Source organism: Nuphar pumila, chromosome 12 (genome assembly GCF_984573655.1).
Source record: "Nuphar pumila chromosome 12, dmNupPumi1.hap1.1, whole genome shotgun sequence".
In the NCBI taxonomy this organism is placed as follows: domain Eukaryota; kingdom Viridiplantae; phylum Streptophyta; class Magnoliopsida; order Nymphaeales; family Nymphaeaceae; genus Nuphar; species Nuphar pumila.
Genome location: NC_143260.1, coordinates 15,361,408 through 15,505,586, shown reverse-complemented (window position 1 = coordinate 15,505,586; position 144,179 = coordinate 15,361,408). Strand labels below are relative to the sequence as shown.

At 37.0% G+C, this 144,179-nt stretch overlaps 5 protein-coding genes across 9 annotated transcripts; 1 reads left to right on the top strand and 4 right to left on the bottom strand.

Annotated features, from left to right (window-relative positions):
* Nucleotides 1–540: 540 nt before the first annotated feature.
* Nucleotides 541–1,176, bottom strand: LOC149820105 (protein DMP4-like). The gene has a single exon (XM_089981742.1). It carries the CDS (start codon nucleotides 1,174–1,176, stop codon nucleotides 541–543), a length of 636 nt encoding a protein of 211 aa, XP_089837868.1.
* A 17,947-nt stretch (nucleotides 1,177–19,123) lies between these two features.
* Nucleotides 19,124–20,464, bottom strand: LOC149820104 (uncharacterized). The gene has a single exon (XM_089981741.1). The coding sequence runs from the start codon at nucleotides 20,462–20,464 to the stop codon at nucleotides 19,124–19,126; it is 1,341 nt and encodes a 446-aa protein (XP_089837867.1).
* Nucleotides 20,465–27,212: 6,748 nt separating this feature from the next.
* Nucleotides 27,213–51,136, top strand: COQ3 (coenzyme Q 3). Of its 2 annotated transcripts, XM_089982679.1 has the most exons (9): nucleotides 27,234–27,630; nucleotides 27,737–27,826; nucleotides 29,874–29,952; nucleotides 37,716–37,793; nucleotides 40,681–40,729; nucleotides 41,823–41,872; nucleotides 45,037–45,186; nucleotides 50,356–50,436; nucleotides 50,777–51,136. In XM_089982679.1, exons 1-9 carry the CDS (start codon nucleotides 27,398–27,400, stop codon nucleotides 50,900–50,902), a joined length of 936 nt encoding a protein of 311 aa, XP_089838805.1. In that variant the 5' UTR covers nucleotides 27,234–27,397; the 3' UTR covers nucleotides 50,903–51,136. The 2 variants fall into 2 exon arrangements, with proteins under 2 accessions (XP_089838806.1, XP_089838805.1); XM_089982680.1 differs by lacking the exon at nucleotides 50,356–50,436 and having other exon boundaries at nucleotides 27,213–27,630.
* Nucleotides 51,137–65,205: 14,069 nt separating this feature from the next.
* LOC149820102 (MACPF domain-containing protein CAD1-like) lies at nucleotides 65,206–84,348 on the bottom strand. 2 transcript variants are annotated; one of them, XM_089982751.1, is made up of 7 exons: nucleotides 83,816–84,348; nucleotides 80,124–80,362; nucleotides 79,845–80,049; nucleotides 77,007–77,084; nucleotides 76,619–76,802; nucleotides 67,814–67,977; nucleotides 65,206–66,083 (listed from the first exon to the last, which is right to left on the bottom strand). In XM_089982751.1, exons 1-7 carry the CDS (start codon nucleotides 84,071–84,073, stop codon nucleotides 65,427–65,429), a joined length of 1,785 nt encoding a protein of 594 aa, XP_089838877.1. In that variant the 5' UTR covers nucleotides 84,074–84,348; the 3' UTR covers nucleotides 65,206–65,426. The 2 variants fall into 2 exon arrangements, with proteins under 2 accessions (XP_089838877.1, XP_089838878.1); XM_089982752.1 differs by having other exon boundaries at nucleotides 79,854–80,049; nucleotides 83,816–84,340.
* Nucleotides 84,349–116,375: 32,027 nt separating this feature from the next.
* Nucleotides 116,376–143,900, bottom strand: LOC149820101 (putative LRR receptor-like serine/threonine-protein kinase At1g07650). 3 transcript variants are annotated; one of them, XM_089982094.1, is made up of 24 exons: nucleotides 143,346–143,898; nucleotides 142,301–142,472; nucleotides 140,963–141,034; nucleotides 140,777–140,845; nucleotides 140,326–140,397; nucleotides 140,159–140,230; nucleotides 140,002–140,073; nucleotides 138,030–138,101; nucleotides 137,878–137,949; nucleotides 137,720–137,791; nucleotides 137,558–137,629; nucleotides 137,362–137,433; nucleotides 136,779–136,844; nucleotides 129,555–129,620; nucleotides 129,428–129,466; nucleotides 129,218–129,276; nucleotides 128,721–129,100; nucleotides 128,455–128,650; nucleotides 127,506–127,667; nucleotides 126,625–126,743; nucleotides 121,187–121,397; nucleotides 120,839–121,067; nucleotides 117,809–117,956; nucleotides 116,376–117,740 (listed from the first exon to the last, which is right to left on the bottom strand). In XM_089982094.1, the coding sequence occupies exons 1-24, from the start codon at nucleotides 143,497–143,499 to the stop codon at nucleotides 117,213–117,215; spliced, it is 3,246 nt and encodes a 1,081-aa protein (XP_089838220.1). In that variant the 5' UTR covers nucleotides 143,500–143,898; the 3' UTR covers nucleotides 116,376–117,212. The 3 variants fall into 3 exon arrangements, with proteins under 3 accessions (XP_089838220.1, XP_089838218.1, XP_089838219.1); XM_089982092.1 differs by lacking the exons at nucleotides 116,376–117,740; nucleotides 117,809–117,956; nucleotides 120,839–121,067; nucleotides 121,187–121,397 and adding an exon at nucleotides 121,648–121,852 and having other exon boundaries at nucleotides 143,346–143,899; XM_089982093.1 differs by lacking the exons at nucleotides 116,376–117,740; nucleotides 117,809–117,956; nucleotides 120,839–121,067; nucleotides 121,187–121,397; nucleotides 127,506–127,667 and adding an exon at nucleotides 121,648–121,852 and having other exon boundaries at nucleotides 143,346–143,900.
* Nucleotides 143,901–144,179: the final 279 nt, after the last annotated feature.

Here is a 144,179-nt window from a genome sequence, read left to right as displayed (position 1 = left end):
CGAGCGTTTGTTTGTTATATATAGCCTAGTCGAGTACAAACAAGGGGTGTTCGTCTGGGCTCGGCTTGTAAAGGCTCATTTAGGTAGCTTATATTGAATTATATATATAATATGTATTGAAAAAACATGTTAATTCAGCTGGGTGGTTGGGTATACTTGTGTTCAACAAGTCAGTGGTTACATTCTCACTATTATAAAAAATAGATTTTATTTAGGAGAGTGAGCTCGGGCTCAGCTTGTTTGGCTCAAGCTTATATGAGCTGAGCTCGGCTTGGCTCGCACAAGCCATACGAGCCGAGTCCGAATACTATATGGTTGTAAACCGAGCCTGAACAGCCTTTGTTTGGTTCGTTAGGCTCTTTTATCAGCTCTAATCACCGTTTACATTGGCCGGACAGCGACCATGAGTACGGCAGGCATAACCGGTGCAACTAGGTCTCTGATCCTGAGAGTGGTCTACCGGTTCTTCATCAAAAAGAAAAGAAAAGATTAAGACAAACACATCGAGAGCAAGAAGAAACCAACATGCTGCATGCACATTCAAGGGGTCACTGGAAACCCGATGCCATGGCGGGTGGTAGGGAACACAACGAACAACATGCTGCACAAAACGCCGATCCCCACTGGAAGAGAAGTGAGCACCTCCTGTGCCTCTACCGAAGGCATCGGGTAGAAGCAACCGACGACGTTCTGATCAAGAAGAACGATGGCACCGAAGACCAAAACGGAGGATAAGGCATGCAGGAAATCGATGGTTCTGATCCTGAACTGCTCGGCCTTCTCGGGATCGAGGGAGGTGGCGTCGCCGTCCAACACCCACAGCCCGCGCACCGTCGCTACGCCGTGGCACACTCTCCCATCCGCTGCCGTGAAGCTGTCAGTGAAGCACGAGACGAAGCAGGAAACGTTGCAGAGAGCGATGAGGCAGGCGGTCATGAAGCGGCTGGCGGCATCGCAGCTGCCTCCGTTGGTGAAGATGGGGGAGAGGAGCTGGAAGGCCAGCACCGTCCCCGTGGGCAGCAGGTTCGCCAGGTGGGCCGTGCTCTTGAACGTCTGGCTCATGGCCTTCTGTATCAAGTTGTCGCGCTGTTGGTCTTGCAGCTCTTCCTTGTCCAGCAACGGACGCGTCTGCTGCTGCGATTCTTCATCTTCCTTACCGTTGATCTCCCTCGCCATCGTCTTCCTAATCGATTCTTTCACTGCTCAATGCCTTTATTTGCCGTATATATAAAGTCTTGTTTATGGATATACGATTACGAGAGAGAAAGAGAGGGAGGGAGGATAATTAAACGAGAAAAGAGGAGCTATATAAGAGAGAGAGAGAGAGAGAGAGAGAGATTCACTTGCACGGAATAGATGTGTAAGATTATAGATTGTTGAGAAGTTTCGTAGGAGGCAAGGTCTGTAGGAAAGCCTTAACGCTATCAGAGAGAGAGAGAGAGAGAGCATTTGAAGCCACGCAACGTTCGTGTTGGCGTGGGGGCTAACACGAACACCGGGCTAATGCGTTTATTTAATGAGAGGAAGCGCACTCATTATTGGAGAATTTTCATTTAGAGTCCCACCTTTTCAATTGATATTAGGAACAGTCTCATGTTTTTTGAAAAACATTTCACACCCAGCTTTCATTGTAACTGTTAAATAGAGAGCTTGAATTATTTCAGATTAACAGTGAGTTGTGTAAGAATGTATGGATGTGAACAGTTTGAATTCAGGTCAGATATAACTAGGGCTGTCAATGGGTCCAGTTGTATCGAGTACCTGACCCAAACCCGAATTCTCATGTATGAGCATGAAAGTGCTGACCTGAACTTAACCCCCTAATATGTGGGCTGGGTTTGGGTTATGATTTTTATCAGGTACCTGACCCAAACCCGAATTCTACGGTATGAGCATGAAAAGTGCTGACCTGGACTTAACCCGGCAATATGTGGGCTGGGTTTGGGTTATGATTTTCACCAGGTAACTGATCTGACTCGTCCTTTTGCCAGTACCCAACCCAACCTAAGTATTTTATATATTAGCAAAAGTAAATTTCTGAAATTATGCGGGTCCGGCTATGGAAGTCCATTTTTATGAACCGACAAAACCTTAACCTGGCAATTTATTATTTGGGCGGATTTGGGTGTACAGCGATGGCTCGGGTACCCAACCCATTGACTCATATAACCAATACTGTACCTTACTAATAGGATGTTGGTTAATTGGATCCGGATCCGGATTTCGATTCAGATGAGGAAATGATTATATCATCTTCGATTTTTTTATATGTAATTGGATGTGGATATCCATCAGATTCAGTAGCAAAACTTAAATCGTATCCGAATTCAATTATAATTACATATTGGTTTAATGAATCCATCCATATGGAGTCGGGGTCGGGTGGAGATTTGATAAAATCTATTTTGCTGTGTGATATATTGTAATTAAGCCTGTTTCTGAATATTCAGTCAGTATAATTGATCCCGGACGAGAGAGTGGATCCGGTAAAATTAAGGGGACACAGCATAGTGTAGTAAAAACAAACAGAAGTAAAACCGAAAATCAGAAACACCTCTGAGGTGTAGGGAACAATGCGACCCAGTTTATGTTTCTTTTGGTCCAAATTTCTATACTTCTTGTATACTCATACCCGAGTCTGGATTAGTTCCGAAACATGTGGTTGGATATGTTGGATCCAGCTTTAAAAGCAGTCAACGGGTTGGGTATACCCGGACCAAACCCTATAGGGTCCAGGTATATATGGTGATAAATAAGAAGACCCGATTAAGAAACGGGTCCAGACCCAAATATCCGATTAATACATGGATCCGGGTATAGTTTGTGACATTTTATACCAGACCCAGGCTCGACCCGAGTTCCGATTAAGACCCGCAATTTTTCAATATAAAAATGATAAAAAATATTATTTTACCGGGTATGGTCCAGGTCTGGTTCATGTAGTTCTTATCGGGTAGGGGTGGCAATCGGGACGGGTTGGCGGGTCAGCATACCTCAACCCGAACCCAACCCGTTTATTAAACAGGTTGGCTGTGGCAAACACGAACCTGACCCGTTTATTGAACGGATAACCCGACACGACCCGCCAACCCGCTTAATAAACTGGTTGGGTCGGGTAAAAGGGTTGGCGGGTTAGGTCAGGTTGGCGTTTTGGTGGGTTGACCCGCCCGCCTAACCCGTTTATTAAACGGGTCAGCCGGGTTGGCATACCCCTAACATGAACCCAACCCATTTAATAAACGGGTTAGGCGGGTCGACCCGTTTATTAAACAGGTTCGTTTTTGCCCAACCAGAACCCACTTAAGAGTCGGGTTGGCGGGTCGGGACAGGTTTTGCCACCCCTAGGTCCGGGTATGGTTTCTCTTATAGTAAATTCGATTAGACTTGGATCCGGACCTGATCACCATACTCAAAAATTGGGTCCAAGCCTGGTTCCACCTGGGTTTGAACCAAACCCGATACGTTGACACTCCTACATTGGGGATGACTGGAACAGATTTGGAGGGCGTTGGCTGCCACCCAACCTTTTTAGCTGGTAACAGCAAAAATAGGAGTCTGACAAATAAACAATCCTAAGGAAGTAACCGTTGTTTAGGTAGGTGGATCGGGTCTAAATATGAGTTCGTGTTAGGTACAACCTGAACCGATAACCTAGGATTCAGAACACATTTGATAGGACATGCTTAGATCCAAATATGGACCCAAGTAACATTGTAACAATGGATCTGGATCAAATTTGAGTCTAACATTGAAAGCATATTCCTTGAACTTTAGGCCTTAAGTTGCAAATATCACCTTTTTAAATAAAAAAAAAATGCAAAACGGTTCAGGTTAAACACAATTTCCGATACAGCTGAATCGTTGGCCAAACTATTGGGGGCCCTACACCGATACTGACAACATTGCTTCATACCCCTCTTTGAGATTCAACTGATGCAAGGGGTTTTGATCAAATGGGACTCCATTGATGTGATCTACATCATACATTTAATAAAGATCAAATCTAACTTTGTGATTTACAAAATCATATTTTTTTGTCAAAAAAAAAAATACGATTCAAAGTCAAATCTTATTCAGTTGACCACGCTGAATCCATCTATCAGGTGAGATTTGATCAAAACAACTTGCATCAATAAGATTTATTATTCAAGAGGGGTATGAAGATGGCAAATGACATAGGAGATGAGTGGAACTCAAATGGACCTTCTTCCTTCACAAAGTGTGTTTTAGTCTCTTTTTATATTAATAGGTGTCTATGACTTGGAATTTCACTGAACCTATGTGGGTCCAGATTCAGATCCAACTTTGATCTGTTAGTAGGGGGTCTAGGTATCCAATCAGATCTACTAAATGAAAAACCATATCCAGACCCTATAAGGGTAATGTAAACCAGACTCATACCAGACCTGGAAAAAATTATTATTTTTTATATTGTATGTTAATTATTGCTGACCTTAGTTGGGACTTAGGTCGGACATTAATCTAATCTGAAATTTCATATACCATACTCAACTCCATGTGCTAATTGGACATCAGGGTCTGACCTAAACAATTAACCAGACCCTTGTTTATTAACAAACCTGGATTCACCAGATCTGGGTACGGGTTAGGTTCGGGTGATACCCGACCTATTGAGACACTACATCAAATCAAGCTGTGAATGATTGTTTCTGCAAAATGGTGGAATGTGAGCTCTTTTCATAAAGAAAGTTTCATATATATCTTTTCATAACCTACAAATTGTAGGCATTACTCTAAAAACTCCTCAAGTATATCTTAAAGTTGTAGAAACATGCTTTTGTGTTTTTTTTATTTACACAGTACCCCTTATCTTTGATTTTTGAAATCATAGAAAGGTGGTCCTAAGTTTTTGAAAACCACCTAATACTTATTTTTGTCAATAGTGCTTAAAATTTAGAATTTTTTTTGTGTTTCTTGCATATTTAAAGACCTTATTGCATGCTAAACTAGTTTAGAAGGATTAAAACTAGTTATATTTATAAATATTAATTCTAATATTTATTTATAATTAAGAAAATGATAAATCAAATTGTCATGACTGAGTTGTCCAAAATTAAAAAACTCAATTAAATGAATTTTGGAATGTGTAGAAGGAAGATGAAGTATTTATTATCACATGACAGGACTCTGCATGTATTGAATAATGTAAAATCTTTACTAACTGATAAATCTAGTGAAAAAGAGAAGAAATCTCATAATAAGTTTAGTGAGGATGATCAACTTGCTAGTGTAACTCTTCTAACATTCATGCAAGATGACCGCATCCAAGTATTTGAAGACTTTGACACCACAAAGAAAATGATAGAAGTAAAAAAAGAAGTATGATATGACTTCAGAAACTTATATTCAACTTCTTCTAGAATAATACAACTCATGCAGGATGAAAGAGTTATACAATGTAGTTGATCATCTGAATCGAATGCTGGTAATGGCTAAAGACTTAGCCATAGCTGAAAATGGCATTCTTGAGTGAATGCAAATCCCCACCATACTAAACAACCTTCCTCCAACTTGTAAGATGGTGTCAATTGTCATGAGATTAAACCAAAAAGGTCTTTATCTAACAGATCTCTTTTTTCAATTAGCCCTTGAGCAAGAGTACATGTCAAAAGATAGAAAGGGAGAAATCATGAATACTAAAGAATCCTTCTCAGTGACCTCTCATAAGTTCAAGCCTAAAGGCACATTCTTCAATAAATTTAAAAAGAATAAATTCAACAAGAAGCGTCCAGTACAAACCAAAAACTCCAAGTCTGCAACCATGAGAGCATATTTTTCTTGCAAAAAAGTTGAGCATTTCAAGAATAATTTCTCAAATAGAACCAAGAAAGGGAATCTAGAAAAATAAACAACTGAAGAATATGAAATAGTCTAAACTGTATCTAAATCATTGATCGCAGATGGTGAACTCTTAAGATGGTGAATTGATTTAGGGGTAACGCGACATGTATCTAAATCAAAGAAATAAATTATGAAGATGAAAGAGTTGAAGTCTGAAGATTACAAGGTATATATGAGAAATAACACCTAGAGTGATATGGTCGAAATAAAGACCTACAAGCTCCATATAGAGGAGACTAGTCTTCTACTGACCAATATACTTTATGTACCTTTCATAAGAAGGAATTTGTTAGCAGTAAGAAACTTTATTAAAAAGGCTTCGAAATTCATTTCCTGGGTAACAAGCTCACTATTTAAAAAATAAAAAAGTGAAGCTCATGGGTCGATATGATGTTGACCATAGTCTCTTTTGTATCAATGTAACTTCTTCTATAAATAATGTAATAAATGTTTCTAGTTATATTAATTGTGCATTTAATGGTGATGTATATTTATGTCATTTAAGGTTGGAACATATAAATATCAATAAAATAAAAAGATTAATTAGCATGAAAATATTATTTTCTCTTAAAAATATAGAACTTGAAAGATGTGAATCATGCATATTAGGTAAAATGGCTAAAAAACCTTTTACTGAGAGAAGTAGGTCATGTGACTTACTAGTTTTAATACACACAAATATATGTAGACCTTTAACAGTAGAAACACATGAAAATATATTTCATCATATTTATAAATGATTACTCAGGGTATGTATACATATACCTAATCTCTGAGAAATCTTAAGCTTTAGAAAAAATTAAGGCATATAAACATGAGGTTCAATATTTATTAGGAAGGAAAATCCAAATTATTAGATTTGATAGAGGAGATAAATATAACTCTGATGAGTTTAAGACCTTTTATAATGATAATAACATAACTCTTCATACAACTATGCCTTATACTCCTTAATAAATTAGTGTAGCAGAAAGAAAAAATAGAACACTAATAGACATGACAAGATCCATGTTGGCACATGCAAATCTTCTCACATTTTTTTAAGGAGAAGCAATATGCACTGCCATGTATATCTTAAATAAGATTCCTTCTAAGGCTATAGAGCATACACTTCATGAGTTATGGATTAGCAAAAAGTCAAATTTGAGTCATTTGAGAAAGTGGGGATCACCTATTCATGTATTGATTCTTAGTCAAATGAGAGACAAGTTAGATATCAAGACTATTAAATGCATCTTCATAGGATACCTAAAATAATTAAAGGAATATCGTCTATATAATCTTGAAAAAAGATTTATAGAAATTAAGGAAGTAGAATTCCTGAAAACCAAATAAAGCAATTTTGATCCTAAAGATGATGGTGTTCTTATGAATATCATAAATGATCCTAAGGTACCTACTCAAGAGTTAAAGCATAATGATTTAGTTATTACTAATGAGCAAACTTCATAACCAGTAATTGGACTATAAAGAACAAGAACTCCTCCATCTTATTTGAATGATTATTATACATTCTTGAGTGAGGAATTATATCATTCCATGAATTTTGATTAAACTCTTGACAATTTATATTTTGAAGATGCAGTTGCTTATAATGAGTCTGAACTATTGATGAAAGCAATGAAACATGAGTTGGACTTCATAGAAAAAAATAGAGTTTGGAAACTATTCACACTGCCTAATGAATATAGGGTAATTGGTAGTAAGTGGGTTCTCAAGAAAAAACTCAAGGCAAACAAATCTATTGATAAATTTAAGGCAAAACTAGTAGCAAAAGACTATTCTCAATGAGAATGAATTGATTATGAAGAAATTTATTCTCATTTAGTCAAACTGACATTTATTCATATTATATTGGTATTGATAGCTTATTTTGATCTTGACTTATATTAAATGGATGTGAAAACAACCTTCTTAAATGGTGAACTAAATGAAATTATTTTCATGTAGCAACCAGAAGGTTTTGAAATTAAAGGTCAAGAGGATAAAGTATACAAATTGAATGAATTCGTGTATGGACTTAAGCACCCACCAAGACAGTGGTATTTAACTTTTCATAATGATATAACCGAGTTGGGTTATGAGGCAAATAGTCTAGACCATTGTGTATATGCTAATAATAGTGGGAGTAAATTTAGTGTGTTATCCCTCTATGTTGACGATATATTAATTATAGAAAATGACATAAGCATGATAAATATGACTAAATCATTGTTAAGTTATTGATTTGAAATGAAGAATATAGGTGAAGCTTCATATATCTTTGGAATTAAAATACAAAGAAATAAAAAATCAAGATTGCTATGACTAAGTCAAGAAAAATATCTTGACCACATTCTAAAAATATTAAAATTGACAGTACCAGGGCAAGTCTAAAACTAAGTAAGAATGATTGTCTAAAAAATAGACAAAAAAAGTTGAATATTCCCTATGCTTAAGCAATTGGAAGCCTGATGTATGTAATATTTTTCACTATACCTGATTTAAGTTTTGATGTAAGTCTAGTGAGTAGATATCAAAGTAATCATGGGCTTTCTCATTGGGAAGCAATGAAAAAGTTTTTTCAATATCTAAAGGGAACTAAAGAACTCAAGCTATGTTATGTTAGAAGATGGGGCAATTGCAGGATCATGCAAAAAATAAGGGTGTGTGACACAACATACCCAGAAAGCTGAGTATATTTCCTGTAACATGACAGTCACTTTTAGTGTGTGGATAAATCACTTCCTAAATTATTTAAAATTAGATATTCAAAAGGATGTAGTTCAACTTTATTATGATAATAAAACTGCTATAAGGCTAATACAAACAGGAGTTGATAGGTCTAAAAGTAAGCATATTGAAGTTAAATATCAATATATTCATGATATGCTTATGAAAAATAAAATAGCAGTGAATTATATTCCCTCAAGTGACATATGGTAGCAGATCCACTAACCAAGGGAGTCATTGAGGATGTTTTCACTAGACATATGAGTTAGATAGAACTCAAATATGTCTAAATGATGAGTAAATATCACTCAGAAAGTGTGTATACATGGTTTTAATTGAGAACAAGCATAAAAATACAAGATATCCCTTATGGCCAAGTGAGAGATGTAAGGTCATGTAGTCCTAAGATGATTGTTGGGTGAAAGGTCATCCCAACAATCATTTTTTTTCAACAATTACAACCATTCATACATGTAACAGTTAAAGTATAAACATATTACATATAAAATAATTAGATAATAAATCATGCTTAAAATACAGTTAAAAGTATGAAACACCAAGAGTTGTGTCTCTTAAGGCTGAAGGGATTTCTTTCAGGTATGTGTCGTAAGCTTGAACCTCTTATTAGTGCAGTATATTTTTATGAAAGTATACATATGAATTGTGCAATTCTCCATAGAGAAAGAAAATCACTACAAGTAAAGAGTGTTGAATAGTGAGGACCTTTCTAGCGATTTTGAACTTAACAGTGCATGAGTCAGCCCATCAAATTTGTGCTTCTGCATCTAGTATTTCCTACAATAACTATGCACTAGACTTCTGTGAATCACACTCTCCAATAACGCCTTACTGCTTTCCTCATCCATAAGGCAAACGAGACAGGATTCAGGGAGCGCTTAAGTGCCCCGATGCACCCAATCACATGAAAGCATTCAATGTGAGGGTCTGCAATCTGTTGTTGTAGGCCGCATAAAATGTTGTCATGTGATTGGTTGTGTCACATAGTTTGGGCACTTTAAACTCTGCTTGGATACCCTAAGTGATGTTACATTTTGTTTTAAGACTTGCAATCAAAGCTGACCAGGTGAGGAAGCAGATCAGGTCAGGCTGAACATGAGCGTTTTTGCTCATACTGACATCGTGACCGTTTGTTTGCATTTTGGATGAATGCCACTTAGTTTTGTTGACTTTTGAGCTTTTTAAAATGCAAATCGGATGGCCACGATGTCAGCATGAGAAAAAACGCTTATGTTCAGCATGACCTAATCTGCTTCCACCAGGTGATGGTTGTGGCTCAATGATGATGAGAATGATGCAAGTGTAGCAACATGATAAAAGTGTGCAATTGCATTGCCCTTAATACTTCCTCTAGATTTTTGTTTTGTTTTTGTTTTTGTTTTTTGACAAAATGGAAGAAGGAATAAGGGCCCGACCACTTAAGCAACTTTTGTGAAAATGGGTTTGTGCAATTTTTTCAAAACCACTTTCGAGGTCTCATAACAGCGGTTTTTCTATGACAAGGAACCCTCGCTGAACCAAGAAAAACCCCGTGTGAGGCCCCATGACCACCCTGCCTTACGTGGCCTACCTCTAAAAGCTATGGACACACCCGTACGCCAGCAGGGTTTGATCTAGTGCCTTCATCTCAGCCCCCCCCCCCTTAACAGTGTTTTGAAATTGCTTTTTGGAAGAAAAAAAAATGTCAGCCAAACAAGCATAAAACTAAATTTTGAGAAAAAAGAGCTTCGGAAAACTTCATTTTAAGCATCAGCTTAACGTCGCTGAATCTTTTCTTCATCTTTAAGAGATCATCAAAAGCAAACCCTCACTGTGGCAGTGCGAAGAGGCGCTAAAGGAACTTAAAAAAGGTGTCCTTACTTTGCAAAGGACCCATGTGGACACTTTGAGCGAACTTTGAAGTGCGGATGGATGGATCATGGGTGGCAAGGGAGGGAAATGCATACGTCCTAATCGCCATACATGATCATTTTCTGTGTGCAATAACCGTATATCAGGATATCATGCATGACAATCGATAACATGTCGAAAAGATCAACATATTTGGTATCATGATTGGTGCACCATAACTACTATTTGTTTTGACATGACTAGAGATCATTCCATCTCTCCTTCTCCTTTGAGTTCTATGAGTCAATTTATTGATCACTCTATCTCCCCTAGTCAATTAATGCATTTACCATATCTTGGTATGACATGTCCGATCCAATTTGTCAAGATCGGAATCGGACCTGTATAGTTTGGCCAATCATTCAGGTGAATAGGCCGATACCCATTCTCAATGGTTCTGAATTAACCAAAAATAATTTTAAAATATTACTTGTCAATCAAAATGTGACACGTGTTAAAGCTATTAAAATATTATTAAAATTTTAATTTTAAGCTATTTTTTACATTTATTAAAAACAGCTGATTTAGGTCAGTATCGGATCGATTTTCTGGCGATATGATATGCATCAGCTGATTCAGGCCGATAAGCACCCATACTGACAACACTGGTCCGACCATGGGCCTAACTAAAGCAAGTCATAAAGTCCCAAGATATAGCAGGCCAACTAAGATTCGATTTCATTGAAAACCAAGTCAAGTTGGGGGAGCCTTGGGATGCTTTGTTGGTGAAAGAAAATTTGTAGTCATGTAGATTGAGGCAGGGAAGCCTGGTGACATTGAGTCCAAATGAAGAGCTCATTCAAACCCTAAGCTTGTTCGGATCTATTTCAAATGTCTTATATCTCATAATCTGTGTAAACTAAACAGTTAAAATGTGCAACTTGTAAGTGAGGTTTGGACTTCGACTCTTATTAGTTTTGATGGAGAAGTTCTCTGCCGAAGTCAGTAATCTCCGGGTGGGGTCACCAACACCCATGCTGGCCCTAAGGAGGTGTTTGCTTCGCAGCACCCCTTCCATGGATCCCTCTGCCGTGAAAATTGAATCAGACCCCCCCCCCCCCTCATGGAAACCATTTCCGCAGAAAAGGAGGGTCCATCGAGGCGTTTCCATGATGCCATGTTTGTTTTAGCATTGTGGGCTTTGCGGAAATGCACACCATCGATGTGTTTTCACGAAAAAACTAGATTTTCTGTGACACTCAAACGCCCCCTAAGAGTGGGCTTCAACTCTTATTGCTTCCAGCTTTAAAACAATGTACTTTCTCTGTAAACGTGACATCTCAACTTATCAATAGATCGAACTCAAAACTCAGATACTTTCAGCTTTAAAACAAAGCACTTTTCTTGTAAATGGGCTAATCTCAAACTCGGCTTGTTTAGGTTCGTTTGCCAATCGAGTCAATAGCTCGAGCGTGGGTCCTTAGATTTCATACTGGGCCCCACCAGTCAGCTCTCCTGTTTTCAATCTAGTGGGTGCAGCCTTTAATAAATGGCAGAGAAAAAAATAACGTTGTCTTTTACGCAATTCGAGGCCTGTGTTCCCACGTGGGACTTGTCCCTTGAACACTGAACGTTGCCATATTTGCCAGTCGGAGCTCTAGCAATTGGTGCAGCCCACGGGGATGGGTCAGTTCCCCCACTCTTTTTTCCTTTCTCAGTTTCGGGGCTTTAAATTCTAGATCTTGTCAAGTTAAAAAAAAAAGAAAGAAATTAAGAGTTCCAAAAAAAAAAAAATTAATGGATCAAGTTACTAAGGTTGATTTTCATTTTTTTTATAATAAAAGAAAAAGCCTACTAAGAACCGGGTTACATAATGGCCGCCTTCTTGTGAGGTAAAGCTCCAGGTTGAAGACATGACCACCTAGCTTTACTTGTCTCATTCGTGATAAAAACAACAGCAACCCCCATGCACCAGCAGGATTCGATCTTGAGCCTTCAACTTGATGCAGGACCCTGCAGACTACATGAGTAAGCACTACGGTGGTAATTTTGATCATTTCATTGAAGACATTAATTGAACTTTGATAGAGCAAAAAAAAGGAAAGCCTCTTTGTATCAGCTCCTTTTGGTGACATGAAAGTTAGAGATTTTCTTTTTCTTTTCTTTTAATTTTAACCGATACAAAACCATTCTATCACTGACAGCCTCTGCCGATACCTAGAAATATACACAGCTGCTGCAGTGTTTTCCACAATTTTCCAACTAGTAATATTTCTGTCATTTTGTTTTTACACCAGTATGGTGAAAGAACCACCATCAAAGAGATTGATGAGCGTGCACAAAAATGAATGCCCTTCCAATTCCATGTCTATTTCATCTGTAGAAGCAAATTTCTTTATGCATAAAATGTCACATTGACATCTCTATATATGTTGCTTGTCCTTTTGTTTTTTCTTGAATGGAGTTTTACTGCAAAGCTTCTGATAAGATTCCAATGGATACACTTTGCAAGTATTGGGAGGGGGGAGATACTGTAAAAGATAGACATTCAATGTAAACTTCGCACGAACTCACTTTCTTGTGAGTTGTGAGATGATTCAATAATTTTAACATTTAGTTACAGAATTCCGTCTTGATAGATGTTGATACAAGATAATTCATAGATTTCTATGCGGAGATCAGGCTCCTTTTCGTTTCCTGATTATGCGCTTGGTTAGTTGAAGTCCACGAGTGGAGACTTTCACTTTATCTCCATTTGCTTTATCGTGGGTACATGACCCGGTTTCCTTAACATGCCCTGTCAAACTCAGCATAGCATGGGGCCGCACATTGAACTTGTATGGAATGTCAGCAAACTGAGCCAGCGGAAGCTGTTTGGTTAAGTCATCTACTAGTTGATCTTTAAAAGAGATGAAGTGGATTTGAAGATGACCTTTACGAACATGATCATTAACGAAATGAAAATCAATTTTGACATATTTAGTCGAGGCATGAAAAACCAGATTAGCTGCGAGATAGAGAGCAACAATATTATCACACCAAAGAATGGGTGGTTTTTGAGACAAGAAGCTGAGTTTCCCGAGTAATTGCTTGAGTCATATGAGATCCAACGCAGCACCGAGCGATTGTTTTCTGCTTGCAGGAAGACCAAGAAATGACAATAGGGCCCTAAAACACCACGAATTCATCTATAGATTTACAATCATCTGGGCAACTGGAATAGAGGCAGACCTCTTAAGTAGAAGACCATGTTGTAATGTATCCTTAAGGTAACTGTTGACTAGTGAGCAACAGTGGTGGTAGACCTTGTTGATGGCAAATGCAACATGAGGATGAGTGAGTGAAATATTGTAAACCACCAACGATGTTGCTATAGAGTGTAGCATCAGGAAAGAGATAAGAGACATCTTTAGTAAGTTTGGAATTGAAACTCATTGGAGTGGTGACCAGCTTGGCGTTTGCCTTGAATGCTTTCTGAAGGAGGTTAAAAGAATGCACAACCATTGATAAAGATGAACCCCTACATTGGAGTAGATAACCTCGATGCCAAGAAAATAGTTGAGACGGCCAAGATCTTTGATAGAGAAGGTTGATCCAAGATGAGTGACGAGTTGTTTAATTGCCAATGCAATTCTGTGGTGATGATCAATATAAACCAATAAATAAATAATAAACCCACGACATTGAAAAATGAACAACAAAGCATCAGGTTGAGAGATGATGAAGCTGATAGAGACTAAATAGGTGCTCAAATACTTGTATCAAACACAAAGTGCCTGCTTGAGGCCATAAAGAGCTCGGTTGAGATTACACATATGATTAAAAAAGTTGACAGCCTCAAAAACTTGTGGTTGATATATATATATATATATATATATATATATATATATATATATATATATATATATATATATATATATATATATATATATATATATATATATATATATATATATATATATATATATATATATATATCCTCATCGAGAAACTCATTAAAAATGACATTGATAAAATCAAGTTGGTGAATAAGCCATTTAGAAGCAAGAGATATAACTACTTGAATAGATGTAGCTTTGATAATTGGGCTGAATGTCTCAAAAAAATCTATACCCTCCTTCTGGTGGAAGTCTCTGGTTATAAGCCGGGCTTTGTAGTGGGCAACGAAACCATCGGCTTAACGTTTGATTCAATAAACTCACTTGAATCCAACAACATTGAAATATGCTTGAGGTGTAACGAGGTGCCACATGTGATTCTAGAATGAGGCTTCCTTAACCGATACGATTGATCCGGTGTCAGTGCAGCTCACTTTGGCTTAGGTTTGTAGGATTTGGCTCATTAGAAACCGTGTCAAAGCACAATCCTGCATTCAATTAGATCACATGCTTCACCTTTCACACAAGCCATAGTCAATTCCGTTGAGTTTCATTTGATTGACACCTAAGTTATAGAGTTTGGTTCTACTCATCTCCTATGCCATCCTCCGTCTTTATGTCATAGAAGTTGTTTTGATCAAATCTGACCCTTTAGATGCATTCTATGTGGTCAATTTAATAAGAACAAAAATAATTTTAAATTCGCAAAATTTCATGTTTTGTCAACAGTTGATTTTTAGATTTTCAAAAAATCCTTCACCCAAATCAGATTATGGCCAATTAAATACCGATCTTTACTAAATGAATGATGTAGATCACATATGTGGCATCTGATTTGGTAAAAACAACTTGCATTTGACATAGGGGATGAGCAGCTCATTTACCTTAAACGAGTTGAGCTTGAACACTTTGCGTTTGGCTTGAGTCAGCATATATATATATATATATATGTTCGTATTTGGTACTATTGAAAGCATGGAATTATATAAAACTATTGAGCTGAAATCATATGTTTTAGTAAGGGATGAGTTAAGTACTTTGGCAATCCTGTCACCCCAAAAACGAATATCAGAAGTCCCTGGTCCAACTGATCCCTTCTCAAGGAAAGAGAAAAGGCGTGCAATCCTGAAGAGCAGCATCTCAAGTTAGGACTCGGGTTCTGAATCCATTTTTAAAAAACCTATATTTTTCGTAAAAAACTTATTATTTTTGTTTTTCCAAAAAAACGGATCCATAGGTAGATGCAGGAGTTGATCACAAATGCCCAAGGTGTTGTTTGTGTAAATGATGAGATGGGCAAATTTCTTTAAGGTCGGTAGGGGCCTGCGTCAAGGCTGCCCCCTTATCTCTACTTTTATTCAACGACTTCGTGAAGGGTTTTGCACCTTTATTTCACAGGGCCTTCAAATTGGGGTTCGTTCAAGCCATTTCATTTCATGGGACAAACACATCTATAATTCAATTTGTGGACGATCTCGTGAGGATCTGCCTCATCCTACGTGCTTTTGCCCTACCCTCAGGCCTGTCCGTGAATGACAGCAAGTGTCAGCTTGTGTGCTTCGATGCGGAATCGCAAATCAAACTAGCAGCTTCTTCAACATCTTTTAGATGTCGCATCACTAGTCTGCTGTTCACATGCCTGGAACTCCTTATTGGTGTCTCCAATATCCGAGCCACGTCCTGGGAACCAGTTATTGATAGAGTCGAGTCCAAGCTCCAAGCCTGGTGATGCCCCACCTTATCTTACACCAGGTGACTAATTTAGATTAGACATGTTCTGTCCAGCTTGCCATCTTACATGTCTGTCTATCGTATGCCTGTCAAAGTGGAGAAGGAATTGACATCCTTCTTTAAAAATTTCCTGTGGAGCAGTCACTCAGAGAAGAAGAAAACTCTTGTTACTTGGCAGTGTGTGTCTCTCTACCAGTTGATCCTGGTGGTTTGGGAATTAGTGACACTAGAGCTGCTAATACGGAGCTTTTAGTTAAATGGTAGGCCTCTCTCTGAGACGGCGATACTGAAATCTCTCTCCTCCTCATGGCCAAGTGTGACCTTGGTCCAACTCCTTGGAAATGGAAACCTAACCAATGACCACCTACTTTTACATCGTGGCTTGATTGGGTTCTCGTATGACCATTCTTCTCAAGTAATCTTTCTTTAAAGTTGGGTAATGGAGATGCATGCCACTTCATGTATTCTTCAATTGTTGAATCATTCATTATCATGTAATACCAAAGGTTATATGCAAACCAAAGACTAGACAGAGTTCTTGTATTGTGCAAATTCCTTGATGTTTTTTTGGAGTTTCAAGCAATGTCATAAATCTGGTATAGGAAAGGCTAGGGATGGGTATCATAAGATAACCCGGGAAAGAAGCACTTCAATTTTGCAAAAAATCAAAAAAAAAAAAAAAATTCTAAAACTTACCTAAAAAAAATCACAAAATACAAAAAAATAAATTTAAGCATATTGACAGGAATTAAAATGAAGTGATCAATGACAAAAAAACATGGTTTTTTATGTTTGAACTTTCGGTATATTGTAGTTCATTGATTTGTCTACCCTCATAAAATCTGATATATACATTAGAAAAACATGATCCAAATGTCAGTTTCTACCAAAAGATTATTTTTGGAGCATGCAAAAAAACTAAAAAAGAAATGAAAATATTACGTTTTTCACTAAGGCTTCCTTGCCTACGAGGGTAGCCCACATTACCCCTCTGATAATGGTTGAGAATGCAACACAAAGTGTCCATACAATGTCACAACAGAACACGTTATTTGGGGTCCCATCTATAGGGGAGAGGATACAAATTAACCTGAACAGGCTATGCAACAAGGTATGACACATGTCAAAACAGCTTTTGTAATTTGAATGTACTTCTAAATATTGTCATGTTTTGCTTTTAGAAATAATGTATCGTTGTCGTAAATGGTAAAGTGTGTATCCGTGTCCCTGTCCATATCCATGTGACATGGGACTCATCTGATGGAGAGGACACAAACATGACATATTTTGCCCCTAGATCATGGCAAGGCCATCTCTAGGGATGGCAGTGGATTGGGGGAAAAGGGGTCCCGCTCCGCCTCACCCTGTTTAGACCAGGGATGAAGGACATGAAACGGGGGTGGAGGCAGGGATAAAGGTTAAAATCAAAACTCGTGCAGCGATGAATTTACACTTTCCTCCACCCCACCCCCTCCTTGTCCCAGTCTTGCCCCATCCCCAATCCTTCTTTAAGGATGGCAATGGACCGAAGGGAAAAGAGCCCCGACTTGCCCCTATTTGGACGGGGATGAAGGACATGAAACAGGGATAGAGGCGAGGATGAAGGTTAAAATCAAAACTCGTGCGAGGATGAAGGCAGAGATTTTGAGATGGGGTGCGTCTCCTTCCCATTGTGTTGGGACCACAAATATCAACACGTGTCAATTGCATGCTCCATATCACCAATTTTCAGCGACATCTGAGTTGGCTTGAGTTTGTTGTCCGATCTCTTCTCTCCTCCATATGTGGTCTCTCCGTATAAATTAGGAAATTAGAAGGGTTGAATAAAAAAATAAAACAAAAAAGTTTGTACTTTACTTAAATGAATAGGACAATAATAAAGGATAAGAGTATGAGTATTGGTTTCTCTTACCCTCGATTTTTTATAAAATTTGATGCTTACAAAATCATAATTTTCATAAAAAAACACAATTCACCAGCCAATTTCTATAAAAAGAATCAAACTCAATACATCTGTGGTCTGCAAAACATAGCCTGAAATATTAAAAATCAGCACTGTCCACCCGGTATCAGTCAATCTAAATGGACAGTAAAGGGAGACTCAAGAGGTTTGGCGTAGTGGGATGGGCCTAGGCCGTTTGATGGGCAGTCTAGTTTCAAATCTTATGGGCATCACCCCTTGCATGAGCCAAGCTTGGCGATTTCATGGGGTCGACAGGTATGGCAGGCTGAGACAGCGCGGCTAAGTCTCTGCGCCTGGGCCGGTTTCTTAGAGTAAAAAAAATGGACAGTAAAGAGACACACTAGCTTGACCAGGTAGTCATCAGGCAGCTATTTGAGATTATTGACAATGTGGGCGGTTAGATGTAAAAAGTTGTAACTTGAAAGCTTAAATGTAAATTGCTCAAAAAAACTACTCCATAATGCACGAATATTCCATTTTTTTTTTTTACAGCAGTCAAGATGCTGGGGAAGATAAAATACTAGAGAAAAGGGGAAAAAAGTAATGCGCTGACGCTCTTTCTATGGTGTGCTTAGAATAGTACTTTCTGAAGATCAGCTGGAAAATCTGAAGACGGACGCTTTTCCCGTTGTTGGACCTCTCGCTACATGTATCGTCATCACACATTTGGCTGACAATCAGTACCACAAATCACCACCGGAAAAGGAAGATCTTTTTGGTCAAAGAGACGTGATTCTCTTTTTCAACAATGAACTAAAGAACGCAACTAAGCATACAGAAATACTGAGCTCCCCACTGTTCAAAATTGCAGAGAGTCTAATACTTTACTGCAGGAGGGGAACCCCCTTCCGCCAGAAACACAGAGAAAACAGCAAGCAGCAGAAGAAATTACACAATTTCTCTTGCACCATCAATTTCTTCCATGGCTGAAGCACTGCACTGACCTTCCATTCACGCATAAATGCATAACGAAGAGAGAGAGAGAGAGTGTGTGTGTGTGTGTGTAGTAATCAGAACTATGGTTTTTCTTGTCTTTTAGATTATAAAGACGATATGAAAGAATCACACAGTGAACATGGTACTGATGAAAAAGGGAGAAGACCAAGGATGCACGAGATACATGAGTAGTTTACAAATAGACCACCAACCAAAAGCTGAGCAGAAACATCAACCCGGATGCTCCACACGGAAAAGCTTCAGAGTTCTTCAATGGCAGAACAACAGACCCATTCTTGATCAAGAGGCTCCCATTCTTCCCACCATCACACACTCCCACCCCAACTGCAATCCCCTCAACACCTGCCGAACCGTCCAAGCACAACCCCGGGTTCCCACTCAAATCCAAATTCCTCCCTAATCTCTTCAAGAAGGCAGCATCAAAGGGCACCGCACCATCCAACGAGTTCTTGCTCAAGTCCATGTGGTAAATGCGTGAAAGCCCTGCTAAACCAAGAGGTATTCTGCCAGTCAACCTGTTGTTCTCCAAAGATAAACTGCTCAGATTCAAGAGGCGACAGAAGGACTCGGGTATGGCCCCAGAATAGCCTGAGTTTCCAAGCCTGAGCTCTTGGAGCCTCACCAACTCCCCAAACTCATCGGGCAAAGGTATGAACATGGGGTTGTTGTCCATAATGAAATACTCGAGGCTCTGCATGTTCTTCAGCCCTTTAGGGAAACCTCCTTTGAGTTGGTTGTTGCTCAATGCAATGAAAGCCAAGTTGGTGAGATTCCCCAACTCAGGAAGACTACCACTGAGGGCATTAGAGCTCAAATCCAGCTTCTGCAAGGAGACCATTTCTCCAAGTGCAGAGGGAATATCACCTGTTATTGAGTTATAGCTCATATCCAGGCCTACCAAAGTCTTGATATTTCCAACCTGACTTGGGATGGGGCCTGTAAGAGAATTATAGCTCAAGTCGAGGTGAATGAGTGAAGAGAGAGTGGAGATGTCTTCTGCTATGGGGCCAGAGAGACGGTTTTGAGAAAGTGTGAGGATTTGGAGGGACTCGAGTGAAGAGATTTGAGGTGGTATGGGACCAACCAAAGCCTGGTTCTTCCTAAGGCTGAGTTGCTGCAATGCTGAAGTTTTATTGAGGGTTGGTGGTATTGAGATGGTGGTTTTGGTGTGGGTGAAACAGTTGAAGAAGAACACTGATTGGAGGTAAGGAAGGAGGAAAATTTTGGAGGGGAAGATGGCGCTTCTCTTGCACAGAGGATTGGGTGCTGCTCCAAAATCTAATCTAGAGACATGGAGAAGGCTGTCCTCAGAAGGCTTGCACTCAATGCCTTGCCAGGAAGAACCTGGATCACATGGGCTAGGGTGGGAGACCCTCCATTGGCGATCTGAGGACATGGATTCCATGATTTGAAAGAGAGTTTCTAGCTCAAATGGGTCCATTTCTGTGAGGACTTCATCAACAGAAAGAGAAGGTGATGGAAGTGACAATACAAGCAAAATCATGACAAGCATTATTGGGTTTAGTTGAGGTTTTTGAAAGATGGGTATCATACTTTGGCAATTTTAGAGAAAGAAAAGGGGTGCTTCTGCTGCTGCTTCAATGGGAATGTCGTTCTGAAACAACAGATACTTAAAAAGCAATGTAGTTCTGAAACAAAACAAGAATAGATGCAAACAGTGAGGAGAGTGGGGAGGGGTGGGGAGGTGGGGAAGAGATTCTTGAAGTGATTGAAATGATAGGGAGGGGGCCCACTCCATTGAATGTCTCTTATTTTCAAAAGCCAAAGGATGAAACCATATGTACAGAAAGGATTTTCAAAATTTAGATAGGACCAAAATATATCTATTAACTACAGAATGTGAACAAAGGTTGGATATATGACAAGTTATCTTTGAACTGAACAATTTTTTTTTTTTTGATAATTCAAGGGAAAAGTCCAATAAACCCTAGAGGTCCCTCTGCCAACCAGAGAGTATATCAAACTTCAAGCTTGCACACCACCTGTGAGCTTCGAACCTGTGGCATCCCAACAATTTGGTGATATTCACAAGTCGCCCTACCAAATGACAGGAGTTGGGAAGCTTTTCTTAACAATTATGCATGCAATGTCAATGTCTTTTTACATGTGAGACTACTGAAGAAATAGAAAGAGGGGAAAGATTTGGTCCAAGAACCATGTAGCCACTGTACATAGAATGTCAGTTATAAGGGGATACTAGAGGTACTAGTGAAAAATCTACTATTGGTTAACAGGTGGAAATTACTCAAACAGGAGAAGATTGTAAGGATGAAATGGTAAACATGGATGGGTCAGAGATTCTCTGTATGAACTATAAAGTTCCGATCGGACATGATCAAATACCGAGAATCGAATCAAATCAGTTCTTCACCATCTATCTGAAAAAACTGTTTTTTCTTATTTTTTAAGTTTTTATAATAATTATAATATTTATTGGCTATTTGGTTGTTTAGTTAATGCATCTTTAAATTTTGATTGCACTTTGAACTTTTTAAAAACAAAAAAAAAATCAAAAGGCTGATTCAAAATAATTCGATTCAATTTTTAATCGGCCAATTCTCTGAATCATTTGGAACAATTTGGTTCAAAAACCGATTATGAGAACATTGCTTTCTCCTATCACAGTTCTAACAGGTTAATTGTAATGTTTTATGCTCGCCCAAATTGCCCTCTATCATCCTACCACTTTCTGCTAAAGGTCTTTTTACTTTAGCGGCCCTTTTGAAAAACAGGTAAAGGCTCCTTTAATGAGAACGCACATGAGCTCCTCCACTCACGTCTAGCTAGTTAGGTGGTAGGCAGCCACAACTCAATATATATATATATATATATATATATATATATATATATATATATATATATATATATATATATATAATGGGTAGGTGCGAAATTGATACATATTAAATGGTTTTTTCTGCTTTTTCAGTGTTTTTTTTTCAGTTCCAACCCCATAAATGTGTTGGGCATTACGAGGAATTGACACCTGAATCATGTGTTTTGGATGAAAAATGATATTTGAAGTCTTTAAATTTTACAAAGATTTTGGACCGTTGATTTTTTGAACCTTATAAAAACCAACCATGTGTCGAAATAGATCACTTCAAGACCTAATTCCTATAAGATCAAGTATTAGATCACATCTGTACGGTTAGAATTTAGAAATAAAACACACTGAAAAACTCATTTAGCACGTATCATTTTAGCAGGTACCATTTGGCCCCTACCCATTACTCAACCAAACATATTAGGCCTTCTTTTCTCGTTATGCCTTATAGTTTGAAGTGTTTTATGATAGATCTGAACCGTTAGATGTGTTTAGCATTTTAGATTTTGTAAGAATTGACTCTTGGATTATGTTTTTTGACAAAAAAATATATTTTTATGAGCCAAAAAAATTGATGTCTTCATAACCATTGATTTTGCATAATCAAAAAACCTAATTCTGGTGATCCAAAAGCTAGTTTCCACTCCACAAAACCTATAAATCATATTTATGGTGTTAAATATGAGAAAAAATGCCAAAAACCATGATTTTTGAAGGGGCCTAATGGGGCACAACGAGTCCATACATATAGGCCTTTATGCCTTTACCTGCAAGTGCCTCTATTTTTTTTAGTTGTTTTTCATGAAACCAACTTTACATATGTATTCTACATATTTCACATAGTGGGATTCGATACTTGAATCATCATATTATGACACGATAGGATTTTATAAAGCTTCATAAATTATTACAATGTGCAGTATTTTCTCGGGTCATAAAATTGTGTTTTTCATCCAAAAAACATGATCCGAAAGCCGGTTCCCACTATTTTGAAAATGTTGAATCCAACCATAAGGTCGTGTGTGTATGTGTATATATATACATGTAATGTCAAACGAGTTAATCGTCAAGCAAGGGTCGAATGCACCTTGCATGTCTGATATGCACATATAAACCCGTAATGTTGAACGAGTTACTCATCCAACAAGGGTCGGATTCGCCTTTCACGTCCAACTTGTGCAAATCTAGATCATCAGCGGCTGTTGCAACCACCGATAATGCTCTGGGAAAAAAATAGCACATTTAGTGGCGGTCACAACCACCACTAAATGGGCTATTTTAAAAAAAATGATGTGGATTTGCGTCTAGTAACAGTGGACGATCAGTTTTCCTATATATATATATGTGAAAAATATTTGGTACTAATCAAGGTAAAAAACTATTAAGTTAGAAATCATAGGTGAAGTTGTTTCAACTCAATCTAACCACATAATTTTGTTTTCTATGGATTAAGCAACGGAACATTATTTTCCAACATAAAAACACAATTTTTTGAGTTATAGAGTTTTGGCATATTGTGAGTTATTGATTTTTTTTTTAATTTGTTTACTTGTTATAATCACATGATTCAAAACCTGCTTCATATATCACATCTTTTTCATTTGATCTACAAGAAATTAATTTTTTTTAAATAAAAGAATGTTTTATACTCAACAATTCTGTTTCTTTATTAGTACACATACAGTGTAGACTGCTGATCTTTCATGTGTCTTTTGATGACGAGGAATTGAGAACCAGGTCACTTAATGGGCCCGCTTTCTTGTGAGTTAAATCGTGGGTTGGAGCCCACCAGTTAAAGCACTAATACACTCAGTAAGTGTCAAACCTGAGACGAAAGGGTCAGCACTTTCTCTCCGTGCCTACCGCCACTTGGGTGACCGAGGTGGGTTGCTGATTTTTTATGTTTCAAGTCATGTTTGGCAAATCTGACCCTAAGTGTGCTTTGCATGATCTATTTGTTAATAATCACCTGTTGGATCATGTTTTCTTAACAAAAAAATTTGAGACTTTAAGTTTATAAAAAAAATAATTCATTGATTTTTCAAACCTTATAAAAACTTTCTTAAATGTCATAATCGGATGATCCAAATGCCTATTCCTGCTAAACAGACCATATAAACCACACCCATAAACCCAGATTTCAAAAAGAGGTATCAATTTGAAAAATTAAGTCTGTCTACACCTCCTACCATTAGGAGGAATGAATTACTCTGTCGCTAAATGTGTTTATACAATGCAGTTGGACGATCTAAAACATCACAAACCATGTGGATAATACCTGTAGGGCATGACTCAGAAAATAATTAAGAAAAATGTAATAGAATGGGTTGCTCCTGTAAGTGGGTATTGTATAATCGAGGGTAGGCAATATATATATATATATATATATATATATATATATATATATATATATATATAGAGAGAGAGAGAGAGAGAGAGAGAGAGAGAGAGAGAGAGGTGTGAAATTAATGTGCTAAATGAGTTTTTCTGCCCTTTTGGTATTTTTTTTGCAGTTCTGACCCCATAAATGTGTTGGGCATGGTCGATTTACGAGGAATTAATACCTAAATCATGTGTTTTCGATGAAAAAAATGATATTTGGAGCTTAAAAATTTTACAAAGATTTTGGACCGTTGATTTTTTAACCTTATAAAAAACCACACATGTGCCAAAATCAATTTCGTGGATTACATCTGTATGTTCAGAATTTAAAAATAAAATAAAAAACCCTGAAAAACTGATTTAGCATGTATCATTTAACACCTATCATTTTGCACCTACCCATGCTAAATGTATTTTTTTATTTTTTGTTTATTTTGGTAATAAATATATGATCTATGTAATCATTCAATTCTGATACACGGGAAGATTTTTATAAGGTTAGAAAAATCAACTGCCCAAAACTTTTGTAAACTGTTTAGGCTCTAAATGTTTTTTTTTTTTTCCAAACTACACGATCCTAGTGTCAATTCTTAGTAAATCAACCTTGTCAAACACATCTATGGGATCAGAATTGTGAAAATAACACAGGAAGACCCGGAATACCTACCTATTTAGCATGTTTGATTTAGCATTTTTTTTCTCTCTATATATATATATATTTACTTATTTATTTGTGTGCATGTGTTTGTGGGATCTAAAACAAACATGATTGGCTTTATTCATATCCAAGTCAAAGCCATAAACATGGTCAAATCAGGTTCAAAATGCGTTTAAATCAACCCGTGTCTTTTCACTTGAAAATCAAGTGACTTTACTCTTTTTTCAGCCAATCCAGCACCACAACGATTAACATTTCAACTAGACCTGAACTTCATTGCAGGATCCGATGCGATCTGGAAGCTCATCTTTCAGAAAACAAATGCAATGTTTTTTTTTTTTTAAGGCAAGCTGGGGTTAGGCAGACCCCACCATTTATTATTCAAAGTACCACTGGGTTTTGAACCTGCTACACTGACAGCTCCTACCAACGTACCACTAGGTCAAGCATGACCTAGCCCATATTGACTCGTTTGCAACCTTATTTAACACCTGTCTTTTTATGTTTTTTTTTATTTATTATAGGCAAGCTGGTTATACAAGGTACCATTGAGTTTTGAACTTGCAACATCCCAAAGGTGGCGTACACTAACAGTGGATCGGGGAACGAGGGTCTCGCCCCGTTTGAACCGGGGATGGAGGACATGGAACCGGAATGAACCATGGATGAAGGTTAAACTCAAAACCGTGCAGGGATGAAGAGCAAAATTTTGAAACAGGTTGGAGTGGAGACCTTGCCCCGGCCCCACCCTGGTCCACTGCCATCCCTACTAACAGCCCTTACCAAACAAGCTGAACATCACTTTATAGTAGCAATAAGCTAAGGCACGTATATCAAAATGTTATGGTAAAAGGTTCCAACCATGCACCTACCCCTACAAAACAGCAAAGGTAATTGTATGGATTGGCAGGTAGGGATGCACAACCAGCCGAGCTAGCTCGGGCTTGGCTTGAGTTCGAACTCATTCAGGTGGATAAACGAGCTGAGCTTGAGCACAAAGCTCAAGCTTGGTACACATAAACGAGCTGAGCTCGATTGTTGATCAGGCAATCAAGCTCGGTTGAGCTCGATTAGCCTGATTAAGCTCAATTTGCGTAGTTATATAATGCACATAATATAGTACATGTACAATTTATGTTTTCAAATTTAACAAATCAAATGGCTTTTCTCAGTTCAAAACCCATTGTTTTCAATGGCGTTCAAATGTTTTTTTTCAAGTTCACATAAGTTTTGCATTCAAGCCCGAATCCGACTAAAAACTTGACCCGTTTAAGTGTAAATACGTGGTTTTAAGTTTGTCGGATCTGGGTTTGGTTTTAACTTTTTTTTATCTGACTCCGAATCTGATTAGGCCAAAGCGGATTAAGTCAGACTTGGTAATGCCTAGATCCGACCCGAACCATGTGGCACTTTACAAGAACATACATATTTCTTTAGAAAAATACGTGAATGCTTTTAGTTGTTGATGCTACGTCAGCAAAAGCTTCACCCCAGCTTTGCAGGAAATTCAAGTGTTGCAGACGGGCCGGGACCCGGGTGGGATTAGAGTTGACACTGGATTCAACTTTCAATGAGTGGGTCCAGTTATGAATTTGGATCGGACTGAAAATACATGGTAGAATTGCAGTTCCGGATCTGCCCCTTCTGACATTGTTCTGCAAAAAATGAGTCAAGTATGTTGTTTCTCCATGAAATTGATAAAAATGAGTTGGGTCGGATCTGATTCTAAGCCTATTTATTTATTCAGTTCTTTACTCGACCCTGCTAAATCCAACATTATCTGATCCAAATCTGACTTGTTCGTAAATCAGATATTATTTTTTGTGGACTCTATCTAGGGCTGCAAACAAATTGGATATAGTCTGGATCTTACATGATCTTCATGTGCATCTGACTTTTGTTTACTGAATCCAAATCCAAGTTCAAATACTTAAAAAAAAGCCTAATGGTTTAAGACTGCACAAAGATTCAAAATATTCGTGATAATGCTCGATCCACTAAAAGCATATCTTCTTACATGTAAAAAAACCAAGTGGATTTGATTTTGATCGAAATCCAAATTAAATTGAATATAAAATACTGATCCAACTAAGTGAACCCGAATCTGGTTCGAATGCACATTGCTGGGTATGCATCGGGTATCCGCTTGCAGCACACTTATGTCACAAATAGACGATGACACAAGGACGCCTGACGCTGATTCGACGCGCAAGCTCAATTTTTTTTGAAGAATATGACATGAGGACACATAATTCTTTTAATCAATAAAAAACTGTTTTTTTTTTATGTTTTAATATTAAAAGTAGATTCTTTATTGAAATAATTCATAAAATCATTTTTTTTAAATACAATTAAAACAGAATTAAAACATCAATCTTGGGTGTCGTTTCCGTGTCCTATCGTATCATGGTGACGTGCAGGCAGAATTACCTTCCGTCGGGTTGGAATCGGATAAAGATCTGACCCGCTTACACCCTACAGTGAGTGCTTCACGCCGGCACAGCGGAGTCAATTTCGCTTCCCTCTTCCCACGTCCCCGCTCTGCATCTCGATCGATCATGGCTTCCAGGGCATTGCTTCGACACCGCGAGATCGGACTCGCGTCGTTGTATTCAATCGCTAGTAGACTCACCTCCGGCACTCATTTCGCCAATCGGGATCGCCGGCGGCCTTTCTCACAGGAACCGTCCTCACCGGCTTCCGGCGGAGCACCCAAACCCACCGCAAAGCCCGTTGCATCGTCCTTGAAGGATTCCGAAGCCTCAAAATTCGCCGCCATCGCCGGAACCTGGTAACCCATGTCTCTTTCCTCTTCTTCTTGATTCCACCCTTTCATTTCATATGAAATATCAGTACAACGTGTTTTGATCTGTTGCCCTTTTGCATCCAATAACCAGGTGGGATCTTGAAGGGCCATTTAAGCCATTGCATGCAATGAATCCTACCAGGGTGTCTTTCATTCGTTCAGTGCTCTGTCGACATTTCAGGTTGTTAACTAAAGGTTTCTCTCCTAAATGTTTCAGTTTTCCTTGAATACTGTAGTTTTGTTTTGTTTTCGTCAATATACACATACAATATTACCTTCCTGTTTTAACAGATCGTTTCAGAATTCAGGAGTTGTTAGTTTGAGCCTTGCGAGCACCAGTTCTTTTATTCTCTTTGTTTGTCTCCTTTCCTATTTGAGTTAATTTAAGGTGATAGAGTTGCTTAAAGAATAGGGTGTATAGTACCTCTTACTTTATTAGGTATCTGACAACTTACAAATGCACAGACAAATATGTGCATATCCATGCACCTGTGCACACACAAATACATGCAAAAAGACATGGTAAATGATAGAGGCTGGGACAGAGAAGAGTCTCAGTTTATCACTGAAATCTAGAAGCTTTTGAAATGTTGTTTATCGGGGAAGTTCAGCGTGTCTGCCGACATTTCATGTAAATGCTTAGCAATAGCTACAATAACTTGCTTGTATTCATCGGCTATCCCAATTGCGTGAAGTTTACAACTGCTTCAACTGACAAGCCATGGTAGCTTAGTATTATTTTTTTCAGTGCAATAGCTTATTAGTTCTATATTTCAATCTTTTTGGACTCTGTTTTTTTCTTGATTAAAAAAGATTGAATGAGGTAATGGTACAACCCATGCTATTTGAGATAATTTATAGAAGCGGCATGACCAAAGATGTTGGTTGATTGCTTCTTCCTTCTTAGTATGTCTATGGGCAGGGGATACATCCCTTTGCATTTAAGTTCAAGTGAGTTAGAGGCCCTTCAATGAAGCCTAGCATCCAAACGCATTTACCTAAGCCTTAAATATATCACTGGCAAGAATATTTTTAATGTTGAAGTTAGTAGAGTGCCATATGATGACATCTATCCTTCGGCTTGGATACGCTCATGGATAACACAAACTGATCATATGGAATGTTGGATTATAATTTACTAATCAAATAAGTTCCAATAAATTGGCAATAAGTCATATTTATTATTTTATCAGTGAACCAGGCTGAATGCATTTGAAGGTTTTGATGTAGTATTTGCTAATTGGAACTACACAATGTAAGAAGTGTGTTATAATAAGATGTGCAGAGATAAATTTTCTCATAAATAACAAATTTCCCGGAGAAGTGCAGACACACGTATAAGGAACAAACTACAATCTGCTTCATATCAGAATACACCTCAGGAGCATTCTTCTGGTATTCTTAATGACAGAATTTGGTTATGATTTCCAATTCAGTAAGGGTGACCAGTTGCTGCCAATTCCCTGCATTCTTCCAGCAAGAAAGTGTGTCAGGAACAATCCCTTATTTAACTGCCTATACTTTTCCAAGGGGAGGTAAGTATTGGCATATACTTTTCCAAGTGTAATCTTTAGGCACTTTTTTATGCCAACAGGCTCCAAAAATGGCATTGGTCACTCCATCTACACTAAGTGATGCAATTGATGCCAAATTCATCTACCAAAAGAAATAAAAGGTGCCACTATTGAGGCCTTTCACACAAACTATGCACTGTAGTATGCCAGAGTTTCTTTTAGAGAGAGAGAGAGAGGGAGGTGGGAGTCATGGTGACCTCAGTTATGGTGCTTTCTGGCAATGGTAAAGCTAGAAAATGCCATGGATGATTCCATCCACCCAAAATTGAACAAAATCTCTTTTTTGGACAACATCACTGTTGAAAAATGAGTTCAATGAATCTCAAGAAGCATGCTTCTCAATAATTTTTTTTATCTGGGGTTTGATTTCCAGCTTTTTCTTTTTTGACCATGGTAGGCTATGTGGCTCCATTTTGACTGCATAATACCGACGATGGTGTTTCCCTGGCCTTGTTGTGGCCAAGGAATACTGGAAGAAGGGGAGTCCATAGCTAAATGGCAGTCTACCACATTACCTTTTGTCTCTTTCTCTCTCATGTGTATGTGCATATGTACACACATACTTGTGTGTGTGTGTGTGTGTATGTTGATGACTTCCTTCTTGTCTATTTTATTCCTTTTTTTGTGAATGCTTATAAGTTATCATCTATATAGGAAAGACCCGAGCAACCCTAGACCTTTAGAGGGATTGAAAATTGTTGATGTTGGTTGCGGAGGTGGTATTCTTTCTGAGGTAGGCTTCCTTATTCCTTTGGGTTTTTTATGTTGCAGTTTTCTGTTAGATATACTTTGTTGTTTCCTGAGGTGATGTGCATAATGTGGCAGAAAAGTACATATTCCTGCTAAGTTGAATCTCAATATGTAGTATCTGTTGGATTCATATATTGTTCTCAGATTGAAAGCTTTTAGGAAAGAAAACGCTGTAAATGTGATTTTTCTGTATGGTAACTTGAACTCAAATGTGCTACATGTCAATAATTGTATATTATTCTTAGTATGAAAGGATACTGGGATGAGGTTCCAGCCAGTAGTGTGCATTATATGGTTGAAGAGTATGTATTTTTGTGGTATTCTTGGGTTTGGACACTTCGTCATTATTCTATAACTGTTTGTGCATAACAAGTCTATATTGGTCAAAAACTTCAGGTAGAAGCATGGTTCATATTCTGTAATTGTTCTTTTTTTTTTTTTTTATTAAACTGCCATCCTACTGTATGTTATTGCTCTCAGAGATCTACCTTCACCTGCAAGAAACTTGTGATGTGCTGCTGCAGATGCAGTAAAGGAGGGTGGGGAGAGAAAGAAGCAAGGAAAGAGGAAGAGAGAACAAAAGGAGCAGATCTGGTGTTGGATGAGAAGTGTCCTAACCTCAGTCACTTTGGGGCATCAATGATTAATTTTCTAAACCGTCTAGTGACTTCTAGGAATAATTTACCATTATACCATGTTACAAATTAAATTTACAGCAAATGTATGTAAATGATACAGAAAGAAAAACATGAATATAAAAGTGCCACCATTGTTGATCCTCTGTTATCTTTCACACCCTCATTAAAGTGAGAATGGCCAATTACCATCTATTTTGACCATATATGTCACAAAAAATTTAAAGGCTTTTGTCATTATATCAGCAACTTGAAATTCAGTTCAGTAAAATTGTGGTTCCACTTCCTGATTTTCCTTCCCGTACAAAGTGCTAGTCTATCTCAGGGTGTTTGATTTGATCGCATCATTGGGGAATACTTCTGTTTCCTCAAAATGACATCTAACTTCATGACTTTCCAAGGTGGGCAGGGGGAATAACAAGTGGTTGGTTCATTATCTCGGCTAGCGGCCCAACACTTACTCTCAGGCAGATCGGTCTAAACCATATCATGGCAAGTCACTGCCATGATAGGGGAATTTATAGAAAAGGTCTTTTAATTGGCAAATCGCTGCCCTATGTGCTCAAGGAATAAAAAGGACACTGCTCATCTTCTTTTGTTTCTCACAATTGCATATAGTCATCTAAAAATGTTTTGGTTTTAACTCTTCTTGGCATATCCAAGCCTTGTCTGTTAAGAATTACTACTCCTTTATTTTCTTGTCTGATCTCTGATATTTGGATTAGTAAGGTGCTAATGTGTTTAGGTTCTAATATGTCATTGTTGCTTAGTATGTAGTAAGAAATGCCATATGTTGTTAGACAAGCATAGTGAATATGAGAAAGCATGACCCATAAACTAAGTCACACGGACTCGGCTATAAGGTCGCCACACCCGCGTCGACACGGGTGCGGCTTCGGACACGGGGCGGACACGGTCAACCAAGTGTCAGACTTGGTCAACGCATCGGGGCCGAGTTCATCCATATTTTGGACTCAATCAACTTTGATTGAGTCTATTTTGTCCATTTTTAGGGCAAAAGACGTATAAAAACTAAAAAAAAAGTGATCTTTTTATATATATATATAACAGTGTCCCCTAATGGGCACAACTTTGACCGAGTCTTATTATAGTTATATATATATTTAAAAATATATATACATATATATAGCCATGTCCCCGTGTCCAAAATTTTTGAAATTACTCCGCACCTGTGTCGCACCCGCACCTGCACCCATGTGACTATGAAAAGTCTTACACACAATCAAGTTTCCAAATAACTTGATATTCAAAACATATGCCAACACAAAATAGCATAAAAAAGCTTCACACCACAAGAGAGAACAAGTGTTTCAAATGCAAGGGGATAAAACCCTTTCATTAATTCACTATTACAATGGGCTCATTGCCCTTATTTATAATACATTACACTTTGAAAGAGTCGTTGGGCTATTCCCAACAACTCTAATTAGAGCTGTTGGGAATCAGCCCAACGACTCTTATTTGAGAGACTGTGTACACAGTCAGTGGCTGACTGTTGTACACTGTACACAGTCAGCTACTGACTGTGTACAGAAGGGGAACAAAAAGTGAAAATAAATAAATAAATAAAATGAGAAATTACAGAAATAAGAAAATAAAAATTACAAGAATATACATATATACATTAAATAGGTATTTATATACATATACTTATACATATACATATTCTTGTATTACAAAGAGTATGTATATGTATGTATGTATATATATATATATATATATATTCAAGTATATACATATATGTATTATTTTCTAACAGTCTCCCTCAAACTTATGGTGACATCACCGAAAGTTTGTCAAGTAAAAAGTTGAATCTTGGTGAGCACAGTGCCTTGGTGAAGAAATCCGCAAGTTGATATTCTGATGTCACGTAGGGAAGATCAATAATCTTCTTTAAATATTCTTCACGAACAAAATGATAATCCATCTCTATATGCTTGGTTCTTTCATGAAACATATGATTTCGAGCAATGTATATGGAGCTCTTGTTGTCACAGCATAATCTTGTAGGATTCTGAAGATGAATACCCATATCTGAAATTAGTTGTTGGAGCCACACGATTTCCATGGTAGTAGTTGTCATTGTTCTATATTCAACTTCTGTAGATGATAGTGACACCTGTTGTTGTTTCTTGCACTTCCATGAAATCAAAGATTCACATAGAAACACACAAAAACCAGTTGTTGAGTGTCTATTATTTGGATCCCCTCCCCAATCAGCATCAAAATATGCAATAAGATCTAAGGAGGAAGAAGATGATAGAAAAACTTCTTTATTTATTGTGCTTCTAATGTATTTGATAATTCACATCACTGCACTCATATGAGCTGATGTTGGAGCGTGTTGAAATTGACTAACTATATGTACAACATGAGCTATATGTACAATATGAGCTATATATGGTCTTGTAATACTCAAATACATAAGAGATCCCACGAGTTGTCTGAAGGGAGTTGGATTGTCTAAAGGAACTCTATCATCGGCTCGCATCTTCATTCCAACAGTCTCTGGGGTGTCAACAACTTTATCATCCGATAGTCCTGACCTGTCAATAATATCTGAAGCAAACTTTGTTTGTGACAATATGTACCCTCTGTTAGAGTATGATACTTCTATACCAAGAAAGTATGTTAGGAACCCAAGATCTGTCATTTCAAAAGAATTTTTTAAAAACTGTTTTACTTTCTTGATTTCTTCTTTTTCACTTCTTGTAATCAACATATCAACATATAAAAGTAAAATTATAATACCTGCAGAAGAATTCTTGATAAATAAAGCTATATCAGTATAGCATGGTTTAAAATCATATCTTGCAATAACATTGTTAAAAGTATCAAACCAAGCTTTAGGTGCTTGTTTGAGACCATACCGTGCTTTTTTGAATTTAAGTACTTTACCTGAAGGAATTATCAATCCAGGTGGAACATTCATGTATACTTCCTTATTAAGATTCTCATTCAAAAAGGGCATTTCTAACATCTATTTGAAATATATTCCAATTTTTAATAGCTGAAATAGCTACAAGCATTCGAACAGTGGTCATCCTGGCAACAAAAGCAAAAGTTTTTTCGTAATCCACTCCATATTCTTGAGAATATCCTTTGGCAACTAGCCTGGCTTTATGCCTTTTCAATGATCCATCACTTTTGGTTTTTACTTTAAAAACCCATCTACATCTTGTGGTCTTCTTTCCAATGGGTAAATTTAGAATTTCCCAAGTGTTGGCTTCTTTAAGAGTGTCTAATTCTATATGCATAGTTTTTATCCATTCGGGTAAATTTTTTGCTTCATTGTAACATGAGGTCTCAAAATATGAATGAATAGCTATAAGACATGCTCTATGTCTAGGAGAGAATGAGTCATAAGACGCAAATTTATTTAGAATTCTTGATGTTCGTTCAGATCTACGAATGGTGGTTTGTTATGAAGGAATTTCTAATGTTTCATTGTTACTTTGATTTACACTTTCATTGGTTGCATTTTGATTTCTTCTAGTGTATATTATTGGTTCAACTGTTCTATCTTCAATAGAAGATTCTACATAACTATTTTCATCACTAGACAACAGTTTAAACAAGAAAGAATAATCAAAATTTATGTCTTGTGACGTGTTTCCTTCAAATCCACTTTCATTTTCAACAAAATTAACATTTCTTGAAACAAAAAATTTAGCATTTTTGATATCGTAGCATTTAAATCATTTTTGTGTTTCAGAGTAACCAATGAACACATAGGGGATAGCCTTAGAGGATAGTTTATCTTCTTTATCATTTAAAACATAACATTTGCAACCAAAGATTCTCAGTCTTTGTTAGTCATATTGATATTTGAATAATTTTTCAAAAGGAATCTCATTTGACAAAGTTTTTGAAGACATCCTGTTTATGAGATATACCGCGGTTAATGCAGCTTCAGCCCAAAGATTTTTAGGAACATTTCTAGCAATAAGAAGGGTTCTTGTAGTTTCCATAATATGTCTGTGCTTTCTTTCTAAAATTTCGTTTTGTTGTGGGGTTCTATGACATGATTTTTGATGTAAAATTCTTTTATTTTTTAAAAATTGTTTAAACTCATTTGACAAATATTCTCCTCCAGAGTCAGTTCTGAGAATTTTGATCTTACTTTCAAATTGATTTTTAATCATGTTATGAAGGTTGCAAATACATCTGATTTAAACTTAAGAAAGTAAATCCAACAATATCTAATGAAGTCATCGATAAACACAACGTAGTAGGAGAATCCTCCTTTAGAAGCAACAGAAGCAGGACCCCACACATCTGAATAAACTAATTCAAAAGGCATTGAAGAGTAAAAAATTCTTTAACCATAAGACAGGGCTGTCATTTTACCGAGTAAACATTCTTTACATTCAAAATTATCTTTACAAAGATTCTTAGTAACCGGTACAAAATTTAATTTCCTTATATTTGGATGCCCAATTCTATAATAAACGATTCCTTTGGAATACAAAGAAAATATGTATGATAGAGATCTCCTTGCCTAGAACCTTCCCCAATCAATTTCCCTTATTGGCGATCCTGCACCCAACATTTACTTGATGAGAAAATGACATCATATCCATGATCCGAGATTTAAGAAGTTTTGGTATAAGTCTTATTATTGGAATGTAAAATTTGTTATGTTTTGACAAATCATTTTTAAAAGTTCCAACACCCTCTATTTCCAAGGCAGTGCCATCAGGAGTGAAAACAAAAGATGCATTCGAATTAGGTTGACATTCGGATAATATAGACTTATGTGGGGTCATATGAAAAGAAGCTCCTGAATCAAGAAGCTAAGAGCACGTACCAGGAGTAGAAGAGGATGCAATGACCGCTCCTGAAGTAGATCCTTTGAGTAATGGTTCCAATGCTTCCGTTAGTTAAGATAATGATTTGGTGAGGTCTTTGAGATTCAGAGTATCCTCATCTTGTTTTGATGGTGCAACAAAAGCACGTTTTTCTTGAGGCCTGTATTTGTATCTAGGACATTGAGGCCTAATATGACCAGGTTCATTATAGTTATGGCAAATGATTTTTTATTCTTCTCTATTCTTGCTAAAATGAGGAGGTTTATATGACTTGATATGATGCCCTGGTTTTGATGCGGCAAGTGTGCAATCCTCTTCTTGGCCATTACTAAAAGTAGCAAACACACTAACATTTTTACTCATATTTAGTATAGTTTCTTCTCCACGAATCTCATGAATAGGAGGAGGAGACGAAGATGATAGCAAGGAGGCCTTTGTTTGTTCAAACTCGGGTCTCAAACCATAGAGAAAAGCGAAGAGTCTATCTTCTTCAACTTGAACTCTTCGCATTTCTATACACTTACCTTCCCATTTGGGTTCAAATTGGGCAAGTTGGGTCTATATGTAAGATAACTCTATAAAGTAATCTCTTACATTTTTATCTCTTTGTTTGATATTTCTAACTTTTTCTAGGAGATAATACTTGTGGGCCATATCTTTTTCGGTAAACATACCTCTAAGATATTCCCATGCTTCATTTGCCTTTTTGTAGCATAATATGTTTGAGACAATTTTTGTCTTAACTCCACTTAGCATCCATGAAAGAATTTTTGCGTTTTTCATTTTCCATTCATCCAATTTCTTGTAATATTCTTCCATAGATTTGTTTCTTTCGTCAAGACTAGTCTCAATCCCATTTTCACCTAATGTAATTTTGAGAGTAGGTTTAAGAATAGTACCTCTTACGAATCCCCACAAACCTTGACTCTTGATAAATGTCTCCAAGTGTCCCGCCCAAATGTTATAGTTGCTTCAAGTTTGAATGACGGAATAAAGTTGGAGTTGCTTGTATTGTGTGGAAAAAATTCACCCATAGTGAATTAGAAGAGAAAAACTAATCACCACCACGAATGAGAGTAAACACGCTTTTCAAGGCAACCCACCAATGCACGGTTGATCATACACCAAGCTCTGATACCATGTGAAAAGTCTTACACACAATCAAGTTTCCAAATAACGTGATATTCAAAACATATGCCAACACAAAATAGCATAAAAAAGCTTCACACCACAAGAGAGAACAAGTGCTTCAAATGCAAGGGTATAAAACCCTTTCATTAATTCACTATTACAATGGGCTCATTGCCCTTATTTATAATACATTACACTTTGAAAGAGTCGTTGGGCTATTCCCAACAGCTCTAATTAGAGCTGTTGGGAATCAGCCCAACGACTCTTATTTGACAGACTGTGTACACAGTCAGTGGCTGACTGTTGTACACTGTACACAGTCAGCTACTGACTGTGTACAGAAAGGGAACAAAAAGTGAAAATAAATAAATAAATAAAATGAGAAATTACAGAAATAAGAAAATAAAAATTACAAGAATATACGTATATACATATACTTATACATATTCTTGTATTACAAAGAGTATGTATATGTATGTATATATATATATTCAAGTATATACATATATGTATTATTTTCTAACAGTGACATAGCCCATAAATATCTTCAACTTTCTTGACAAGGATGGCATGGCAAAATCTAATTGTTTATTGTATTCTTCATCAAGGAACATCTTGGGAGATCTTAAGAAACAATTTCTGAAGAAAAATGATAAAGAAAAAACTTAGTGAATTTTAATATAAATAAAGGAAAAAGTTGAAGGGAAAAATATAAAACTATTTTTCCAATTTATCCATGTTTCTACAAAAAATCTTGGAATCTCCTGCTGTTATTGTGATTATATCTAGACAATCTAACTTGACGATATTTTAGAAATATCATGAAATTTTATGGATTTTTGGCTTTGTAAAAAATTAACAAAGATATAGGATAGTTTCAAATTATGCAATATATTTATTTTTAAGGTTTTCTTTGGATCATTTGAATGGGGGTTCAGAATTCCTGAAGTTGTACGTCTGTTGTATTTGTTTGAGTTGCCTTTATATATTTTTAATGGTAAATAAATAATGTAATAGTCATTATTTATTGATTACTTAATTTCATTATATTAATTTTTTATGGGAAGACTATATGCATGCACTAATGTATTGTTTTTGAGATACTATTGTCACTTATACTGCTACATCAACTTTTAATTCTCAAACAGTCATTGGCTCGGATGGGAGCTATAGTTACTGGGGTTGATGCAGTGGAGGGAAACATCAAATTAGCAAGCTTTCATTCAGTATGTTGGTTTTTATATTAAAATATTTGCATAGTTTTCTTGAGATTACAATTCGTGGCATTCTATCTGCAATCTTATTAAGGTTTATGTTTTGATATGGTTAGCGTACTTGAGTTAACATGCATTCTGAAGCTTTCTCAAATTTGATGTCGTGGATTTTATAACTCATTGTTATTTGGAAAAATGACAGAATTTGTAAATCAATCAAAACATCTATCTCCACCCCACTCCTAAACTCCCTTAATTTTGTGAAGAGTTGCACGTACTCTGGTAGTTTCATCTATCTTTCAGGAAGACACATTTATGTTTGTTCATAGCAACTCACAACTCATCTTCATGTATAAATAGTAACAAAGGGTAGTCATTCAAAGAAAGGTGTAAGAAGTCATACATTAAATTTACCGCCTGTGTAAAGTTTGGCATCTTTCACTGTGATTTCTTCTGGCTTATTCTATTTCCACGACTTTTTACAATTGGAAACTGGAAACATGCATTAGGGTTAGGTCATTTCAAATGGGGGCACAAGGGAGAAGAAACTCAGTTTGTTCTCATTAGATTGAAAAGAACGAAAACCCTACTTCTTAACTCACAATGTTACAAGTAAAAACAAGAAAAACAAAAATAGGACTAAACTACCCCTTACAATAAGATAATATACAAAAGAATGTTTAAGTAACAAAGGGGGTTAGCACAAGCCAATACACCTATTTTACTTAAGTTTCAACACTCCCCTTCAATTTTGGAATGATGTAAAGGGATCATTCTGAGTTTGGAAAGAAAAGAGTTGAAATGTGAAAGAGTCCGACTCTTAGTAAATACATCTGCAATTTGATTCTTTGAACTCACATGTTCCAAAGCAATAACTCCATCTTCATAAGACCTTGTATAATGACAATCTATTTCAATGTGCTTTGTTTGCTCATGAAATTTTGGATTCTTTGCAATATAAATAACACTCATATTGTCACAATATAACTGAGTCTTGTCTATACTGGAGATTCCCAACTCATTCAATAACCATCATATCCAAATAATCTCAGTAGCGACTTAAGCCATAGCATTGCATTTTGCTTATGTTGTGGATAAAGCTACCCTATGTTGTTTCTTTCTTTTCCATGAAATCAGGGAGCTTCCAAAAAAAAATACAGAAGTAGTAGCGGAGAGTCAATTCCGAGTAGAGCCTCCAAAATCAGTATCACAAAAGGCTCTTGACACTTTGTCAGATGATGATGAGAAGAACATACCATAGTGCATGGTGTCTATCACATATCTGATGATCCTCAGTACAACGGCTAAGTGAACTGTCCTAAGAGCACTTATAAATTAACTTAATACATGAACTGCATAGGTAATATCTGACTTGGATATGGTCAAGTATATGAGACTTCCAACTAGCTGCCTTCTTCAAATTTACTTTCATGGAAGAATTGACTCTTTTTATTCATCTGTCAGTCTTGCCTTCACCACGAAATCGGTGGCATACTTATGTTGAGACAAGTACAATTTCCTTAGTGAGTATGTTATCTACAGACCAAGAAAATATTTTAAAAGCCCAAAGTCTTTGATCTCAAACATGCTGGCCAACTTTTCCTTGGTCTCCGTAACTCTCTCCATGTCATTTCCTCTGAGTATCATATCATCTACATAAATAAGTAATATGCATTTCCCGAGCATAGAGAAAGACACAAGCAAGGCAGGGTTATTATGACTGCTTAAATCCAAGTGATTTCGCAGTTGAACTAAACTTTTTAAACCAGGCTCATGGTGCTTGTTTGAGTCCATATAATGCTCTCCGAAGTTTACAAACCCTATCTTCTGGATCTGAATATCCTTATGGCAGCTCCATATATAGTTCTTCTTTCGGGTCTCTGTTCAAGAAGGCATTCTTGACATCCAACAGTCACAAATTTTATTGTTGTACTGCAACCACAACAAGCAATAGACAAATAGTTGTCATATGAGCCACAAGAGCGAAGGTTTCAACAAAATCAAAGGAGAGAGAGAGAGAAACTTTCTTGGGACGAGGCACGCTTTTTGCGCCTAGAGGCGCATTTTTAACAACCATGAGTCACACATGCACAAAGAATGCATACATTTGAGAAGGGGCTTTGTCCCATTTATATACAAAGGAGAGAGAGAGAGAGAGAGAGAGAGAGAGAGAGAGAGTCTTAACAGCTAGTGAATCTAGCTAGCCATTGGACTCTCTAACGGCTAGCTCCTCTTAGTTTAAAAAATAAAACAAAAAAAAATAAAAAATAAGAAAAAGGAAAAAGACAAAAAAGGGCTCCTAAGCTGAAGTGCATATTATCTCTAGCACATTGTTTATGACATAGCAAACACCTATTATATCCTAGCATATATATATAGAGAGAGAGACAGAGACACACACGCACAAGCATATGCATATACTTATACATATTTAAATTATAAGTATTCATACATTATTAACAGTTCTTGCATCAAATCACTGATGAAACTTACTCCTGAGTGCTTAGTTAAGTCCCATTGCTTTTTTGTTTTGTAGTAACTTTACAGTCAAATTTGCTTTTGGTATTTCTCTAGAGACAGTTCTTCTAAATGGCATTCTTTTCTCTTAAACTTCTCATGTGAAGTTTTTTTCCTGTGAATTTAGGTGAAATTTTATAAAATCTCTCTCTCTCTCTCTCCCCTTGTGATGAACATGAATGGAGAATATCCTTTCTTTAAGTCCCTGCAGGCCATTTTGCTCAAAATGATGCATACTTTTGAACTGGCTGCAACTATTTCTTGGATTCGGGAATAATTCTTATAATTTCGCTCTAAGATTAACTGTCTTATGGTGCTTGGGAAGTTTGCAATGCATGAGCTATTACTGTTCACGTTCTTATATGTTTACCATCTTGAGCAGAAATTGGACCCAGAAACCGCATCGATTGAATATTGTTGTTCAACAGCAGGTGTCTTCTCATCTTTTGTTCAATTTTTAATAAATTGCCTCAGTTTATCTAATCTATAACACTTACAAAATGATATCCATTGATGTGTATTTTAGTGTACAAATGTCAACTTATATATCCTGTGAAGAAATTCCTTACATAAAATAATGTCTTGCTATTATTATATTGTTTTTTATGTTAACCGGCCATGCCACTTGATGCAAAATATTAAAACTAAAATTCTGATCAAGGACGGTTGTCATAATTGGCTGCTGCCTACTGAAGGATGATGTCAAATAATTGATGAGCTTGTCTGATATTATATCTGCAGTAGAAGAAAAAAAACTTTTTGGTGCATATAAAAGAGAACTAAATAAAAGCGATACAACATAACTTTTTTGGAGATTTTATAAAAGGAGGGAAAGCCTGTGAAATCCTTAAAAATTTTGTACAAGTTTTGCTCTTTCATTGGCTTTTCTTGCCCTTGCCGTTCTCAGAAATTTAAGTCCATGGACTTGGTGATATTGGTGAACAGTTGTTTGGATATAGCCCAAAACTACCGTTTATTTGTTAAATCAAGCTAATTATTAGTCATTTGATTGCATCAAATTGTCAAGGTCTAAAGAATGGCTGCAAACACCTATGTTTTTCTGTGGGTTTATGATGGACTGAATGTGATGAGCTCACATATTATAGTTAACTATGGTATCATTTTGTGATTCTTTGTGATCAGGCTGGAAATGAAACAGCATTCTTTTCTGTTTTTTCTTTTTTGTGAACATGAACTACCTCTGCAGTGTAATTTTCTCTTTTGTTCCTCTACTTTAACAATGTATTGGCTTGCTGACATGAAAATATGCATTTGTCAAGACATCAGGCTTAAGACAACTTGGTCATACAACATGGGACTAAATCCAAGTCTATCGAATCTAGATTCATGCCATGATTTCCTGTCAAGTGTACCTTTGTTTCCATCCTTTAAGTGGTCCATATATGAATCTGATACTGTCAATGCTAGAGAGTAATTTGTTTTATCCTATGTTTTGTTTAGAGGTTCATATTGAACCTTGTTTTGAGCTTGTGTTGGCTAATATTCATATGAATATGTGGACAGAGCAATTGGTTGAAAATCAAAGAAAATTTGATGCAGTGGTGGCACTTGAGGTATTTGTCAATGTCTACTATTGTGAATGTTGGCTATGGATTTAGTGTACTTTGAATAATTAATAAATTGTTTTTTTTATTATGAAATTTCCCCATGGTAGTGTAGTGTGCTTTCTTTGGAAATACACTTTTGACGACTATATGGAAAACCTGAGCAACAAAGTTCAGCATTCGCTATTATATTTTGTACCCGAGCAATAAAACAATCAAGTTCCGACATTGTTTCATGGCCGAGGTATTTAGAAGGGACTTGTATGGAATGCTTTGGCTCATGCAAGTGTTTGTTCTAGGTCTCGATATTCTATACATCAAAGAATGATTCATGTGTCAGTGAAACTTCCTAAAAAATCTTTAGCCTTAGTCTGCAAATTAGAGAAATATTGATGTGGGGAATTCAGAAGTATACCTAAAAGGAATGACAAACACCCGATATCAGTAATGAAATACGGAAATAAGTCTGAGTGGGAAGTGGGTGAAAGGGTTGTGGATCATATGATCATTATTTAATGAACATATTACATTTTTCTTTTGAAGGAAAGTAAACTTTCAAAAACTCTAAATTAAAAGAAATGTGATGTCAAAGACTCATCACCACAAAGAGAATAAATACAAATAAAAAAGAGAACAAAACAAAAAACATAAGAATAGATAAGTGTCTAATCCATTCATTGATTTTATCCCTATCTGAGGTTCTCGAATCCAGTAAACATCCAGGTTGGTCTAATAATCACAAAGATATAGACCAGATGACTCAGAATTCTAAAGGGCCTGACCAGAGGTTCACACCTTATACCTTTTAAAATTTTTGTGTTTCACCAAGCCAATGTCACTATTTTACAAATCATGAACCATCTTTCTTTTCATGTCTCACCTGATCAGCAAGCAAAACTTGTGTCAGCAATTTGATTCCCGAGAAATCCCAGTTCCAATCATACCATTCCAGATTTAGTACCTTTTCAAGAAAATGTGCATTCTGCAAATAAATGGAAAGCCTACTTTTCCTCAGACTGGCACATGAACATTAGCTGGCAAATTGTAAATTTGTAATCCGTACCTTTTAAGGTTCAGTTGAGTAGCCAGCAGATCAACCAATATAAGCCAAGAAAGCATTTATGTTCTTTGGCTGCACACCCCCCCACCTGCTCCATATTATTGTCTTTGGAAAATATGATGTGTCCAGTAGAGAAAGGCGACCTCTTTTGACAGAATAAAGGGCATTCTTGGTAACCTTCATATGATCCCATCTGGGCCCTCTGTTTTGCTCTCTAAACTTCCGACAATCCTCATGGTAGTTGTTTGCAAGTTGTCCACCTATTTTATTTTTTGGGGCTTGTTGTTGCTGGCACAATTAAAGGGATTGGTAGTATGATCCGGGCAATATAGTTTGCAAATAGTAAACTTCTTATTTATCTTGGAGGTTCCACCGGTGGTGTTGCCATAAAATTGGTTATTTAGGTAGATATAATCCTGTCTGTGGGGTTCATAACGACTTAGAATTTTTTGCCATAGGCAGATGACTTGGTTAGACATTTTTTTTCCGTAAGTTGTATAAACAGTGGGATGTCAGTGGCTTGAGAACCACTCCCCACTCAATATAGGCATATCACGGCGGATCATTCCACTAATGAAATAGTGGAAGTAGTAAAAACAATGCTCCTATGGGCTTACAAGATTGCAATCACAAAAGTGCACAAGCACAACCCAATGCCGCCAAGGGATTAACAAAATCACACTCACAATGTGCACAAGCACAAGTCCACTAAAAGACAACACAAATAGCCAACAAAGGGCAAGGACAAGAGTAAAAATATAGATCTGTATTGAGAAAATGCTTGAATAAAAAACATAAAAGAATAGGAGGGAACACCCCGTATATATACAACTTAAGGGGAAGGAGAGGGACCATTGGGAGCTCCCAATAGAGTTGTCAGAAATATGACCGTGGGGAGTCCCAACGACTGTATGGTCATTTTGACCATAGAGCCCCCAATGGTTCTCCGTGGATGCCCACATCATGTAATTTGTGCCATTTAGCTTGAAGGAGAGATCAATTTTTTGTTCATGCTCCATTCTTGAAGAGAGGGAAGAAGAAATAATGTGCAAAAACACGTTTGAAGAAGCTTTTGCTCACTTTGAATCACCACGAACACATGATCACTTTGAAGATGCTTTTCCTCAATAACCCGATGGCTTTGATACCGTGTAATGAAGTAACAGTTGTAAAAACAATGCCCCTAAGGGCTTACAAGATTGCAATCACAAAAGTGTGCAAGCACAATCCAATGCCACTAAGGGCTTAACAAGATAACACTCACAATGTGCACAAACACAAGTCCACTAAGGGACAACACAAATAGCCAATAAAGGGCAAACATAAGAGTAAAAAATATAGATCTGTATTGAGAAAATGCTTAAGTAAAAAACATAAAAGAATAGGAGGGAACACTCCATATATATACAGAGTTGTAAGAAATATGACCATTGGGAGTCCCCTATATGGTCATTTTGACCATAGAGCCCCCAATGGTTCTCCATAATAACAAAACATAAAAATAAAAAAAGAATAGAAAAACAAACTGTTAAAAAACAGTTTTATTACATGTATGTGAAATGACTAAAATGCCCCTATAGAGCATTTACCTATATATATATACATACATCTATTTTAACACATTCATCCATGTTTTCTGACTTTTTCAGAATCTTCATGGGTTAGTAGTTAATCCTCACTTCCAATATCCAAAATATTCAACTACAGTGTTTAGTCATATTATAGGAAATGTTTTGCGTAATATGGGCCGACCATCTATGGTGCTAACTGCTAAGCAGAAAAAGATTTTCTTACGTTCTTTCTGAAAAATACTAAAATAAGGGTGCGGACCTAGTGTATTCCAATCTTCATGAACAAGAGTTATGTGGTATTTTCATGATTTGTTATTGGAAATTAAACTAGTCTATAAACTACTGCAATTTTATTTTAAATACTTTTGAGAAATTCCATAACATCCTAGTCCTTTGGATGTATTTGGACCTTAATTTTTTGTGAATCAATCCCAATAAATAGATGCTATGGATTATGAATGTGCTGGTCAATGAGCATGAAGCATATTACAGAAAATCAGATATGCTAAACTCTTAATGGCTTTATTAAAGTCTTTTTCCAGGTGATAGAGCATGTTAATGATCCAGCAGAATTCTGCAAATCTTTGGCGAACCTGACTGTAACTAATGGGGCAACAGTGATATCAACAATCAACCGCTCAATGAGGGCATATGCCACGGCTATTGTTGCAGCAGAGTACATCCTCCACTGGGTACTGCTTTATAACTTTGTTTTATGTCACATATGCCAGATTGGGAATATTTTTTTATTAATTTCATTAAGAAAACTTGTAAGAACTTTAAAGTGTATACTTGCAAATCTTTTGGCATACCACCAATCTCCATGAAAAGTGATGCTCCTTATGGCTTCTGCCATGTAATTTTTACCACCAATGTCCATTAAAAAGGTTTTCTTGTAGAATGTCCATATCCATGTCAAGGTTAATCTTATGATGTGTCATCCAATAAATTATTTCAAATCATGGAATATTTCCTGAGTTGCAGCTTATTGTTAGTGTGTTTCTTAGTGATGGCCATGTTCTATAAGGTCCCTGAATGTTCCCATTTGATTGAAGAATACCTGGATGACTGGATGTAAAGTTTCATCTCCCAAGGCAGCAGCTACTTGTCGGTTCTTTATCTGAAACCTGGTAACAATTGGCTGGTTTTCAAACAGTTCGAGCTGAACAGTTGTTGTGAATCTGCTAGAAATCGATCCAAGAGACGTACCCTGCAGCACTCGTTAGAGAGAAAGGAAAGAGAAAGAGAGTATGAAGGGAATAGGGTTGTGCCTCCTAGGTCATGCCCAAGTGATCCTTTTATATTAAACAAATCAAGGGACAAAAATGCCCTTATATACAGGTATGAAATACAAATATATCACAAGATAGAATGATTACAAAAATACCCTTGGACATCTATTCTTAACACGCCACCTCAAACTGCACATGGACTGTTCAGGACCATGGACAGTTTGGCTTTAAGAAACCAATGCCTTGCTCTTGTCAAGGGCTTGGTAAATAGATCTGTTGTTTGATCTTCACCCTTAATGAATAGAGGATGAATTTCCTTACTTTTCACCTTTTCCCTTATAAAATGTTAGTCCAATTTGACATGTTTCATTTTTCTATGCTGAATCGGATTGGAAGCTATTGCAATAGCACTTCTATTGTTACAAAATAACAACGATCTAGTGATGGGTTGCTGCAATGAAGAGAGAAGATGATGGATCCATAAAACTTCCACTGTAACAGTTGCCATGGCCCTGTATTCTGCCTCCATACTTGATCTGGCTACATTTCGCTGCTTATGGCTAGCCCATGATACAAGGTGATCTCCTAGAAAAACTCCATATCCTATCACCGAGCACCATGTCACAGAGTTTCCTGCCCTGTCAGCGTCAAAATAAGCCTATATAACCAAAGAGAGACCTGCACTTCTATCTACTTGCTCTCTATAATCTAGTCCATCCAGAAGAGTTCCCTTAATGTACCTCAATATTCGTTTGGCTGCATCCATGTGGCTGCTTTTGGGCTCATGCATAAACTGAGATACTTGGTTCACAACAAAAACCAAGTCTGGCCGAGTAAAGGTGAGATACTACATTTCACCAACTAGGCTCCTAAAAACATGTGGTTTGCTAACAACTTCATCGTGTGGAGTATCCAACTCCATTTTTGTATTTACCACAATAGGTGTGGAAACAGGTTTACAATCCAACATAACAAACCTGTTGAGAAGATCAAGAGCATACTTGTGTTGCGTGAGAGATATAACCTTGATTGTCCTGTCAACCTCAACTTCCAAGAAATACCTAAGGGTACCCAAAGCTTTCATATGGAACTTGGAGTTAAGAAAGACCTTCAGCTCTGTAATTCGAGAGCTATTAATCCTTGTGATGATGATGTCATCAACTTAGACCAACACTATTCTGAGATGTCATCGATCATAGTGAATGAACAATGAGTGGTCACACTGGTTTCTGATAAAACCAAGACTGCATAAGGCACTACTGAAGGTTTCGAACCATGCACGTGATGCCTGTTTGAGGCCATAAAACAGTTTTTTTAACCTGATCACTATATTTCAATTGCCTCCTTGTGCATATCCCAGTGGATGCTCCATATATACCTCTTCATGGAGCATTCCGTGAAGAAATGTATTCTTCACATCCAACTGGCTTAACCCCTAGTCATAGGTGACTACAAGAGAGATAACAACTCGAATGGTTCCCATCCGTATTACAGAGCTGAGTGTTCAATCAAAATCTAGCCCATGCTCCTGTGTATATCCCTTTGCCACCAAGCGTGCCTTGTAGTGTTCTATGCTCCCATCACTCTTATACTTAATCTTATATACCCAGTGACACCCTAAAATATTTTTATTATCTCCTCATTCATAGCTTCAATACATTGTTGGTTCTGGCATGCCTCATGATAGAACCTCAGTTCCTTTTCTTAAAGAAGATTTGATGTAAAAAGCTGAAATTCTACTGAGAAAGCACCATAAGACACCCAATGTTCCTCAGATTCAGTTGGTACCTCATTCACAATAGCATTAGGAGGGGGCGATTCTAGTGGCTGCACATAACATTCTGCTGAGACTAGTGGAAGCTCTTTTGGGATTCCATCCTCCTTTTGAGTTTGACTAGACTTTCTTCGGGCATACACCTGGGGATAAAACTTAAAGCCTGAAGAAGATGTTTGTTTGGAAGCCGGCTGGACAGACTTATTTGGATCAACACATTGGTTATTCTCTTGCAACAGCAACTGGTTCGTAGTCTTTTCTTCAAACGTTTTGGTACTGGGCCAAAAGAAGTGACCAAAATCTTTTAACTTGACTTGATTTTCAACAACACTAGTGGATACATAATCATCTTCATGGAAAATGACATGCCTGAAAATTATTAGTTTGTGGGAAACATGATTAAAACATCTATATCCCAAGTATTCATCATCATATCCCAAAAACTGGCATTCTTGGGCTCTAGGAGAAAGCTTGTTTTGTAATGATGCATGAATTTGCACAAAACACTTGCTTCCAAAAGACCGCATGATAGAATAATTTAGAGGTTTTCTATAGAGCAAAGAGAAAGTACTTTCTCCTCCCAAATTAGTCAGGAGCATAGATTAATGCAATATACCACTGTATGGAAAGCTTTAGTCCAAAGATCCTTTTTGATATGAGAATCCATCAATATAGTTATGGTTGTCTCAACTATATGTCGATGTTTTCTCTTAGCTACTTCGCTTTGTTGAGATGTTTTCGGACAAGACATATCTCGTAATCTGTCACATGGGTGCGGGTGCGGGGGTGCGGCAAAAAATATATATATATATATATATATATATATATATATATATATATATAATTTAAGTTTTAAGTTTTAACAGTTAACAACATTAACACTAATGAAATAAAAAACAATTATCACAATATCGTCAAATCAATTCATCATCATGCATGCAATAAATCAAATTAACAATCTACAATTCTATTTTACATCATAAAAACCAACACTACAATCTGCAATTCATCATCCATGCGCCCTCTTTGTGCAGGGGAGAGGCCGAGCCCCCTCCCTATGCTCCCTGTTGGTAGGGGAGGGGCCGAGCCCCCTCTCTGCGCTCTCTGTTGGCAGGGGAGGGTTCCAGTCGCCTCCTTGCGCCCTCTTTGTGCAGGGGAGGGGCCGAGCCCCCTCCCTGCGCCCTCTTTGTGTAGGGGAGGGGTCAAAGAGAAGAGCAGAGGGAGTCAAAGTGGAGAGAGAGTACCTGAGGAGGAGAGGTCCGACGTAGCGGTCGACGTCGGCGTCGGTGTCCGGCGAAGAGGTCGATCGCCGATCGGCTTCGGCTTCAGGAGAGAGGTCGGGAGGAGAGGAAGGGAGGATTAGGGCAAAAAAAAATTGCCCTAATCCTCCTCTTCGCCACCCTTTTCATCGGGCGATTTTTTTTTTAAGTCTAAAACTGGACAAAATGACCCTAGGTGCATTGACCACACCCATGGTCGGGTTGACCTCACCGGATGCCGCACCCGCGTAGCATCGCGTCGACACAGGTGCGGCACTTGGTTGGCCGAATCCCTGTGACTTAGCTTGTAATATACCATTCTCATATAAATAGTTAGTAAATGCGAGAGACATTCGCCACAACTGTCACAACGAAAACACTGGATGTTTCTGGAAAATTGAGTTTCAACATAGGACTTAAACTTTTGGAACACTTGCAATACCTCATCTTTATGTTTTAAGAAGTATATCCAAGTATATTTAGTGAAGTCATTGACAAAAATCACATAAAACTTAGACTTGGATATAGACAACATGAGTGCTAGTCCCCATACATCAGAATGTACAAATTCAAAAGGAAACAAAGCTCTTTTATTAGATAATTCAAAAGACAATTCATGACTTACATTTGCGACAATTGAAACATAAAAATGACACATTTTTAGTCTTATCTCGCAATGAGATAAGCTCTTTATTACATAAGATTTGAATAAAATTTGAACTGCAATGACCAAGACTATGATGCCATAATTGGGCTTCTTTATTAACTTTCGCGACTTCAGAAACTAACGAAGAGGAACTGAAACTGAAACTAGGACTTTTTTGAGCTTCGTGCATGACATAGAGATTCTTTTTTTTTCTCCTTCAACGAGGATCTCCTTCGTAAGAGGGTCCTTCACAGTTGATGATTGAACACCATAGCGAAGAGCACCATCCAAACTCATTCGCCGGTGCCTAGGCATTCACTCGCTTAGCCCCGAGTCACCATACTCAGTTGGAATTACCTAATGTGATCCTTGAGGAAATTAACTCTAACCCACACGCACTCCCGTGCGTCCAGCCGCTACGCGTGGGACAATCTTGCAAGTCGAGAGGTCCTTAACCAAATCTCCAAAGGCAACATCCTCTAATCCACTGACATTGCTTAACCGAACAACGCTCCACGTCTGTGCCGCCACACAACGATGCACTAACGACGATACCGATGCCTATCGCATGTCATGCTACCACCGCACGTCACCAATCAAGCAAGCGCATACCGCGCATTCCTACACTCGATGCATTTTTGACTCAGTAGAGCTCTGCACTGCACATGCCCCATTCCGAAAGATCGGCCCGGGACAATTGCAATGCTGTCGATTAAAAACAGAAAGATGCTTGGAAATTTCTCTTATGTACAAATACTTATGCAGTGTGTTGGCCCACACCTCTTCAGGTTTCTGAGTTTGTGAGATGTAAACCATATCATCGAGACTATAGTAACATTTCCTTACCATATCTGACCAAAAACCACACAACCATCCTTCGTTGCCAGTGATGAGATATCCTCTTATTTCCCGTATATTTTTCAATGACACTAATGTCTGTCATCATCCAGCTTCCAAAAGGCACACATCAGTGGACAAGTTTCCTTACTCCAGAAGAACTCGTCTTGCTCCTTCAACGTGCTTCACTATCTGTAATTTACCTTTTAACCCCTTTTTGTTTTAATCATTTTGACACAGCATTAGAAGAAGTTGCACTTGGTATGCATGTTCTGGAAAGAGCACTGGAGCAGTACCAAGATAGCTACCTGCTACTGGTGGTATTTGTTCATGTTTTCCAGCTTCCCCATGTTTAAAGAAAATCTGATGCCAAGATGGTTAGTGCTGTGATGTCTTGGTTTCAGATCTTACAAATGACTATGGGAAAAAAAATACCAAGTTGCTTGCTGGTTAATTATTTTGAGTTGTTTGTTGGTTCAAAAAACATCCATCCATGATCCATATTTTGATTCATGTTAGAATATGTTTTTCCAGGTACAGGAAATGGCAGGGTTTACATATAACCCATTAACAGGTGGATGGACTCTTTCTGATGATGTGGGTGTAAATTTTATCGCTTTTGGTACTAAGAACAGTGAACAGGAGTGTAGTCAACTCTGATAGTTAATGAACTTTTTTCTTTGACTTGTTTTCTACTTGTCTCTGCTCTGCGAGATATTTTGCTGTTGAATTCCTAAAGGTTGCTTTTATGTCCATTGCCTATAGGCGGGTTTTGATCCTAGTGAAAAACATCTACTAACATAAATTTCTATTTAATAGTTATTTCTGTATTAATATTTCTGTATCTGGACTGAACTTATCACAAATTGAAGTCTACATGGAGTTTGTTACCCATCTAAGTCTGCAGAGAAGAGGGAATTTCCTGTAAACTTTAATGCTGGATTTGCATTACTATGTATGACTGCAAGCTACATGTCAAAGTATTAAGGCTTAAGCTTTCTCTGAGCTCACTTCATTGGTACTTCCAAATCCTGATAACTGTGGGCCCACTGAAGTGAGTGGAATTGCTTTAGTACGTATGGCTTCCTCATACATGCCAAAGTTGTAAAGCTTAAGCTCAGACTGAACTCACCCAGGTGCCTGTTGGCCTGTTAAAGTGACTGAATTCGTGACCACCCCTACCCCTCCCAAAGTTATCATGTCCTTTCCAAATTTATTCCTTGAGGCACATTAACCTTAAGCTGAGAACCATACAATTTGTTTTGTATTCTTCCTGCTCCACTGTAGCAATGTAGATTTGATCAAGTGAATCTTCCCAATATCTATAGTTTCAGGTGTTGGATAATAAAGATTCTATGACATTCTCCACATTTAACTCTTGCTCAAGGTTCTGTGTTTTGTACTAAATATAAAAGATCATATTCATAAGGTTTGATTCAAAAAACATGCGATGAAACATCCAAAAACTAGTATGGCTCATAGAGGTCCTTACACAAGTTGTACCTCGAGATAGAAAGGAATGGAAAAATAACACTCCCTCCACATGTGGTTGGGATAAGGTTTGATGATGACAGGTACTTACACATTGGTTAGAATAGACCAATTACTCTTATGTATAGTAGTGTTCACATTATATGCAGTGCTGCATGCGACCTGCCTGACAGCCACCTATCTTGGCATTTTTCGAGATGAGTGGTGTCTACCCCGAGAAATGTTTAGATGGATGGGACCTCTACGTAGGGAGAGAGCGATACTACCAAGGTTGCGTTCTTGGTAAAATTGGCACTGCTCGACCATCTTTTATGTTCTTTTGGCTTTGTTTCATTTGGGCACATTTCATGATTTAGTTAGCAGCTATGGCTCCCCGTTAGTTTGACATTTCCACTCACAGCGTGCAAATTAGATATTGAAAATCAGAACCAAATGACTGAAATATAAGTGGTGAAAAACCATGAAAGAAAAAAAAATGAAAACATAAATATGACATTTTTTTAAATGCCCTAAAATTTTTGAAATCCGCCCAATGTCCAAAACCGCTAATAAAAAACTTTTAAGAACCTTTTTACCCTTTGCACAAGCAAACCACATGAAGTTTGTGTGATATATCGTTTTTCCGGTCGGTTAAGTCCAAGCCTCACTTAAATTTCATATTTGTACATTTTTTTGCAGTTTTCAAGAAATGTGCAAAAAATTATGTTATTTACGTGGTCTTCTTTTTTAACCATAAAATCATAAATACTTTAATAAAATCATATATTTTATACCAAAGTTGCGAAAAACTGTGTGAACCTCTCTTCTCATTTTTTTTAACCGTCACTTAAATGTATGTTTGTATTTATTTTTTGCGGTCTTCATGAAGTGCGCAAAAATAAGTTTTACGAACCTCCTTGTGATCGTAACTTTGAAAATACCTTAGTAAAATCACATATTTTATATTAAAATCGGTGGATACCGTGCAAACTTCTTTTTTTAACCCACTTAAATGTATATTTATACTTTTTTTTTGCATTTCTCACGAAGCGTACAAATATAACTTATGTTAACCTCCTTTAATCGTAAATTCACAAATAACAGAGTAAAATCACATGTTTTATAAAAAGATCACATATCTAATTGTGAGAAGAAACACAATTATGCTACTAATTATGAAGTAAAATCACATATTTTATAAGTTTGCATATATTTTTATTATTTATTATAGAATTCTCAACCCCAATTGTTTTGGGATGAAGGCGTAGTTGTTGTTGTTGTATTATAGAATTCTCAAAAAACTGCAACTCTTGGTTATTATTTGCAACAGTTATTTGTGGAGTTCCCTAAAATTATAAATCCATCATTTTTTGTTATAATTCAACTGTTATAATTCAATAAACATTTTATAAGTGAACATCATTTCTTGCTATAATTTAGCAGAAATTTACATTCAAATTTAAAACTATATATAATTCACTTGAATATACATTCATTTTCAACATACATTTAAATTGTTATAGGTATTCAAAGTTAAACTGTGAAATAAAAATTCAATTATAATTGCATTTATAGACATTTACAAAATATTGTTTACTTAATTACAATGATTTACAATTATAAAACATTGTTCACTTTTGTAAATGCCTTAGGTGCGTTCATAGCTCCTTGTTGACCCTAGTACAATTGTCGATAAACTCAGCTTGATTTTGTATAATGGACTCCTTTGCAGTAAGCATATCCTTCAGCACACAGATTTTGGTCTATGCAAGAGTCAACTCTGTATTTGCTCTACTTGCAATCCTTCTATTCTTTTGACTCATCGGTCCATGTTCCTCCTCCTCCTCAATGACCATATTTTTTGAGGGACTGCCTGCAAAATGATGGGATTGAGTAGTTACATCCTCATCATTGTCGGCAGGTATCATTAAGGACAAGTCGATGTCTTAGCCGCCATCGCGCCAGTCTTCAAGTTTTGATAAGAATATGAAGGGTAATCTTTTGTCCAATCCTTTATTATCAGCGGGACAATTTTGCTAATTGCGCTAAGGTGACCAGTTGGTTGCTGAACATAGCTAAATTGCCAGACCACTCGGCTGGTCATTAGGCACTCAACTTTATTCATATTATGCAACCAAATGTCCATCCTCATGATGGCCTTTACTTGCATAACCACATCTCTATTCTCCTCTTCCTCCTCCTCCACATCTTCGTAGGGGCATCACTTTACGTACATGGTTAGACCCATATTACATTACTTATAAACAAGTATGAAATATTATAAAAATAGTTATATTTTTTTCTAGTCAACCTTCGCAATAATTTTAAGTAATGGACATTATTGGGAATATGATGATCATATGTTATTTGATCAGTCCTCTTTTCATTTTTTGACGGATTCCACATTGCAATACGTGAAAATACAAGGAGAATGTGACCTCTCAAGGGGCTTCCAATAAATATGTGCTTCTATATCCAAGCCTGCATGGATTCGTACAAGGATTAACACATATTAATACGCAGTATATTATATCATTCATATTAAATAGTATTTTAGTTTAAATCAACAATTTAGGTACAAATAGGGAATAACTACCTCCAACAACACCAACATGTCAGTAATGTTTATTCTTTTAGTTCACACGCTACTTAGACCTACATAGAGGTGTGCAAGTGAGGTTGCTCCCCATGCGTATTGGTCGACATGATTCAAGTCACCCACCAGCTCAATATACGAACTATGAATCAACTTTCCACCATTATTGATGAATACACATGTGCTCAAGTAGAGCAGAAATGCTCTCATATCCTTATCCTAGATATCACCGGTATCGACCTTCTCTCTAATACGTGATAGTTTCTTCTTGCCCTGCTAAGGACAAAGTGATTTTTCAACCATGATAACTTTGTCATTTCTCCTAAGAACACATCTTCTTTCGTTCCTAAATAAATCACGCATGCTTGAAATATCCCCATTGAAGCCTACTCACTGGTTCTCTATGACACTTAAATCCAATAATTCATGTCACACCTTCTAATATGATGACCATATTGATATCTCTGAACTAGAATGTGTTGGTTGCCATATTCCATAACTACACAATGGCCTCTAAGAGGGGGTGATTGATGTTCTATGGTATGATCTCTAAGAATTTTTTAAAACGCATACGATCAAGCTTGTCTTTCTCATCTTTTGATTGAGATAGGAACCACTGATGTGCTAGAAACCAGTAAAATCGGTGCATGTGGTATGTTAGATCATTCTCCTTGCCTTGCAGCTCGTATAATATATATATGATAATTTAATAAATGATTGAATGTAAAATAGAAAATGATTGCAAACATCTGAAAATATATATATATATATATATATATATATATATATATATATATATATATATATATATATATATATATATAAAATAACAATTGACCAAAGTACTTGTCCAGGAACACCAGACCTTCTTTCCCACTTCGATCTCTTCCTCGAAGCTTGCACTTTTTTCTCTACATCTTCTCCTTGTTGAGGTGCCTCTTCCCATTGCTGAGGCATCTCCTCCGCCCATCTATCATCCACATTCTCCATAGCCGCATCTCCAACTTTATATATCCGATTATTGAGGTTAGCAATAACCTTAGAGTAAGAACATGGGTCAAACTTCTTGTTTGCTGAGTCTCCTTCCACCTCCCCCTCCTTAGATGTTTTTGGGATGAGAGACATGATTATGACAACAAACTCTTTATTATTTTTTACATATTCTGCTTCAATTTTGCGCTAGGTAGGAGTTGTTAACTGCAGTTTGACAAATATTTTAGGTATTTTTTGCTACTCCTTTAGGGGGTGACTGATAATTGAGCCTACATTTTTTGTGGTAAATATTGAACAACCAATATTTTAACTATGGAACAAGCTCTCTCTATCCATGTGTCATGCTTATTATGTACATCATAGTACATAGAATGATTTAATACATAGTTTTTCCTCTCTAACAGTTCTTGTTGTGCTCCAACACTAGCGCACGATGTAGGTGTGGGCACCTCAGACACAGACTTCTTAGTCTCCATATTGTGTCAAACTCTGCAAACTTTACCTATAACAGAAGCCATGTAATTCACAAAAACTTTTCTGTAACAAATAGACCTTAAGAAGTTTCAAAAATATATCTTGCAACAGATATAAAATTACTACCGTGACAAGCAAAATCGTGTCACCGTATCAATAGAAAATCTAACCTTTGACAATTAAAGTATACACAATACTAAGAAGCACAAAATTTATTTATCAATAAGAATAAAGTATTAGTTGTAGTTGTCATTACTACACCAGTAACAACACCACTGCGTGCAAAATAACTTAAAAAAATTAAGCATTCCAAAAAAGCTAACTAAAAAAAGCATCAACCAATGTTTAATTGTATCAGATAAGAAAAAAAATTACAATGCCTCTAGGCATTAGAAGATAGAAGTGCTCATAGCCATCACCAAGGTGTGGTTAACTCATTGTCTCACTGTAGAAGTAAGAGCCTCAAGCCATTAAACCAAGCGGTTGAACCACTATTCATTTGTATCAATAAAACCCAACGTTTAGGAAGGTAAAACTAATACTGTTATAGTTTCTTACATTTTTCAATGTATTGATTGTAGGGATATTTTTTGTATGAAGGATAAAGAAAGGTACAAGAGAGAAGATGCAACAATATAAAAAATATTAAAATATATAGGCTCAATGTTCTCAACATTTTATAAACATTGAGAAAAAGGGTTACCGAAAAACTCATCGGAAATATTGTGCTTGCCAAAAAAACTCATCGTTAAGAATGTGTTTACAAAAAAAACTCATCAAAAATACTGTGTTTACCGAAAAAACTCATTGTTAAGAATGTGCTTATCGAAAAACTCACCACCGATTTATTTGAAAAACTTAACGATAAAGTGCCACCGATGAATCACCAGAAAAAAAATGGCTAAAAATAGTTGTCAAAAAAGTCATCGGATTCGCAAAAGATCAAGAAAGTTTGTGACCACAAAGAAACCCTAGAATAAGCAAAAATAACCACGAGGTGCATGCAATCATTTTTTATACCCTCTGAAGATTCACATTTATTATAGTAGAAAAACTACAAACATGAAAGAACATCACACATTTAGATATGTGGTCTTACTATGGTATTTGAGTAGTAGATAATATATTCGTGTCTCTTCGCACAATTATATATGTTGTCCTTTTATAAAATATCTGATTTTACTTCGTTATTTGTGAAGTTACAATTAAAGAAGGTTCACATAAGTTATATTTGCACGCATCATGAGGTTCGCAAAAAATAAGGTGTAAATATACATTTAAGTGAGGATTATAGAAAGGAGGTTCACACAACATCCAATGACTTTGGTATAAAATATATGATTTTACTAAAGTATTTGCGAAGTTACGATCGTAAGGAGGTTCAAAAAACTTATTTTTGTGTGATTCATGAAGACTGCAAAAAAAATATGCGGAAAATGACCGTATTGTATGATAAATTTGACATGTTTCTCGAAATGCCTTACAAATTTTAAAATCTACCAAATGTCCAATTTCATAAGTTTCCTAATTTTTTAGGGCTGTTTTACACTTAGAACGTGTGAATCTCCTAAGTTTCGCACATTACATTGCAACGCTCTCCCGATCCTGCTAAATATCACTAAAAATAAATTTTGCATGATATTTATGTAAAAATCACAAATTTTGCACACTATACCTACGAAATTCGCTCCTCACTTTTGCAAAATCCCTATGATTTTTGCGATCATGTTATGATAATCGCTACAACTCTTGCAAATATCTCTTACGTGCGGAATTCGCCAAGATTTTCACATGTGATAGTTGTGAAAGTCTTCGATGTGAAATTCATGAAAAGTTGCAGAATTCACAGAATTTTACACGATATCGACTTCAAGAGATGCAGGGTTCTATTTTACTATGCAATTTGGTTATATATATAGGCGATTAGGGTGCAAATTTTGTCAAGAGTTTCACATTGGTAGTTGCAAAAGTTGACTTTTTATGCAAATTTCATGAAAAGTTTACAGAATTCAAGGAATTTTACATGATAACCACTTTAAGAGATGCGAGATTTCGTTTTACCTTACAATTTTTTTTTGTATATATATATAGGTGATTGTAGAAATAACAGTAACCCTTTTCTCTCTAGAACTCTAACCCTTTTGGTCTATATCTTTGTTGTGATTCCTATGAAAGTTTTTTGCTTTAATTCGACGCTCATTGACTTCTTCGATTAGTTTTTTTGCTTCATTCTGGTGATTACCATTATTGGCAAAATAATTTTTTTATAGACATGAGCAGATTATATCCTTGTAGTGTTTTTGTTTGTTGTTGTGGATGTAATTTTTTTTTTTTTGGTTGTTGTTGTGCATGTATTATATATTTTTTCCTATTATGTTTTATTTATATTACCCTATGTTTTATTTAGTATTTGGCATCGGAATTACCATTTAAAAGTTCTTATGTTTATGGTTTTTTGCATATATATATATATATATTATTTATAGTCAAGCTGGGGTTAGGCAAACCGCTACTTGTTCATTGGTTCAATACTTCTGTGGTTGGTGTAGGCAGTTCTGATGGCTCCTGGAAGAGTAGGGTTATGTTACTACAACACTGATCAACCTATTTGGTGATCTATATTGGTATCTAAAAACAGTAGCTATAAGAAATTTGTAGCATTGATATCTCGTAAAATCGAATATGCGAAAGAGTCAATGATCCACCAATATAAGTGTTCTAAAAAAGTAGATAACCAATATATATGGATAAATGTCTTGGACAATGATGAAGTAGAATCAATATTATATAGTGGTAATGTTTACGTAGTTGCTAGTAAAGATATAGGTGCTAGTAAAGGTAATCGAAAATGAGTTGTTTGCGAAGTTAAACAAGAAATTGTTGGTTGCAAAGTTATACAAGAAGTAGTCATAAGTGATATACAAGAAGCAGTCATAAGCGATGTACACAGAGCAGTTGATGAATGGAATGATAGAAATATTATGGATAATGCACAACTATCTCAAGCACATTTATGTATTAAGTTCACTCCTTTGGAGAACATTTCACTATCTCAAACAGTTAACGATGAGAGGATCACTGCAGAAGATGTAGAACCACATGGGCAAACCAGTGTTGGTGATCTTTATTGCAGTAAGTTAGATGACACTCAACCTTCCAGTGTAGATGACAAATCTAGGTAAAGGTGGTTGAACTTTCTAATTTATGCTTAAGCTTGAGGTATTATATTTTATGTTAATATTGAAAGTTGAAAATGCAAAAAAAATTGCATGCATGAAAGTAAATGGAGTGATAAATACAATAAATTTTGATTTAGTTTATGCAATTTATCAGTCTATTTGGGGTAGTAACAATAACGACCATAATGGAGAATCAAATGATAGAGATGATGATGATTATACCATGTCAGTTGGACAAGAATCATAAACGATAAAAGAGAACCAAGACAGTGATGAAACATTGGGACAAATAATGACAGTTGAGAATGATGCACGAATGACATTTAGGAAGCCAAACTCTTGGTTCTCATTCAATGGTTTCTCATTTAATGAAGAGCAATTAAAAATCATTGAAGCAGAGGCATCTAAGTTGTATGACAGTTGCGCAACAAAAAACTCAACAATCACAAACATTACAAGTGGCTAACAAGAGACTCAAATGATGGAGAATTGCTTATGGTAAAAGGTTTAATGATCTTGAGCATTGTCGCAAGTATTTGAGAGATCATGTGATTATGAATAACTATAAAACAAAATTTATGAAGAGCTGCAATAACAGTCATTATCGTATGCACAAGAAAGAACCTATAGACTATGATTGATTGCCCCTAGAAGATCCACTACACAAAGATGTACAAAGCACCATTAGTTGTAGTGAAGAGATATCAAAGGGAGCATACATGTGGTGGAGCAGTGGGCAACCTCGCAATTAAAAAAGTGCCATCCAAGTGAGTTTCACGTGTTATTTATGGATGCTTGCACGATAACTCAAAGATGACTCTAAGAGACATCATGAATGACATAAGTCGTGAACAAGGTGTTGAGGTTACTTACAAATAAGCATGACATGGAATAAAATTGTCCAAGGAGACAATATATGGCTCATTTGAAGAGTCCCTGAGGATGCTTCCTGCCTATTGTGATCATTTGATGATGGCTAACCAGGGATCACTAGGTTTCATCAATACATCAATAGGTTTTTAAAAGAATGCCTTCCAGTTCTTTTACTACACAACACATTCCTAAAAGAAAATACATAGGTATATTGTTGTCGGCACATGGTATTGATCCTAAAGGTGACATATTTCCTGTAATATTTGCAGTTGTAAATAAAGAGTCAAAGGATTCTTGGGCATGGTTTTTGATGGTTTTAAAGAGAAAATTATCATGCTAAAGCGATGATAAATACAAAAAAAAATATAGTTGACAGTTGTATCAGATAGACATGAAGGTCTAAAGTATCGTGTCCCCTATGCATGGCCTAGATGTCATGTTCGATTTTGTATGATGCACATGATGAAAAACTTTTCTAAGAAATTTGGTTAACTATTCAGTGTACTCTAGTGGAGCGCATCTCGAGCAACCACGAAAAAACTGTGCAATTATTTTATCTCCAAGATTTGGGAGCAAGATAAAGTCGCATACAAGTATGTGACTGAGAATGTGGTTAAGAAAATTGCGCTAACAGGCATTTTTCAACAAGAAGGTATGGGTGCTTAACCTTTAATATAGCAAAGAGCTTCAATTCGTGGATTCTTCCCATATGTGACAAGCTCCTAGTGCCTCTTATTGAGAGGCTTTGTCTCATGCTGATGAAACTTTATGAGAAAAGAAGGATTAGTAGGGAGAAGATGCCAGGCATTATTGTACTTGAGGTAAAAGATAAGCTAGATGTTCTTAAGAGAAAGACATAACTATTATGTGTGCAAGTAGTGTATTGCCTCCAACACCGGTATGAAGCCTGCAGCCTATCTCACGGCTACTGTGTTGATCTTGAGAAGCAAACATGCTCTTATAAATAGTGACATGTTAGCGAGATTCTATGCTCACATGCAATCTCATGCATTTTTTACAAGGGCAAGCTACCAAAGGATTACTATAACAAGTTATTCATAGTTAAATTATATTGAGCTGCATATAATTCATATTCATTTTTTTTTATAGCGGATAATGTCCCACACGTCGCTCCTTCGACCCTTATTCCTATGTATTCACCAAAAGTGGGACGTAAAATAGGGTGACCTAAAGTTAAGAGATGGAGAACATAACACAAGGACATCGTGCCTTACAAGTGCAGTGTAAGTGATGAGGTTGGCCACAACAGACAAAAATACTAATAAAAGTATGTATAAGTATTCTATGCATTGAAAAAGTATTTAGCTATTGGTTTTTAATGAATCGCTTCTTTGTTGGTTGTATATTTTTCAATGAACTCCTTCAATGTCTTATGCATGTTGTGTATATCTTAGGTATCTCGTGGTCTACTACGTACATACGTTGCATAAGAAAGGCCAACAATTGTAGTTCATCGGCCCCAACGCCACCCCTATCCTTACCCCCAAGCATTCATGTTGTACAATTTCACATGGTCTATAGAGCTTGTTGATCAAAAAGTTGTAGATATTATACGATAACATTACTTATTTATTTGGAGTGTTTATTTTTGTCAAGTACTTGTTAGTTTAAATGTTGTATTGCAGGTTTATTTTTTTGCAGAGTGGTTTGGCTACGACATTTACACCAACAGGAAAACCATTATTGTGCAAGATATTTCTAAGCAAAGAATGGGTAATTACTTTATTTTTGTTGTTTTTTTCAATTTGTACATGTACATGTTCTTGACTTGGTATATGATTGTTACGGTTGTGATTATGTGATATTTGTCCTAATGTACATGCGATACTTGGGCTTAGTCAAAAAAATAAATTTCACGAAGGTATGTTATATGAATTGTGTTGTTTTTTTATGTAAGCTATTGTTAGTTGTTTACTAATAACCATTTTTTAGAAATATGTATTTGTTTACATAAAGCGTTTGATAAAATTCTATAAATGTGAGAGAAAGAAGGTTTGTTTGCATTGAGCCAAAGGGATGGCTGAGGAGGAGGAAAAGAGGGTTGAGGGGGATGAAAAGAGGGCATCGAACAATGAGGTGCCAAATAGAAAGGACAAGTTAACTGAGTTGTGGACAATCCTGGAGAATATACATTGATGGTTACATAGATGGATGATGAGATTATAGAAAACAAGCTTATTTTGTTCAGTCATGGTTGTATAAAAGCATTGTAATTTGGCTGTAAAGAGAGACCTTTGGTTGTAATTTTGTTCAGTCATAGTTATAACAATTTGCTCTTGTTCTTTTGGTTGTATAGATTGATGGTTACGATATTTTGGTTATTGTTTTTGTTATGTTCTTTTTAGTGATATCTCTTGGTTGAATTGCATGTTTACAATGCCAACTTTAATAAAAGTTTTAGTACTATAATTTGGCTTATACATGCTTACCATCATATACAATAATGCAATCATTTTGTTGAAGCTTGGTGATCTGAAGATAGTATGTTTATATTTGTTTTGCTCAGTAGAAATTGCACTTAGATTCATGAATCTCTCCAGAAGATTTTGTGGTAACTTGCACAGATGAAGTAACAGTGACAAGGAATAGTAGCTCATTTGTATGTCTACAAAAAGTATTAATAATGGATTTTGTAGCTTTCATAGGGACCTTTTCATCAGTAAAAGAAGTGTTTTGTATATACATAAGTTCACAACGAATATATAATGTATGTTCTTTTCTTTTAAAATTTGTTTTTTTGATTTGGAATACTTGCAAATGATTTTGACAATAGTAAAAGGAATAGTAACTTTTGATTTGGACAAGTGTTGCAGTCTATGTACCTTGTTTTTAGGAAAATGTACAACGAGTTTTAGTTGATTGTGATTTTTCGTAACTAACCCTCCTGTTTTAGAAATAATTCCCTTTGTTTAGTTTGTTTTGCGGTTTTGCATTTTCCAAAGGAAGCCTTTGCGTGCGAAGATCTCTTTAGTAGCTTTTATAAGCCTGTTGGTTCAACTAGAGCATTGCGTTTACAAGGGGCTAGACCATAAGCAAAGAAGACCCTTCATTTTTTTTTGATATTTTTTTATTTTTAAGGCCAGAGGGCTATTTATTTTAAGTTGGGTTTGTAATAAGGCTTGTTTGTAATAAGGCTTGTTTAGTTTTGAGCCCTCTGCAGAGGGTAACTCATTTTTTTTATTTAATTATTTTTATTTAAGGCAATAAAGATTGTAATTGTGCGGGGTACAAAAGTTGTTAAACACGTTTCTTGTGTTTAACCCGAACTTCGCCACTAGTATGAGCCAGAATTTAAAATTTAGTGCACAGTTTACACAAATGATTTTCATTGAAAAACCTCTTTTAAAAATACTTTCTCAAAAAGTTGCATCACTATCCCTTGATTTCCTTTTAGGTGGTTCGAAGACCGTACACGCTCGATTACGCTCCATGTGTGCTAATCTTCGACCGGATTGGCAAGCCCTACCATCTTGACAAAGTTCTTCATCCATTTGGGTTGTCATTCCTCTCCTTGTGTGCAAGTTGACCAACAATTGTTGGGGTACAACCAGAAGGTTGCCATCGGCTAGCCCTGCCAAAGCATCCCTTGCCACCCTTCTTTTCACCCTTGTTCTTCACTGCCTTCCTCTCATTTTGACAGCTCTGGCTAGGGCAGAAAAATGAGCTTTGCTAGCTCGATCTTGGCTCATTTAAGCCTAGCTCATACTCATCCAAGTAAACGAGTATAGCTTGAAAAAAATATCAAGCTAGTTAAACATAAACGAGCCAAGCTTGATTAGGCATTTGAGTTCGATTAAGCTCAATTAAGATATGATGGCTAGTTCTAGGATATGTAGAAATTTTATTGCGTAAAAAGCATAAAAGAAGGTTTCACCCAAGTGGGTAGCATGTTAGTCATTTGTGTATGATGTGGGGGGTTCAAATCCCACACTCTATACACATTCCCAAGAAATCAACTCGGCTCAAGCTGAGCTGAGCCAAGCTCGAGCTTGAACATATGTTTTTTTGAATGAGCCAAGGTTTTTTAGCCTAAGCTCTGCAACTGGTGGCCGTCAGCCTCCTTAAGTCGTCAGAACCCCTAGCCAGTATGGCCAGATGCACATCATCGCCTATGTTTGTGGCATATCTTTTAAAATACAACAAAGAATATAGGATGTATATTTAATCAGAAGACAGGGTTTGACAAAATGTTTACAAGGTGTGTACTTGAGAGCGTAGACGAAGTTACTTTTATGTCTGATTGGGAGAAAAGAATTCAGATGTACGACCTTGAAGACCGTGTGTGGTTACAAAATTTATATGTAGAAAAAGAGAAGTGGGGCATTGACATATGGAATATAATACTTTTGTGCAGGTATGATAAGCACACAATCTTATGCAAAATTTTGCATGTAATAAGAAAATTCACTTGTATACTTGCGAATTGTTCTGTATAATGCGTAATGAGAAAATTTGCATGTAGTCAACTTTTGCATTACCATCGCAAAACTCTTGATGAAATTGACACCCTAATCTCCTATATATATAACAAAATTTGGACAGTAAAATGAAATCTCACATCTATCAAAGTCAATATCGTGCGGAATTTCATGAATTCCGCATCAAAAGTTTACTTTCACAACTATCACATGCAAAAATCTTGACAAATTTTGCACGTAAGGGATTTTGTAGGAATTGTAGCGATTATCATAACACATCTATGAAAATTGTGGGGATTTTGTGAAAGTAGAGCGGATTTCGCAAGTATAGTGTGCAAAATTTGTGATTTTTACATATATATATATATAATGCAAAATTCATTTATAGTGATATTTAACAAGATCGAGAGAGCATCACAACATAATGCGCAAAAGTCAAGAGATCTGCATGTTTTAAGGGTAAAATGGTCCTTCAAAAGTAAAAAACCTGTGAAATTTGACATTTGGCAAATTTTAAAATTTGTAAAACATTTCGAGAAACACATTAAATTTGCCAGACAGTATGGTCATTTTCTAAAAAATATATATGTGAACATATATTTAAGTGACGATTAAAGAAAAGAAAAAAGAAGTTTGTATGATTTCTCGTGACTTTGTTATAAAATATGCAATTTTACTAACATATTAGCGATTTTACGATTAATAAAATACCACATAAATAACATAATTTTTTGCACGCTTTTTTAGGACAACAAAAAACATGTACGAATGTGAATTTTAAGTGAGGTTTTGTCTTAGCCAACGAACGAAACAATATATCGTGCAAACTTAGTGAGGTGTAAAAAGTAAAAAGGTCCTAAAAAAATTTCTATTTGCAGTTTTAGACAGTTGGCGGATTTTAGAAATTTTAGGGCATTTGAGGAAACACATCATCGGTCATTTTTCAAAAAAAAAAAGAAGGAAAACCAGTGCCTTCCATATCATATAGCAACAAAAATAACAATGTACAATGTAATGACAAGTTGGTAACCTATAGTTAATTCCTATCAGAAGCCAAGAATAAAATCTACATATGAACAAGAGAACCTTGACTAGCACAAAGAATGCCAAACCACCCAACACAAGAGGGAAAATTATTCAAAGAATGACAAACTTTAAACTCAGTAGTTAAGTAACGAGTACTTTAGACGCAGAACAATCTTCCCCTTTTCAACCCCAAGCTTAGCTCCGGTGACCAACCAGTGCCCAGGCACATCCTGTGGCCCCTTTGTCATTTCTGTCAAATCCACAATTTTGTTGAATTTTCCAGCTTGTGAGCTTGTAGCATCAACTTTTTTATCTTCAACCTTTCGCACTTGATCCATCGAAGAAGTAGACGAAGTGGAAGCATCAACAGACTTATGACAAACATTTCTAGGATTGTGGTCCCAGACTGACCTTCTTATCGTACAACCCGGAACTCTTGAGAATAGCAATTTTAGGTGAAGGACACTCTTAGCTCCAAAATCCCAAACACCAAGTTGAGCACCAGTGACAATGTGAACACCAGATAAATCACCAATGCATGTCTCCGTGTTCTCAATTGGAGCAGTGCTAACATGAGAAAAGTTCTTCCATTTCACAGGCTCAAACCATCGGCTGTCTTGTTCTTCAGGACCCTGCCACTTAGGTGCCCCAATAGCTACATGAGTGTCCCAGTGAGGCTGTAGAATCTTTGGGAGGGATGCCAAGTGTTGCAAATGAATTGACAGCCGGTTCTGCTTGTTTCCTTCAAGGTAGAGCCTAAGTCCAGTCACTGGTTTACGCCCAACTGATATCTGTAAAACATTACATTCATAAGGATGCCGATTGTTATTGTCATCATTCTCATATACTAATTCGAAATAAAAAAAACAGATCAACATTCCAAGATGGGGTGCCACTTCTCTGTGCGGGCGACAGGATGAGGGATTTGGCATTTAGTTTAGTAGGTGTTTCTATGACCAGGAGATTAAAGATTGGACAGACATGATGTGCTGGATGGCTGCAAACCAGACTGTCACATGGATACGGCTGCAGATACAGACATGCAGCCATTTTTATGAAATTTTTAATATGATTAGTATATAAGGGGACACGATACAGTGGCCAAAATGGAGTATCCACGCTAGAGAGACCAGATAAGGTAGCTGATTCTGTCACGTGACAAATTGGGGCTGTTATGACAGCATCTCTCTACCTATCTCTGTTATGCTTTAGGGGTAGAACATTTCCCTAAGTATTGTATATGAAGCTTCAGGCCATCGCCAAGGGTGACAATTTGCTTTGGTTGGTATTTATAGATAAAATCAACACCCAGTCTAACTTGAAGAAAAGGGGAGCTCAGCAGGCAACATGTATCACCTATGCTATAATGAAGAGGAAGCCACTGCCCAGAGCCGGACCTGTAAAGAGGCCAATGAGGCTTGGGCCTCAGGGCCCCTGGGCCCAAAAAAATTTTAGGGGCCCATTTTTTAAGGCCAATGAGTATTGTTTAGGTAGTTTATATAAATATTTTATACATTTTTATTTAATGTAATATAAATATTTGGAATATTATATTTGTTTAATGTGAATGCAAATTTTATTGTTATTTTGATTCTTTAAAAAAATTCGGAGGCACTGCCCCCGAACTCCTACTATTAATAAGGGGCCCATTTTTTCCCTCCGCCTCAGGCCCCATAAAACACAGGTACGGCTCTGCCACTGCCCATATCTCGTGGTGTCGTCCATTCTTCCAAAGGTTCTTCGCTAAACACAGCCAAGTTTGCATGGTCGCCGCAAATGTTACTAAAAAACATGAACTGGAAACTCATTTGAAGTGATTGCTCTTATAAGCTTGGTGGTTCATGTGGCTTGAAAGGAATGACAGGATTTTCAAAGGCATATACTTGCACCATGAATCACTGCATCATTCGGTCTAAAGGGATATTGTAGCACGTATCAAAGCCAAATGGCCTGATGGTCATCCATTGTGGATTGGTTCGACTAGAATACGGAGATTGGATTGTTTCTAGTTTGCTTTTCCTATTGTTACTGGAGATATCTCCTTACTATTTTGCAGTTAATCTTTAATAAGAATGTCTTCTACTTAAGAAAAAAAAAACACACATTTACAACTGTCAATGCCATGGTATTTCACAAAAGAACAAAGATCTTTCTGGTCAAGTGTGGTAGCCGGGATGATAAAAGTTGCATCATCTTAGCCAAAGGGCCTTACATTTGAATTGTACTTGAATTCTTAAAATACCATCTACACATTGAAGTCACTTCATTCCAGACATGTACACCACTAACTACATTCAATGGATCATAAGCAAATCAACGAGACTTGTTAGATAGTAGGCATTGCATCAAAGTAGTTATAAGTTGGACAACACCCAAGAATCATGGATATTTCATAAGCACCAGGATCACTTAGTTTAGATTATTTTCTGCACATCCTGGTTCATGTTCAAATATTTTTTGATGTTTCCAAAATCACCAAATAATAAGAATATTCAACAATTACTAGGAAGGAATTCAATACCTGCTCTGAACTAACAAAGAGCTTTGCTCCCATCAGGCTAAACTGCAAAGATGGGCAAACAGGCTCTTTTCTCGGATGTCCAGCAAGATCACTTTGATCTGGTGCCCATACACGTGGGATCTGAAATTCCAAAAAATACTGCAGCTCCTCTATGGGTGGCTTGTCTGAATATATATTATGGTAAATGAATAAATAAACACATACTAACCAGAAAAAAATAAAATAACATTACTGGTATAAAATTTAGATATGAAGAATGTCAAGCAATACCCAATCTGTGGAACAAAAAAAGAAATAGGTATCAACATAGTCTACAATGTTTTATTAGAATAAATGAAAATGAATGCAACTGTTGCAGGAAAAAAAAAATCTATATTGAAGCTTCTTGAGGATTTGTGAGGAATGGAGAGCAAAGGAAACTGATTTAATGGTATGTGCCATAGCCCATAGGTAAGCATTCTAAACCCGTAGGTACCTGTTAGGATCCTGGTGGTTTAATGGCCTGACTTTATGCACCTAAAATCATCCTAGTACTTTTGGTGTATTGGTTAAGTACCAAAAGTATGGTATTAAAGCAACCTCCACATCTCGAGCTCAACCCCCGGAAGGAGAAACCTAGAAAAAGAGCTACCTAAACCAGAGTGAGAACAGCCAAAGATAGAAAGAGCTACTTGGAGTTAAGGCCAGAGTGAGAGCCATCCTAGCATGAGCCATCGAGGATGTCGGTTGTAGACCGTGATGGTTTGTTAGGATTATGGTAGTTTAAGGGCTTGACTCACCTTAATCACCCTAGGGCCTTTGGGGTATTGCTTAGTCACCTAATATTTGTTAAAATGTACACTCAAAATCAATATTGTAAGTATAAATATATATACTTATATACATAGAGATACGTATACATATATTATATGTATACGTATCTCTATATATAAGTATATATATTTATACATTTTTCTCCTTTTTTTACCCGAAAGGGTATTTTTGTCAATTTGCATTTTGCGCATATTCCATTTGGAATATGCTGTAATTTTTCCCATTATTTTTGTAATTCTTTTATGGTTTTATTTTTATTTTTTGCACTCTCAAAAAAGTGCATTGGGGGTCTCCCCAATAGAGTCGTTGGGGAGCCCCCAACGGTCACAATTGTGACCGTTGGGAGCTCCCCAACGACTCCTTTGGGGAGCCCCCTCTTGCACTCCTTCCTTCTTGTATAAATAGGGGTGTTCCCCCTTTGTATTCCCCAAGCTTGAGAGACTCAAGCATTTGCTTTTTATGAAATACATGCATTATTGCATGTTTATTATTTATACGCTTTTTGCGTATTTTGTTCAAGTGTTGTGAGAGTGCTTTTGTGCACTTCTTTTTCTAAAGTATTTGTGTGTATATGCGTATTGTCTCTTCGTAGACAATTTCACATGGTATCAGAGCCAGGTTGGTGATCAAGGATCGTGGGATTTTTCTTTTTCAAGTGCCTCGAAAACCGTGCCTTCGGATTCTTAGAAGTAGAAGTGGTGGATCTCGCTTCTCAAATATTTTAGAAGGATCTTGTGCAAGCTAGAAGTTGAAGCATTGTGTTGGTACGCCTCCCTCTCCTTTTCTTTACTCCATAATGGGTGAAAAAGAGTCTCACTTCGCGCTTGGCTTCAAGTTGAATGGGTCCAACTACCATATTTGGGCCGGGAACATGGAGGCTCACATAAAAGGTAAAGCATTATGGGGTTATGTGCAAGGTTCAATTCCGGAACCGGAACCCAAAATAACCATGATGGACGGAAATGAAATCAAGATTCTTGAGGGAGAAGAAATGATCAAAGCTCTTGAAGAATACTCCAAGAAGCACGACGAATGGGAAATGAAGAACTTCAAGATTCTTTCTTGGTTCTTCGCATCCGTCGAAACAAAGATTAATGCCAACATTATCAAGTTCAAGAAAGCATCGGAAGTTTGGCATTATCTCGAGAAAATGTATACATCAAGAGATCTTTCCCATAAGTATTACCTTCAAAAGAAGGCTCTCTCTCTTACTCAAGGTGAAATGTCCATTAGGGAATATTATGCCGACCTCTCCTCCATTTGGGATGAGCTTTCCATGCTTGAACCAAAATGGAGTGGAGAGGCAATTGAACTCCGCCACAAGCAACTTGAAGAAGATCGGTTCTTCAACTTTTTGAATGGGTTAAGACCGGAATTTGAACAAATAAGGTCATCACTTCTATCCTCATTTACCCCGCCATCTCTTGAAGATGTTCTCACCAAATTAAGTGGTGAGGAAACTCGTATGAGTTTATGTAAACAAGGACCAAATGTTCTTGTGGTTCCTTGTAATCATGAAGAAAACAATGAGGTTAATGCCGTATCAAGACCCGGAAATAATGTAAAGACCTATCGTCCTCCTCATTTTAAATTCCAAAATCAAGGAGGAGATGGTGGACAAAGAGGAAAGAGGGACTATAGCAAGACTATTTGTCACTTTTGTAAGGAACCGGGGCATATCAAGCCTGTATGTCCCAAATGGAAGAGACTTCTAGCTATGGCCACCACCGGTGTACCACAAAAGGAAGAGGCCTCATCAAGTGGGTCACTCTCGTTGAATCAAATAGTGGAGGCCCTTCAACCTCTTCTCAAGGGAGCCGTATCTACCTCTTCCATTCCAGGTAAAGTCTCTTGGCTTTTGGACTCAGGTGCATCTTTTCATATGTCCCCAAACATGTTTTCACTTTCCGATTTTTCAAAACATGCTTCTCCATCCTTTGTTTCCACTGCGGATGGAACCGCTCTTGAAATTAAAGGAATAGGTAATTTTGAAACTCAAGATTTTTTCATTTCAAAAATTAGATTTATACCTAAACTTAACTTAAACCTTCTCTCTGTTTCTCAACTCTCGGACTATGGCTGCGATATTAAATTTTCATATGACAAATGTTTAATACAGGATCGCCGGTCCGGGAAATTGATTGGGGAAGGCTTTAGAAAAGGAGACTTATACTATATGGAATCTCTCCAAGTTCCAAAATCTTTTTGTAATGTTGCCCGGAACAAAGATATAAACATATGGCACAAAAGACTTGGTCATCCTAATGTCACCAAGTTATCTTATCTACATTTTGCAAAGGATCTATGTAAAAGTTCTTTTTCCTGTAATGATTGTATTCTCGGAAAATGCAAAGTTTACCTTTTGAGCAAAGAACTATGTTCTCATCTAAAATCTTCGAAATTGTTCATTCCGATGTTTGGGGACCCGCACCTGTTGCTTCAAAAGGAGGCTTCTCTTACTATGTTATTTTTGTGGATGATTTCTCCAGATATTCATGGATATATTTCCTAAAGTACAAACATGAAGTTTTTACATGTTTTAAAATCTTTCACTCAATGATCAAGAATCAATTCAATAGTAATATAAAGATTTTTAGAAGTGATTCTGGAGGAGAATATCTATCCAACCAATTTAAAACTTATCTTGAGGATCACAGAATTATTCACCAAAGATCTTGTCCTAAAACCCCTCAACAGAATGGATTGGCCGAAAGAAAACATAGGCACATCATTGAGACCACTAGGACCCTGCTTATTTCTCAAAACATTCCTAAGAACTTTTGGGCTGAAGCAGCCCTCGCTTCTGTTTATCTGATAAATCGCTTACCATCTAGGATATTAGGAAAAATATCCCCTTTTGAGATCTTATATAAACTTGAACCTGATTATAATAGGTTACGTGTTTTTGGGTGTAAATGTTTTATACTTACGGATAAAAACGACAAGCTCTCTCCCAAAGCTATCCCCTGCGCCTTTCTTGGGTATTCCGAAACTCAAAAAGGGTTTTGTTGCTATGATCTTCGAGATGATAAGTTATATGTTTCTAGAAATGTAACGTTTTTAGAAAATGAGAGTGGATTTGAAAAAAATGTTTCTCAACAAGAAAATTTTGATTACTCATTCCTTTTTGATTTATTGGCTAATAACGATGATATATCTAGTGATGATGATGTATCATCAAACCACGATGAGGATGGTGATGTTGAAGAACATAACCCTCTCAATGATCAAGAAAACAGGATTTCAAGTGATCCGATAACCTACTCCCGTAGAAACCAAGGCACCTTTAGAAGTGCCATTGACCAATATAGTGAGCTTGTTCCTACTCTCGATCACCGAAGATCTGAGAGAAATAGGAGACCGCCAACTCGGTTTGTCTCTTTTGATTCTTTTTCACCCCGGTATAGGGCTTGTCTTAGTGCCATTCATTCTTATTTTGAGCCAAGGAATTTTGAAGAAGCTAAAAAATGTATAGAATGGCAAGAAGCCATGCAGAATGAACTTAGTGCTCTAAAAAGGGCTGAAACTTGGGATTTCCAAACTCTACCCATGGGAAAGAAAACTATAGGTTGTCGATGGGTTTTTAAAGTTAAAACTAAAAGCGACGGATCCCTGGAAAGGTATAAAGCTCGCTTAGTTGCTAAAGGGTATGGGCAAGAGTATGGAATTGATTATGAAGAAACGTTTGCTCCTGTAGCCCGAATGGTTACAGTTAGATGTCTCATTACTATTGCATCTATTAAAAATTGGAACAATTTTCAAATGGATGTGAAAAATGCTTTTTTAAATGGTGATCTTAACGAAGAAATATATATGGATGCCCCACCAGGCATGAAGATTCCTGAAAATAAAGTTCTTCGTCTTCGAAAGGCTCTCTATGGATTGAAACAGGCTCCCAAAGCCTGGTATGATAGATTTACCAGTGTAATGTTGGAAAATGGTTTCTCCTCATGCTATACTGACACTGCTCTATTTACTAAGAAATCTAAAGCAGGGATTGTCATATTATTGCTCTATGTTGATGATATGTTAATTACAGGTGATGCTGTTCGAGGAGTCAAGGGTATTAAGTCCGTCTTGACTTTAAAATTTGAGATGTCAGACTTGGGTTTTCTGACATATTTTCTTGGAATTGAGGTTGCTTATTCGCAACGTGGTTATTTTTTATCTCAGTCTAAACTTGCTTGTGAGATTATTGACAGATCCGGGATTTCTGATGACAAAGTATGCGAAACTCCTGAAGTTATGGGAGCAAAAATGAAAATTGACGATGGTGTTCCCTTAACCGATCCTACCCCTTACAGGCAGCTGGTAGGTTCGTTAATGTATCTTAGTATTACTCGACCTGACTTATCACATGCTATACACATCGCCAGTCAGTTTCAGCACGCTCCCACAACCGTTCATATGAGTGTTGTTCTTCGCATCGTCAGATACTTGAAGGGCACAGTAAATAAGGGAGTATTTCTATCTTCTTCTTCTGATTTAAAATTACTTGCTTATACTGACTCAGATTGGGGAGGTGACCCTAGTAACCGTCACTCCACCACTGGTTTTTGTGTTTTCCTTGGTGAATCTTTGATTTCATGGCGGTGTAAAAAGCAACAGAAAGTCTCTTTGTCATCCACTGAAGCTGAATACAGAGCCATGGCATCCACTACCATGGAAATTGTATGGATTCGACAACTTTTGGAAGATATGGGAGTACCTATCCAAGAACCAACAAAGCTGTGCTGTGACAATAAAAGTGCAATCTATATTGCCAAAAACCACACCTTTCACGAGCGAACAAAGCATATAGAGATGGACTGCCATTATGTCAGAGAAGAATACTTGAAGAAGGTCATTGATCTACCATACGTGACGTCTTAGTATCAACTTGCGGACTTCTTCACAAAAGCTCTTTGTTCGCCGAGATTTCATTTCCTTCTGGACAAACTTGCGGTTATCACACCGTAAGTTTGAGGGGGGGTGTTAAAATGTACACTCAAAATCAATATTGTAAGTATAAATATATATACTTATATACATAGAGATATGTATACATATATTATATGTATACGTATCTCTATATATAAGTATATATATTTATACATTTTTCTCCTTTTTTTACCCGAAAGGGTATTTTTGTCAATTTGCATTTTGCGCATATTCCATTTGGAATATGCTGTAATTTTTCCCATTATTTTTGTAATTCTTTTATGGTTTTATTTTTCTTTTTTGCACTCTCAAAAAAGTGCATTGGGGGTCTCCCCAAAGGAGTCGTTGGGGAGCCCCCAACGGTCACAATTGTGACCGTTGGGAGCTCCCCAACGACTCCTTTGGGGAGCCCCCTCTTGCACTCCTTCCTTCTTGTATAAATAGGGGTGTTCCCCCTTTGTATTCCCCAAGCTTGAGAGACTCAAGCATTTGCTTTTTATGAAATACATGCATTATTGCATGTTTATTATTTATACGCTTTTTGCGTATTTTGTTCAAGTGTTGTGAGAGTGCTTTTGTGCACTTCTTTTTCTAAAGTATTTGTGCGTATATGCGTATTGTCTCTTCGTAGACAATTTCACAATATTACCCAGGACAAAGTGGCCCCAGTTGACCTATGTCTAAGGCCAGCCTTGGTGGTAATCAAGTTGGCTGGGTAAAACATATCTTAACAAACTAAGGCCAACTAGATGTGTAACCCTAGTTTTGTGCCATAGTTGTAATCAGGCCCATGCTTGAACCTGATAGGATGTGGGGTCAGTGCAGCTTAGGCAGGTGTTTTCTGTAGGCCTAACTGCCTTGGAGATCCAACCCAAGTTTGACCTGAAATCTAACCCTAACTGCAAATGGCAAAGTATATGATCACTGAATGCTTATCTGGCCAGATATCCAACCCTAACTGCAAGTTGCAAAGTATATGATTATAGGAAACTAGCCTCACCTGATGTTCAACTGTAACGGTAAATGGCAAGATAAAACTACTAGAACTTTCTACATATCTCCAAAAGCTGCTTTTGTCATGAAATGGTGCGGATTCCAATGCACTTCAAGATGATCTCCAAGGCTCAAAACATTATACAAAACTTAAGAATCAAAAGACACGTATCAAAATGTAAAAATATAATTTTATTCATAATGGGCATTAAAAGAAATACAAAAATAAAATTACATTCAAGCCTCGCTACAATGCACTCAACTAAAAATAATACAAAACCCTAATACTACCCATCAATCTCTCACTTTAAGAGAAGGAGAAAGGCCTCAAATGGGACAGAGAGCTCCCAACGGCTAGAATTCTATCCGTTGGGGGCAAGTCAAATTAGTTTGACTAGCTCCCAACGGTTAGAGTTCCAGCCGTTGGAAGTAAGTCAAAGCTATTTTGACTTCTCCCATATATATATTATATATATTAAAATATATAAAATATATATCATTATATATATACATTATAATATATATATATATATATTACGTTAATCTTAACACCCCCCTCAAACTTACAGTGTCTTACTGTAAGTTTGAAATTATAAACGAAGAAACCTATTACACAATATGTCTTTATCTATGTCACATGGGTGTGGGTGCGGGGGTGCGACACTTTCAAAAAACTTGGGTGTGGGGGTGCGGCAAAATATATATATATATATATATATATATATATATATATATATATATATATATATATATATATATATATATATATATATATATATATATATTGTACAGGGGAGGGATCGAGCCCCCTCCCTACGCCCTCTTTGTGCAGGGGAGGGGTCGAGCTGATGAGTTGTGGAGGCTGAATAAGAGTTTTTACCCTTGCAAAAAGGGGGGTCCGGGGGGGCCGCCCTTGGCGGGGGGGGGGGGCAACGCCCCCCAGAACAAAATTTTTTTTTTAATAAAAAAATTGGACACAATTTTTTTTTAATAAAAAAGTTGGACACAAATGACCCTAGGTGCGGTCAACGCACCCAGGGTCAGGTTGACCGCACCCGCACCCGCGTCGATGCGGGTGCGGCACCCTGCTAGCCGAAACCCTGTGACATAGGTCTTTATAGTCTTCATCAAGTTTTTTCATTTGGAGCTTCTTCAAGGAGTGCTCATTCATATGCTTTATTATATAAAGGATCTTCAATATCATCAATCCTTGATACTCTCGAAATGTCTTTAAAATCATTCATCACGCCAATATTTGAAAAATATGTAAAGAGAGCAAAAAAAATTCACATGGTGGTACACATGAAATGATGAACTACAAATCATTTGAGGAAAATGGCAGCTTGACTGAATGGACATACAAGATAATACACCCCAATATCTGGTCGTTAACAAGGACAGTTGGCCTGGAACATCCATGAAGTGTATAGGCACCAATATTATTGCAATTTGGAGGCTTTACTAATTTGTAACTTCTCTTAATTTCTTTCTTTGTTATTTTATGGAGAGGGTCAAGTTACAAAACTCTTGCTTCTCTCTCCACTATTTACATCACTTCTCAAATCTACTTCCTTCCCTAGCAACTTTAGGCCCATAGAAAGAAACATCTTAAAAGTGAATAAGAAGTTAATGATAAAAGCTATTTGTGAAAATTGTTGACAACATAAGCGCAACAATTATTGTGCAATGAACATAGAACATAGATATTTCCAAATGATCAATGTGGATACATGGATAATGTTTGCTAGAAAATTATAATATCCAATGAATATGCAGTTAGCTTACAATACTAAAAACTCAAGGTTGATTTAAGTAAAGAACACACTAGTTTTAACCACGGCATACCAATTAGGTTCTTTTCCTATCATTTGATACATGCAAGATAAAAGAAGTTATTTTCAATAGAAAGAGATATGCATGGACTGAAATAAGAAATAAGGAATGAAATCGTTGCTTCCACTAGCTAATGAAATCTAGAATTAGAAAAAAATGGATTATCAAGTAAATGATAACCAATCCATCAATCACCAAATAAAGTAACAACATAAAGAACATGGTCAGCTTAAACAAAATTCTTACACTCTAGATAAAGCTCAATTGCACGTGTAAGGTGATTTTTTCCTGGTACACCATTAAGTAGGGAGGAAATGGGCAAGAAAGTCATGTTGATGACATCAGGAGCAGGATATACAGTGGCCTGCCATTTGGCAAGACTTTGAACAAGATCATCACCCCCTCTCCGCCTGAAAATGACTGTAACATCCTGCAGCCAATAAGTAGATTTGCCCAATCAGATACTAACCATGCTCTGATGGAAAACCTGAGGTTATAAGCATGACATCATTGCCATTTCATATGATTACATTAACAACTAATTTTATGAAGAGAAAGAATAAAATGTTTGAATAAAGTAATGCATGAATGATTAGGTAATGAGCCTATTCATTATCAAACTGCAAATATTTACCTCTTTGCCACTTAGATATGGAGCGCTTGAAGGCTGAGGATGCACTTCTTGGCAGTTGAAATTAAACTGATCTGCAACCTGTATACTTAGTAATTAACAGCAACCTCGACATAGCACTTTCCAAAGTAATATTGCTGTTTGACCTGTTGAGACTTATGTAATATAGGTGTTTTACTTTTTCTTGTACCACCCCTTTAGGATAAACATTCTTTTGTACATTACCTTAATGCTAAGGGGTAATTTAGTCCTATATTTTCTTTAGTTTCCTTCTACTTTGTATCTTTGGGAGAGTCAACCTATATTAAATAAGGGGACTCAGTTTTCTTAATAGAAGTGAACAACGAGTACTTCTTCTCTCTTTTGTGCTTCTTGCTAAAACCCTAACCACACTAAATCTGCAAGTTTGTTTTATAGTTTCAGAGTGAGGGAACACATTGAAGAGAAGCAGCTGGTTGTTGGAGAGGAGAAGCTTGAAGGAGAACTCAGATTTGGTTGTACCTGTGCTGACATCATCCATTGAGGAACGCCTGGTCCAGTCTGGTCAGGTTTGGTTAGTTTGAGTTTGGAGCTTGCTAGGGTTTGATTTTAGAAGTCATAAAAATCAAACCCCATTGGATTTAGAGTTGTATTGGTTTCTTAGTGGATTTTTCAATAATTTCTGAGTTTCTTGGAAATCCCATGCCAGTTTTGAGAAAACCCTTAAATCTGATTTTTGGTTATTAAGGGTTTGGATTGCTCCTATTTAGGTTGTTTTTGAGTTGGGAATGCTTCTAAATCAATTTTGTGCTCAGTTTTTGGTTTAATACTGAGTTTTGATGAAATTTTAGGGTGTTCACATCCTGCGTAGTCTATTTTGTCTTTCTAAGCATATTTTGGACATCGGGTAAGCTGATTTAGTGTGGTACCTCTGCTGTTTCAATTTGGGGGTGTGAACAGACCTATTTGGGTGGATAAGGTGTGGTTTTCTTAGCAGTTTGCCTGTATAGTGGTGTGCTTTTTTTGTGTTCAGATTTGTGCACTTTTGAATTGAGTATTTTGTCTAGCACGTTGGGATATTATGCTTGTTTTCGTTGTTGGCTGAGATCTATTTGTTGTTACATATCTATAGTGCTTGTCTTGCATTGATTTCAGACTTGTGCAGTTTTCTTTTGTGTAGTTGGGGGTTGTGAGATATAGAGAATGAGGCAATTCAGATTATCCCAGTGAAGCTGGATGGGACAAATTATACGTATTGAGATGACTTTATGACAGCCGTAATAGTAGGAAAAGGGCTTGGAGGGTACTTGGATGGCTCAAAGGTGAAGCCCAAGCCCACTAATGAGGATTTTGACAAAGCAATAGATGAATGGGTTGTGAAGAATGCAAGAGTCAAGGCTTGGATTCTAAGTCCAGTAAAGCATAGAATGGCTAGTTTCAAGAGGTCAAAAAAGCTCGGGCGTACCTAAGACAAGTCTACAAGCAAGAGAATTAGGCAAGGCATTATCAACTCACTCAAAAATTAAGGAGTATGCGCCAAGAAAATAAGTCAATTAAAGAATTTTATTTGGATATGCAAAGAATTTGAGATGCCCTTGCACTTATGGAGGATCAAACAAAATGTGAAAAATGTGCGAAGTGTGAGACATGTACTTTATGTCAAACTTGTCTGGGGCTTCTTGACCAACATAGAAAAACTGATAGGGTTATTGAGTTTCTTATGACACTCAGACCAGAGTTTGATGAAACAAGGAGTGTCATTTTGCATTGTTCTCACTTACCCTCTGTCACTAGGCTCTTAGCAGAGTTAATTGCAGAAGAGACCAATATGAAGTCTCTTAAAACTATTAGTTGGAAGTCTCATATGCTTAACTATATCCAGACCAAATATTACCTATGTAGTTCACGTAATCAGTCAATTTATGAGTGCTCCCAGAATAGTTCACTTAGTCGTTGTACTCAGGATCATCAGGTATGTAAGAAACACAATGCACTATGGGATGTTCTTCTCGTCCTACTGTGATACAGTGTTAAGAGCCTTTTGTGATGTTGATTTTGGAGGCTCTACTCGGGATCGGCTCTCCACTACTGGCTTCTATATTTTCTTGGAAGTTCCCTGATTTCATGAAAAAGCAAGAAATAACAGAGGGTTGCTTTATCCACAGTGGAAGCAGAATACAGACCTATGGCTCAAGTTACAGTTGAGATTATTTGGATACGATGGTTATTGGATGAGTTGAGAATCTCCAGTGTAGACAAGACTCAGTTATATTGTGACAATATGAGTGTTATTCATATTACAAAGAATTCGGAATTTCATGAGCGAATCAAACACATTGAAATAGATTGTCATTATATAAAGAGACCTTATGAAGATGGAGTTATTGCTTTGGAGCATGTGAGCTCAAAGAATCAAATTGAAGATGTATTTATGAAGACTCTTTCTCCTTCACATTTCAATACCTTTCTTTACAAACTCCGAATGATTCCATTACAGCATCCCAAGTTTGAAGGGGAGTGTTCAGACTTGTGTAATATACATGTTTTACTTTTTCTTGTACTACCCCTTTAGGATAAACATTCTTTTGTACATTACCTTAATGCTAAGGGTAGTTTAGTCCTATATTTTCTTTAGTTTCCTTCTACTTTGTATCTTTGGGAGAGTCAACCTATATTAAATAAGGGGACTCTCAGTTCTCTTAACAGAAGTGAACAACGAGTACTTCTTCTCTCTTTTGTACTTCTTGCTAAAACCCTAACCACACTAAATCTGCAAGTTTGTTTCAGGAAGCATATCTTTTGCACATGAAAATAAAGAATAGAATAGAATAGAATAGAATAGAAAAGTAAAACAAAAGTTACCAAACTAGCCTTGTCTTTGAATTTGAGTGGACCTGAGCTATGCTGATTTTCAAAGTCTAAAAACCTCTGATCACCGATTTCTTTTATATAGAAACTTATTTCAGATGCTGATAGCAAAGATGAATGATCCTGCTTGATATAGACTACATCTCTACCGCCAATGGTAGAAGATGTAATAATATGTGTACCAAAGCTCTCAATAAAACTGAAAAAGTAGAAGAAGGTTGCATTAGTTAGAACAAAAAGAGAAGCACCACTTGAAGATATCAAAATGTTTACCTTGCCAAGGACGATGGTTCCCATGTATGTGGAACAGCTCGCCTAACATCTTCTTGCAAAATCAAGTCAGATTTTTCCAACTTTACCACAAACAGTGAAATGAAGAACCCATCCATGGCAAGGGCTTTTGTAGCAGCTGCATCCACTTGCCAAGAACCAGTGAAGTTGAACATAGCATTGAAGCTGCCAAGAGGGTTACTACTAGATATTCCTGCCATCTTGTTGAAATACTCTGCCATCTAAAAATGCATGATATGCTGGATCAAGACCATGAGTTATCACAAAATATTTACATAAATTTTATCTTTTCAACTAAATTATATGTAAATTTACTCTTTTCATTTAGAAAGGGCAACTGCTACAATTAAAAATAAATACAATAAGATGCTCATGAACTTTCCCCACCTGACCTCTATACAACAAAAAACAAAAACATGGAGGGTATAGAGAATGAGAACCACTTGATTTATTGAACCAAATTTTCACAAGAGCAAATGGATTTTGGAGATCAGTCTGAACAATCAAATTAGTATACCATCTACAGCAGTGTGATTATATCAAAGAACGTCTATTAATATTTCAAACAGAATAACCCTTGAAAATAGTCAAATAAATGAGAAATTTCACTAGAGTTTTCCATCTTCCACCCGTCACTCTTGCTCTGCTTATGGAATCACCGTTAAGGCCCTTACTAGAAGATTCAGATTATTGTCTCATAAACTTATATCCAAACACAAATGACTTTATTGAAGGCAGCTAGTGTTTAAAGATCTTGGCTGATTAGGTCATCTATGTTATTAATTATAACAAGGTACTAGATTTTGTAAATGAATCTTGGAAAAACTTTTGATTTGGTTGATTGGGCATTCCATCTTTCTGCATAGAGAGCATAACCCTGCTCTTTAAAAAACTGCATTTTAATTATGATTTCAAGGGCATCAATTTCAGTAAACAAAAATGGCTTTAACAGCTTCTACATTTCTTTGAGGTGAAAACTACATTAAGGTGATCCCTTATTGTCTATGTCACATGGATAGAGATGTGGGAGTGGGACAAGATGCAGATACGGTTAGTACGCTACTATAATTTTGAAAAAATAGGACACGGGGACACGGCCGTACACACACATAGATGTGTGTGCGAGTGTGTGCATAAAACATCAATTTTAAATAACTACAATTAGGAACATCAAATAATGAAACTAAGTTGAAATTGAAATGTAATGTAATTGATGACAAATTTTAAAAGAAAAATAACTTAAGTGAATATGAAATAAGTAAATAAGATCATAAAAGAAAATAGATAAAGTTAATGAGACAATGTTAACTATGCATGAAACTGGTTTGACTATGTCGATAAAGTGTCATATCATGTCCGAGTGTCGTGTTGTGTTGTGTCAATACAAGATACGCATGATAAGTATCTGTGTGACATAGCTTAGATGTCCTCTCTTTGTGTCAAAATCTAAGGGCCAAGCCCGCACGAATATTCGGCTCTATAGATATGCACAAGCACAGAAGTTGGAGATTGAGTAGCTAGTGAAAGAGGTACTCTTAGATGGGATCATCAAGGCACGTAGGAGAACCGTGTGTTGAGTGTTTGACCCCGGAGGTGACAAGGATCAATTGTTGCAACAGTTTTTCTAGAGTTGTCGCTTTGAAGGCAAGGCGTGTTTGAGAGTGGTGGATTGTTACGAACCATTTTTCAGCTCTAATTTTGATCTGCCACAGTACTAGATCTGTCCCAGAGGAGCCCCCCAAAGTATCCCATGCTAATAAGGACTATGCACTAATTATCAAAGTCCACCCCAACCTAGAGTCATGCCCAGCCTGAGACTCTGGTGGAATGCCTCCCTAAAGTCCTCTCTAGAGTATGAATGTGGATGTATCTTTTCTCCTTTACCCCTTTATGTTTCTATAAATAGGGATGTATAGTTACTTTATTTCTTAATGAGATTTATTTATTGAGTTCAACTTCTAAATTTCGTTCTTGGTTTGTGTGATTGCTCCTTAAAGGAAAGGCTCTACTCTTTCACCCGTCTATCCATCCCTACTCATCATCGGCTAGTCGGAAACATATTTCTCTCTTCCAATAGTGCCTTCGCCATCCGCCTCATTTTCTATCCCCATCAGGTGAGACATCCGACACTCTCTCCCTGTCGATTTTCCCCTTGGCCTCTATCCAGAGAGATGCACAGCCCCCCTCGCATTGAGTCCCTGCCCAGGACTCACCCCTTCTCCTTCATGGCTCACATGACCATGTCCTTGGTCGGGGATACGACCCTAGTCCATGCTCGGCCAGGTCAGCCCTGACTGTGTCCTCCTCCCTAAGACATAGCCTTCCCTTCTTCCTTGTTGTGCACCTGCAAGCGTCCCTGCCTCCATCCGTGGTGCGAATCGCTGAGCCGCACCCCTCTTCGTGCGTTGGACCGATAGAATTGATCCTCCTAGAGTTTAGGTTCTACCAGCACACCATCTATTTATAATTCTCTAAGGTAGAGTTCTTATCCATCAAAGAATCTCATATGGTTCTTATTTCTCATATAATATGGGATTATGAACAAGAGTCCAAAAAGATACTTCTTTACGTGGCAAGGTGAGTCCTAGTCCAACAGGGACTCATTCAAGCCACAATCAATAGTATGTTGAACAAATGTTTGATTGTTTGGCTTTATGTTTTTGTCAATTAGAATCCTTTGGTTGAAAAAAATGAAGAATATAGGAAACATATGTGTGCAACACCCTGTCCTCAATCTATGCCCAAACTGCAGGGAAATACAAACTCTAACATCTTATTTATTTGAATACAGCACTACATTCTAAAATATGTTTAGCCATGCCGTTTAATTCCCAGTGACACACTCAATTTAAGCGAACACTGGCATGGCAAAGTAAACTGTTGCATATGATAAAGAATAACAAAGTTAAACTAAAGCATCTTCCAGTCAACTTCTAGGAGATCCATTAGAAGGCTTTGTAACTTCAGATACAAACACTTGCAGAAAGTACTATCAACGCAACGATCGTACTGTGCGTAAACAGTTCTATGCCAATCCCATTATAGTATGCGTTCGCAATTAAGAACGGGTCCTGAAACCACCAGGAACACATTTATGTATGACTACCCAATGCAATTGACTGCTAGCTGTATTGATCTGTCGTTGCCTTCTAATAACACAGACAGCAAAACATGCTCCACGTTCTCTGATTTTCTAAATACGCAGCATGAAGAGACGCAGAATCAACAAATCCAGCTCGACCGGAATTCGACGGCTTCAGCAAGGATGAAAGGAACTCCAAGTGAAGGTGAAGATCAGTTTGTTTTTCCAGCTGCTGATCCAAACTCAAAGTATCAAACTAATTTTCAAGTTAACACACGACAACAACAAAAATTCCAGTGTTGGTATACTTGCAGTAATCTAAAATCACCCATCACCAAAGCCATCTAATGGACCTAAAAAACAGGCCAGAACCTAAGTATAAGAGTTGATCCGCGTTCGAACAACGGTTATCAGCCACGAGGAATCGATTAAAAGGAAAAAACGATAGACTGCGAACAAATTGCAGCGGAAAATCTCCGAGAAGAAGAAGAAGATGATCAGGAGAAGCCGATCTTCGAGACCGGTACCCGGAAAACCATAAAAAAACGGCCAAGAGATCGAGAAATCGTCCAGGAAGAAGAGGATCTCGTACCTCATGAAAGGAGCAGACGGGGTTGGTGCGGCGGCAGCGGTCCCCGGGGCGGAAGCCGATGTCGACGGAGACGTTGGGGACGATGAGGGAGTCGGAGAAGGCGAGATCTCGGGTGTTTTGGTCGTCGATGTGGACCAAGCGGGAGCCGTTGATGCCCTTGCAGTAGAGGAGGCGGATGTCGGAGGTGACATCGAAGCCTCGACCCAGCGCCTGTATGGAGTTGAGCAAGGTGGTGAACAATGGCGGATTCCCGTCCATCTAGACAGAAGGCGGAGCCACCAAACCGAAGAAGAAGAAGAAGAAGAGGATGAGCATCAGAGAGAGAGATTCTCAGCCACCACCATTACTCAGAGGGGGGGAGGGGTTAGAGAAAACGGGAATTTGACCGTCTTACAACCGCGTTATCTTTGTGTCAGAATGTCGAGAGAGAGAGAGAGAGAGAGAGGTTTGGTTATGGTCAATTTCCGCCCCCACCACCTAACTCCTCTCCTCTCTCTCTCTCTTTTCTTGCGTCGGAAGACGGCTCTTACACAAGTCTTCCAAGTTGCTTTTTCTTCTCTTCTTACGTAGGAACACGAATCTCTTACAAGCAAAACCCCAGATTCTCTCTCTCTCTCTCTCTCTTACATTATTAACACTCCAAACCAGTCAGATGTCCGACCCATTTCGATTTTCCAAATCCACCATACATATACAGAGGATGAGTGAGTCACCAGAATATGATCGGCTTTAGTTTTTTAAATATATAATAACAAATTTGTGCCTAGATAGATATATTTATTTCACAACCAAAAGCGATCATGTATTGGTTGACGCACCCCATAAGCCAAATATTGGCCCAGTGACAACATCAGCAATTCCTCAAGGAAGAGGAATATCCAAGTGAGGGTCCGGGTTAGATGTACAAAGTCACAAATCCCAGCCTAGATCTATAGAAATGATACCCAGGTTTTTAAAATTCGATTGGATAAGAATTCCCAAACTAGACATTTGGTTATTGAGATGCAGATTTAAGAGTGCATTTTTTTTTTATGTATCGCCCGCTGCATATAATGTGAACACTAGATTTAAAAGGGAAATTGGTTAAATTTGTCTGTCGCTAAATCTCGAAAGTGCGAGCTTTATTAGGCCAATTTAACTCTGCAAATGCATTCAATATGATCCACATAATAGCAAATGCACTTTCGGTGGTTTCAATGTAAAAAAACAATTTTTTTACTATTAAAAATTGTGAGGATTTTGCAGGAGTCCCGAATGGATGCAATCACATGGCACAAATTTTGTGCATTAAACACCCGATAGCCCTCCATCAGGCCTTGGGCCTACTACTGACAGGCCTGTTTTCAATATGGAGGGAGATAAGTGCTTAGTGCATAAATATTTGTGCAATCATATTGCACCTGAACTAGAAAATCTGCCAATATTATAACATGTTTTTGACTAAGCAAACCATATAAATCACATCCGTAAGGCTTGAATACAAAAGTGAAGGAATTGGTGATTTCGACTAGAGGGTACGGTGCACTCGAGGGTAGGCAATATTTTCACGATCTTAAGTAACAACCTAATAGAATTCTTAAAGGATTGGAATATCGGATTTTGGTTACCCAAGGTCCAAATGAAGAATGGCATGTCTAACAAAGCAAATCGCATCACAGACGGATCTTAAATAAGATTCAAACGTGCATTCGGAAACGGATTCAGATTGGTGTTTTACACGGGAATTATGCTCTGATTAGAGCAAACTCCATCTGTTTGCATTTTTATGAGTAAAATGCTTGTTTATACTTATAGTCCTTATCTTTTCCGGATCCAATATTACAATCTATTTTCGGTTCAGGATTTAACCCTCCTTAAATATCATTAGGATCTGGACTAGGTTTCGGATCATTGCATGCATTTCCGATCCAGATATGATATGTCCTATGAGTGCCCGATCCGTTTGCACCCTTGTATCTTATACATAGCCGGCAGTGGTCTCTCCACTGTCCAGGCCTTGGAGGAGGAGAAGAAGAAGCATCAGTGGAGGGATTTAAGGAAGAAAGTTAATAGAAGGCAGTGAGCGGAAGTTATGGCTGTGATTGTTCCCTGGTGTGCCTCCTCCTCCCTTTCTTCCTCTTCTTCTTCCCTTTCACTGGTAAAACCCTTGTTGGACATATGGATCGGGGCTAACCCATTGGGTGACCCCGTTTTGACACTAATGCAGTTCATGTGCTGCATAGTTGAGGGTAGTTAATGCTTAGTGGAGGAGGTTACGTGAATGTGGAGTGTCCACGTTCACTGAACAACCTCCCTTTCATCTACTATATAAAGAAGTGGTTGGGCAATGTACGATGAGTGAGCATTGCTATACAATAACAGCCTTATCCTAGACGGTCGACCTAAGGCATGGGCTCATCGTAGGCATCGATCGGCTGAAGAGAACGTCCAGCACCCACACTCGCACACCATGCATCATCATGTATATTTTTTGTGTTTGATTTTGCAGGAAACACCAACATTGGGTTATGGACCCATAATGGTTCTGGGTCTGGGTCTCATCCAAAAATATCGGGTCCAATCCGGGTTATGCCTGGATCGGGTCCGGCCCGAATCTTATTTGGATCGGGTTAGACCTTGGGTCCTATGTGGATCGGGTCAGACTCGGATCCTATGGGGTTCGAGTCGGTGATCGGATTCGACCCGGTTGGATCAGAACTGGACCCATTTGGTTCTGAGTCTGGTCTGATCTGGTTGAACCGGGTTAAGATCCATAACTATTTGGATCGGGTTATGATCCAGACCCATAAGATATTCGGGTCTGGATATCATCCAGATGGCTTGGATCCAATTTTGGGTATTCGGGTCAGATTCTTGATCCCTCACAAGGTCCAGATACTGTTTACACCTGAACCGGATCAGAGATCAATACGGCCCTTTTCGCGACTGGTTCAGAGCTGTTTTGACCAGTTTTTCACTGGTTTTGAGATGTAGAAACCCTTTTTTCGTGAATCTATAAAAATAAAGAGATTTTTTCATTTGGTTATAGGGTTTTATGAGCATTTGTTCATGAATTTGTACCGGTTCATCAAGTTCATAACCGGTTCAGAGCCTTAGATGACCGGTTTAGGGTATTTTTAGACTGGTTCCAACTTGTGAACCCTGGGTTTTACCCATATGAGCATGTTTTTATTATTTTTTATGCTTTATAAAATATTTATTGTATGGGATGCATGACTTATGCATGTTAATTCATGTGTTTTAAATTGGTTAAGTTATGCATAATGCTTAAAGCATAGATTATGACTTAATTCATGACATTTTATTATAAAAAATAGTTTATGCATATAAGTGGAAGCATGAACTTGTATTTTAATGATATAGAGTATATTTTATCATGAATATACATGCATTAAAATGTGTGTATGGGCATGCTCCATAATACGAATATGTTTTCGGTAAAATATCTTGATTGACCGATTCATGTAATCACCAAAGTGATCTGAGTTGTGTTGATTGAGGATTCTTTGGACTATATTAAGATTTGTTATTATGATTATGTGTGAATTTATGAAACTTCGATTCTACCCAATGATAGGTTGTTGTGTTCTAAATTCACACAGGGTGTTATAGTAGATGTGTATTTCAGCCCATAAAGCATGTTCGTACCCAAATGTACAGTGCTAAATTGCCTCTGGTTACATGATCTGCTAGTTTTACTAACTGAAGTCAATTCCTTTTAAATTTAATAGACGGAGCAACTATGAGTATTGTCCTTTCCACTAAAGTCAAATGATAATAGCTCAACTATGCTTGTCTCAGAAAATATGAAAATAAAGGGTTTCACTTTTACCTTTTCAACATGAGTCTCGTTTGAACAATAATAGTAATGTTTTTTTATTTTTGTTCCTTGTTGTATCAGGTTCCTTCCTTATCGATGGTTCTAATAATATCCCCATGTTAGACAGATTGAATTTTTTTTATTGAAAAGAAATTGTGTTATTCACTTCGGGCTATATGGATCTAGATCTGACCCTTAATGAACCTCCCGCTCTTATAGAGTAGAGTATAGTCGATCCGGAGTATTAAAATACATAGCATCACAAACCCCCAGGTGATCTTGTCTGTCTCAACGCAAGCAAACTGCATGTACTCGTAGGGAGTAAACAAGAGAAGCATAAATCTTGCATAACTTTACCTTGGTGAAATTATTACTGAAGCATGTTTTGAAGAATGTTTTGATCATGTTAATGCAATGTTGCTAAACTTTACATGCTTTGAGTTATATTTTGTGTGTAGTTTCTAAATGTTTTGTGATTGCTCAATAAATGGTTCTATGATATTTCATGAGTTCGTTTACACAAGCTTTGAATAAATATAATTTCATTTCCAAATGATGTATGCACACTCATGCTTGGCGCTTTGTATACATACTTTGGGATTTTGTTTTCCTACTAAGACTAGTGAAGTCTGACCTACATATACTACAAATTTTATAGGTTAGGAATAAGCAAGCTTGAGCGATTGTGAGATGCTGCGAATGGTGCCATGGTTTCCATATTTTCTGAGTAATTGGGATATTAGTTGAATATTACTTAATTTGATTTGGACAAAACTCAATATAAATAGTTTATTTTGATTTGTGTTGTATGGTATTTAATTCAATTGGTTGAATATTGTTGAATGTGTGTGCCTGATGCAAACACCTCTAACCCTCCCCAGGATTTTAACCTACCCAAATTTAATATTAACCTGCATAAATCATATATGCAAGTTTTGTTTTATATATGAAACATGTATTTATATAAGTAACAAAAGATTGTGCACAATGACAGCAATGTTCATGACATCAAAAGGTTAAAAGTTAAGTGATAATTAAGGAACATTTAGTGATATAACTAGTATTAAGTATTAATGTATGTGATAAGCAGTGATTATGCTTCATGAAATGAAGGAGTTGGAAGCTTTTCCTTGAAAGTTGTAACTAAAGCATATTATTTTCTCTACTAGCATCACCAACTATATAAGTTTGTAATATCAGCCATTTTTATGAATAATGTCTAGCTCATAGTGAATCCTTCTATTCTAGAGAAGTATCCACTGGTTGCGAAATACACTCTTTTGTCATTTAACAAGCTTTCTCCAAAGGTGCTTTACTCATGACCCTCAAACTCAAGAATAGAGAATGTGAGGATTGTTCAACAGTTTCTAAACAATTGTGAGTTCAAGGATTTCTGTAAAACATTAGGAAGTGTGTTTCTTAACATCCTATATGAGTTTGATCAGTAGCAAGTTTTTCATGCCTTAATGGTATGCAGGGCTGATTTCATAATTTATGATGGGATCGGTTCACCAACATGTAGGTTCTCCTTCATCATATATCTATTCATGGAGGATGCAATATTCCCTTTTAAAGAACTGCAACTTGATGTGTCAAGTTCGTTGCTAACCACATAAGGAAGCATAATAGGGAAAATAGTGTGCATGGAGTGGGTGAGATTGACATCTTTTCTTTCCCCCCTTCTTATTTAAGAAAATCATTGTTTTCTTTGTTAGTTGTTTTTCTTCATTCCATTTAAAACTCCTTCAGTTGACACTTGCCTCCTTTTATTGTCTTTTGTCCCTTATGAGAATGTCTTGCTAAATTCACCTAATTCTTTCTTCATCTATAATTTCTCGTGATTGACCATGAAAGATCTTGAGCCTCATCCTCCATGGCTGCACTATAAGCTTTCAGTAACTATGGTTGACTAACTATATGACTAGTTTGACACATTTTCCTAAAAACCCAATAATTTATTCTATTCTTTCGTTGTTCAAAATCGCAAATACCTAACTTTGTTAGGACCTTTTTACCCTTCATGATTATGAATTGACAGGTTATTATGATAAAATTATACCGCTCGTTGGCTAGTGCAAACTTTCACTTAAATCCAAAATCATATATTTTCTTATACAGACCTCATGAACTCGCATAAATTTATTTGCGAACATTTGGTGAAATTGAAACCACTAAAATAAAAAATATCATACTTAATATATATATATATATATATGCGAGTTTTATTATTATTTACAGAATTCATGAATCATATATAAACTTATTTTTGTACCTAGTGTAAGACCCACAAAATTTTGAAGAAATTTTGTGGTATTTTGAAAATAATTTGTGAAAGGGTAATGTATTTAAAATTTTAATTTTGTGGATTCAGAACTACTGGGATTCGGATTTGGGTCCAATACCGAAAATATCCAAAATCCATTAGTTGTGAGAAATGGATCCAGCACTTGGATCTAGTTCATAGACCATATCCAAAATTTCAATGAAGGATATAAAAGAAAAAAATGTATATGGGTCAAAATTTGATAATTGGAGCCGGATATCGAAAGGATCCAAAATTGGATCTAGATCTTAAGATCCAAAATCCAAATTGGTTTCGGTAAGTGTGTGGAGCGAGGTACATGAGACTGGACCAACATGTATCCAAATTTTAATGAGATTCAATAAAAAAAAGTGAAAGAAGTATTAAGTATAGGATTTAGTTCATGAAATGAATTATTTACATAGTGAATAGATTATATGAAATTTATAAGGTATGTACATAGTATATACTTATGAATATACATAGGTGTATAATGACTAATAAAGAAAAAAAGAGTGAGACGTTAAAAGGGGGCACTCTCTTTAAGTGGACCCCACTTGGAAAAAAATAAAAATAATATAATAATAAGTAAACTCGTGAATATGAAAAATACTTTTTTTTGTAAGAATTGTATCAAGTGAAAAGGTGGGCTGAACCACTCTCCTATTAACGTAAATGGGAGGGGAGGTTACATTAGTGAAGAAGAGTTAGAAAAAAAATGTGAATATAAGTGGTGGGTTGTGGGGGTTACATGAACAACAAGTATGGGCTGAAGTAACACCCCCATTCACGTAAATGGGAGGGGGGAGTTATAACAAAGAGCATATGAAAAAGAAAAGTTAGAAAAGAATTAGAAAGGGGCTGTTGGAGTTCTTGAAACTCCCACCCACTTCTTCACCATTAATCCATGCATGGATGGTTACACTATGGGCTGTGTAACCTACACTCTCCCCTATGCTATATAAAGCACTCATGGGGCTCTCAATCTCCCATACTCTCTTGCATTTTCTCTAGATTTTAGTAGTTGAATAGAGGTGGAAGGGATGATTGGTAGCCGGGTTCGCAATCCATCGATAGTAAATTGTTGACGGAAGAGCGATTCGAGGTAGATACTCTAACATGGTGTATGTGTATGATCGTAGGCTGTGCGTATCGAATTTTTGTTTATGGTATGAATTTCTGAAATTTGGTATTTTTAATCAGTCATGATTGCCATTTTGCCATATTGTGTATTTCCCAAAACTTGCATTTTAATTGACCATGTTATATTGAAATCTGTGTTTGTCGATTTTCCTATATCATGAAAGTCTGGAATTTTATTTGAACTACCACAACAGTGACCGATATAAAACATTCAGTGGTTATCGATTTTTGTTCATGTTGTAAGTTGTTGTGAATTTCATCTCAGATTATTGATTTGAATTAAATGATTAAATGCGTAAATTCTTTGAGAATGATATGCTGTATCATTTTTCTAGGAAAAAGCCTGCACTTAGAATCAGTTTATGCGTGTGTGCATAAACGTTGGTCTGGACACTTATGTAAATGCAAAAGGTGTAATATCCGATTACTTGTTATTAGCATACTCAGTTTTTGAAAAAGAGTTTATATAGAACAGAAAAAAAATAAATTTGTCACAACTCATGACAGGCGGCTAAAAATCTGAGTTTTTGGAAAAATCTGATTTGGATTCCAAATGCTAGCTCTCAAATCAGCATGTTAAGTTGGTATATATATATATATATATATATATATATATATATATATATATATGTGTGTGTGTGTGTGTTGTGAATATATTCTAATAAAAAGCAATAATATTGGTCTTGCTATATGTTTTAAGTCTGGCTTAGAAAATAAAACCGGTTTATAAATGGATTTTGGATTTGATAAGTTTAGAAAATGGTGATGATTTATAAATGCATTTTGGTTTTTAGAAGTTTAGAAAATGGTGTCAGTTTATAAATAGATTTTGGTTTGTGATTTAAGTGTTTATGAGTTTAGAAAATGGTGTCGGTTTATAAATGGATTTTTAATCTTGAATTATGTTTTGGTGTAATACAGTCCCATTAGTATGCCTAAATGATCTTGAAATAGCATATTAGCTTTATTTTGTGCTTTTTGATGAAAATTTTTAATATATGTGAAAATAGTATTTTGCTTTATGAAAGAATGCATTTTTTTCAATAAAGAAGAAAATTTATGTATTCAAATAATACACATGGTTTGACAACCAACTGGATGATATTGATTGATTAATGCAAATAAGGTTAATATGTGATTTTGAGACACTTTAGTGAAATGTCTAAACTGACTCGCAAGGCAATGAGAAATGTCATATATGTTCTGAACCTCTGAAAAGAAATTTATAGACCTGTATGCCCCAAAGTGGTGGCCAATGACTGTCTGAAAAGTTAAAAAAAATGATGATTACTTGTGCCCAACGAAGGCCATTGTAAAGTTTGAAATGTTGTTAAGTACGCATGTCATTAGAGTTAACTAATTAAGAATGTAAATGTTAATTCTCATGTGGCTTACAATGAGAGAGTAGGTGGTACGTCTAATTTCGTGGGGTATTGTAAAGCACAGAGGGTTGCTTTTCCGGCCATAGAGATAGGGGTAGCTTACACCCGTGTAGCAGGGTGATAGTGAATAAGGCTTCAACAAAAAAAAAACTGGTATACCAGGTTGAGGGTGTTGGGGTTTCTCTCTTAATAAGTTTCATCTCTTACCTAAGACCGGAAATGATATACATAACAAAGGTAATAAGACACAAATTGCTTGAATGCACCCCTTGGTTGTGTATCCAATTTGGATTATGTCTGTATTGTACCCACAAAAATTGTTAACAAAAGTGTAATGTGCATTCTGATAAAAACATTGCATGCATTATTTAAGAAAGAACACCTAAATGAAAGAATTTTAAGACACTCATATCATATATGTATACTTTGTTGCACTGTTAAGTCATGCATAACATCCTTGATTATGCATACCTATTAAAGTGTTTTCAGTAGTTTTATGCATTTCCATAATGTTTGTTTGAAAATGATGCTCCCTGCATGCTTACGGTTGTATACATATGTTGTCATTGTATTCCTACTCGGGTGTTGTTTTGACCCCCTACACAATTATAGAAACTGAATGAATCATCGGGGTGATGACAAACAATTGTGGAAAAGTCTGGAAGCCATTCCATTTCCCTTCTCTAAAGACTGAATTTTTGAACTATTGTCATTTTATTATTTTGACATATAAACTTCTATATGATACAATGAGAATTTTATAATGAGATGTTTCCGTATTTTATTAAAATCTAGTGCTAGTGTATTTGATTGATAGTAACTCACTCAAGGTTTTGGATCCAATATGCTGAAAAATGTTTTTGCTGACGAAAAAAATTTACTAAATTTTTTGGTTTAAAATCTTGAGGTGTTAAACCTAGATTTTCTTCTTTTTGTTTATGTCTGCAAAGGACTTCCCTGTAGAACCGTATGTATTGTTAATCTTTCATTGCAACAATTCTCGTGTAATTTAGTGATGCATTCCCAAGAGGTTTTGGCATCATCCTTGTCGTCGACTTTTTCATCTATAGGTTCAAAAGGTGAGTTCCATACAAACAATACATATATGCATATTATTTATTTTTTACTTTGAACTTTTTTTTGTAGATATGATCATTTAATATCTTCATGCATATTTTTGTTGGGTTGTTGTTATGGATGTTTTCAGTATATTTTCTTGTGTTGTCATCGACTTCCCTAGTTGTTGGATTTACCATTTAAGGTTTACTATGTTTAAGTTTTTTTTATAGACATATTTGTTTTTGTTGTAGATGATTTACGTTTGTTTTTTTGTCCTTTAATTAATATTCGGTATTTGTGTATTGGTGTAATAGGGTTATAGTTTATTGTGTAGAACCATTGAATATGGGTTAAAAGTTTATTGTTAGTAGTTGGTTTTCAGAGTAGTTGTATATATGGATGGTCTTTTTTCATATGTTATTTTTATTAGATAAATAATATGTTGTGTGGTTAGTGTAGGTAGTTACTGATGAACTCTGAATTGGTTAGAATATATTATCATAGTACTGATTACATTACTTGACGATCTATAATCATCTAAAAAATAGTAGCTATATAAAATTTATGGTTTTGATATCTCATAAAACCATATATGTAGAAGAGTTAATGATCCTTCGCTATAGTTTTTCTTCGAACCTAGATATCCAACATATATGGATAGTTGTGTTGGATGATGATGATGTGAAATCGATGTTATTTTGTGGTGACATTTATTTAGTTGCTAGGAAAACTAAAGAAAAAGTGAAGAATGTGTATCTATCTCAGGCACCATCTATCGAGTTGAGTCCTTTGTCAATCATTCAACTATCTCAAATAGTAAACGATATTGATGTTGTATATGATCAAAGGATCACTGCAAAGGATGTGGAACCACGTGGGCAAACCAGTGCTAGTGATCTTCATTGAAGAAATTTGAATAACATGCAGCCTTTTCGGACATATGACAAAGCTAGGTACAAGTTATAATTTTGATATAATTTATGGTTGAGATGCAGGTGTAATCATGAATATGATATTTTGATGGTTAATCTTAAATATTGGAAATAAAAAAATGTGAAAGAAAATTGAGCAATAGATACAATAAATTTTGATTTAGTTTGTGCAACCAAACAGTAAATTAATGGTAGCAACAATCATGTTAATGGTGAAGAATCTAATGATATCGTTGATGATGAGTATACCACGTCGATAGGATAGCATAAAAACAATGATGACATGAGAAAAATAATGGCAGGTGAAAGCGATGCATCAATGGCATTTAAGAAGTCAAACCCTTGGTGTGTGATATAATTATATAAATATTTATTGGAAAGTATATTTGTTTTATATTTTTACACTAATGAGAAATGATTGAATAGATTCCCGTTCAATGGATTCTCATACAATAAAGAACAATTGAAAATCATTAAAGCAGAAATATCTCATTTGTATGACCAATTGTGTAACAAAAAGCTTAATGATTATGAACAATTTTAGTGGCTAACAACAAACTCAAACGATCGAGAAATTGCTTTCGGCAAAAGGAATAATGATCTTTAGCACATCGCAAGTTTTTTAAAGATCATGTGATCAAGAATAACTATAAAAAAATTCTTAAAGAGCTACAATAATAGTCATTGTCGTATGCACGGGGAAGAATCCACAAATGACGGTTGATTGCCCTTAGAGGATCCATTGCACAAAGGTACACAGAATAGGGTTCTTTCAAGTGAAGAAGTATCAAAGTCAGCATACATGTGGTAGATAATTAGGCAACCATGTAGTGGATAAAGTGCAATCCAAGTGGATTTCAAGTGTTATTCACAAACACATGCACAATAACCTAAAGATAACTCCAAGAGAAATCATAAATGACATCAGGCTGTATAATTTTATGCAGAACACATATTTAGCAGATAAGAACCTCAAACAAATAGTACAATAACATAACTTATTCAATAATGTACTCACTTTGTTACATATGTTTGCTATCTCATTTTCTTGCATGTGTTGTAGGTTCATTTTTTAGTGCAATTTGGGTTCGACTATTATAAAGATTGGACAATGCAGACCATAGAGGATATTTCTCAACAAGCAAATGAGTAATTACTTTGCATTTATTTGTTGACTCAATTCATATATATAGATGTTCTTGATTTGAGATATGATTGTCACAGATATGATTGTGGTATAGTTATCCTAGTCTATATGCAGTACTTGGGGAGAAATTGAGGAATGAACTTCATGTAAGTATATGTTTATATGTAATGTTTTCAATTTTTGGAGATGTTTGTTGTAGTTAATTATTTGCTAATAACTCTTTTTTTAGCAAGATGTACGTCACAAATATAAGAAATCATTATGATTAACTTTTATAAGCACATGAAGAAGAGGGCTTTAGAGGGTATGGAGGCCAATGAAAAGGTAGAGGCTGAGGAGACATCAATCAGTGAGGTGTCAGGTGTCTATGTCTTGATAGTTGAGTTGTGGATGATTGTGGGTTCATTGTAAATTTGTAGTGTAAACTTCAAGCATTAATTATGTAAATGCATACACATATGAGCTATTGACACTGTTTCTATTCTTTTGTTATTTTTTGTATTGTTTAGATTCAGTTTTTATGGTTTGTACATGCACACACACGTACTAATGAATATATGTGCAAACATGAATGAATGAATCAACATGTATGAGCATGTTCATTTTTCAATAAATGAATGCTAATAAATTTATGCAAATATTTACTGAAATGAGGAAGTCTGTATAATTTGTCAACTTTTGCAAGTATTTTATGCAGACTTTATCCTCACAAATATTTGCCAATTTTATGCAAATATTTACTAGAATGAGGAGGTCTGCATAAAATAATTGTGGCAATTGACAAATAGTTGCGATAATGAGACAAATATTTGTCAAATTTTCCAATTATTTTATGCGGAATGTCAAGTGTCGCAAATATTTTATGTGAAATGTCAAGTCTGCATAAAATATTAGTGAAAGTCGATAAATATTTGTCTTATTATTGTAAATATTTGTTAATTAACACAATTATTTTATGTGAAATTTCATATGCAAATATTTGTTATTTTTCATAGTTATTCCAATAAAAACTCACTCATATATATAAATTCATTCAAATGACATTATATACAAAATCAATGAGTTACAATGTTTTTTCTTTTACACAAACTTAAAAAACAATCACATGAAGTCACTATTATGGATGCTATCAATAGTTCAGTTGTGATAAAGTGTCATCTATGAATAGTTGCCGAAACAAGTCATCGAAGGAAAGCAGGTTGAGGACCACAAAGAACCCTAGTTTATGCGAAAATAGCCCTAAGGGTGCGGACAACAAATTTATATATGATTTGTGAACTTTGTAAAAAATAATAAATATTGCATTATGTCATAAATTCGTAAATATTTAAGTAGGGTATTTGCATGCTGCGATGTTTAGCTTTAAGTTTAAGTGAAGGTTTGCACATATATTTATGTGAATTCATGAAGTATATGTAAATAAGTAGGATATTTGTGATGTACTAGATTTTAGTCTAAATGAATTTTCACAAATATATTTATGCAAATTCATAAAATATATGTGAATAAGTAAGATATTTGTGTTTTTAGTGGTTTCAGTCTAACCGAATGTGCACAAATAAATTTATGCAAGTTTTGTATTATATATATGAATAAGTAAAATATTTATAATTTTAGTGGTTTCAGTTTCACCGAATGTTTGCAAATAATTTATGTGAGTTCGTGAGGTTTGCATAAGAAAACATGTAGTTCTGAATTTAAGTGGAAGTTTGCACTAGACGTTGAGCAGTATAATTTTATTGCAATAACTCATCAATTTACAATAACTCATCAATTCACAATTGTGAATGGTAAAAAAGTCCTAACAAAGTTAAGTATTTGCATATTTAAACAACAAGAGAATAACAAAATTTTTAAGGATTTTAAAAAAATATGGCAAATTAATCGTACATTAGATCATTTTCCAGTAAAATTAACTTGTCATGCACATAAGGAGTCAAATCGTTTGGTAGAGGCAACTTGCAAATGTCACCAAGTTGACGAAGGTGTTGCAGACACACAAGATGCATAGATGGGTTTGTCATGGCCGATGGCCACGTGAGCATGCCATGCATTATGACATTTTAACTAATATATACGCAACTACATGGGAGTGAGAATATGATATAAAATTTAATATGTAATGATTTTCTAATCATTATGTCAGAAACTTTTATAATGACATCAATCGTAATGGCATAGAAAATAAGATAAAACAATATCATTATAACTGTTCCCTTGCGACTTACATTATACAGTTGCGCTTAGAGTCTGTTTTGCTTTTTTTGAGTCTGATGTAAGCTGCCCGGTTCAGGTGAATCAATACTCCGAAGGGGCAGCCCGTATACTTGAACTGTAATCGCCTGCAGGCAAAATTGTGAATGAAGTAAATGCGTTGAGCTTTCTTTTGTTCACCCTCGTTGTGATTGCTTCTTGTGATTGCAATTTCTCTCCCTCAATTCTCTCTTGCTCTCTTGCACTCTGATTACAAGCTTTCGCGACCGGCAAACGAGCTGACAAGTAGGTTTGCGGTGGTGAGGAGGGACCGTCGTGCCGCGCTGGCCCATTGAAGGAAATAGGTTTGTCACAAGTGGTACTAGAGCACGCTCTCGTGCTGGGAAAGGGACTCCGGAGTCGGTGTCGACAGACACGCCGACAGACTGCGATTTGTGAGCAAGACATTGTGGCGCATTATCAAAACTTGCACAACACCAAAAGCAAGGCAGTTGATGAAGTTGAGGAGATGAGTTCACCTCAGGGCCAAGAAGAGTTTGCTGCAACTGTTAACAAGTTGGTGGAAGATGTGACTTCACATGAGGAAGCGATTTCACGCACATGTGAATCATTCAGTGGACTGAATGATGTGGTGGCGAGCCTGCAAGAGCAGGCAAACTGACTAATGGGGCAGGTCACTTTGTTGACGACTACAGTGGCTGACTTATAGACTGAAGCAGGGGAGCTTCAGTTGAAGAACCGTACGTTGCAGTGGACAGTGACCCTAAATGGCGGAAATGGTGAGAGGCCATCAAGGATTTATGTGCCAAGACCTGTGAAATTCAATGGTTCTCGTGACAGCAAGGCCATTGAGAACTTCTTGTTTCAAGTAGAAGACTACTTGGATATCCAGAATGTGACCCTTGAAGATCTGAGGATTAAGGCTGCCACGGCCTTACTTGATGGAGATGCTATCGCTTGGTGGAGGCGGAAGCGCAGTGACATGGAATTGGGCCAATGCGTGATAGACACCTTTGACGACTTCAAAATAGAGTTGTGCAACTATTTCATGCTAAGAAATACGCAGAGGCAGGCGTACCGGATGGTTCGTTACAAAACTATGTCAGAACGTTCTAGAAGCTTATGTTGGAAATACCTAATATGCCAGAAGATGACATGTTCAACTGGTTCATTGTGGGACTTCAGCCATGGGCACAGTCTGAAGTGGAAAGGAGCAACCCCCGTATTTTGAAAGATACATATGTGGCAGCCGAGCGCTTAGTTGACACTCAATGCAAGCCTTTCACCCCATCAATCAAAGTCGGCAAGAAGCTTGACCACAGAGGCAAGAAAGATGAGCAGCGCAATGATAAAGGTGAGGCATCGACATACCATCAATCTGAAAAGAAACAGAACTTCACAAAGCATAACAACAGCAACAAGAGTGCAGTTGTGACATGCTGGTTCTGTGGCGATAGACATATCACCAGGCAGTGCCCAAAGCGCATCGTAAAGGATGATGGGCAAGTCAATGTTGCACAGAAAGAATGCAGCGATACTGAATGCAGTGACACTGAAGTGATGCAACCAAGGATGGGAGCCATGCGATCGATTAATACGGCTAGAAGTTGCGCGGCTAAGAACATGCAGGTCAGTAAGGAACTTATGTACTTAGAAGTCATTATGAATGAAAAGTCTACTTCAGCAATGATAAACTCTAGGGTCACACACAACTTTGTCTTGCGGGAAGAGGCAGAACAGTTGGGCTTGAAGCCTGTGCCAAAGCAGAGGACCATCAAGACGGTAAACTCTGAAGCCAAGCCCATCCTTGGTGAAGCAAGAGATGTGGCTACTCAAGTGGGGAGTTGGGTCGGCAAAGCCAACTTCTCTATGGTGCCTCTGGACGATTTCAAGGTGATTTTGGATATGGAGTTTCTGCGAATCTAGAATGTTATGATGCTGCCAAAGTTTAACACGTTGACGATCATGGGGTCAGACCTGTCCCACACAGTGTAGTGTCTTACGCAGAAAGGCAAGTCTTTGGTGTTATCGACAATACAGTTGAAGAAGAGTGTCAAGCATGGGGAGCAGATATTCTTAGTTGCAGTGCATGTAGAAGAAGGGAAGGTAGAAGCAGCAGTGTCGCCGACCCTAGCTCCACTATTGAAGGAGTTTCGGGGGGTGATGCCTCCATAATTGCCGAAGCGTCTTTCGCCAAGACGTGAGGTCGACCACAAGATTGAGCTGACCCCGGGAGCGAAGCCGCCCGCAATGGTTTCATACCGTATGGGGCCAGCTGAGCTGAAGGAGCTGCGCAGGCAGTTAGATGAGATGTTGGACGCAGGCATTGTTCGTCCATCAAAAATCTCATTTGGTGTCCCAGTCTTTTTTCAGATGAAACATGATGGCTCCAAACGGTTATGTGTGGATTACCGTGCTTTGAACAAGGTCATGATGAAGAACAAGTACCCATTGTCACTGATAGCGGACTTGTTCGATTAACTAGGCAATGCTTGTATCTTTTCCAAGCTAGATCTGTGATCGGGTTACTGGCAGGTGAGGATTGCTGAAGGTGATGAGCTGAAGACAACTTGCATCACCCGCTATGGTGCTTACGAATTCCTAGTAATGTCATTCAGGTTGACAAATGCTTCAGTCACGTTCACGACTTTAATGAACCAGATCTTCTACCCTTACTTAGACAAGTTCGTGGTAGTCTACCTGGATGATATCGTGATCTACAGCAGCAACATGGAGGAACATGTCGGGTACTTACGAATAGTGTTTCAGGTGCTGAAGGAGAATGACCTTTGTGTCAAACGAGAGAAGTGTCTATTCGGGCATGAGGAGATAAGCTTCATTGGCTACGTTGTGGGGTGTGGTATGCTGCGTATGGATGGGCAGAAGATAAGGGTCATCCAGGAATGAGTTCCGCCAAGCAAAGTGTCAGAATTGTGGTCATTCCTCAGTTTGGCAAACTATTATCAGTGTTTTATCGAAGGTTATTCCCTCATTGTTGCACCCCTTACAGATTTGTTAAAGAAGAATCGGGTATGGCTCTGGACAGGAGCGTGCCAAGATGCCTTCGATGGCTTGAAGAAAGCCTTAGTGAGGGAGTCAGTGCTACGACTGCTTGATCATTTGAGACCCTTTGAAGTCCACACGGATGCCTCAGACTTTGTCATTGGCGGAATTATTATGCAAGATGGTCATCCGATCGCATATGAGAGTCGCAAGCTGAAATATGCAGAGAGGTGTTACACAGTGCATGAACGTGAGATGACCATCATTGTGTATTGCCTCAGGACCTGACGACACTACCTCTTGGGTGCTGAGTTCATCGTCAAGACGAACAATGTGGCCACGAGCTATTTTCAGATGCAAAAGAAGTTGACGCCTAAACAAGCTCGATGGCAGATGTTTTTGGCTGAGTTCAACTTTGCATTGGAGTACAAGGTTGAAAAGATTAATGTTGTGGTGGATGCCCTGAGCCGTAGGGCTGAACTGGCAGTTGCGCGCGCGGAGCCTTCTGAAGTGCACTTGGAGGGCGCATTGCTGAGCCACATCTGTGAAGTTACACAACAGGATCCGACTGCACAACACCTTGTTTCTCTGGCACAAGCAGAGAAGACTCGACGATTTTGGCTACAGGATGGCCTCTTCATAACAAAAGGGGGACGCATCTTCGTGCCGCGGTGGGGAAGCCTTCGCTAAGAACTACTTAAGGAGTGCCATGATACATTATGAGTCGACCATCCTAGTCAAGAGTGAACCTTAGCACTCCTTGAGCACGGCTACTATTGGCCACACATGCGAGACGACGTTGAGGGGTATGTGCGAACATACATCATCTGCCAACAAGATAAGGGGACAAACCAGAAGACTGTTGGTCTCCTTGAGCCTCTACCAATTCCAGAACGTCCTTGGGATATCATATCCATGGACTTTATTGTCAGTCTGCCAAAGGTAGAGGACCTCAGTTCTATTTTGGTTGCGGTGGATCATTTCTCAAAGTATGCCACCTTCATCCCAGCTTCCAAGGAGTGCCCTGCAGAGTTGTTCGTAAAGCATGTGGTGAAGCACTGGGGCATACCAAAGAGCATTATGAGTGATCGCGATGCTCACTTCATAGGCAAGTTCTGGCGTAAAATATTTCAGCTACTTGGCTCTGATTTGTTGTTTTTAACAAGCTTTCATCCGTAGACAGATGGGTAGACAGAGCGCATCAACGAGATACTTGAGCAGTACCTTAGGCACTTTGTTAGTGTCAATCAAAAAAATTGGGTGAAGCTCCTTGATATGACACAGTTTTGTTACAATCTGCAGAAGAGCGAGTCTTCAGGCCACAACCCGTTTGAGATAGCCACGGGGCAGCAGCCACTGACCCCGCACACTCTTGCCGCACAAGAAAAGGGAAGGTCATCCTTCACCTATCAGTTTGTTCGCGACTGACACAAGCAAAATGAGTTGGCGAAGACATTCTTACACAAAACGACAAAGAGAATGAAGAAGTGGGCGGACAAGCATCGTCGGCCAGCGGGCTTCCATGTTGGGGACCAAGTGTTGGTGAAGCTATATCCTGATCGTACAGGCATCTTCCACGGGCAACACCGCGGACTGCTCAGAAAGTATGAATGACCATTCACCATCACAAAGAAGGTGGGCAAGCTGGAGTTTCCCCCAGACTTCAAGGTGCACCCAGTGTTTCACGTGTGCAACCTCAAGCAGTTCCATCCGGATGATGGAGACACGAAACGCATTATGCCACAACGCGCTCCCATCATGCAGAGGGCCCCGACAGTACAGCGGGCCGAAAAGCACCTCAGTTAGATCCTTCGTCACAAGGTCAACTACTTGGGGAAGACGAAAAAATACTTGGTGCAGTGGGAGGAAACAATGAAACCAACGTGAGAGCCTGCATTTTGAATAAACAGCCGCTACCCGGCTGAAGTCAGAGCTTACCACGAAACATGATGGCGCATGATTTGAAGGGGGGAGCATGTTTCCTTGTGACTTACATTGTACAGTTGCGCTTAGAGTCTGTTTTGCTTTTGTTGAGTTTGATGTAAGTTGCCTGGTTCAGGTGAATCAATACCTCAAGGGGACAACTAATCGCCTGCGGGCAAAATTGTGAATGAAGTAAATGCATTGAGCTTTCTTTTGTTCACCCTCGTTGTGATTGCAATTTTTCTCCCTCAATTCTCTCTTGCTCTTTTGCTCTATGATTATAAGCTTCCGCGACCGACAAGCGAGCTGACAAGTAGGTTTGCGGCGGTGAGGAGGGACCGTCACGTCGTGCTGGCCCATTGAAGGAAATAGGCCCGTGACAATAACCACCATGCTTTAAAAGACGTCATAAAACTAACTATTTAAGGAGAAAATCTATCACTCAGTGACAGAATGCAAGGGTAAACAATTAGCAAGACGCATATGCATATGTTGCCGACTTGAACAATCGGCAACACCAATATGCTGAATCGGTGTGAGCATGTAGCTCACCCAATTGCATACATAAGCGATTAACTGACCAAACTATTTGACTAATAATCATAAAATTTAAAATGGCTATTCAAATATCTAACCAATAAACTAAATATAGATGACGAGGTATACCTTTCACCTTACAAATTTCACTACACACATTGAAGGAAGAAAGAAAAAGAAGCACAAGACAATAACTAACTTTTACCTTAAGCTACTGTCAATAATTGAACCACCCTTGGTATGAGAGTAAACCGAATGGGGGTGGACTTCTAGCTTGCCTCTTGGTTCAATTGCTTCTTGTTATTAATCCAGGGAGACTCTTATTTATAGTGTTGGGGGGTCCTTCTCTTATTAAGATAGGGAGTCTAAGTTTGCCTTATATTCAACCACACTTTTCAAAAACCAAGTCAAACTCTCGTTAAGTAATATTAATTAATAAATTAAGATTCATTTAAAAAATTTGTAGAGATTTTAAGTATACCAAAATAATATCCAACAATTTAAGTTTTTATGAACATGCCTCCAAAAACATGATTTATAAAGATTTGTTTGGTGAATCACTTTTTTTGCAAAATATACTTAATTATTATTATTATATATTAATATAAGTTATATTGAAAGACTTATTAGAGGTTTGACTTGTATAGTATGCTCACGTTGAGTACCATAATAGATACTAGAAAAAGTTATGCGTACCTAGTGCATAGACATATGAACCAATAATTAGCACGTTAATTGTTCAAGACCAAAGTTAGCTTAGCTAATTCCACCCGAAGGTCATAGGCTAACTACTTAGTCGACATAAAAAGATATTGGGGTCTCTGAAAACATGAGTGCCACGTACTTCATAATTTTCTATTGGGTCCTCCATTGGTTTTCCTATTATGGTACCATGAGTAGGTCCTCATAAGATCCTATGCGGAAAAAAACAAAAGGAGATGTAAGACATCAGCCAAACTCATAGGACATTAAAAGACATGTCAAATTGATATAATTCATATTTAATCGTCTTGTAAAGAACCGGTTAATACCATAATATAATCTTATACAAGTTATAATTGCATGTAATTATGTGTCATGTTTTACCACCATGGGATACATTCTCAACCGAATGACTTCTCTTTATAAATAGAGATTACCTAAGATAAAAACCAACCAATTTATAAAAGTAGACATTAACATGATGAACAGGATGCTATGTCCTATAGTAGATACAAGAATATGGCCATTCCTTTAAATAAAAAATAAAAAGATGGGGAGGGAGCGCGAGTCAGAGGGGAAAGGATAAAACCACTTCTATAAAAACTAAAATTTGCAAACCTAGCACTATTAATTCTGTCTCACTTATGTTTTCCCTTTCTTTTCAATTGGCGTGCGCATGCATCCATGTTCCTGTCCCCAAATCAGCATGGCCCCGGATGCTATAACGAAGATGCACAGCATGAGCATCAATGACGTGCTTCTGTTTGGAGCAAACAGAAGTTGAAAATCCCAACTTTCTCTAAATTTATTTGCTTTGCTTAGATTTGCAAACAAAAACAGGAAAAACAAAAGTTGAAAATCAGAAAGACAAAAGGTCATGAACAGAAAATTTTTTCTTTCAAATTTGCTGCTCAGGGAGGAAACTCGTCTTCCCCATAGGATGTGGCAGAGGGACCTGGTCGCCAAGGAGCGCTCATCGGGCCGATCGGGTCCTTGGAGAAGACGGAAAAGGGATCGCTTTTTCAGTGTCATCGACATTGCAGAGTTTCAGGGGTCGCCTGGTGGAGAAATATGGAGAAGAAATCCCGTAGAGAGAGGGACATAAAGAGAGGGAAAGAAAAAGAGAGGAGAAAACCGACATGAACCGTTGCCTGAGAGACTGAACCGTTGTCGCCCGAGAGAGAAAGAGAGAGAGGGGTTTCCGTCGTCGCCTGAGAGAGAGGGCTTCATTCGTAGCTTGAGGGAGACAGGGAGGGAGGGAGAGAGAGAGAGAGGGGCTTCATTTGTCGCCTGAGAGAGAGAGTTTCACTATCGCCTGAGGGAGTGAGAGAAGTCATAATTTCGTAAGAGAGAGAAAGTAAAAAAGTTAATCAAGCCCATCAGACCGGTCAGACACTTTAATGATTTTTTGAAATTGAAGAACCAATCAACACTGGTCTTAACCGTTGGATCAAATATGATATGATGGTGCCAGTTAAGATTGGTTCTAGCACTTTTGAGTTCTTATATTCTAGGGACTATATATATTTAAATATATTTAAAATATGAAAACTAAAAATATAGGCATTTTTAACACTTTTTTTTGCAAATCTAACTATGATAAAAAAATGTGATTTTTAATGCTTGGATATTTATGAAGACTATAAGCCATTGATTTTAAAGTTTAAAAAAAAATAGTTTATGCATAAAAAATCTGATGATTCATGAGTAGGTTCTTATAAAACCAAGCAGATCACATTCATATAATTAGATTGAAGATAAAAAAACAAAAGTAGTTCTCATATTTTTCAATTATCATATATATATTATCATCGAACGATTCTCCCGTCGGACAAGCACCGGACGCGTACATGCCCTTGATCGCCTAACCCCCACCGATAACTCTCCTGAACCACCGTCCATGGCCCAAAAACCACCACCGTCCACCGCAACCACCACCATAGCAGCAACTCCGCTCCTCCTCATCGTCGCCACCGTCGACGCCGCAGCCCTATACATCAGGGTGAATTACAGCACGCTCGGAGACAACCTCTGGTGATATCAACTCTGCACTCTTTGTCATCGGCCTCGCCGGATCCAGGTCTCCACCCCGCCCGTCGAACCCCCTTCCCCACCACCCAATAACCCCCAACTCGTCCCTCCCTCCCCCTCTGCCTCCTTATCGAAGACAACCTCCGGTGACATCAACTTTGCCCCTCTCTACCGCGAGCCTCGGCCAGATCCAGGTCTCCATTCTACCCTGTCGAACCCCCTTCCCCACCACCCAATAACCCCCCTCCCCCACCACTACCATCATCTCTTCTGGCTCTGCTCAATACCCTCATCCTCCTCCTCCACCTCCCACATCTCCTCCGTTGCTGGCACCGGAGGGCTTAAAATGGTCAACGAAGACGGTGATCGTCGTAGTAATCGGTGTCAGAGAGGGATCAGAGGCAGTGGGCAACAGAGTCGAGCCGATCATACGGAGAGGATGAAGGAGAGGAGCAGAGGGGGGGGGGGTTTAAATAATCGATAGAATATGAGAACTAGAAATATGGCCATTTCCAACATTTTTTTTGTTGTAAATCAACCAAGTGACAGCCAACATAAAAACTTAGTCATACCCTATGAATATGAACCAATATGAGAATTTTGTTGGGGCATAAGCCCGGAGGCAGTGATAAATAGGCAAGGGTTGCTAGGTCGTCGCCCGAAAGCCCGGGTGTGGTGTCAAATAGGCAAGGGTTCCCTCACTTTGTTGGACGGGTGGGGGTAAAGAAGTTAGTCCAAGACCATGAAATTAGGTTAGCCACTTGGAACATAGGGTCTTTAACTGGTAAGTCGGTAGAGTTAGTAGATGTTATGTGTAGGAGAAAGATTGATATTTTATGTCTACAAGAGACCAAGTGGGTAGGTGAGAAGGCAAAAGTGATAGAACCTTGGGGATATAAGATTTGGTATACATGAATAAATAGAAATAGGAATGGAGTAGGGATTGTTATGAGTCGTGAGTTTATAGATAATGTAGTTGAGGTCCATAGGAAGGGTGATAGGATTTTACTTATTAAATTAGTATTAGGTACGGATATTATAAATATTATTAGTGTTTATGCACCTCAAGTAGGTTTAGATGATTCCATTAAACGTCAATTTTGGGAAGATTTAGATGAAGTAGTACAAGGGATATCTTATAGAGAAAAGCTTTTCATCGGCGGTGACCTTAATGGACATGTAGGCATTAGTAGGGATGGATTTGAGAGTATCCATGGAGGCTATGGTATAGGAGAAAGAAACGAAAGTAGAGAAAGGATTTTAGATTTTGGTTTGTCCTATGATATGATCTTAGCAAACACCTGGTTTAGGAAGATGGAGTCTCACCTAGTAACATTTAAAAGTAGGGTTAATACGAGTCAGATAGATTTTTTCCTACTTAGAAAGAGAGATAGGGGTTGTTGCATCGATTGTAAGGTTATACCGGGAGAAAGTGTAGCTACACAACATAGAGTCTTAATTTTAGATCTTAGAATTAGACAATACCGCAAAAGGGATAGACATAGGATAGATCCTAGAATTAAGTGGTAGGCACTGAAAGGAGCTAAACAAGGAATGTTTGTAGAGCAGGTAGTTAAGGAAGCTGATTGTTTTCTCGAGGAGGATTCAGAATCAATGTGGAATAAGATAGAGGGTGGCATGAGAAAGGTGGCTAAGGAGGTATTGGGTGAGTCTAAAGGCGGTGCACCGCTAGGTAAGGATACATCATGGTGGAACGAGGATGTCAAATTAGCTATTAAGGTTAAAAGAGAGTGTTATAGAAATCTAAGTAAGAATCGTGATAATGAGAATTTGGAGAAGTATATGATAGCAAAGAAGGAAGCTAAAAAAGTAGTTCGAAACGCGAGGAATAAGGTATATAAGGAGGTTTATGACAAGTTGGATACCAAAGAGGGCGAGAAGGATATTTATAGGCTTGCAAAGATGAGAGATAGGAAATCGAGGGATCTGGGTATGGTTAGATGTATCAAAGATGAAACACAAAGGGTTTTAGTCAAAGATGAGGAGATTAAGGAGAGATGGAAAGATTATTTGGATAAGCTATTTAATGGAAGTCATGCTCAAGATCTTAGAGACTTGTCCATTCCTTTTCATGAGATGAATCGTGATTTCATGCGCAAGATTCAAAAGAAAGAAATTGCAGAGACTTTGAAGAAAATGAAATCAAGAAGGGCAGTTGACCCAGATGATATACCTATCGAGGCTTGGAAATGCTTGGGAGAGAAAGGTTTAGAATGGTTGACAAATCTTTTTAACAAGATTTGGCGGACAAATAAGATGCCTAATGAGTGGAGGAAGAGTACGTTGGTGCCTGTATATAAGAATAAGGGTGATATACAAGATTGCACAAACTATCGTGGTATAAAACTCATAAGTCATACTATGAAACTTTGGGAGAGGGTGATTGAGTCTAGGTTGAGGAAGGTTGTCATGATATCGGAGAATCCATTTGGTTTTATGCCCGGAAGATCAACTATGGAAGCTATATATCTTTTTAGACAACTTATTGAGAGAAATAGAGAGGAACAAAGATTTGTATATGGTTTTTATTGATTTGGAGAAGGCATACAATAGAGTACCTAGGGACGTTCTCTGGTGGATAATGATGAAGAAAGGTGTTTCTCTCAAGTACATTAGTATAATCAAGGATATGTATGAAGGAGCAGTAACCAATGTTCGCACTTGGGGAGGGGTGACAACCAATTTTTCTATAACGGTTGGGTTACATCAAGGATCTGCTTTAAGCCCTTTCCTATTTGCTATAGTGATGGGTGAGCTTACGAGATCAATTCAAGAAAATGTGCCGTGTTGTATGTTGTTTGCTGATGATATTGTTTTGATTGATGAGTCTAGAGTTGGGGTTAATGCTAAGTTAGAATTATGGAGACAGACATTAGAAGCAAGAGGTTTTAAGTTGAGTAAGAGTAAGACAAAATATATGGAATGTCGGTTTAGTAAGCAACAAAGTAGTGATGAGAGTGTAATGAAGCTTGGTGAGCAAGAAATACCGGTGGATGATTGTTTCAAATATTTGGGATCTATCATTCAGAAGTATGGAAAAATTGATGGAGATGTAAGTCATAGGATAAAGGTTGGGTGAATGAAATGGAAAAATGCAACTGGAGTGTTGTGCGATCGTAGAATGCCATTGCGGTTGGAGGGAAAGTTTTATAGGATGACTATTAGGCCCGCTTTACTATATGGTACGGAATGTTGGGCTGCCAAGAGACATCATATTCAAAAAATGAGTGTAGTTGAGATGCGTATGCTTAGATGGATGTGTGGAAATACAATAAAAGATAAGATTCAGAATGAGGAGATACGTAAGAAGGTAGGCGTTGCACCCATTGAAAATAAGATGAGAGAGAATCATTTACGGTGGTTTGGACATATTCGACGAAGGTCTAATGATGCTCCAGTTAGAAGGATGGAGAAATGGGAAAATATATTAGTTAAAAGAGGTCGGGGTAGGCCTAGGAAGACTTTGATGGAGATGATAGGAAAGGATATGAATGCTTTGAACCTCACCGAGGACATGACATTGGATAGAAATGATTGGAGGAGAAGGATTCATGTGGAAGACCCAGAATGATTTTCTTTGTTGGTTCATATCGCCGACCCCAATTGTTTTGGGATGAAGGCGTAGTTGTTGTTTGTTTGTTTGTTTAACCAAGTGGATGTGCTTGACATGATGAATTTGCTAGAAATCAACTTTTTGTGCATTTTCTATGAAAAAATGCAATTTTTGAATGCTTAATATTTATGATGATTATGAGCCGATTTTAAAATTTAAAAAAAATCTCATTTATGCTTGAAAATAGGATGAGTTTTTATAAAACCAAGCATCCGAAGCACATCCGTACAGTTAAATTTAAGAGATTTTTTTTTTATAAAAATCGTGGTTACATATTAGGTCTCATATTCTAGTGATTATATATATATATATATATATATATATATATATATATATATATATATATATATATATATATATATATATATATATATATATATATATATATATATATATATATATATTGAGAGTGAGAGAGTAATGAGTGGCCGCCCAACGCTTTTTATGCCTAATGTGTCAACCGAGCTTTGAAAAAATTATTTTTATTTATTCTAAGATCTTATCATAGAGATGTGATCTACATGATTGATTTGATTGGAATCAACTTTTGGATTGTTCGATTCTAAAACCAAGTTAGGTTTTTATAAGATTCAAAAATCAACTGTCTATAATTTTAAAAAATATCTAATGCTTAAAAAATCATATTTTTCTAAAAAAATATGATCAAAGTATGATTTTTAAGCAAATCAATTAAACACATAAAAGGGAAGCACAAAAAGCATTCTCGCTCTATATATATAATTGTTTGAAGATACATTAGACAAAGCATTGTCATTGCTCGCAGGCAATCAAACGGTGATGTTACATCATTTTTTTATTTGCACGCTTAGGAGATTTAGCAGTAGTTTTGACCACGCTAAATCTTTGGGCAAAAAAACAACAATTAGTGGCAGTACAAAATCACCGCTGAGTGCCATTTAAAAAAAAACGTGGCATTATGTTGCGTGTTTGAAGGAAAACCCCATTCAAAGATATGAGTTTTCCTCTCTCTCTCTCTCTCTCTCTCTCTCTATATATATATATATATATATATATATATATATATATATGGGGACTTCTATGGTGGTAGTGTGCCACCATAGCATCTTATATTTAATATTTTCATGTGTTAAAGTTAACTCAAATATAATGTTTTATACTATTTTTAAACTACTTTTATTTTCATGAATGGTAAGTTTTTTATTCTCACCTTCTCAAAATGAAATCTTATATATATATATATATATATATATATGGGCACTTCTATGATGGTAGCGTGCCACCGTATAGGTACACAATGTCAATAATGTTCTATTTATTATTTTTCTTGTGTTAAAGTTGACTAAAATATAATATTTTATATCATTTTAAACTACTTTTATTTTCATTAATTGTGAGTTGTTGATTTTCACCATCTCAAAATAAAATCTTATGGTGTATTAGACATGATAAAATCTTCCAAAATAGTAAATAAATTATGTTAAACACATTCGTACCTTAATACTTGGTGGCTAGATCATGCAGACATGAGTGTAATGCATCATAGTACAAAACTATTATATATTAAGTAATGCTACAGTGCTTTGAGAGCACATACTCCCACGTACTATAAATCATAGTCAAACGTTATGAATGTACTCAACATAGTTTATTTGATAAGAATCATGATTTTTAAACATAAAAATATGATTTTTAAAACATAAAATTTTGATATATTGTGAGTCATTGATTTTTAAAGGTCTTGAAAAACCTACATGTCACGTGATCCAAAACTTGTTTTCTACTAAATAATGCTTATAGATCATATCTATAAAATCTGAAGCTTCTATTAGGTGGGACTGGGAATATCTTTGTTATCGTCCATTGTTATCAAAAGTTTTTTCGCCACTAATTGCACGCGGATTAGCAGTGGTAAATTCTTTTTAGGTTAAAACAGAAATTAGCAATGGTCATGACCATTGCTAATTCCCGTTTTTCTGCCCAGAGCAATAATGGTGGTCGTGACAGCCACTAATGCTCTTTTTTTTTTTCATAAATCCTACTTGTAGGACACATTTGCCATTAGTTTGATGAAAAACCTTTATTTATAAAGAAGGTTGCAGGTGTTAACCCCTTTTCTAGCTAACAGCCTGCTAGCACAGTTGGTTTACTAGAATTTGATACTTGAATCATATTTTTTTAAGAAAATTATGTGCTTTTAAGCCTTAAATATTTAAGAAAATATTAAACTGTCAGTTTTTTAACCTTATAAAAACTTACCTGCATGCCAGAATTGAATGATCCAAGAGTAGATTTATATAAAATTAAGTATGTAGAACGCATCTGTACTACTTAAGAAAAATATAAAAAAGTCCTTCAAAAGCCCAGTTAGCACTAGTGGTTAGCAAGAAAAGTGGTTAGTAGCTACCACCTTCTATATATATATATATTGTTCTATTGAATGCACAAAACTATTGAGCTAGAAATCATAGGTTTAACCTTTATTGAGTCAATCTGACCATATAAATATGTTCAACATGTTTTTTTGCTAAGGATCAAAAACCTTAGATCATGTTTTTTTGCTAAGGATCAAAAACCTTAGATCATGTTATTTTGGTATGAAAATAAGATTTTTTTAGTCATAAAAAAAACCTGCTTACATGTCACAATCATATTATTCAAAACTCATTGTCTACTAAACAAACCTTGTAGATCAAAAAAATAAGTTTTGATCTAAAAGAAAAGCCTAAAAAGCATGAAAAGAAGGTGATTTGTACTCCATAGTTATGTGCCTTCAATAACACCAAATATTAACTCTCTCTTTATATATATAAAGGATCACATGCACAAGCTAAAAAAAGACCTCTAATGGCATGCAAAAACTAAAGGTCTTTAATGGCACACACAATGTGCCATTGAAGGCCAAACCTTTACTAGTGCTCTTGCATTTTTTTGGCTAGACTGGGCGGACACACATTGCATACACACACCCATGTATATATAAACTTTTGGTATTGGTACCATGAGGTACAAACACCTCTGAAACTCATAGATGCAGGTTGTTTTGATACAATTGGACCTGGTAGATGTGTTCAACATGTTCCAAACATAGTCTTCATTTAGGGTATTTTCTTGGTGAGGGTATTTCTCATAGGGATTTTCAAAAGTTTAAAAATCTTAGAAAAATATCAAGAGTTTAAAAATATTTGAAAAAAATAAATACTAAGAAAAAAGATAAGAAATAATCATCTTTCATGATTTTTCTTGCAAAAATATAAAGAAATAAATTTTAGAAAGATTTAAAATATAAAGGAAACAACGAAAAAAGCATGTTTAAAATATTAAAAATAACTCTCTTTTTAGAAAATATCCTGATATTTTGAAAATATCCTGATATTTTGAAAATATTGTAATAAATTATAGATAATATTGGCTGACTTAGTCCAAAAGGGGTTTGGCATAGTGGGATGGAGCCTAAGCCACTAGGCAGGTGGTCTAGGTTCAAATCTCATGGGCATCACCCCTTACCTGGGGGCAAGGGGTAAGCCCATGGAGTTTTACTCTGCCAGGACAATGGCCATAAGTATGGCATGCTTTTGTTCCTGGGGTCAGTTTCTTGGTGTAAATATTTAAAAAAAATGGCCCGACTTGGTATCACCAATATTATTGCAATATTTTCAAAATATCAATGATATCAGTGACTAAGTTCTAAATAGTATAGGTCTTGGCTTTTGAATCATTTTTTCAATAAAAAACATGATTTGATGACTTGAGAATGTTGCACAGAGTAGGCTGTTGATTTTTGAAGCCTTATAAAAACATTCCTACATGTCATAATTGGACGATTCAAAAGCCGAATTCCACTAACCAAAACATGTAGATCACATCTGTAAGGTTAGTTTAATGAAAACAACCAAAAAATAAAATAAATGAGATCCAACCAAAGGATCCTCAGGATATCATTCTCCCACTTGGCAAGCTTATGCGTTTCAGCATTTATTAACACAACAAGATCTTAAGCCCGTATCAGTAGCTCAATGGTAGAGTGGTTATCTTACAACTGACTGGTTGTAGGTTCAAAAAGAGTTTGTTTCGAGGCTCATAGCTTCCAAACGATTGATGGCAGAGTTCAGCCCTTTCATGGAAGGTTTATTCGGCCAGATCTTCCTATTCGTTATCAATACTCATCCACTAACCTTTCTAACTCACTGATACGGGAAGAAAGGGCAACCAACCGTTGAGAATGCAAGGAGTGTGGAAGCAAGCAGGCAGGAATTTGCGTTGCAAACAAAATAGATTCTACAACAATAGTCTCTCGGACTCGAAGAGTAATAATAACAACGGCTGAGCCAGCTTGAGAACAAGCCTTTTGGTGGATAACTTCTGACGTATGAATTGCCCCGATCCATCACCAAAATCAATTCGTATACAAAATTGAAAGTATAAAAGGTGGCACTTCAGGCACCCCCTTCCCTTAATAAAAAGCCCCCATTCGAGTAGTATTATAGACCTGACTCGGTTCCAACCATCACAGCTACGCTCCTAGATTAAGATAAAACGCAAGGTGTGAAGCAACTTCATATATATATAAGCAGTGAGAAGCTATGCATGATCGATTCACTAGGAATCAACTCTTGGATAATGCATTTTGGTTGAAAAGAACGGTTTTTGGAGCCTCAAAAGTGTTAAAAATTATACACGTTGACTTTGGAACCTTATAAAAACCTATCCACACAAAGGAACCAAATGATCCAAGATCCGATTCTTATGAAACAAGCATTTAGAACACGTATGTAAGGTTAGAATTTTGAAAACACACACACAAAAAAAAAACATCTGGTACGGGTCGGGCATGGATCTAGTCGGGTAGCTTTCCATTTTCCTATATATATAATCTGTATCATAAAACAACAAAAAAACTGATGCATTTTGCGCCGCTGTTCATGCGTGCGATCAACAATGCAAATTTTTTTTTGTGTTTAACAATTTTTGGCGATGGTCTAGAACTGCCACTAAAAACCCTTTTTTAGGTTTCTTTGGATGCACGGTGTGCGGCATACCCTCATTCGACGAAAACCTGTTCGATGATACGGGTTTTCATATATATATACAATTTTGTAGGTAGAAGCACCTCTCTCTCCATGGTGTATGTTGTTTCATCCATTTGGACCTCACAGATGGATTCAACATGCTTAAAATAATAGGCTTTTGAATCATGATTTTTTGGAAGAAAAAATGCAATTTTATGACCTGAGAAAGTATCATACATTGTAGGCCATTGATTTTTTAAGCCTTACAAAAACCTGCCTATGTGTTGTAATTGGAGGACCTAAGATTCAATTCCCAATAAGAAAAACATACAGATCACATCAGTAAGGTTAGTTTCACGAAGAACAACCAAAAAATGAGAAAAAATTTGAAAAAATGAGGCAACCTACAAAAAACAGTAACAAAGATGGTCATAGATATATAGATCAAGGTTGTTAAATGCGATGAGGCGAAGCGAGGCGTTGAGCATGTTATAAAGCGAGGCGTAAGCCTCGAGGCGTTGAAGCATAAGCTTCAGATTTCATGGCGATGTCCTTGCACTTCCTCCGCTCGTCCACCAATTCCCGAACCCTTGCCGGAATCCGGCATGAATACTCTCTCAGGTAATCGACCGAAATCACCATGAATTTCGTCAGGATGATCGAAAACCGATTCGAGCTCATCGTGTATATCCATGACCTCTGCCTGAGATCGAATTTGTGCGACCGGGCGAAGAATCTGACGATCCTCTCCGAGTGGCTCTGCCACACCTGGAAGGTGAAGCGGAGAGAGTCGGCATCGATTCGGATGTCGTCGTCGCAGACGGAGGTTCCTGAGGGTTCCCGACGGGGTGGAGGGGTTGCCCCACAGGACGTAGATGCAGTGGACCGTCGGAGATGAGGAATAGATGGTGGCGAGTTCCTGGAGGAGAGGGAGATATGACTCCGAAAAGCCGTTGATGAGGACAGTGAGCTGGTCTGAGCGGAGGGCATGGTGGTCGATCGGACGGCAGGAGTCCTCCTGGTGGCGAGTGATCGATGGCCGGAATTCTTTTTTTTTTTTTCTCTTTTCCGATGTTGGTTTGTCAGATTCCGGAGGAAACGCCGATGGGTTGTTGGATTTCGGTGAGGTTTGTTCCGTTCCTGTGTCAAACTCCGTCGCAGATTTTGGCCGCCGGAGGAGGCGCCATCCAGTTCGTACGCTTCAGGTACTGAGTGTGCGCCTCAGTACCTTGAGCGTGCGCCTCGCCTCTGAGGCGTACGCCTCTCACAGACTACTGCAAATGATTAAGATAGTGATGGTTTAGTTGTGAAGACATCAAATCAACTTAAAAGACCACTTAAGAAGCACGCACAACAAAAATATCACAGCACGTTAAGTCCAAAAAGTATAAAAGAGGTTCACTGCTGCAAGAAGTTGAGCCACTTCAAGAAAATAAGGGATTCTGACCAAAGTGTTTTCAATTATTGATGTTGATGATTATGGAAGCAGTCTCCTCTTATCACATGTCCAACAAAAATGCTTTTGATTCTTATGTTGCATGCAGTAGTGGAACGACTCTTATGAGGAATGATGCTACTTGTAAGATTATAAAAATTAATAACATTAGAAATGTTTCATGGTGTCACTCGTATTTTTATTGATGTTGGGCATGTGACAAAATACAAAAAAGAAAAGGTGCGTGTGCTTCAAAGGGTTTCACATTCAACATGAAAGGGAGGACTTTAAAGGTTAAAAGAGGCACATTTGTATTAACGAAAGTGGAAAATTTTGATAATTGGTACTAATTGAAAAAATTTATAACTGTCCGGTACAGTAGATGGAAGAAAACAATATTGATATTTGCCATATTGGCTTGGATACATTGATAAAGTGATGCTTGGGTTGACTATCAAGCAAGCTACTTACAGTCGACATTTAACACTTTACTTCCTCCCTGGTCTACATTGCTTCTTTGAACTTGCAGGCATTAGCTTGATAGGAGGCAGCAAACTAGAAACAACAGAAGATATCTGCTCAGCAGACTCAGGGGAATCCTATTTAATCAGAGAGAAAGATATGCAAATGAGGTAAAAGATCATGGACCAGTTTTCTTAACTGGTGGCAAGTCCACATGATCATTTCTGAGAGCATCTTGCTTGTCATTCTTCTGCAATTGACTAAGACCCATTGGGAAGATAAGGTCATTGTCAACAAGTGGGCCCAAGAAAGTCTTGTCAACAGGCCCCTCAAAAGAAGAAGATGATAGAGCATCATTCTCAACAGGATTCTTGTTATCCCACTTGTTTATGCACCTGTTAGTCTGCATTGGTCTTATACCTAGATCTAATCTGAATCTGGTCCAAGATGGTTCAAACTTAAATCATTCTCCTTCGTTATTCTTGTGACCTGCCAAAGTATGCAAAACCTTGCAGTGTTGTTTTTTCCTTCATGTGCAAGAAGCACTGTTCCTTGTGCATGCATGTTTGATAGCTAAGACGAGCCAATTGTAGGGACCTTTGTGCCTGACGTTGCCCTGTAATCTTAGTAAGGAATTATGCAGCTCAAAGTTCCTATGGTGCAAATCAAGCTTCCCAAATTGATCATGCATACAATTTATATTTTTTTGGATCTGATAGAAGGATATATAATTTGTATAGTCGATCATACACACTATCTAGTTGGAAACAGTCAGCTGTGCAAGTAAGGGAGTCAGTACCCACGATGGGACACAACACTTTCTTTATTCTAATAATTGGATTTCCTGGGAACTTTCTGCCAAATATCCACTGTCTATGACCTGTACAGGGCCTGAAAAAGACCCTGTCCATGGCACTTCTGTTGAATATCTGTGGCTCTGACTGCTTGCTGCTTTGCCAAGAAGGTACTCTATGCATTCTGTTACTCAAGTTGACACTTGATGGTGCTGGAGTTGGAAGTGGGGAATGGACATCTGTTCGGCCTTCGAGCATGCTCACCACTGTCGACATTGTCAGCCGAAGTGAAGGGGATGCCTTGGTGAATAGGAGAGCCACATTAAGCATGACCAAGGCTTCTTCTTTTGAATAGTTTGAATCCAGATCTGGGTCTACAAGCTCCAGCAGATCTCCTTTATCCTGAAGAATACATGCCTATGAAAAAAAAAAGATTAGCAGTGTGAAATAATATGAATTTTGAAATTCAATGGGCATAGATTTACCCAATCTAGAACACAATCTCCTTCCAGAAGGTTGTAGCATGCGTTACTCTTCCCACTAACGATTTCAAGAGCGACGACTCCAAAGCTGTAAACGTCTGCCTTGTAACTCAAGTGACCACGTGTGGCATACTCAGGTGCCATGTATCCACTGCAGTTGTATGAGATTTGTATTTGGTGAAAAGCATCTCATATGTCAAAACCAAGAGTATCATAAAGATGTCCTGCTTGAGTGTCACTAGAAAAGCATGCAAACAAGGCCTGGTTCAACGAGTTTACCATGAGTTAATTATGGGAGCTGATATCCACAACAGTTTCATGTGATTTATATTTGGTTAAAAGCAATTCATATGCCAAAACCAAGAGTAGCACAGAAATGTCCGGCTTAAGCATACAATGCCTGGCTCATCCATTTTACCATGAGTTAATTATGGGAGCTGATAACAATAGTATCTCACAACTTGCATATAGAATATAGGCAACTAGAATGAACTTGGTTTCATTATATGAATGCAGCCACTTAGTCCAGCACATTACCTTATAAATCAAGTCCACTTTGGAGTTGCCTCTGATGAGTCAATGTGGGAAATGAATCAAGCGTTGCTTCCCAGTTCACAAGTTGCATCACTTTCAAGTTGCAACAAATCAATGATCAAATAATATCTATACAATAGATCTTCTTACTGACCTTTGTTTATGACATATAATGGCCAATTAATTTCTATGGCAGGTTTTACGCAATTTGACAATGTTGTTTATGGGAAACAGTAAAAGATCTTTTGGAGGACAGGTCAAGCTATGAATGAGGGAACATTGTGAGAGAAGGTATTCCCAAAGGGCCCAGTCGGGTTTTCATTTAGGTCATTGTGTAAATGCTTTTCTGATCTTTTTCTGTTGTTTTCTTTTAAATCTCATCTCCATTCGTAGATAGTCTATTGAGCTGTCATTACTTTGTGAATGGCTTGACTTACCATCTCATAAAGGTTTAATAAAAATGAGCTTCTAAAATACATTTAATTAAATCTAGCCTAAATTTTTGGGGATTTTTAAAACTGTATTTTCAAGTAATCTTGAATCTAAAAAATCCCAAAAGGTCACTTGAATCTTTGAAAAATCCATGTTTTAGTGTAGTTTTTGCACAAAATGGAATGGGTTTTTGCCTCCAAGGCCTTTGTTTTCCTAGAAAATTAACAAAAAATATATTTTTTAAATTTTTTACTGCAAGAACTGGGTTATTAGAACCCAACAGAAGTTATTACAGTCACAATATTGTATCAACTTGGTGGACTTTGTTGGTGATATTTGAAGACTTCCATAACTGAACAACGAGCACCACAATCCCAATAGCAGTCCCAAGAGTCAATGGCTCCGATACTATGTAATGAATTCTCAAGGATTCAAAAACACGATGCCTACTAAGGGCAAGCACACATAACAACCCACAAAGAGGCACTCACAAGAGGAACAAGAGCACACACTTAAAAAATAAATGTTATTAATCAAATATGCATTAGAAAAAAATGTATAAAATATAAGGGGACAAATAGTCCCTATTAAACACAAAAGAGAGGGCAAATAGGGCCCATTATTGTCGTTGGGGAGGCCCCAATGATTAGAACCATATTGCCCTTATCAAGGAAATAAAAGTCAAAAATAAAAAGAATAAAAACATTAATTCTGCCTCTAATGGGCATGACCTATTACATATGCAAAATTACAAAAATACCAATATAGGGTATTACCTATTACACACACACACACACACACACACACACACACACACATATATATATATATATATATATATATATATATACTTTAACACAACTATGAAAATTATATAGTTAGGATGTTTTCTCAAAGATACGGGAGTTGTCATCTCTAGCCTTTCGAAGATGTGCTGCGACAATAAAAGTGTAATCTACATTGCAAGCAACCACACATTCCATGAATGAACAAAGCTTATAGAGATGGACTGTCATTATGTAAGGGACAAGTACTTGAGAGGAACAATTGAGTTGCCCTATGTGACTTTTGAGTGTCAACTGACAGATTTCTTTACTAAGGCCCTACCTTCATCTTGATTCATTTTTCTCCTTAGCAAAATTTCAGTTATCGTGCGTAAGTTTGAGGGAGAGTATTAAGTTGCATGACTAATATGTATATATTAATTTTAATATATGTACATGATGTGATTATGTATTAATATTAATATATATGCATTTTTTATTTTAATATTCATGTAATAGGTCATGCTCTCAAGGGGCATTTTTATCATCTTACAGTGTTTAATAGGCCCAGCCCGTTAGAGGCAGTTTTGTATTTTTATCTTTTCCTTTCTTTTTTTATCTAGCTGTTGGGCTAGTCAAACTAGTCATTGGACTAGCCCAACAGCTAACTAGACTAGCCCGCTTGGCTCTCATTTGTTGTATATATTATTTTTTATATTTTGAGTGCTCTCTTATGTATTTTTATGCGCTATTGTCAAGTGTGCCCGTGTGGCCTTGTATTTGCCCATTAGAAGCTTGTGTATTGCCTTTGTGGCATTGTGCCTTTGTCCTACATTGTGTACTCTTGTATTTGAGTTTTCATTACAAAGAACAAGGCATAATTAGTTAAAGATCTATGTATACAAAAAAACTAGATTTAGTTCAGGAAATAGAGGTATAAAGATCTAATAGTAGAAGATTGTTAGAGGACTCTAATTAATGTTGGATAAATTTAAAGAAAGGGAAGACCATTAAACACTTAGAGAGCCATTGCTGAGTGCAATGGTAAAGTACTCGAGCTGTCAGTGCAGAGATGGGGTTCAAGTCTTGAGAGTGGCCACCTCATGCAAAAAGGCAGAAGGTTAGGACTGTCTCTGATCCACCCACCTCCAGCACCTTGAAATACAAGACCAAATTTGGTACAGCCTTTTATAGAGGCAATGTGAGGTGGTGAACTATGATGGACATCTAAGGGCCACTGATTCTGTTTAGACTTCTGTGTGAAGTGGAGCAAAAGAGTATCATAAAATAGAGTAGAACTTACAAAGTTCCAACTATACGAGTGTTGATGCGGGAATTCTCATTTTCATCAAGCTTGGCAAGTCCAAAGTCACATATTTTAGCATTAAGATCCTTGTCGAGAAGAACATTTGTAGATTTTATATCTCTATGAACAATCTTTAAAGTAGATCCTTCACGAAGATAAGCTAGACCCCTGGCTATTCCAATGCAAATCTTACAGCGACTAGGCCAGCTCAGTTTCAGTCGTTTTTCTTTTGGACATATAAAATTCAACGATATATGGTTATTGACAGAATAACATTAATGACAAACATGGATTTGCAGAACAAAAAGAATAGGAGCATTTAAAAATGGTCATCATCAAGCTTACCAAATAGAGCACAGACAAGAGAATTGTTTTCCATGTATTCATATATAAGTAATAATTGTTTGCCTTCAGTACAACAACCATAGAGCCTTACAAGGTTTGGGTGTTGCAAGGCAAAAATCATGCTGATCTCTGTGATAAATTCATGACTTCCTTGATTTGAGTTGGAAGAAAGCTGCTTAACTGCGATAATGTTTCCATCTGATAGATGACCCTGAATTGATACATGGGAAGTTTTCAATACAAATTATCATTTTATAGTTGACAGACACAAACTTCAGCAACCTGACCCAAAAATAATCAAAGCCCAAGTTGATGATTAAGGTGATGAGTGTAACGACCCCAACTCATACCCCCCAAAAATGCGGATTTTTTTTGTTTTTTAAAACAAGTGTGGAAACATTCCCAGTAACCCGGGGCCTTACCGTTGCACCAACACCACCACAAGGGATCTTATACTCAACTTTTCATATCAAATCAAGCATTAAATTTATTCATTGAATTGCATAAAGTCTAAAGACAAGATCAGAAGTTTAAGACATAAGCACAAATGCGAAAAATGGAAATGACGAAAAGATGGAGCCACGCTGTCCCAAGAATCTGTCAAGTAGCCAAGTGATGCCCTCATGACTCCACTTGTGAGTACACCGCCTCATTGATCATCAGAGGCTGCAAAACCACAAAAGTAAAGGTGTCAGACACCCGAAGAAATCTGTGTATGAATTCCTCTAATGAAATAAATAAGAATAAAGAATGCAAATGAGATCCATGCAATAATTAGAGGAAGTATATTTATGACAATCTCACAATTTTCAGAAATCATATAGGTAACATGGAACAAAGGCTAAACAAAAGAGAACATTTTTGCATTAACAAGAAACATTAACTAAGCATTAAGAACAGGTTATTAAGCAAAGGAAATCATACATGTTTTATTTATCCATATCTCATCAGCAAATAAAAATGCATGATTTAATGCATAGCAGGAAGTTTCATGATTTAGATGCATATGCATGTGTAATTTATTATCTTCAATTATAATTTTCCTTTCATATGCATGATCATATTAAATGCACACAATTTAGGTTCCTCTTTTTAGTTACTGTTGCCCGCGGATAGTTTAAACGGGTAAGAATTTCTGAGGTCAAGTAGGATTCCTAAGGTAGCTTAGCACACAAGTTGTATTTTATTACTGAGTTCCCAACTTAGCCCTCGATCGATATCATAAATCAACATCATCCATCGGAACATTGAAAATCAACATCCAATGTCGAGACACTATGAAAATCAATAACCATAATGCCACTTTCTTGGTATATCAAAACAATAGTTGTGTCTACACACCACCCCTAGGCAAAGTGGCAGACTCTTATTAAAATTCTGGCCGGGAGAAAAACCTCAATATTGAGTTCAGGGGCACAACAACGCATACAGAGTTTTAGTATCCTCACAGTTTCCCCAAAATTATAATTCAAGATTTTCCACACTGTAGAAGGGACATCAAAGAAACGTAAATTACATTGTTCTTTAATTTCTTTTATTTTGATATTAATTTTTTTCTTTTTAACTTGCCACTCACACATGCAGGATTAATAACATAAGCTCGCAATTCAACATGCGAAGCTCTTCACGGAACCGCAGTCCATGGCAACATAGAACAATGTAATAGAACAACAATATCACGTTTGATTATTGTAAAGCATAGAACCACTAAAACACAGAGCATCATATGCTTGAGGCTCACACCGCCCAGGATGATCCATCTGATCATCGATGCATTCATATCCGAAAATCACAGATAACATGCCACTATGCATTACTTTTGAATATTTCTCGATGTATGCAAATGTTAGAGGTATGCATGAAACAATGATATACATATGCATGAGCAAGAATTCACATCTTCATAATAGTTGCATGCTTTCATTCAATTCGCATATTCATGTCAGATGCATACCCTAATTCACATGTTCATGCCACATGCATGCTTTCGTGCAATGCCCACTTTAATCAAACATGTGAACATTCAAGTAATGGTGCACGTGCCAAATACCTCAATTTAGCGAATGCAAACACATAGGATGCAGCCTTGCAATATTCTATTGACATAGCATAACGTAACAAGTACAGGGAAGTGAAACACAACGTTCTTTTACATGCATGGGGCTGAGTATGACACACATATCAAATCTGAAATTTTATTTACATAACTGAACAGGTTCACGTCATGTATGCACTTGAACAAGACTTGTAATATGCAACATGGTACATTAAAAATCCCATAGCATAGGTATGAATCTCTATGTAACCTCCGATCTCAAGTATATACATGCAAATAGTTTTCAAATCCCTGAGTATATATATATATATATATATATATATATATATATATATATTCTTTTTTTTAAGGAACTTAGTACAACCCCAACCGAGCCCCACTCGGCTGGAGCCATTGGCCCAGTCCCAGCCGGCTCCCTTACGGGACTGTCAGGGCACGGTCTGGCCTGACAGTCAGCACGCAACCCCAGCAGGGCCTACACACATGACTGCCAAGGCCTGGCAGTCAGCCGAGTAGAGCTCGGCTGGCTGCCATCCAGTCTGTAGAATAATGCACATGCCTTGCCAGGGCCTGTGGAAGTGTCTGCCGAGGCCTGGCAGTCAGCCGAGCCAGCCAGCCCCAGCTTGACATTCTTTATAGAGCCCCCCTTTTTTTCTGAAAAGCAAGCTGGGTTTTGCCCAGACCCCCACTAGTTATTATTCAGTGTTACCACTGGGTTCTGAACCTGCAATGTCCCACCACAAGGAGCAGTTCACTGACAGCTCCTACCAACACGCGAAATCCTGTTAGTATAGCATTTTTTTTTAAAGGTTTACCTGATTTTCTACATGTAATAGGATCAGTCACGTATATTTACTTAAACAGAATTCACACCAGTCCATCTGCATACATCTTACAGAAATGGGTTTCACGATCACATGAAGAATCGGTAGACGATGCCAGATTAAACATACTAACTCTGAATTTTTCATTGATAAACTTCTCATGACAATAGGGTGTAAATATGTGTATATTCTTTCCACTCACCGGACTGTGAGACATCACCAAAACTGGTAATGAATGGGTCCAATTCATACTAACGGATTATGATATATGTATAAGCACACACACACACACACACACACACACACACACATATATATATATATATATATATATATATATATATATATATATATATATATATATGTTCCAAACAGACCCATGTATCTCGTACATGGTCTGTTCCAGGTGTGTTGTACAAGACCAGATTTATACGGGTAAATACACTTATGGTAAATCATATCTATGCATACATAAGGCTCTTATGCATCTACGTGTGATTTGAACATAGGCCAGAACAGAATGTGTGTTTCAAAACAACAACAATGTGCACATAAATTTTTCTCTATCTACATGCATAAAAGGTCATTTAACTCGAGTTTATATGCATCCCTACTATCCATAGCAAGGATCCTCCACAGAAGGACGTGAATATCATGGTGTAAGCATACAATAACTGTTTTTTACCATGAAATGTATTTTGTTTAGCACAAAAGAGAAATATATACCTGATTTTATTCCTTTTTTCATAGACCTCCATGGAGGTGCTACATGGAATTCAATCTACATTCCATTTCTCATTTGATTTCAAGAGAGAGAACCCATACCTTTGTAAAAATTGAAAAAAATGGGGCTGAGGTGAAAAAAGTGAGTGGTTCTTGGAGAAAGTGCCTTCTCCCACTCTTCTTCCTCTTCTTCTCTCCTTTTCCCTCTTCCTTTCTTTCTTATTCTCTTTCGCTCTCTTTTCCTCTCTCTTTCTCTCCTTTCTCACTTTTTTTTTTATAGAGGATGCTAAAAAGGGGATGACGCACCCCCCCCCCCCCCCCTTCTCCAGCCCTCTTTAGATGGGCTGGAGGGGGTGGGTTTCCCCCTTGGGACCTCTCCTCTTTCCAAGATTGTCAAAACTCCTTTTTTTCAAACTTTACTTTTTTTGAAAGTTTCCATTCTCCTTTGAACATCCTTTCTTAAAACCACTCAAACCCTTCTTATGTAAGCATGAGGACCCTTTTTTGGAAGCCCTAATCAGCTCTAAACTACAATTCAGAATTGATAAAAATTAATTAGTTAATTATTAGATGTTAAATGATTATTAATTATTTAAAATATTCCAAAATTAGCCAAATTAATTAAGAAGACTTTTTAACCTCATATAAAGCTCTTAACTGAATTTAAAGATGTAGAAATGTTGGGCATGGATTTGGATCTGGATTCAGATCCAAATCCAATTCAAAAAATCCAAATAGATTTTGGATTGGACTAAATCCGGATTAATGTGGGTCTTAGATAGAGTTCAGATTCATATTAATTTGGTTCAAACCCATTGGATCCGATCCAAATTTGGATCCAGTTTAACAAACTGCTCTTTTTTTAGAAAAATGTGTTTTTTGGGCCAACCGGAATCGAATTCAGCAAAGTAACATACCGTTGCACTCGGCATTTCAAGACGAATCCAACGACATATTACACTAATATCAAATTCCAAAATAACCAAAATTTTTACGCTTCGATTGGCTCGTCTCGACCTTGTCAATGAGACCTGAGCCAAGCTTAGACTCAAAAACATCGGTCTAATAACGAGGTCCAAACAATTTTTCTCCCAGTCTTAGGCAAATGAAAATGACTAAGTATGAAAAGCACAATATTACAATGAGACCGACTTTAGGCAAGTCCTCCAAAGTTATGCATCACTGAAAATCAGTGTCAAATGACGGTGACTACACTTTTTCATTAGCAAAAGCGGGGAAGCAAGTGTTAAAAAGTAGTATGAAGCAGGATTCGTTTTGGAAGTGAATGTGGAACTGTGTGAGAAGAGAAAAAGGAAACATGAAGGAAGTCAGGCGAAAACGTGTGGGAAGCTAACAAAATAAATAACATGAAAAACACAAAAAAGAAGAGGGAAATAAGGGGGAAACGGGTGGGAAGTGAAAGGGAAACAAGTGGGAAACAAAAAGGATGAGCAAGGGAAGCGAGTTTCCCCCATGCTTCAGGGGGAAGCGTCGAGCTTCCCACTTTGAAAGAGCGCTTCCTTCATTAGGGACACTTCCGGTAACTATGGTTTGAAATTTTTATTTCATGCAAGGACAAACAACAATATGTTTGTCACAAAAAAGAACTAAACTCATCAGTTGAAAGAACTCTGTTTTCAGTCAAAGTGGTAATGTGAAAGTATGCCCTGAGGCTTTTGGCAGATAGTCTTCGTTCCACTATCTGAACATGCAAAACAGTGGGACTTTAAACATCTTAAGGCCCATGTTAGTGACGGCAACCTAGAAGAAGATTTGGTCTTCCTGTATAGAGGCATGTAACATAGTCATCTTGGTTCATGAGTAACAAACTATACCTTGTAAACCGATCCAAAACCTCCTTTCCCAATCTTGTTAGCAGCATCAAAATTCTTTGTGGCAGATTTAATTTGTCTCCAGGTGAACGAACCAGTTTGGAGGTCGAGTCGCTGAAGTTCTGCAAAACCAGCATCATTGGAAAAAAATGTTAAAGCTAGAATGAAATATAAAGAATAACACAAACTGCAAAATAAGTGCATGAAAATTTAGTTCAGCACTATATGGAAGGGGCCTGTTCCAAAAGAACTCCGAGGACAAACAAAGCATTTACTGGCCAATAAATGGTGAGCTAGGGACTGGAGTATGTTCGCTCAAATGGTACAAATGTATGTCCAACCTAAGACCATTAAGGGATTTTGGACTTGCTACTCTTCATCTTATTTCTCTTTCCTCTTCTTTTCTTCATCTATTGTTTACAGACCCAAGACGATGCAAGATGGTTTCATGTTTGATCTAATGTTGGCTTAAATCATACCATTAAACTTATGTGTGGTGGTGTTGGATCCTTCTGAAATTGATATAAGAACTAAATGTGTTTGACTTCATCAAAACTTTGTAAACCATGTTTGATCCATGAGTTGGACTTGCCTTAACCCATGAACCATAGTGTTTTGGAAACAAACCCAAATAGTTGTGTCTACCAATATTAGTTTCTATTATTGGGTTATTTGTTGAACCAATTACGTTGAATTTGTAATTATAACAAACTAATTAAACAAAAAACACAACTTATTTTGCTTAAAAATAGCATTAATACAAACAAATAGAAGCTAAACATATCCAAACACTATTCAATCATATCAATTGGCACAAAAGATCAAAAGCCAAAGTAAAAGATCTATAGGTCCTAATGCATGTAAATTGCATAACGTGTTCTTACCAATTTCCTCTGTCTTGTGGCCTAGGAAGTAGTTCTTCCACAGGAGGCTGATAATCAAGAATATCAATGATAAAAGAGATACCCCGCCTATCACAATGCCAATGACAGCCTTCCTGCCAATGATAGTCTGCCTGCCATTACTTTCCTCAGGAGGCCAGAAATCTACATGTAGAATAGGCCCAGAAAGCAACCACATCAAATAGTTCAAAATTTGTGTATGGCATTTAGAAAAACAATTTAGAACATATGGAAGAAGTTAAACATATCCAAACACTACTCTCTCTCTCTCCCACCACTCAGGCACCCACCCTCACACACAACACAAACATCTAAAAATGTGGAGAATGGACTAGAGATCTTACCAAGATAGATAAGTCCAAGTTCATTCCAGGCTGCAGGGATTATGAATGGATGTGACACCTTACAATCCAAGGAGGGTAGTTTTCATAAGTTGAAGCATTGGCTGCTTAGTTATTTAATTGGTACTAGGGTTAGCTTTAGCTTGTATAGTTCAGAGAAATGTTAAGTCCAAGGAACTGAGCTAAGAGACTGCTTTGCCTCGGTGTTTTATGCCTCGGCTTTTATCAATATGTGATACCATTACCAAGATATTTTTCATTGAAGTCAAATGTACAGACAACTAAATATGCAGTAATTAACCCTCTTTCCCTTTTTTCAGGTTTCCCTGGACAACATTATGCTATATGTTTTTTTGAGCAAATAATGAATTCAGAATCCACATTTTGTCAAAGCTACCCATGGAAAACCCACACATTTTTAACACCATTCACTCATCCTAGTGGGATGGAGTCTGCCATCAGAGGTGGGCTCCATGCCTCCGTTTAAAATACGTCCATGTTGATTATCACCTTTCTAAGATGGAGGAATATGCACAGAACATGAAATTTGATGACACGGCCAGATATATAATTGACTAAAAGAGACTTGCCAGATTCAACTGAAATAGCTGACACAAGAGGGCCATATACTCCTGCTGTTGGAATTCCTGTAGTGCCTTTTCCAGCCCAAAAGAAGTGAATCTCCAGTGTGTTACTTGTCACATTGACATGAAATGTCTGCACTGTGGCCTTTCCAGATCCATTAGCAGCTTTTTTTATATTGAAATCCTTCAGTTCTAGCTTCCCCTACATTTAGATGATACAGTGTCAAGTCCCAAATTTTCAGTCAGACCTCTACTTTAACTTGGCAGCTTACCTGAATATACACATCAAATATACGATTTCCCAGGCTGCTAAAGTTTTCATCATCAGTTATTACTATTTCGGCAAAGTGGAGCTTCACTGTATAAGGACCATTCCAGAGACATAGTCCGTAGTATTTGAGGGAGAGTGGAGAAATACGTGCAGTTGTGTATAGTTCAGTGTTGGCCATATGAAGTGTTGAGCTGTTGGCCACAGTGTACACATCAGTATCATCATTATTGTCCATGATGGTCCCTGTGCTGCTCAATGCCCAGTTTCCTTTAGAATTCATGAAAAAATTTGCACCACCATTTATTCCATTATCTCCATCAAATGTTGTGTTTCCAACAGTAACTGATTCGTAACTCCCGCATTTTATATGAAAAGAGGAGTCTGCCAAATGTGTTATCAACAAACAAATTATGTGGATTGAAAGCCAGTTTTTAAAGAAGTCAATATCTCTGGCCTTGCATTCTAAGAGAAAATTGAAAAAAGGAAAAAAAAACTCACATTTTGGTTTTCTGGCATCACACGGATAACTTTTCCTCAAGCAAGGAGGTATAATATCTCTCCATCAATATGTAGGATGTAAAATGTCCACAACAAATAGTACCCTAACTACTTGCACATGTTTAGCAAACACAGTCTTAAGCACTGTAAAGTAAAAGGAAATTCACATAGAGCCCATTGTAAAAATTCAAAATGTAACGATAAGCTTACTGGCTTTCTGATGTCAATGAGAAGCTTCTAACTAAATTGCTGAAGATTGATAATCGAAATGTCAGAGAGAAACAAGATGGATTGTAGCGGAATGTGAAAATCATAAAAGAATAAGTGGGGTGCTTACACTTTTCCTTGTATACAAGAATCAGAAGTCATTCTTGTCAGTGTGAAGTTATTGTATGATAAATCCCTGCATAATAATGACTATCAATGTGACAGAAAGACCAAAGACAAATACTAGAAAAGGAACATGTTAATAAACAACATTTGAGGACTATGTACTTGGGAAATGCAATCTGGGAGAACTTGAAGCAAGACGTGACATGAAATTTTTAGGAAAAAAGGTAAATTCATGAATAGATGATATCGCTACCTAGTGTAAGTTAAACAATATTTCATAAGTAGATAAAACAATAGCATGATCTTCAAGCCCTAAATGAACATTTTGTTCATTTATAAGATAAGGAGCAAAGTAAGAACAAGAATCACCACTAACTCAACTATAATGGCCCAAGCTCACAACTGAAGAAATGCAACATTTACCAAAACTATTCAGTTGATTTGTAATAAACATAGTGCATGCCAGTTGTTCAATCTGGCCCAAAAGTGGTAATTGTATGCGATTAAAATGTCACGTTACTTAACAATTATGTGAACCAGTACTACTACATTCAAAACAGACTTGATGTCCAGAATTTCAGACCTATTTCTTGTTTTAACTTTGGGCTTTTTGGTGATTGTGTGCATGAAGGATTTATGCAGAATTCCAATTGACAGGATAAACTGGACCATAAGCATAGTGAATAGAGCCAATTTGCATCCTTAGACAAGAAGTGAGGCTGAATGGGGCAAGTTTATATCATCAATATATAGAGAAGTGCCTGGTATGGACATCCAGGTCATGTGGAAGTTTTTATTTCATCTGTCTTGGTTTGTTGTGTTTGGGCAAGGATGAGTCCTTGTGTTGGTTAATTCCAGTACTTTTTCAGAAGACCTTTATTGTTATTGTTATTAGGGAAATGATTTATTGAGGTAGCCATAGGTTTGTAAAAATAAATAATATTGACGAACTGCTGCCATGTGCAATGTAATGGAAGTTTTCCTCCAAATGACTAGCATATTTTTGTTTATTCCAAAAACAACCCTGGAACAACATAAGGAGTTGGAGACATGAGTTCTATTTCAATATATCATTTTTCTTAGTATAAGGGCTGATGGTAACACACGGCTTGTAGGGTTTGAGAGGATAAATGAATCCACGAGAGAGGTGGCAGTAGGCTGGAGCAAAAGAGGGACCAGCATAAGGAGGCTTAAATCGTCAATTTTAAATTGTACAAGCATGGAATGCCTATTTGAAATATGTGTAATACTCGTGGGTTTTAAAAAACAAAAACGTTTGGGATCCAACCCAGATCCGGATCTTTACAGCCCCCCTCGTGATCTATTTAACCCCCGCCCCTCGTGACCTATTTGAAGCCCTCCCCTCTCTCGACTCGACCCGAAACCCCTCCCCTCTCTCGACCCAACACCGGGCTTCTCGTCGGAGTTCCCTGACCCTCTGTCGAGATCCCCTCTCGCCAGACCACCCGATGCCGCTGCCCACCCCTTCGTCGACCGTCTCGTCCTCTTCTTCCTCTTGCTGGTGCACGGAGCTGCTGCTACCTTCCCTGAGGTATGCTCCCTCCTCCCCGTGTCTTCTTCCTCCTCTGTTTCCCTGAGAGCAGCAGCAGCCGAATGATTGCTACTGCTCTCTCTCTCCCTGGCTCTTTCTCTCTGTTATCGGCAGGAGGGTGCCGCCCTCCTGCCCCTCTCTCTCTTGTATCTCTCGTTTCCCTCCCATACCGTGCTTCTCTTCTAATGTAACGCAACTGCACGGCAGCCAACCACCACCGTGAGAAGCTTTTCCAACTTCTTCTTCCCCTTCCTCACGTTTGGAACCAAGGAGACGAGATTTTGAGTACTGGACATTGTAGGAGGCATTAAATTTTGGGATTTCTTATTTTTCTGCAAGGTTTTCAGCAGATTTTGGGCAAAATTTTTCAAGGTAGGTTATTTTCCTCCATTCCCTTAGGTTACGTAGGTTGGGTTTTTCTTGAATGTGTAGTGGTGGATTTGGATTGGTTTTTTTTTTTTTTTGAGAAAAACCATGCCGTATATATATATGTGTGTGTGTGTGTGTGTGTGTGTGTGTGTGTGTGTGTGTTGTGAAAAGCGTTGAGGCGTAGCGAGGCGCTCGACCAAAATCTGAGGCTAGGTGTAAGTCTCGAGCCGTAAAGCGTAAGCCTCAATTTTTTTTTAAAACTTAAAAAAACTATAAAAAATATCTAAAATTATAAATAAATAAAAAATTCTTTATTGATGAAGCAACAACTAACAAGAAATAAAAAATCTCAAATAAATACTGGAAAAACATGAGATTAACGTGTAAAAATAACATTAATGCAACAACTGGATCTATGTAAGTATCCTAAATGCATATTAGCATTAACAATATCAAATGTATAATTTCTTATGTGAAGGCATGTTCTTACATAAAAAATACACGATTTTGATTCTTAGCAGAAGAAACATGTTGAATACATCTATATGGTTAAATTGAGTCAATATAGTTTGTACATCTTAAATGCATAACATTAACAATGAAATACGAAATGCATATTAGCATTAACAAAATATCAAATGTATAAAAAGATACGATTTTGATTCTTAGCAATATAGTTTGTGCATCTTAGATGCATAACATTAACAATGAAATTCTCCACGATTTTGATTCTTAGCAGATGTATAAATTCTCAAAATATCAAATGTATAAAAAGACACAATGAAATTCTTCTTCTTCTTCTTCACTCGAGGGGCACACCTCAGTCCCTTTGCACCTCAAGGCACAAAGGCCCTTGCCTTGAGGCGAGGCACGCTTTTTGGGCCTTGAGGTGCGTTTTTAATAACACTTTGCTGAGTTTGAAATTGGGAAAAATCATGGTCTATATATATTTTTGTTTAGATTGTAATTTAAAAATCCATGCTGATAATAGGTATTGTTTATTTAAAATTTTGAGTTAGAAATCCTTTGTAGTAATGATTGATCATGTTAATTTTTTTTGTTACAGATTTTTTATATTGAAAATGTTTTGCAGAAAATGTGTTTTAATGTAAGTTTCATATTGAGTATTTTTGCTGCAGGTGCGATGTGCAGAAAATGTACTATTGCTGCAGGGATTGGTGTTGAAAATCCCTGTGGTTAATGTGTTTTGCTGCAGAGAATCTTGTTGAAATGAAAAAAATTCCTGCCGAACTGTTATGTTAATGAACAATACTAAATGAATTTTCCTATTGTTCATACATTTATGCTGTAAAGAATTTTGTGGATTATCATTTCGTTGTGTTAGAGCTGTGCTGCAGAAAATTTTAAATGAGAACTAGTATGCATAAAATCTGTTAGATGCAGATTTTGTATTGAGAATTTTCGGCAGAAAAATGTGTTTTGTTGCAGTTTGTTATATAATTTTTTTTTCTGTAGAAAGACCTATGTTGATGCAGGTGTGATATTGACATTTTTGTGCTGAGTTATTCTTGATTAAAAATAATTTGTTGTAATGTGTTTATATGCTGAAATTGTATATTAATAAAATCTGCTTTAAGATGGGATTTTTGTTAAGTTTGTATGTGTTAAAATCCCTGATGATTTGCATTAAATTTCTATAGAGATTTATATTGTTAAATCCCTATTGATTAGTGTAAATTTTTATAGGGAGTTATGTTGGTTAAAATCTTTGCTAATGAGTGTAAATGTATGCATGAATGTGGCACGTTAAATCAATACAGAATGATCTGTATCATATGGCCATCTGATTATCGACGATTCAACGTGTAACATATCGTATACCTAAATTTATTTTTGGGTATCTATGGCTGTAAATGAGATTATTATTTCATGCTTGAGGTACAAGGATACCTAGTTTCGAATGTATGATTTGTGGTTTCGAAATTGAGTTTGGCCATCTGTAGACATTTGATTTATTGAAATCTGAATTGTGTGGCTTTAATACTAGTGAACAATGGTCTTTGAATCCAGGGAGAGTACTATGTGAGTTATCATGTTTTATTGATAACAAAAAATTAGTTAAGATGCCACACTAAGTTGCACTATCTCCGCTGATCCAAAAAGACGGTGAGCTCTTGAAGAAGAAGAGATTTTTTTTTGAGGCTTACGCTTTACGTTTACACCTAGAGGCTTATGCCTCGCCTCAGATTTTGGTGGAGCGCCTCGCTATGCCTCAACGCTTTTCACAACACTGGTTATACTACCCTATTATACTACCCTTAGGATATGTTTGAGTGTTTAGTCCTCTTGAGATGCTTGTTATATCACAATACGATTTAAAAAAAAATCATGTACGAAGCGGTAGGCAGGTAGAAGCAGACATGCGAAACTCAGGGACATTCATGGATGGACTGGGACACTTCTGATGTTTAATTCTTTTTGGCGGTTTGTGGACCATAGGAGATTGGGTATGTTAAAATTCAGATTTGTTCATTGAAACTGAATTTTTGAACTTGGATGTGGTGGACCCAAATCTATGGGATTTGGATCCAATCTCACATTGTGTTCAATTACTTGTAATCCGACCAAAATTTATAACTGATGGCTAATTAAAATTTATTCTGCTGTGTTTGATATTTCGTCATTGGGTAGTCCGTTTCTAGAATTGAGTTCTATGAAGCTATTAAATGCTAGCGTTTGCGCACAAGCTGACTCCCTAGAACTTAGTTCTGTAGAGCAAATGCTTCATGGATTTATCATTTGCCGTCTTCTCTCGAACGTGTTCTAAGGGGCTATTAAGGGTATGCTTGATCGCTTGTTCAGGGTTGGACGAAATGAACAAAAAGAACATCTTGGCGACAGGGGACGACGATCTACAGTGGCAGAAGGGGTTCTCGGAGTCGATGAGAAGGGAAATCCAGTCGATCAGGCGACAATGTCGACGTTCGTCGTGCTGGCAACCCGCTTGAGTGTGAGCCGCTCGTTGCTTGTCTTCGGTAGGCTCCTGTCCAGTGAGTCACAGGGAGAGAGCATTGGGCGAGAGAGGCGTGCTTGTCTGAATCATGCTGGGAACGGTGCATCAAACACACCCTAAATGCTAGCGCTTGCACATAAGTTGACTTCTTAGAGCATGGTTCGGTTTAAACACATGGACTTATCATTGTCCGTCTTCTTTCGAACGTGTTTTAAGGAACTATTAAATGCTAGCGCTTGCGCACAAGCTAATTCTTTAGATCATAGGTTGGTTTAGGAAATGTCATAGTTGAGACCTCGCATTAAATTGCGCCTTAAAAAAATGGCCAAATTTTTTGAGTTAAAATTTTGGGAAGTTACAATAGGTACTGTCTCATTAGTAGAAGACTTAGGATTTATGATTTTGTACATCCTTGAATTCAAATATTAAGCACAATCCTCAAAATAAGCCTCCCAATTTCATAGTGTTAAAACCTTATGGCAAAGGTCTTGCTATTTACTAGAACCTGATTCTTGCATACTTGAAAACAAAATTAGCATAGTTCCTTTTAGCAGTTCATGCCACATCATAAGTTGTGAGGCCCCAACATTTTACAACTACACCTTATATGTTGGTGTGTCAATAGACTCCATACAACATGGCATCTAATACCTTGTGTTGTAATGTTCTAAAGAGGTAATAATCCTTGAACAAGACATCTCTTATAGACCAAACACTAGCTTAAGGTTGTTATATTTATCGAAAGTACTATCATATCTCTACTGAATACCCTTGTCTTTGCTATACTGACTTTCTCATCTAGAAACTTCAAAGGTTATTAATATCTTAAATAATAATTAAAGTTAAAAAGTTTCTCATAATGTTGTATTGAATCATGCATCTCTAAATGTTTAATTTAGCATGAGATGGTTGATTGTTTTTAATTGAACTACTTATATTACAAGTGTGTTATGAGTATGTGATGTTTGTTTAGTCCTCTTAAATTTATGTTTGGTTTGATTTATGCTAATTTTTTTGTTGTTGAATTTTGAGAGAGTATCATACAAGAACTTTGATTCTTACCTCATTTAAAAAAAACTTTTTTAAGTACTGAGACTCAGTGATGAAAAGACTGACTTGCTGGAGAAAAGTGAGGGTTATCATATGGTAACCCAAATTCTGATAGAGTTGAGAGTTTTTATTTTGGAAAAACATGTTGAATCTTAAATGAAAATTATTTTATTAAATTCAATTCAATATAAATTCATGGTTTTATTTATTCTATGTGTAAAATGATTGTTGGGTTGTGTATCTTAAATCTGTAATGTGCCCTCGGGTCCCTTAGATATCTTTTCGCAATTTTTGTGGGATCGTTACAATGTAAATTTGGGATTAGGCTTTTCTGGTGTTGGAATCTGACAACCTTCAATTAAAAAGGTGCACTTGTAATATATTTTTAAATTTGACAACTCACGATTCCTGTTTTCGTGAACACTTTTCATAGGCTCTAACAAAAACCGTTCACTTCTTGCATCTTATAGTGTAAACCAGGACAGGAGGATCTCTGAGCATGGACATGAGGAGAAATGTCCACAAACAAAACATTTAAAGTTATTCCTGTCTGTTTATGGTCTAGGGTTATACAACAATTTCAAGTTTGCACAGTATGGTCATTGGAAAAGGCATCTAGAGTTCTTTATAAAAGTATTAATCTTGTATCCCTGTATCGCTTCATCCACAATAAAGTTCTGTAGGATAGTTACAAGAAAATGAAGTTCTGGAACTGATTTCACTTGTGATCATGAGAGTTATACACCTTTCAAGGTTACAACTAATGTTCATAGTGCCATCCAGATCAATTACTTGTTGATGTTTATTCATGTTCCACTACTCTTTATATGTTGAATTTTAAACATGAAGTGAGATCATGTGTAAGTGACCAAATAATTAACACATAATCAAGCCAGTAAAGGTCCCTGTATAGTTACAACCACAGTAAAGGTCCTGGGGATAGTGACAAGAGGTAAAAGTTCTACACCTTTCAAGCTTGCACCTTGTGATGTTTGTAGCCCTATTCATGATGATTACTTGTTAACAGTTTATTCATGATCCACTACTCATGATGATTACTTGTTAACAGTTTATTCATGATCCACTACTCTTTTATCTGATGAATTTTATACGAAGTGGGCTCATGCATAAGTTAACGAACAGTTAACATAGAGACAAACAAGCCAGAAAATCCTAACAAAGTTAAAAATTACAAGTACTAGAAGAAAATGGACATCATGATCAACATAGATAGTGATTTTAGCACTTAAAGAATAATGAATATTTTTCAAGGAGAAACATACACTTCCATACTAGTCCCCAATATCCAATCAGGTATAGTGCCGGTTAGGCTGTTGTTTGTTAGATACCTACAAAACAAAAGTATTTTCTTGAAACCATTATGAACATGTTAACATGTCAACTATTAGTTTGATAAATAAAAAATAAATCCATAAAACGCAATGTACATAGTTGCGGGTGCAGATGTGGGGATGTAGCACTTTAAAAAACTTGGGTGCGGGGGGCATGAAGAGGGTATATATATATATATATATATATATATATATATATATATATATATATATATATATATATATATATATATATATATATATATATATATATATATATATAAACAGTTTTTAAGTTAACACGTGTATGCATTTATATATAATATAGATAAAACTGGACTTGGTTAGGGTTAACTGAATCTACTTTTGGACAGAAATGGACCTCAATGTGGTTGACTTCACCTGACACAAAGGAAGCCGTGTCCAGGTGTCGCACCTGCACTGCATGGTGCAGGTGCGACACAGTGAAAGTGCCCTGTTATAAGAGTCTGTGTTACATAGATAAAATGCTATCACATAAGACAAATACACTTACATGAACTGCAACCGATTGATGTTATTTAAAGAGTTTGGCACTTCACCAGTCAAGTTATTAAAGCTTAGGTCTCTGCAAGAAACAAAAGCAGAACCAGTTAAAGCTTAGGTCTCTGCACTTCACCAGTTGTTATCAGGGGATGCTCCCCCTAGTATTTTGAGTTGACTCTGCTTCCTTTACATAGAAATTAACTTACAGTATTCTCAAGCGTGTGAATTGACCAATATAATCAGGTATGTTACCAGATAGCATACAGTTCCTCAGTATCCTAAATCATGGAATCATTATCGGTTTAATCCATAGAGTAGCATAGACTAATACAAATTCATGATACAAAAAATGTAGCCATTCAACTCACAATCGTTTTAAATTCTTCATTCTGCTTAGATCAGGGAATTCTAAACTTGTTCCAATTATGTCACTAATCCTCCTGCAAATCATGGAATGCCAAGATGCATATTGTAACAGAATTCAACAAAATAACTAAACACAAATTAACTTGACAAGGAAACTTACAACTGATCTAGCTTTTCTAATTTGCTGATGCTGGACGGAATAGGCCCTACCAGATCAGTGCCTTGGATTTCTCTGATGCAAACAATGGAAATTAGTGTAGCATATGGAAGGAGTTTCTACCAATCATTCCTAATGAAACTGATAGAACTTACAGTCTGACTTGCTGTGTCCACTTCTCAATAAAATCAGGCAGTTTTCCAGAAAATCTGTTGTCGCTTATCCTACTGCAATGCAAACAAAATTTCAGCCAATCTTTTATTTTTCTCAGCAATTACGTTCTTGTAGTAATTGACATTGTCAAGTTGGAATCTTATTTGATACACAGTTTCAATTGTAAAGATACCACCAAATTTCTGTTATAATTTTCAAAAGGGAAAAAAAATGTCTTGTATTGATTGAACACATTTGCTTAATAAAAAATTAGTTGCACCACTATTACAATCCAAAACAATAGGTTGGACGTGTCCATCTCAGTTACAGTAGGTGCCATGGCAAGTTGGGAACCTTACCAGCTGGGGTCCACTTGAGCAAGTTCCAGTACTGGTCCTGGTTGACTTGGTTTTGCTTATGAATCATGCGTAGTATGTCTGGATAAGGCTAATAAGGAGGCCAGAGATGGATTAGTTACATGTCCAAACCACATCCATTTTTAAGGATATGGATCAGAGTACTACATTAATTGTAGGTAGGATATGAGAATTTTTATACAGTTTCTCATTGGATATAGATACGGATATGGTTCTTGTACTTACTAGTTAAGATGCCAACCAAATCCATATCTGATCTTATATCCAATGGGGTTCCCATGTTATCATACATTCATGCGTATCATATTCATAAATAAATACATGAATACACACATCTACTGATCTACACACGTTTAGGGGTGTGGATTAACCTTGTAACAACCCATATCTATGGCTGGTAAACTAATGAAATGAACCGAACAAAGAGTGTTCAAGCTCAGCTCTTTCTTATGGAGAGCGAAGTCTAAATCAAGCTCTTGACAAACCTAAGTTAAATGTACCAAGCTCGAGCTGGCTTGTTAACAAAAAAATAAATTTTCTAAATAAAAACAATAGAAATTGTATTCTAAACCTATTGAGCTAAGCTCCAACCGACTCATTCCCAAACTAAATACATTGTTTTAAAGCTGTAAGCAGTAGGATTTGAACTCTAAAATTGTTGCTTACAAGCCCAAACATATCAACCATCTACTCTCCATGATATGAAGTATATGCAAAATATATTTATTATTAGCTAACGACCCTATGTGAACCAACCCAAGCCGAGAACTCATTGTTTGTGTTTCACTTGTTGAGCCTATTTCACGAGTTCGAGAGATCTTTATGAGCTGAACACAAGCCCAGCCACGAGTGGCTCGTCTTATTTCCCATCTCTACCGTAGCTGACCTGTTTTCAGGTGTAGTCTGAATACTTACACACTACTTACAATAGACTACAACTTGTAACAACAATGCCTTCAAGGCTTCAAGCCAATATATCCTATTAAAGGGTTTTACTTTGTAAAAAACACACAAAGGCTAGTTTGGATCAGAGGTGGTAAATAGGAATCCTCTTTGGTGAAGATTCGTAGAAAATAGAAAACATATGGACCCACGTGATTAATGGGTGGCATGCTTATGTTTGCTTTGGCCACAGGTGAGAAAGTAGAAGCTTGAGAAAGTAAATCACAAGGTCAAACGCAAAAACAATCACAACAGGAATCACAATCACAACTTTTACTTTTTGATGTTCCACTAACCCTAAGAAAGTATGGTGATTGCGATTTACAATCACAGGGCACTGCAAACATTACAAATTCTCATTACCACTTAAGAAGGTGAAAGTGAGTGTAAAAAGGTCATCTTTGCCTTAGTTTTGGGAAAAGTAGGTTATCCCACTTTCCTTTCCCACTTCACCCAAACAAGGAAACAACAGGCCGCCCACTATGAGAATTCTCAGATTGTCATATTCAAATACACCCTAGATGCAATTTGGTTGTATCAACTTTGTGATCTCTATTCATTCAGATGAAAAACATAAAAGCAAAAGGAACGAGAGTGGGATCATATCTTTCCTCTAAATTAATTGATAAACAATAGTAGAGGGAAAGTAGCTTACAAATCTGTCATGTTTGTCAACCTTGCTAAAGTTTGTGGCAACTCTCCCGTAAAGTTATTGGAAGAGAGGACTCTGCATTCAAATTTAACCACTACAGATGAGGGCAAAGTAAAGGCAAAAGAAAGTTATGAAATGAGATTCAGTAGAGTTGTCTTACAGCCTCTCCAAATTGGTCAAGTTCCCAATATGTGGTGGAATTTCTCCATAAAACTGGTTTTCTTCAAGTGATCTGTAGTTTCAATTTCATAGGATTTAAAGTCAAATGAGATTTCTGTATATTGCAGAACCAATCTCACGAGAAACTTGGAAGCATTTCAAACTTACATATTCTTAAGGGTGATGAGGTTTCCAAGTTCCTTTGGAATAGGACCTGATAACCGGTTCCCAGACAGAGACCTGGAAAGATCAAAGGAAATGCTTGATGGTGATCATGGAAACAGAGAATAAAAGAGGGGAACATGCCAAATGATTCAATGCACCCGTTTGAACTTGTGATATCACAACACAGGTGACGTTCACTAACTGCTACTACCATACAAGCGGAGCCCCAATTGGTATTCTTACAGATATATATTTTTTTAAAGACAAGCTGTGGTTGGGCAGACCCCTGCCAGTTATACAACTATACCATTGGGTTTTGAAGCTGCAACGTCCCAACACAAGGTGGCCTGCACTGGCTGCTCCTACCAGACAAGCGGAGCCCCCGCTGGTATTCTTACAGATTTTCAATCAAGGAGAGCAATGAATTGAAGCGGGAAAAGGAATGACGACTTACACATTGACAACTCGGAGGGCACCCCATTCCTTTGGGATTGTTCCATTGAGGTAATTACGAGAGACGTCACTGGTACCAAAAGAATAAAAATATATAAAAAATAAAGGAATTTTGCAATATGACAGACTTCACAACCAAGAAACAAAAGATGGTATTCATCAAATTAAAGTGAGAGAAATCCTTTACAATTGACCAAGGAATCGCAGCTTGGTTAGTTCTTTTGGGAGTGTCCCCGAGAGGCTTTGTCTCTGGAGCACTCTGCAATCACCCACAAATGTAATTATCACATGTTTTTCGTTCCAATAGCTATTATACTGAGTAAGTAATCAAGATCCAAAGAGATACTTAGTGGGTTAATTTATCATTAAACCAATTTGGTTTAATATCAGATGGATTCAACTTTATGAAAATGACAAACAATAAAAAAATGATATTTTTTAAAATAAAAAGTCACTTTTTAAAGTAAAAGAAATGTATAACTTTAATAGCATTATAAAGTTATTTTTTTGAAAAAGGTGTTTGACTTTTTAATTCACTCCAAGTTCAAAAGACTTATAATGCCAAAAAATAACATTGTATTTTTAAAATATTATTATTTTAAAGGTGTTTTAATCATTTTCATAAGGTTGAATTTATCTACTAATGAGGTAAAAACCTAATGAGCAGAAATCACTATTTTCTTCAAAAAAAATTAATTCTTTTTGTAAATCAAATGTAACAGATGCGTATCTACATGGTTTGCTTAGTAAAAGTAGTGTTTTGAATCATGTGATTATGACAAGTAATTAGGTTTTTAAAAGGTTTCACAAGTCAATGGTTCATAATGTACCAAAATTTCGTAACTCAAAAGATCAAATTTCTACATTAAAAAAGCGCAATCCAAGACGTGATCCTTAGCAAACAAACCATGCTGAACATATCTTTGCGGTTAGATTGAGTCAATACAACTTGCACCTATGATTTTTAACTTTATTAAGATAACTAACATACTTTTAAAAATAGTATTTTTGAAAATTCATTATTTTTTTAGGCCAAAAAAGCAAATTTGATAGGTTCATAAAGTTATTTTTTTTTAAAAGGTGTTTGACCTTTTATTTCTTTCAAAGTTCAAAAGACAATGCCTCCAAAAGCCAATAATGTATTATTGAATTTAAAAGGTGTTTGACCTTTTATTTAAAAGGTGTTTTAGTGGTAACATGCTTTTTGAATTTCCAGTATCCAAACTGTATATAGGTTTCCCCAACGATGCAAAAATCAATGGTTGTAAATGCAATGATTTTTTTTACTAAAAAAAACAAGGTTTGGTCCAAAACATATGATCCAATGGTGGATTCTTAGACCATGTTGATTACATCCATGTGGTTAGACTGAGTCAATACAACTTGCATCGTGAGATTCCAACCAGATTGTACTTACAATTGAATGTGATATATATATATATATATATATATATATATATATATATATATATATATATATATATAGAGAGAGAGAGAGAGAGAGAGAGAGAGAGAGAGAGATTACATGCTAGTAACGTGACAGTAACTTGTCTTATCCTTGCAAACGCATTTAACTTCATTCTGAAATCCTTTTAGGGCATTGGGGGTGACCCACCCCGATTCACCACTGCAAGGGTCGGCGTTGAAGTTCCAATTGGTCTTGCCCAAGGTCTTTCCTATTTGCTGCAGATCCGTCTCTGCATCCATCCTCAATATTCATTCTCGTTTTTTTTTTCTTATAACAGCAATTGATTTAACAAAATCCAACACCATTTCAGTGAATCAAGTTGCACTACAAGCATGATGGATTGATTTGTTATATTTTGAGTTATGAATTGGTCATATTTTCTGGTCTCAGCCAAAACACAAAATGGTCCCAAAAGGAGTGCTATTAATTAACGTCTTTGTCATTATTATAAAAATTTCAATGTTATCGGGGGCTCCACGTGGTTGGTAGGAGCTGTAAGTCCACGTCTCTTTGTGGTGAGAAGTTGCAGGTTCAAAACCCAATGGTACGTTGAATAATAATTGGTGGGCTCAGCCTAACCCCAGGTAGACTTAAAAAAAAAAAAAAATATCAAAGTCATTGCGCCCTTCTGCTTGAACTCCCTAGTCTCCAGGGACAGACGCACATCATCCTCAGCTCAGTCTGGTTCTGAACCCCGAAGACTCCAACAGCAAGAACAACTCCAAGCGATCAAAGATTGCAAATTTAAAGAAAAAAAGGCCTATAGCTTTGCTTTCGGAAATCAAGACGAGGATAGGTCTTCAATATTGAGAAGGAGATTCTTCTTCTGTCAATAATAGCTAGGATTTTTGCTTTCGTGACATTTTCATCTTCCGCAAATTCATCAAAGACTGGAGCGATTTGAAATATGAAAAGTTATTTATGTAATGCAAAGGCAAGACGGAAAACGCCCAAGAAAGAAAGGTAAAGATAGCAAAAAAGAGGGTTTCTGCGGATTAATAATTTTAACTTGAAAAGAACACAAACGACGGGAGCAGAACGGGACCATCAGAAAAAGAGGGGAACTCAAAGAGAGCGAGGAGTTGCGGTGGTTGGTGCTTACTTTCATTTGGATCCAAAAGCGTGGGAGTTTGTGCCGAAGAGGGATGGGCGGCAAGCAACGCTACGCAGACAAAGGCGATCAGGAAGAGGAGGAAAGGGCTTCCGTGATCGTTTCTACTATCCACGATCCACAATATCTTCTTTGTCGTCATCATCACCACTGCAGTCACTCGTTCTGAGCTTGCATCGCCTGCTGTTGACAGATTAGTTTTGCTAGCTTCGACCCTCCCCGTATCTGCTGTTGAGAGATTAGTTGAAAATGCAATTAATTATCCTTATGAACACAAGCACTGCCCTTGGTTTTGGTTGAGAAAGAAAGAAGAGGGAGACGCAAAAGCTGACTAACTGGTTTGATCGGGTCCCACGGCACCCACCCTTTGTTTGGTGGTTCGTACGACGTGTAGGCGTTGCTTTCACATCTCCATTCACGTTCACCGTGCCATGCTACGCAGTTAAGTGTGTCAATGGGTCAGGTTTCGTTTACACCATGGTGAAACGTAACCCTGATTGTTGGGTTATGGTATTGGATCCAGACCCAAGTTTGTATAAACCCGACCCGTTATACCCCTATACGTAGTGCAGCCTCAGTTTACCAGAGGGAATCGGTCAACTTGACTGCGGATCAGGTCACGGATTGTCCATATCAAAGATTTCATAAACACTTTTCAAAACTATAATCGGCCAAATTTTAACACATGCATGTCACAAAAATATTAAAATAACACTATGCAATAATAGACTGGAAGTTCAATGTGATTGAACACTTTTATTGTGTTGAATAACAATCACCCGCTAACATCTTTTAGATACAGCCACTCAAATGTGAGGCCCTACA

Coding starts and splice junctions, on each gene's coding strand:
- LOC149820105 (XM_089981742.1), bottom strand. CDS start 1,176: ATGGCGAGGGAGATCAACGGTAAGGAAGATGAAGAATCGCAGCAGCAG.
- LOC149820104 (XM_089981741.1), bottom strand. CDS start 20,464: ATGCTTGTCATGATTTTGCTTGTATTGTCACTTCCATCACCTTCTCTT.
- COQ3 (XM_089982679.1), top strand. CDS start 27,398: ATGGCTTCCAGGGCATTGCTTCGACACCGCGAGATCGGACTCGCGTCG. Junction 29,953..37,715: donor GAGGTGGTATTCTTTCTGAG/GTAGGCTTCCTT, acceptor ATTCTCAAACAG/TCATTGGCTCGGATGGGAGC. Junction 40,730..41,822: donor ATATTGTTGTTCAACAGCAG/GTGTCTTCTCAT, acceptor ATATGTGGACAG/AGCAATTGGTTGAAAATCAA.
- LOC149820102 (XM_089982751.1), bottom strand. CDS start 84,073: ATGGACGGGAATCCGCCATTGTTCACCACCTTGCTCAACTCCATACAG. Junction 80,363..83,815: donor CCGTCTGCTCCTTTCATGAG/GTACGAGATCCT, acceptor ATGCATTTTTAG/ATGGCAGAGTATTTCAACAA. Junction 77,085..79,844: donor TCAAAGACAAGGCTAGTTTG/GTAACTTTTGTT, acceptor CTAAGTATACAG/GTTGCAGATCAGTTTAATTT.
- LOC149820101 (XM_089982094.1), bottom strand. CDS start 143,499: ATGATGACGACAAAGAAGATATTGTGGATCGTGGATAGTAGAAACGAT. Junction 141,035..142,300: donor TACTGTCACGTTACTAGCAT/GTAATCTCTCTC, acceptor GGGTGATTGCAG/AGTGCTCCAGAGACAAAGCC. Junction 129,101..129,217: donor TGATGCCAGAAAACCAAAAT/GTGAGTTTTTTT, acceptor CACATTTGGCAG/ACTCCTCTTTTCATATAAAA.